Source organism: Polyodon spathula, chromosome 9 (assembly GCF_017654505.1).
Source record: "Polyodon spathula isolate WHYD16114869_AA chromosome 9, ASM1765450v1, whole genome shotgun sequence".
NCBI classification, from domain to species: Eukaryota; Metazoa; Chordata; class Actinopteri; order Acipenseriformes; family Polyodontidae; genus Polyodon; species Polyodon spathula.
Window position 1 is genome coordinate 34,405,983 of NC_054542.1, and position 121,896 is coordinate 34,527,878.

The window sequence follows — 121,896 nt, forward strand, 5'->3', positions numbered from 1 at the left end:
TGGCAGTCAGGACAAGCTGGGGTGCGGGTGTTGGCCCTCTTTTCGGCCACTGCAGCCGGGAGGTTCTTCCCCGTGCTTCCCTCAGCAGCCTATGCAAGGGCTGCTGAGGACCGCCAGCATCTAGTCCTGGTCCTTCTGGTGCAGGGAGAGGCAGCTCCTGCTCCTCTCCCCCTGATGGAGGTGGAGGCAGAGGAAGCTCCAGCTCCTCTCCTCGTGATGGTGGGGGAAGTGATACCAGCAGGCATTCACCCTCTGCTGGTGGGGGAAGTGATACCAGCAGGCATTCACCCTCTGCTGGTGGGGGAAGTGATACCAGCAGGCATTCACCCTCTGCTGGTGGACAGGGACCCAGCAGGCATTCACCCTCTGCTGGTGGACAGGGACCCAGCAGGCATTCACCCTCTGCTGGTGGGGGAAGTGATACCAGCAGGCATTCACCCTCTGCTGGTGGGGGAAGTGATACCAGCAGGCATTCACCCTCTGCTGGTGGACAGGGACCCAGCAGGCATTCACCCTCTGCTGGTGGACAGGGACCCAGCAGGCATTCACCCTCTGCTGGTGGCGGAGGCAGAGGCAGCTCCTGCTGCTCTGCCCCTGCCGGTGGAGGTGGCGGAGGCAGAGGCAGCTCCTGCTGCTCTCCCCCTGCCGGTGGAGGTGGCGGAGGCAGAGGCAGCTCCTGCTGCTCTCCCCCTGCCGGTGGAGGTGGCGGAGGCAGAGGCAGCTCCTGCTGCTCTCCCCCTGCCGGTGGAGGTGGCGGAGGCAGAGGCAGCTCCTGCTGCTCTCCCCCTGCCGGTGGAGGTGGCGGAGGCAGAGGCAGCTCCTGCTGCTCTGCGCCTGCCGGTGGAGGTGGCGGAGGCAGAGGCAGCTCCTGCTGCTCTGCGCCTGCCGGTGGAGGTAGGAGCGGCGTGTAGTCTCCTGGTGGTGGAGGTGGGAGCGGTGTGTAGTCTCCCCTTGTTACAGGGGACTGGTGCGGCTCTCCCTCACTTGCAGGGGACTGGTGCGGCTCTTCCTCCCTTGCAGGAGACTGGTGCGGCTGTGGAGACAGCGGTGGGACCTCTGCCTTCCTCTTCCCCTTTCCCCTTCTCTGCCACCTCCTCACCTTCCCCTCCTGCGGCAGTTCCTCCTCTCCCTCCTGGTAGGGGCAGCGGACCACCGGGTGCCCAAACTCCCCACAGGCAAGGCACCAGCCCTGGTCCTCCAGACCACCGAGGAACTCCTCCAGGTCCTGGCAGCCATCTCTCCAGTCCCAGCCTTCCATGTTTTTTTTTTTTTTTTTTTTTGTTGTTGCTGTGGTTTTTTTTTTTTTTTTTTTTGACAAAACACCTCTCCTGGTCTGACGCTTGGAGGCGCTGTTATCCCACGCAGGACACCACGTGTCACAGAGACGGCCGAAGTGGGCGGCGTCAGAACCAGGAAAGGTAATGCAATACACAGAACACAGGACGGATGAATGAAATGAAATGATGATGGCGCTTGCTTGCGCCGGTTTATTGCAAAATAAAAGGGTTGAACAAACAAACAGAAAAAGGACACGGCACTGGTAGCCAAAATAAAACAGACAAACAAAAACGGACTAATACTTAACAAAAACGGTGAGCAGCTAGACACACTAACAAACAAGGTGAGTTTTAAATAAACAAGTATCGTGCTGGTCCCACCAGCACGTAATAGCAATTGAAATATCTAACTCTTTATCCTCCTCTCTCTCCCGTTCCCTACTCACCGAACACTCAACCGCCAGTATGTGACAACGTGCATCTATATATACTATTGTGCTGGGATTCAATTACCAATTAATTATTCACTTGAATCCCAGCACGTGAATTAATAAAGTGCAATTCCCCGTGCTCACATATTACTACATTTTACTTGCACGTGAAGTGCTGTGCAATCCTCGTGCCTAAATACACATATACATTTTTAAACACTCGTGTTACACAGACCCGTTTATATCCCGTGTACCAATGTCTATACACCAACATTTAAACACACCACACGCAACACATAACAGATAATATACACAGGGGCGGGCACTTTGTTACAGCTTATCATCTTTAATTAATAAGTTTAGCATTTTAATTATGCATCTTGACTTAACACCTTTACAAAAAATAGACCTCAGCCTATTTCCTCAGAAACCCACTTTTAGCGAGCGACATTGCAAGACTAAACCACACCGTGATCTTTTGACTGATAAAAACACAGTATCTAGATGGCCAGTACAGGGTATAACTTCATTTTTCAGAGAAAATGGTTAGTCAGAAAAAGTCCCCAGCTCTTGCCTAGTTTATAAAAATTCAAAGTGTTCCTGCTTTACCAAAAAGGTGTTAAAAGAAAAGACAGCTATAGTTCAGCTTTATTTAGGGAAACTGGTGCTAGTGAACACAAAGCATAGCTTTATTTTTTTATAGTAGAAAATGCAGTATGCAACTATATGAGAGAAACAATTTAGCAGCAAGCAAGCAAGCTCTTCTCTTCAGGTTAAGAGGGACTCTATCTTTTCTGTTCTCCTCTTCTCCCTCAAACAGTAAAGCTGGTCCAGGGTACCCATTATCTTGCATCACAGGTACGGTGATCTCTCTCTGGTTGGCACCTAGTACTGTATGTACACCTAATATGGCATGCACTGCAGCTCCCTCAGTAAACACCCTACACTGCAGGCATACCATGCTTCCCATTGTTCCCCAGTCTACTGGCTCTTTTTATTTCCTTTCCATTGAAATTAAACACGGGCTCTCCTGAACTAACCTCAGTATAAACACAACATCTTCCAGGGGAGCAAACTGTCTTTTGAAATGGGCCCTGTCTTTGCTGGCACTTGTCACAACTACAATCTGGGTGTCTCAGATACGCTCGTTTCTTCCTGGAATTTATTACTCTCAAACCAAATATTGTGGAATCCCCTGCAGGACAGTTATGGAAAGTCTCCTACTTGTCCATCTCAGTCTGCTCACATTAATACACTAATCTGGTCACACCATGGGCCATTTTAATGTCTCTAACATAATGTGGACTTGCCTCCATATCTGTCACTTTCCACACCTTTGTGCTGCATTAACAGTCAGTGGGTATTTTACAACAACAGATTAGACAAGGAGTCTGAACTGAACACCAGTATTTATTTTATATACTCCCCACACCTTGCCAGGCTCAATGGTTTTGATCAACTTCGTGACAGATTGCTCTTTAAAATCCTCAGAATATTTTTAGAGGAGACGATTATCTATTCAGGGATACCAGAATATTTAGTGAAAAATGGGCAATAAAAATGGCACCCCTAGTCTTGCTGTGTGTGTGTGTGTGTGTGTGTTTGTATACAATTGTCATCAAAAGTTTACATATTTTATAGCAAAAGTTTTGCTTTTGTGGATGTAGAAAAAAATTACAAGAAATAGATGTCTACAATTATTTATTTCAGCAATTTCTTTTGCAAAACTCCACAAATGCTAATTCAAAAGTATTCATACCCTTTGATGCTATGATAGTATTGTATACAAGATGCTAGAAATTTCAATATGATAATTCAGAACTTAATTCTTGAAAAGTCTAGAAAATTCTGGATTGTAGAATAACATTCTTAGAGAGTATAACAGGGTTAGGCATAGGATGATTGCTGTCATTACCAATAAGTCAATATGGGAAAAAGAGCTATCTGAAGAAAATGATTTATTGTCATAATGCTGGAAAAGGATACAAGAATATTTCCAAACATTTGAGTATCCCAATTTCAACTATTATTTCTATTATCAAACAGTGTCATGGTACTGTCACAACAAAGAAAGAATGTTCTTTCACCAAGAACAAGTAGAAGTATTGTGAGGAAGGTTAATAACAATCAGAGATAGACTGCCAAATATATTTAAAGTGAACTGGCTACAAGTGGAACTGGGGTTTCCATTTCAACCATAGGTAGAGTATTGCATGGTGAAGATCAGAGGCTGAGGAAAACATCACAAGGACAATCGCTTAAAGTTTGCAAAACGGCACTTGAATGATGGATACGAGTTCTAGTCAAAGGTTTTGTGGAGTGATGAAACAAAAATTGAGCTATTTAGTCAGTCTGATAGTTGTTACGTTTGGAGAAAGTCTGGTGAGGCGTACGAAGAAAAGAACACCATACCTACTGTCGAGCATTGTGGTGGTAATATCCTTCTATGGGGCTGTTTTTCCTCTAATGGCACAGGAAAAACGTGGTAAAATGGATTCCATAGCATTCCAAAAGATATTGGCCATCTGAAACCCTCCGCTACAAAAGTTGGTATAAAGTGCAACCGGACGTTCCAACACAACGATCCAAACCACACATCAAAATCTGTACTTCAGGAGGCTGTGTGGTCCAGAGGTTAAAGAAAAGCTTGTAACCAGGAGGTCCCCAGTTCAACTCCCAGCTCAGCCACTGACTCACTGCATGACCCTGAGCAAGTCACTTAACCTCGTGCTGTCTTTCAGGTGAGATGTTGTTGTAAGTGACTCTGCACCTGATACATAGTTCAAACACCCTAGTCTTGTATCATGTAAAGCGCTTTGTGATGGTAGTCCACTATGAAAGGCACCATAGGAAAAAAAAAATTCTACTTCAGAACAGTTAAAGAAGAAGAAAATCAAGATTGTGAAATGGTCCAGATCTAAATTCAATTGAGAATCTTTGAAGAAGGCTGTGCACAAGAGAAGTCTTGGAATTTGAATGAATTGGTACAATTTAGTGTTGAAAAATTGTCAAAAATCACTAAATAATCATGCCAAAAGCTCATTGACAAATGTCCTAATCATTTAAAAGAGGTTATTATTGCTAAAGGTGCCTCAACTAGATATTAATGTAATTTTCATTGTCAGGGTAAGGATACTTTTTAATTAGCATTTTTCTGAGTTTTGCAAAAATAGTGTTTAAATAAATAATTGTTGACATCTATTTCTTGAAACTTTTTTTCCTCATCCGCAAAAGATCTGACTACAACCGTGTGCCTATATCTTCCTATATCACTATATATATATATATTATATATATATATATATATTATATATATTATATATACACACGTGTCCTCTCTCTCTCTCTCTCTCTCTCTCTCTCTCTCTCTCTATATATACGTGTGTGCCAGAGTATGTTCTGTACTGTAATTATTAAATTTGAACTTTGAGATCTTAAAACCTACCAATATAATGGCATAAATCGGATTTACTGCATAGCCACAAAATGTTGTTGTTAAAAAAATAAAAAAATAAAAATATTTTGCTCCACAATCTAGTCTTCCGGTTATGCGTACCACATCGTAAGCGCTGATTGGTTGAGAATTAACCGCGGCGGATGGAGGACATTGCAAGCTGATCTGCACTGTATTCTACTCATTTTTATGCTCTTTAATAAGATAATAATCATAGCAATAATAAAATACAAATCAGTGTTTTATGATACGTCATTTGATACGTGGATTAAGTAATCTGGGATCGTCGGGGAAGACGTGTAAGGGAAGGTAAACTTGCATTTTTTTAGTGCATCAGATTATTGTTTTATTTAATATGCTTATGACTGTTTGTCATATTTGTATATTCGGAGAATCTAATTGCATTTGCATAACATCGAGATATGTAATATGTAGTCGTCTATAATGAGAACAAACGGGATCATCTGGATGGTTACCGTATCTAAAACTCTTAGTTCTGAGCCGATATAGTGCTGTTCCGATATGTCTGGCCACTTAATCACCGCAGAAAAATACACTGTTATCAGGCATTATTTCTTCTTACACTGTTCGAGATCTTTTGGTTAAGGTTAGGCTGCCAGAATCCGCTAGCCTGCGTGACTGACAGATCACCTCTGCCTCCTTTGCTGTGTGTCGCTTGTGTCTCTTTGTTTCACAAGAGGCAGCGAGCGCCGTTTCAGAACCGTGTTAGCAGTCTGTCTGTGAAGAAAATAAAGAAATTACTGTTGTTCAGGGAGATGTAGCGTGCAAGTTTAAATAACGACGGACACTCGTGCCCATAGCTTTTTTTTACATTGAAAGAGAACCAAGCGTCTCACTTGTGAAACTAAAAAGCTGTGTACAATTTCACACTCGAGCAAGCCCACGTGTTTTAGATTGTTTTAGGATTTCCCTGTACGGTTTTAATTTGGCTCTACTCAAACTCTGGATTTCTGATTGGGTTATTTTCAGCACGTTTTAGTGTAGTTTCAGAGAAACCGTGAAACCATGAAACCATTACACATGACAGTAACATCCTGCCAAAATACCACAGTGCACATAAGTACAAACAACTAGTAATAGAGTTAAGGTAGGGGTGATCCTGAGTACTCGGATACTAAACTCTGAATCTAAATGCATTGATTATTCGGTAGCACTGGCTGCAGCATTGAACCCACAAAACTGTTCACTGACTGAGGTACTGGAAAGGTGGCATGCTTGAGTACTTGGAAATTGTTTTATTATAAATTAACACCCCCATTAAGTAAATCATAGATCAATGTTTATTATTTATTATTATTATTATTATTATTATTATTATTATTATTATTATTATTATGAGTCCTCAAAAGGACTTTGAAACTATTTTAGGTAGTGACTTCATGATTGCAGGGTTGCAGTATATACAATACAGTACATAAATTCATTGTTAATGAGTTGTTGACCTAACATGGCTGCCATATTGACTTTTTCATGTCTTCTGTATAGAGGCAGTATATGTTCAGTTATTGTCCTAAAGTTTGGTACTCACCCTTGTTCACATTGTACCTGTCTGGGCTTTGGTATGGGAGATAGTTCTGAACAATAATGTCTCAGTTCAATCTCAGTGAACACATACCTGTCAGCATTGAGTTTTTAAAGTAAGAGAGTTTTTGTTATCTAAAATCTTAGTGGCCTGAATTGAAGTGAATACTTCCATCAGGCAAAGGCATACAACTATTTCACTTTATTACTTAGTAGCATGATAGACTGTGATACGGTGTGCCTTCCAATTGCTTTAAAAAGGAAACGTATCAAACAGGAAAACAACCATGACGTGCGTCACAATCAGATTATCTCCTGGCCCCTGTGGCTCTTACTGTACTGTATTTATGGTGGCTGATTTGGCAGCAGTCATTACTTTGTGAACAGCTCCACTGTAGTTAATTTTGCACGACAGCAAAGCATACTGTCGGTGTTGTTACTTTCATCACATAGCAAATCTAAAGATTGAGTTTGGTAATTCACAATGACCTCGTCGAAGGACGAGCTGTGGCACCTACTTTATACAGTGCACACATGTGGCAAATCAGTATTACCACTGTTAGTAACATTTAATTGTCAACTAAAATCAGCACTCACACATTCGACCCTGTAAGATTTTGACTTCAGTGATGGTTAAACGTGTTTGACGCATATCTGATTATTTCATTTGGGCCTGTTCCAACCCTTGTGTCTTTTTTGTGTTCCCTGAAAAACTGACTATCAAAATTTTTTCAGAAATGGACATTTGCATAAATTAAGGTTTGCTGACCTAAAGGGTTTGAACAGTAGAGTTTTGAGCAAAGTGCGGGAGAAAACCTATCCCGGGAGGAGTGTCCAAAAACCCCCAAGAAAATAAGAGTTGGCAGGTGTGTGAAGGCTGCATTCATTTACAACTACAGCCTGTTAGAATGAACGGTCTTGTAAAATGTCATTCTTTTCTGAGTATTCACATGTATTGTTTGCTTTGCAGATAACTAAACAATATTTCAACTCAAACATATGTAGGGATAGGATTAAACCCTCCACATAAACCTAACCTGGTCTTTTCTATGGTAAAGCTCAGAGAAAAATGTAATTTGTAAAAGCTAAGTGTGATCGACAGTAATCGACAGCTGATGAAGTATAATTTGAACAGGCACTTTTCCTGATGAGAAAAAAAAGATGTATGTAAGTGACACACAGTGACATTCGGTGGGACTCAGCAGGGTCCAAAACAAGAACTGAATAAGCCTCAAGGTCATTGTTCAGTAGGTGCTTTTATTTTTAACCTAAACTGAACATTATGTTATAGTCTGACAAAATTATTTTATCATGGGCTGAAGCTGTAAAGTTCAAGGAGCAGACTCCTGCTGGTGAAAATAGCGGCAGTCTAGACATAGGTACAGATCAAACTGAGGTCCTGATTAACCGAACTATAAGGAACATGGGCTATATTAGTGAATAATGTAGTCATTCTGTTTGTTTGTTTTTATTAATACTTTCTTTGTTTCCTCCCCCCCGCCCCCCCCTACAGGTAAATTCATCTTTTTCCATGGAGCTGTAACATTTGACTGTGTGGTCTTTATAGAGTACATAAAATAAAATGGAAGCTAACAAGCACATTCTTAATATAACTGGGCATTTACAGTGTGCCTATTGTAGTTACCAATGTATTAGCAATGAAAACTTTCAAATCCATACCGGTACCTGTCATCCGGAACACTGTGAAGAAATTGATATAGGCATGCTGGGTAAGGTTGTAATTTATCAGAGAAGTGCCAAACTGTTTCACTGCCAGGTGTGCTTTTTCACTGGCAAGACCTACACCAGTGTGTATGATCATGTGATCACCAGCCACTCCCTCTCAGGGAATCCGAACACTCTGCTCTCAAAAACTAAGCTCAACGAAAATGAGGAGTCGAAGGTACCGCTTAGTGGCATCCAGGAAGGATTTGTTAAAGAAGAGAAGGACAAGCCAGAAACGAGGGAAGACGTGGCTGAAAACTCCAGTGAGAAAGTGAGCCATGTAGACCTGGATAGCCTATACACAACTCCCGCCAAGTTCACACCACTTAATAGCATAAAGAGTGATGATCAGGAATCGGGTGACAACGATTCCAACAGTCCTGATGCACCTAAAGAGGAGAAATCTGCTAAAAGAAAAGGGCTCTGCGGGGGTTCTGAAGATCAGCCTGTGGACTTTGAAGACTGTGACAACCGTGGTTATTCTCCGAATGGCAGTTCATCCAGCTCCAATAAACACCTCGACCAAGAGGGATCAAAGGGTGCTGCGCAGGATGAGGAAGCTGTGTTTCTTTCAAAGTATGTAAAACGCAAAGTAGGAAGGTACTACTGCAAAATCTGCAACTGGCGAGGAAAAATGAAAGGCTTTGTTCTGTATCATGTGAGCCGGAAACATGATATTCCCAAACCCTACGCCTGCAAAGAATGTGACAAGTCCTTTTTTCTGGAGAGCCTTCTTAATAATCACGTACATCTTCACCACAAACAGGGGTTGTACAAATGCTCGTACTGTCCTTTCGAATCAAACTTTCTTCGAGGCATTAGGAAGCATTTAAAACACTGCAGCTCCCAGCATGGGGAGAGTGCTGACAATGAACTCTGGGACAGTGATGAGCAAATGGATGATAAGGATGAAGTCAGTTAGGTTACCACGGTTACCTCCAGAGGGTTTCCTGTTGTCTCTGTTTTGATTACTGAGCCACAGGTCCGGTGCTTGTTTGTGTTTTTGCCTGTGTTGTGTTGTGTTGTGTTCACAGGTAAAACATCTCAAACTTATCAAGACTTCGGTATATACAACTCAACAAAGTGTTTCATAGTCCTGTCACAACAACTCCCAACAGTACACAGCTTTTGCCAAAAGCCTCAAAATTTACAAACATGAAACCGGCAACAGTACCAGGCTATTGAATACACCACAAGTGGGACTTTTTTTGTAAGATGTAGGCTATCTGGTGAATACATTGTGTTAGTAATGGTTAGGATGTTTTCTGATATTAATTTGTCTTTGTCCAATGTATGTGTGACATAGAGAGATACTACACCAGTATGCCTCACTCCCCTTATGTATTTATTTTTGTTAACTTTTTAATCAGTTTAATATCGTCTCTTCTCTTTTGGTTATTATGTGTTTTGTAATTTATGAACATTTTAATCCAAATAACCATTTACCATGTGATGCCATGAGTTTGTTTTTTTAGAATCCAGTGTTCCGCAAGTGGGACTCACCGCATGAATGAACAGGAGAATGCAAAAAAAAAAAAAAAAAAAAAAATTAAATTGTTACTAAAAATTCACTGTTTACACAATGTTTTTTTTTTCACATTTAAATTCACGTTTCGCACTGCCTGTGTTCAATAAAAGTCATATCTGGATAATAGTGATGCATGACATAATGAATTGATTATTTGGATTGCGCTCCACTGAAATTAGGTGCTGACAATCAGGTGAGGGTCATTGTTGATTAAAATGGAACATGTGAAGAAACAGCTGCTTAGATTTTTGATGACTGCTGCTTTTCTTAGACACTGGAGAACAGCAATTGTCACTCTAGCAGCTGTCCAACCCCAATGACCCTCACCTGTGGAGAGTTTGTCAGAATAACAGAATAATTGGTTTATACAGTTCTACTGGGCAATGCCCTTATTCCACAGTTGGTGCTATGATTTTGATTGTATTATACTATAATGAATTTTATAACACAGCTTGGAAAAATAACCATCTCTGATTGGTTAAACAGCATCACATGACTGTGTGTGTGTGTGTGTGTATATATATATATATATATATATATATATATATATATATATATATAGCGTATACATAGCATATACCATGGCTTGCATACTAATGAGCCGCTTCACACTAAATAAATCACTACGCACCACTGCATTCTAAATTCCATGACACACTGTCATTTTATTTGTCATTAGTTACAAAACCACTGCCAATAAAGAGTGGCATTTCACTTATTTCCTATAATAATAAATAAATTAGTAAATAAAATAAGTGCATCAGCAAGAACAGACACAACAGTTGATGAGGAACAGCTAAATGAAATAGAAGAAAACAAAGATTGAAAAAAATAAATAAAAACTACAGTATGGGCTGGTTAATGTACTTAAAGAAAAAAGAGACTATATTACACTGCGGATATGTACACAATTAAAGTTTCTGGTTTTGTCTTAATTTACATGTGTTTTAATTGTTTATTCCCACAAATGACAGGTAGTGTTATAAGCGGTATAAACCACTTCGGGCTGTGCGGTTCCGATGATACAGACACTTATCATCATTCCAGGCGTGGTTTATATCATGGGAATTGCACGGCCCATTGTGGTTTATACCTTACATATATACAGTCAATTCTTGTTAATACAAATTTCAAGGGACCAGCAAAAAAATGTGTATCAGTACAGTCAGACTGAAATTTTCAATTACAGACAATGAAAAGTAATCTAAATGTAAAAGTACTGTGCATTTTATTAAATACAGTTGTAAGTGAAGTTTTAAAAAGTGTACATTGCAAATGAACTGCACTTAAAACCTGCATGTCCCATTCTCATCACAGGCGTTTTTTAAACCACTAAAGCAAGGTGTGACTTGCATCCACAGTTTTTTGTTCATAGGCCTGTATTATTGTAGCCCATGTTCACGGGAATGTTGAAATCTACAGCAACATCTTTCTTTTTCTTGGACGGTGGTGTATAATCCATCACTTTTAACACCACCACTTTTGTGCACGTTTTTGCGTTGCTTCATGGAAATGGTGTGTGAGCACAATGGTAACTCGAAATGCATCATAGGATCTGTAGCCCGCAAACCGCACTAAAATACAGTAGAGGCGCTAATCTCATTGCAAGTTAATACATTTTCCAATATCCTTTGCCCTTAGCTATTCGAACAAGGGCTGTGTGGTCCAGCGTTTAAAGAAACAGGCTTGTAACCAAGAGATCCTTGGTTCAAATACTGGCTCACTCGCTGTGTGACCCTGAGCAAGTCACTTAACCTCCTTGTGCTCCGTCTTTCAGGTGAGATGTAAGTGACTGCAGCTGATGCATAGTTCACACACCCCAGTTTCTGTAAGTTGCCTTGGACAAAGGCATTATTGCTAAATAAACAAATAATAATACAATAGTCATCATTAATTTTATTCAAATGTATTCTTACCTTGGGAGGTTCAAAATAATTCCCACTAACAGAAAATGAGTGTGAAGTGAATTAGTATTATAATAAGTCATTTACAATAAGTGACTGCAAAATTTGTCCGGGAACATGTAGAAAATGTGTAGTATCATGAAAGTCTAATCCCAGTTCCTTTTAACAATATTTGCCTGTATATTCGAAGTCAGTATCTTTCAAGTTTCACCTTCATCACATACTCCATTCCCAGACCTTTACAGCTAATTTGTAACATGCAGATATCTGAATATCATTCTAACAAATGTGTTATTTCAATCCAGACGAATTACATCTGTAATGATCTTTTCATTTTCCTTTGGTTCTGAACCTCTCCCATTCAGACCTTGCTTGTATACCTTGACTTAAAAAGGCTTCTTCAAACTTTCATCCCTCTATCATATTAGAAGTTCATTGAATTATGTGTTTAATAAGCATGTAAAACATATCACAGAACCCATATCACAGAGCTTTATTTAACGGTGGATTAATAAAGTGTCATATTTATGAAACAGATCAAAACAGTCTTTTTGGGGGGGAGCTTGAGAACCTGTAGTCCGTAAACAGGCACTACATCCAAGCTGGCTATTATTGTGAGTCTACCTCAAGCACAAACTAAATGTTTCATTGCAGTGCCATTAAACATTGTTCACAAATTCATCGATGACAGATGTAACTGCAGTCCAGGTCATTTTTTGTGTTACAGGGCATACTTAAAATACACATTGCAATACTTAATTGGCCAAGTAAGAAACCATAATGATGATAATGCCCTGATGATGTGCCACAGGCCCTTATAACATTCCCATCGAAGAGAGGAAGTATGATACACTATGCTGTATATAATGGTAAATCTGAACAGTGGGATGTAAAGAATAGTACTTTGGGCAGCAGGCTGTCTTGAGCAAAAATATGTAAATGTTAAGATATGGTTTTATTCATTCCAGTAGGTGTCACTGTTTTCAACTACAGTGGGACATGTTTTTCTTAATTATAGTTGTAATTTTCTGTAATTAAAGTTTACCTGTAATTACGTACTGGCTTGCCAGTATATTAGTATTCCTTTTTCTGTACCATCACCCCAAGGTTTTGTAGATTGCAATTACAGTTCAAAACTGTTCTGTTTTTCTAAAAATGTAGAAATTAATTGCAGTATACTGCTTATCAGTCCTATGTTGTTGTTTATTTTAACAGTACCAGACAAGGAGCTATTTCCCAAGCAGGACCTAAGAGTTAAAACAAACTGGCAAGTAAATTACACTTCAATTACACTTCAGTACCTGTTCCAGTGTTGTACAAAACAGTGTTCTAATGCCTTGGATACAATAAAGAAATATAAGCTTTAATCATGAGAAACTTTTTTCAACAATCATACTGTTATAACAAACACTTTTTTATTTTTTTTAATTATTTTAGCAGCTGGAATATTTCTTATTATACAAATGGTAGGTATTTTGACTTCCGCAGTTCAGATATTAATACTGCTGTAGTATTTTGAAGCCTGTGCAAGTAAAAGTTACACAGAAACTAAGATGACATGCGAGCTCTGATTGTAAGGAGAGTTCTTCCTGGAACAAGCGGGCAGATCACATCTAAAACGAAGTCAGCATGTGCGTTCTTAGAAACCAAGAAGAGTGTGGCTTTCCAGTTTATGTATTCTTTTAAATAGTATCAAATCAAACCATCCCTGAAATGTAGGATGACATCAAATGGAAGGGCAGGTGTAACGGAAGTATGTTTTACTTTTTGAGACGGAACTGAAGTTTTTAATGATTTTCACGGATCACACCCCATTTTTTCCCCAGTTCAAAAAGCATTACAAGAAAAGTAAATGCCTTCATTAGTACTGCAAATAACATGGATACAGAATCCACACACGCAGGGCCCTTTTGCAGTAGATGCAATACTTAAAAACAATTGCATTGAATATAAGTCTAAAAAGTTATAAAAAGCAAATGTTTAAAACAAATGTCAATTTCTCTTTATTTAATGCTGCTTAGAAGATTTAATGAAAACCACAATAAAATAAACTTTATCGAACATTTGTGTATTGTTATGAACCCAGGCTGTGCTAAATGCACACACAATGTGAAATGTTACCGAGGCAAGGCAAGGTACATATAATGGCACGGTGGGTTTTTTGTTTTTTTATTTTACAGAAAATACACGATGCATATTCAAAACAAAAGGAGGAGGTCATCATCTGGAAATCTTAGTTTTCTGTCACTTTGGGGTATTTAATAAAAAAATAGAATCAATCGTATACAAAACAAGAAAAGGAAAATAGCTAGTAGGGTACTTGAAAATACGATCAAATTATTTTTAGAAATAAAAATGATAGTTTTATTCCCTTTGTTGTATGTGACCCTTTGAAGCAACATTACTCTCATTTCAATGAGCCGAGGATGTATTTCCTACATTTGTGAAAATGCTTTAGACAGAAATAAAGCAGGATTACAAAAAAAAAAAAACATATGAGAAAGATAATGCATTGTAAAACTTCAGAATGTTTGAAAGAGGTATATTTCAATACAGGAGAAAAACTTTCCATTTGCAGTACATTGTCTTTATAATGATTATTATTATCATTTTATATGTTTGAATTGACAGCCAATCGCATTTATAGTCATTTTAGATACCAGCAGTTTCCTTATTAATGCTGCAGTGTGAGTTCTCGATAGCAGATATTAGATGTTTCATAGAACTGAAGTGAGTATTTCTTTGGTTTCAAAACTTTAAAAAATGTTTTAAAAAATCCGGTCATGGTGTTATTTTTTGTACTGAGATTTAGTTTTAATTTTTTTTTTTTTTTTTACAGATTGAACCTGTGAAAAGTAGCCTGTGCTATATTATACTTGAATACTGCAGATACTTTACTGAACACTGTGTGAACTGTGCAGTCTTTGTTCTGTGGAAGCTGGGCTGAAACATTTGAAAAGGGCTGTATCAGGATTGCAGACATTTTAAATAAGAAACAAGGGTTCTGTCAAAACCCCAACAAAAAAACCACCCCATCCTAAAAAGCAAAACAAAATGCAGAGAACCATGTGAAATGGGGGTAATGGTAAAGCACAGATACTGCAAGTCTGAGAAATCATGCTAAACACATATTGGGCTACATTCATTAAACATTTACAACTGTGAAGTTTGAACCCTTTTTTTTGTAAAAGGAACACACGGCTAATAACATAAAACTAGTAAGAGACAACTTAGCTGCAATCAGGGGCTCTTAATACCCAGTTATTTACTTGAAGAGTTTTAACATTAGTCTTTTGTTGGAGTTAGCTTAGCATGATGAGAAATGGTTTGTGAATGCCCAGTCCTGAAGCAGTAAAACTAGTACATTACTGTACTGCTAAACTTACAGGCAGGGCACATTTTTTAATCAGTTGTTTAGACAAATCAGTGCATGAATAACTATTTACTACAATGTGAATGGGATGTGTTGCTATATTCTTTTTTGTATATAGTCTACAGTGTGGTGCTCAGTATCACAAAACGAAAAAGCATTTACAACAAAAGAAAACAGCAGAAATGCCAAACTCGAAAGAAAAAGTGTATTAGTTTATACTAATGTATTTGATACACTTTCTACCAGATGTTTTGAATACATTTAACTCAACCCACTTTTAACGTGTATTCGATTCCAATATCTGATCACAGTTACAGTAAAACAAAAGCTGCTTAAACAAAAAATCACCAGAGAAGGGTGTTAGAAACAGGAAATCGCTGTTCTTGCAGAATTTTATATTAGCTTTGAACAAGTGTACTTACGCTTTAATTGTGGGTAAGCAGTAAACCAGCTCAAATGTGAAAAACATCCCTTGAAGCATTTATAGAAAGCAATGGGTTCATCCCGCTTCTTTAACTTGGCACATTTTACACAATCTATTAAGCATCTTTAGAGGGATAATAGAGTTGTGGAGTTGTGGGACATATTGTGTGTGTGTGTGTCTCTCTCTCTCTCTCTCTCTCTCTCTCTCTCTCTCTCTCTCTCTCTCTCTCTCTCTCTCTATATATATATATATATATATATATATATGTATGTGTATGTGTATATATGTATGTGTATATATATATATATATATATATATATATATATATATATATATATATATATATATATATATATATATTATATAGAAATAACTTTTTTTTTTTTTTAAATGTACACAAAAGTTTTAAAAGATAGAAAATATATATATATAATCTGATAACATAAAAAGCTACTTAAACATACTTTCTGATGCTGGTCTAGAGACAAGGGAAATCATGTCTGTGACAGGACACCGTAAGGAAGGCTCAATTCGCAGCTACTGGACATCAAATCAACAGGCAAGACATGATTGGGCCACAATTATGTCATCAGCTGGATCCAAACAACACCCTCCCTCAAAATCAGCCAGTCAAACTGCCAACCTTGTTTCAGTTCTTTCTGCACTAGCCAACCCACTGCTTGCCAGGGTGAGGTACGTGGCCGACTGCGGTGCCATCGTTTTGAATGGACTTTGCAGTTGAATGGAATTCCGAGAGGTGCCTCAGGTATGATTTTTTAAAGCAGGTGACGTCAGCTGTGCTGATATGGCGAACACAGCACAGTAAAAACTGAAAGTGGCACGGTTGATGTCATAGGATTTCTCTGTGATGTGTCCTGGAAAATGTGAAGAAAAACGTGCGCTCTGATTGGCTGAAAGGTCCTGCGGAGTCTCTTATACCAATTAAAACTACACAGCCCTGGAAATTGACAACGAACATTACAAAATAAACTAAAAAAGCTCTCCTTCCTGCTGAGTTTTAAATAGTGTGTGGGTGTTTTTTTTTATTTTTTATTTTGCTATAAATGGCCCAGATCAGTTTACCATACAATGGTAGCTTTTTCTACTGAATCAGTTCTCGGCTTTTTAATCATCAACATATGTAAGTAAGAGATCACCAGTCCTCTGAATGTCTGTAAATTCACTTCCTTATATTGTTAAAGTTTATTACAATTTATGGTACCAAAAATATAACACAATGTGATGAAATATTTTGTATGGTGAAGCAAAAAGAAGAATATGAAAAAATGATGGTGAAGTATTGCAATGTATTTTTTTTTACCGTAAGAGAATACAGTGGGCTCTTCAAAATATTAATTTATTCTCTAAATATTTATCTTTGTATCCAGGGGATTTAAAATGGGAATACAAGCCTGCACTGGACATAAGAACATAAGAACATAAGAACAATAGAAAGTTTACAAACGAGAGGAGGCCATTCGGCCCATCTTGCTAGTTTGGTTGTTAGTAGCTTATTGATCCCAAAATCTCATCAAGCAGCTTCTTGAAGGATCCCAGGGTGTCAGCTTCAACAACATTACTGGGGAGTTGATTCCAGACCCTCACAATTCTCTGTGTAACAAAGTGCCTCCTATTTTCTGTTCTGAATGCCCCTTTGTCTAATCTCCATTTGTCCTTGTTTCTTTTTTCAGGTCGAAAAAGTTCCTTGGGTCGACATTGTCAATACCTTTTAGAATTTTGAATGCTTGAATTAGGTCGCCGCGTAGTCTTCTTTGTTCAAGACTGAACAGATTCAGTTCTTTTAGCCTGTCTGCATATGACATGCCTTTTAAGCCTGGAATAATTCTGGTCGCTCTTCTTTGCACTCTTTCTAGAGCAGCAATATCTTTTTTATAGCGAGGTGACCAGGACTGAACACAATATTCAAGATGAGGTCTTACTAGTGCATTATACTGTTTTAACATTACTTCCCTTGATTTAAATTCAACACTTTTCACAATGTATCTGAGCATCTTGTTAACCTTTTTTATAACTTGTCTATAAAACATTGTCTAGATGAAGACATTTCTGAGTCAACAAAAACTCAGAGGTCTTTTTCATAGATTCCTTCTCCAATTTCAGTATCTCCCATATGATATTTATAATGTACATTTTTATTTCCTGCGTGCAGTACCTTACACTTTTCTCTATTAAATGTCATTTGCCATGTGTCTGCCCAGTTCTGAATCTTGTCTAGATCATTTTGAATGACTTTTGCTGCTGCAACGGTGTTTGCCACTCCTCCTATTTTTGTGTCGTCTGCAAATTTAACAAGTTTGCTTACTATACCAGAATCTAAATCATTAATGTAGATTAGGAATAGCAGAGGACCTAATGCTGATCCCTGTGGTACACCACTGGTTACCACACTCCATTCTGAGGTTTTTCCTCTAATCAGTACTTTCTGTTTTCTACATGTTAACCACTCCCTAATCCATGTACATGTGTTTCCTTGAATCCCAGCTGCGTTCAGTTTGAGAATTAATCTTTTGTGCGAGACTTTGTCAAAAGCTTTCTGGAAATCTAAATAAACCATGTCATATGCTTTACAATTATCCATTATCGATGTTGCATCCTCAAAAAAATCAAGCAAGTTAGTTAGACACGATCTCCCTTTCCTAAAACCATGTTGACTGTCTCCCAGGACCCTGTTACCATACAGGTAATTTTCCATTTTGGATCTTATTATAGTTTCCATAAGTTTGCATATAATAGAAGTCAGGCTTACTGGTCTGTAGTTACCTGGTTCAGTTTTGTTTCCCTTTTTGTGGATCGGTATTACGTTTGCAATTTTCCAGTCTGTCGGTACCACCCCTGTGTCAAGAGACTGCTGCATGATCTTGGTTAGCGGTTTGTAAGTTACTTCTTTCATTTCTTTGAGTACTACTGGGAGGATCTCATCCGGCCCAGGGGATTTGTTTATTTTAAGAGCTCCTAGTCCCTTTAACACTTCTGCCTCAGTTATGCTAAAGTTATTTAAAACTGGATAGGAACTGAATGACATGTGGGGCATGTTGTCCGTATCTTCCTTTGTAAAAACTTGTGAAAAGTAATCATTTAATATATTTGCTATTTTTTTTTTCTTCATCTACGATTTTGCCATTTGTATCTCTTAAACATTTAACCTTCTCTTTGATTGTTCTCTTGCTGTTGTAATATTGGAAAAACATTTTGGAATTGGTTTTAGCCCCCTTAGCAATGTTCATTTCTATTTCTCTCTTGGCCTTTCTAACTTCCTTTTTGACTTGCGTTCGCAGTTCCTTGTACTCTTTCTGTGGACTTTCTTTTTGGTCCTTTTTTAATGCTCTGTAAAGTGTCTTTTTTCGCTGAATATTTTTTTTAATTGATCTGTTAAACCATTTTGGCAATTTAGTTTTACATTTAGATTTGTCTACTTTAGGGATGTAATTGTTTTGCGCCTCTAGTACTACATTTTTGAAGAACAACCATCCTTCTTCTGTGGGTGTTTTCTCTATTTTACTCCAATCTACTTCTGTTAGTCTCTGTTTCATACCTTCATAGTTTGCTTTTCTAAAATTGTAAACCTTAGCTTTAGTCTTTACTTTTGGGGTTTTAAAAAACACACCACAAATGAGACCATGTTGTGGTCTGAGTTTGCCAGTGGTTCTCTGACTTCGTTATTTAAAAAGACTAAATCAAGGCATGCCTCCCCTCTAGTCAGTGCCTTGACAAATTGTGTTAGGAAGCAGTCATTTGTCATTTCCATCATTTCAATTTCATCCTTTGTGCTACCCATCGGGTTTTCCCATTTTATATGGGGGAAATTGAAATCCCCCATTAGTATGGCTTCTCCTTTGCTACACACATTTCTAATGTCACTGTATAACAGATTATTTTGCTCACCGTCTGAATCTGGCGGTCTATAGCATGCTCCTATTATTATGCCCTTTGAATTTTTGTCCGTTATTCTGACCCATATTGATTCGGCTTTATTTTCTTTGTTCAGGTTTAACCCCTGGGCTTCAAGACTGTTTCTTATGTATAGCGCTACCCCCCCTCCTCTTCTGTCCTGCCTGTCTTTCCTATACAGTGTATACCCACAAATATTATATTCGTCCCCATCACTCTCAGACAACCAAGTTTCAGTAACACCTATCACATCATAGTTACCTGTTAGTGCAGTAGCTTCAAGTTCTAGAATTTTGTTTCTGATACTTCTAGCATTTAGATAAATACATTTAATGGTTGTCTTACCTGAGTTGCTGTCCTTGTTTTGAGCCTCCTGTTGTATGAAAACACACACACTCACACACGCACACGCACACACACACACACTTATTTTCCATACAACACTTGTGGCAATATGTTTTATGTGTTAAATGCATCACATGCTGAGGTGACAGCAAAACTTATAATGTGATATTAGAGCACAACTGATCATTTTTTTTTAAAAAGTGTAAATAATATTAAATAGTTCAAAGTGAAAAAAGAAAACGAGTGATCTTGTTACACCTTCAAGAGCAGAAAGAGACAAGGTCAATCTATCTGTGATAACTACAGCTGCTCAGCTTGATTGACGGGATTGACTCAGCCCATCCATTTCTAATAAATATTAAAGCATTGATGCCTATTCGACTATGTCTGCCTACCCATACCCACTGTATGAATCAGTGGAATTCGCCCATTCACTGCTGAGATTGCATCCTCTTTAACGGTTAAAGGATGAGTAAGTGTCTCACTGTGGGGATTTTTGTATTTATAAGCTGCTCTTTTGGGCAGAAAGAAATGTGTATTTTCGTACCACTGTGTCTAGCACTGAATCATTGTGTGAACAAGAAATGTGTGAACAAAAGCAAAGATTTCCGAAGTTCAAAGTCTAAAGGAAATGTCATGTAAGATTGAATGGTATATCAGGCTTGAGACTATCATGGTAGGGTGCCAAACCTGGCCACGTGAATTACGGAACACAGCTATGCACTAAGTATGAAGCCAGTAACTTGAAGTGCTGGGTTCAGCATCAGAAACCAAATAGTTGCCTGGTAGTGGTATTGTCAGTTGCGGGGGAAAGGGTTAATTATTTAATATTTCATCCCTGAACAGTCTGAGTAACTGCAGTTAGGTTACATGTGGTAAATGTGCATCCTCTGTATTGAACAATGTTGTGCAATGCTTTATGGTTCAAACTGGGAAGTTTAGTTTCATTTCCTTTTTATGAGGGTTGGGTACATTTTTTGTAAGTCTGAAATAAAAATAAAATTCATACCATAAATGTTAGCTTGCATAAGTTCAGGAGGCGTGTAGAGAGGGGGTTTCCAATTTCCTGTCAATTAGTTCCTATTTACTATTTAAGCCCTGATCACTTGCACCTTTGCTGTCTAGCGTTTCGTTTTTGTAGCACACGCTCAGACGCCGTCTTTTCGTGTTTCTCCGCTAATCTACACTTTGTTGCCTTTCACTGGAGGTCAATTCTCTGTGCAGCACTCCCAAGATATTATCAAATATTTTCCTACCTGCTCCGGTGCTGTTTATCATCATTCAGCTTCTCCGTTCGGCTGCAGGAGCTCCAGCGTTAGTCTTTCCTGCTCTTTCCAGACCAGCAACAGCACCGTTCAAACCGCAGCTCCATTTCTCATCTCGTCTGCGTCTTCATTAGACAAACTGGCCCTCCACTAAAATCTCTAAAGCTCCTTCAACAAGACATCGACATTCCCGTCGTCAACGTTTGCCTTGCCATCGCTCCTCTATTTAATCCACCATAAAGATCTGTCAGCTGAACATTCCTTCACTCTTCGCTTGCAATCAAGCACCCTTCCTCCACTCCCAGAGCCAGCAAAATTACTGTTCCTTCACGGGATCCTGCCCTGAACTTCTATTGGCTACGTTCAATGTTTTAGGGACCTGTTCATTCAGTTTCGTGCTCCGTTTCGCCATGTGGTCGGCTTGTGCTTTCGACTCGTCACAACAAGATTCAACAACACTGCTGTTTTGCAACTTTTCCACCAGTGCTTCTCAGTTCGTAGCTAGCATGGCAACGCCCTCATTACGTGACTGCGGGGAGTGGTAAAGTAACCATGGTGACCAGGCAGCTTAATCTGCACTGCGAGCTCCCTACTTCAGTACTGCAATTTTATGGCTTGCTTGCTTGCTGCTGGGCTTTTACAACCTGCGAGGGCTCATTCAACTTTTCGAATTGTGACATCTAAATACTGCATTAACGTATTTATATACATGACTGACTGTCCTAAAACATGTAACGAAGATATTAAAATCTAAAAGAGTACGCAATTGTTGTCTACACCGACAAGGATTTTAATCACAATAACCAAGTATTCTACCCGGCTTCACTCAAACCAATGGTTAATTCTAATACATAACCGCTAGATGGCAGTGTAACATGACAAATTTTATACAGTCTCTAAGCTGATTTGCTATCACTGTGAAGCTCACACACTCCAGCTTTTCTACACATCCCCGCAGTTTATTGTCATTCTGAGGGATTTACAGGAGACTCCCTCCTCCTCACCCTTTTGTAGCAACTGACATTCTCCAATTTCAACAGTTCCCCTCTTCAAGGGCCTGGTCATGAAGCAACCTTACTCAGCTGTTTGAGATGCTCAGTATCTACCATCATAGTAACGTCCTGTTTTCCTGCATCACACATCCATTCCTGTGACTTATTCCTGTTCCCAGATTAGTGTTTTCTCATCTGGCGCTGCTCCTCCAGTCCAACCAGCTTCATCAAAAGTCATCATTTCATCAACACGAGCCGCTAGTCAGTCATGGAACCATGTCCTACGACTTATCAATGTTTCAGTCAATGTCTTCCTACCCCCAATAGACAATAAACTGCTTCCGACCAATCAATAGGTTTTGCAGACAACTCGGAGCAACATATTCTTCATCCTCTCTGGTTCTGCAGCTGTCTCAGATCTCTGCAATCTTCATCTCTGCCCAAAAGCAGCCCCATCTCTGGCTCCATCTAAATCGGCCTTAACTCCGAAAGACCAATATCTACTGCATTCAGCAGATCCCTACTCTCTGCAGCAGACCACCGCACTCTACCGATGGTAGTCCTCCGTCTCTGTTCCAGATCTCTGCTTCAGCAAATCTCTGTTCTCACAGCTGGGCCTCTGCACACTACTGACAGCACTCCATTGTTTTCTTTCTCAGACCTCTGCTCTGTTCAGCAGATCCCGCCCTCTACTGTTAATTGCTCCTCACTACAGCAGATCTCCACTCCCTCTTCAGATCTGTTCACTACCGCAGCTGCAAAGTCGCTCTAGTTTACTGTTGAAGTCTGCAGCTGCACTTCTTCAGAGCCAATAATGCTCCAGCCTTCCTCCAATACGTAGATCTTGGCAGTATTCCCACAATCAAGGCTAACGCTAATCTCCATCTAATCAAAATACGGGGCACTTCTTCAGCAATCCTATTCCTCCCAAATGTTACAGCATTAATACTTGGTTTAAGATGTGGTACGAGACTGGAAATCTGTCTTGATTATGAGTTAAGGATTTCCACTATTAGGAGAATGACTGGAGTTGTGAAACCCAAATCTCTGAATGTGAGTTTACCTTTTCCATTTCAAGCAGACATGATAGCAGCAAACCGCTGATCGATCCTGTATTAACTAACACATAGAAAGGCGGTATCTCATCTTTGCCCTCATTTCTAGAACATGGGGCGCAAAGGAGCCGTGCTTCCCCAGTAGCCGATTCATGTTCGTTCAGTCCAGCTGCCACCTCAGCCCTCAGTTCCAGCTCTCCTTCTGCCTCTACTTTCAGTATCCAAGTTCAGTCAGTTGGTCCTATTTTCCACAACCCCCATCCAGAATCCTCAACTTATCCAGATGCTATTTAACTGAAACCTACTCTCCGTAACCCCCTTCAATCTGCTCAGCATTACATGTCTGCAGCCCTCCACCTTGTTCAAGAGCTCCTATTCTACAGCCTGCTCAGTGTCTTCAATCCTCTGCGCCCAGATTCAAATAATCATAGCCCTTCAATCAAAACCTGGCTCTCATGGTCCGTGCTAGGGATTCTCTCCAACTCCCTCCAGTCTCTCCATATTCAACATTCTGTCTGACCCTCTGTGGGATTCTTAAGAGCTTTCCCCCTGCTTCACCTTCCCGTCTGTCTATATCAAAATATATTCTCCATTTGCTAATTTCCACTCTTCTGAAAAGCCACTTCTCCCCCTACAATAATTTACCCATGGAGATCAGCTGCCTCTCGGCCACCTTCCATGCTTACTCCATCACTTGGCTGCATACCTCAGGACGGATCAATTCAGCGCGGTCGGTCCACTCACACGTCAAGTATCAAGTTCCCTATCTCCCTTTTCAAGGTATCTCCACAGCAGGAACCCCCCCCCCCACTCCCCTCCTCAGACCATCTGTTCATTGATTCCTCTCACCCCTATCATCACTCGTCTCGTCTCGAGCAGACCTCCCTCCATTCCTCCGCCCCTCCCCCCAAGCAGGCCTCCCTCCTCAACTCCACCCTCTCCTCCAGAGCAGGCCTCCCTCCTCACCTCCTTGCATGGCTCCCTCCTCTCCACCCTCTCCTCCAAGCAGACCTCCCTCCTCTCCACCCTCGCCTCCTCACAGGCCTCCCTCCTCTCCACCCTCTCCTCCAGAGCAGGCCCCCCCCCCCCCTCGACTCTCCCCTTCCCCCCCAGCCTGATCATGAATGTGGGGGAACTGTTCCTCCTCTGCAGTGGATTTCTACATTCATTCATCCTTCCCTGATATAGTTGCTGCTCCTTCTAAAAATGCTAGAATCATCTCTACTCTTCGGAAAGGCTGCTTCTCTCCCTATGAGGATCTACTCATGGAGACAATCTGCCTCACAGCCTTCTTGGCTTTCTCAGAAGCTCCGAATTCACAGTTCCCTCAGCTTCTTGCTTCCCCTCGGTGGATATTCGTTTATGTGACCTCTCTTCTATTTCCAACTCCTATTTTCTTATTTCGGCTGCGCACTTCAAAGACAGACCAACTCCGGTGCGGTCAATTCATTCAGCTTTCAAGGACCAAGTCTGCTCTCTGCCCTTTCAGCAACGTCAAGGACAGGCCACCCTCGTCAACTATTTACCCCATTCCTTCCGTATCGGTGCAGCCACCTCCACTGCAAGGGCCAGCATCAATCAGAACCTGATCAAGACCATATGGCACGGTCCTCTTCTGCAGTGGATTCTTATGTTCATTCATCTCCCTCTGACATAGTTGCAGCCCATTCCAAAATTGCTAGTATGCCTGAAGTGGGGGCTACCTGTCTGCCGGAGCCACTAGAGGTTTTCCCTTAATTAGCTTCAAGGGGTTTTTTCCTCTCCACTGAGCAGCAGGTATACACATAGTCATATCCTACTAATTTACTAACCATTCTCCTGTTTGTCCTTCTAGTCTTTTGTTTATGTTATGCTCTGGCATGTGCTCTTTTGTTTGTCTCACGGTGTGGGTGATTTGGTGGAGTGCCAGGGATCCATCCTTTGGGGGACAAGTGATCTCACTTCCCTGACCTCAGGGCATGGCTTCAGCTAACCTTTGACCTTCAGAGGGGTTCTCACTCACAGTGTGAGTCAGAGCGGACCCCCAGCTACACTCTGTTCTTTCGCAGCTCCTGCGCTTATCTTGCCTCACTCAAGGCGGTTCTATACTCTGTCTCAGTTCGGGACGTGGCTACTCATGCTCGAGTCCCATACTAACCTCTATGCTTTTTTCTTATCTCAGGTCCCAGGCAGTGTGAAGTCTTGGCCAATTGAGGGTTTAACGAGCGCCCCTTTACAGAAGTCTTAGATGCTGGGTACCTCTCCCTCTCTATTTCCTTTCGTGTCCCAGTCTTCCGGGACCATCTTCCTCTGAGGGGCGGCTCCACGAGTCATAACCCTCATATGTGTTTTCGGTTGCTAGGTCCGTCGGCCCTGAGCATGTCGGCATCGCCGCCCTCAGTCAGTGACCACTTTTGTATCCCGTTTCCAGTTGCTAGGCCTTCGTCCCTGAGCTCGTGTCGGCATCGCCGCCCTCAGTCAGTGACCACTTTCTGTATCCTGTCTTCGGTTGTTGGGTCCTTCGCCCCTGGGCTCGTGTCGGCATCGCCGCCCTCAGTCAGTGACCACTTTCTGTCCTAGCTTCCATGTCCAGCTTCGCTGGTCTGCTACTAGAGTGGGCCTCGCCTGCTCTTCTATCCTACGTCCGGTCCTTTCTAGCCGTCACTCTGTCCTACTAACCGTTCCCTTCTGCTTCTTCTGCCCTATCTCTACCCCTATCTCTACCACCAGCTCACGCCTCGTGAAAGTTGTTTTTTTATTGTTTAAATGTCTCAAAATGTGTTTTATGAAAAAATATAAATGTCTCTCATTTAAAGATATTTTGCATAAAGGCAAGGGTGTGATGTGTGATCCTGTGGCATGATTTCTGGCCAAATGATATTTTGTTTACAAACCCTTATCATTTTCCAAAGCCAGATGCATGTATATGATGTTCTATCCAGCATTTGAGTTGCCACTCCTCTGAACTGGTAGGATTTGAAATTCTGCCTGCAGGGATCACAACTGGAGTTTGTACCAGGGTGCAGGCTCTGTTTGGGATCCAAACTGATGGCATTTCTAATCTCACTGGATTGGCATCTCTACCTAGAGAAGATAAAATGTCCACTCCTGACATCGATTGGGATTATAAATCAAACTAATAGGACCCTTCTGCAGACAAACTAAATATAGGCAACTAGATAAATAACATATGTATGTATATTAAATGCATACTTGCAATATGTGTAGAGATATTGGTATTACATAAAAGGTTGTGTTGTTTAACTATATATTGTGTGTTTAATAAAGAAAGTTAAAAAAAACCTGTCCTTTTCAGGGTATTTATGAGCAAGATTGCAGATACCAAGTAAGGGCGTTGCTAGGACTTGTGCTCTGTAAATAATTGTTTCATCATCAGACATACACACACACAGGAAATCGGACAGAACTTCACTTCTGCTACAAAGAGAGGGAAATGCAAGGGACCTGCAATAGAACTTTGTTTGACAATGCACATTCAGCAACAATAGCAACAAACAGGGGTTTGCCCCCACAATAACTATAGTTCTATCGATGAAAATTATAGCCAATTAAATAAGATGCAAAGAATTGATTCCAAATGTAAATCCCTCCCTTTCTAAAGGAAACACTTTTATAAGGCCCATAAATCTGGAAAAGTGTTTAATTCAAGAAAGAGGGTTAACAACGTAACATTAATAATAATAATAATAATAATAATAATAATAATAATAATAAACTTTATTTTGTATAGCGCCTTTAAAAGCAGTCATCTCAGAGCGCTTCACAATTAATAGTACTACAATAAATAAACAGATTATGCATTAAAAAACACCAGGAAATAAAGCAATCATAAAAACGCCTTTCTAAAAAAGTAAGACTTTAAATTAACTTTAAAAACACTCAAAGAAGTCGAGTTCCTGATCTCTAGTGGAATAGAGTTTCATAATTTGGGGGCATAGCAACAGAAGGCCCTGTCGCCCATAGAGCGCAGGTGAGCAGGCGGGACACACAGCAGTCTGAGATGTAAAAAGATAGAAGATCTGATAGATAAGGCTCTTCATGGGCAAGCTCCGACTTACGTCAGCAATAAAATTTTAAAATCAATTCTAAACCTGATAGGCAGCCAGCGCAGGGCCTCCAAGGCAGTAGTAATGTCATCTCTTAAGCAGGACATAGACAAAATTCTGGCTGCAGAATTTTGAACAAATTTAATTTTAGTGAGGATGCCATTAGACACCCCAGCCAGCAGGCATTACAGTACTCAATCCTGGAGAAAACAAAAGCATGAACCAATTTTTCAGCTGCAGGTAGAGAAAGCATGGGACGTAGTCTGGCAATATAGATTGTTAGTAATGAGATGCCAGTTTAGTTGCCTAGTGACAGCTCGTTCTAGAAGCTTAGCTAGAAAGGGCAAATTTGAAATGTGGTGAAAATTATTAAGATTATCCAAGGCCATATGAGGCTTTTTAGGCACAGGCGTTACTGCAGCAGTTTTAAATGCAACCGGAACCACACCAGAACTCAGGGACTCATTTATAATAATTAATACCAAGGGGCAGAGCAGCTCAAAACAGGACTGAAAAAGAACAGAGGGGATAGAATCCAACAGGTGGCTTTCATACGAAGGGCCAGGTCTGTAAGAGAATTAAGATTGAGAGGTATAAAACAGGATAGAGGAGCACACAAAGCCAGACAGACCGCGAGACTGTGCAACTGGAGTCTGAGAAGTAGTAATAATGTTTAGACTTATATTGTCACTCTTAGACTTCTGCCCATTTTTACAGCAACCACATTGATTTTGTTTGTTTTTAATGATGATGTTCAGGCTTTTAAAGAAACAGTCCCTCTTTGTCACAAATGACAGTACATATCATATTCAAAAGTATTTATAGAAGGGAAATTGTCATAAGTATTTTTAAGTGTAGGCTTATGGAATGGGCAGTGTTGTGTGATAAAAGCTCTATAACCAAGAATGCAGACATGCCCGGCTCTTTTGCATAGTGACTAAGATGCTTCTTTGCGGTGTAAGCTGGAAATATATTTTACAAATTGGCTCATCAAACACCTCTCAGCTGGAACAAATCCTGGACATGCATTGTTTATGGAAAATGTTAATTTTGTGGCAAGCCAAAACATGGGGTTTCTGGTGTGTTATCTATATAATAAAGATGACTTGAAACAGAATTCATTCTTTTGGGTTCTTCATTCATTCATTCATTTTGAAAACGTCCCTGCAACGTCCCTCCATATTTCAAAATATCACTATTTCCAATGGGAAAACGGGCAAACGTGTGTCTTTTCGTTCACATAAAGTCAGAAAAAAACAACATATGAATCCAAATTAACATGTATTTATACTAAAGTAATACAAAAATGACTACAAGAGATTTAGAAGTGAGTAGTTTTTCGAGATTTCCGATTATACTGTATTTACTTCAGTATAAATACATGTTAATTTGGATGCATATGTTGTTTTTTTTTCTGACTTTATGTGAACGAAAAGACACACATTTGCCCGTTTTCCCATTGGAAATAGTGATATTTTGAAATATCACTGTCCTGGTCACAAAAGCAAAGTTTGTGGGGAATAATAGCCATTTTCTATACTTTTGAGGCATAAGCAATTAGGAAATAACACTTACTACCCAGGAAAGAAAATTGTGTTACATAGTGTTATTATTATTATTATTATTATTATTATTATTATTATTATTATTATTATTAGTACTAGTAGTAGTATTAATTAAATAATTTGGAGTTTTCTAACTTTGTGTCTATGTACCTAACATTTTAAATATAATATAGCATTTCTACAATTCTGTTTCTAAAAATTCAAGGCAGATGTTTGTTAATGTGGTACTGGTGGATAGTGAGTTTCACACACAATGCTCTTTCTTCCTAAAACCAACCGTTACAACAGTTATTCATAGAATCTGTTGACTGTCAAGACGCTGGGTGGGTGTACTGTAAGTAATACATTTGAATGGCTAACTTTGGCTATTTCTTTCATTGTTTGTACACTTTTATGTTGATTTTGAAGTAAATATATGATTAGTAAAATATTATATTTACTCCTTGTGGTTCACATATGTTCAGACAACGATAAAAGTTCCTGAAAACAGCTTTTTCAAAATGAGGAATCAAGAGGCAGCTATAAAGCGACTATTTTCTTTAGGAAAGTCATTGCCTATCTAACAAAGATATAATTTATAATGGACTATTACATGTAAGTGATGATATTGTATCTGTTGTTATACTGTCTGTGAATTGTTTTGTAAGTTATTGAAATGTAACTGGATATTGTGGCAGCTGTTCTCCAGGACTCCCTTGTAAATGAGATGATGCATGTCAGGGGTTATGAATATTCCATTTTGACCACAGTTAAGTGGAGATTTTCTTTCAAGATGTTTGTCAGTGTTTTCTTATTATGTCAATATTAAAACATACAATACAGTATATACTACAAGAACCTGGGGAAATAAGTAACTAGTATGATAAAGAGTGAAGCTGTTCAGTTTTTTGTTGGATTTAGACAATATGTGTTTCATGTAAAACTTACGGAAAACCCCACCACTGTACTGCCATGTAGGTTTCATTTCAGCCCACATGTTTCATAATCACTTTCCATTTACCAAGGTCGATTTCAGGCCCACGAGTAACATCTGCTCAATTAAAATGTACTGTTTGCTGGCATACTTAACATGTTGGTTTATGAATCAATTCGAGGAAATATACTAATTAGGGCAAGTGGCTTTATCGCCACACTGGCTTTGTCGTGACACTGAAACTACAGTGACTACAACCACACTCTGTGAATCAGACTGTATCAGAAGTCTGATTTGGGTTCTCTTTTTCTATATTACTTACTTGTTGGTAGAAATTTTTGTCTCATCTCTAAAAGTGAGACACGGTCCTGTTTCATTTTTTTAAAACAGTAATTTAATTGTTGAATGTGGCACATGGTACAGCATTTGAACTCGCTTTGTTTGGCTTTGTTTAGGATTGTGATTGACCTTACCTTCTGTAATCCCGTTGCAAATCTCATGTTAATGGAACAACATCAAAACAAAAAGCTCAAAGCTCACCAGTGAAATTTGGTATCAAAAAATATATAAATAAATAAAAATACAATTAAAAATGGCAACCAGGGAAAGGGCACAGATCTATCAGAGCTTTCCCATGGTTATGAAAAGTAAATAATCTCAGAATAGACTGATCTGTTTATAGTGCACAATTTTATAAATTGCAAACTCAATATATTATCATGATATACCTCCAGACTGTCACTGATAGATTTCCAACAGCAAACGAAACCCTCGGTGAGGTTCAATCATGACAATGACCACAAAATTCATTTTTTTCAAATGTTTTCTTCACATACACCTTGCTTTTGTAGCAAAATGACTTGGTGGCATGAACATGGAAAAGGCTGTTGCTGTTCTGGACTGGTGAGAGTGTAACTGTATCTACATTAAAAATGTACACCTGACTCGCCATTATCACCATTATTTAAGCAAAAACAGAAACAAACAGAAAAACTTTAAATGTTTTTTTTTTTGTTTGTTTTTTATCGTATCCATTTTCTAATAGCAATAGGGGCTTTATCATCTGGTAAGCCCCTTCTCGGTAAAGCAAATTTAACAACATGACGCAGGATTTACCAAAACGTGAAACCCTCTTCTTTGGATTCTATGACTTAATTAACAACAGACGATAGATTCAGTAGTTAACTTCCAACAATCTCCACATTATATTTAGTCATTTTGACTAAGTGAGTGTTTTTATTTATTTACTCATCTGTTTTTACTCTGACATTAAACAAGAAACAAGTTGTGTGACAGCATACAACCCAACATTGGAAACTACAACCTCAGCACTGTAGCTAGGACAGGAGCACAAGGTAAAAGGCAACATCTTTTGTGACACTTATGGTTGTGGTTTATGTGATAGTCACGCTATTGTTTTTTTCTTCTTCTACATAAGCGACAGGCATCAACTCTCAGCAATCTATATTTATATTTAGAGGTCAGCACATTTGCCTGAATATCCGCGTACCGTCAAGTTATAATATCTGGTTTTCAATCATTATGTGGAGCTGCTGTTCAGTTATTGTAAGTAACTTTTATTTATTTATTTATCAGAAACAAAGGACTGGGCAATACAACTTATTTGTAAAACATTAATATTTGTGATTAATTTAACAAGGTTTTATTATATTTATTTTTTAATTTGCCCGAACTAGTAACCAGGTACCGGTTAATTTTCACAAAGCAGCTGCATGATAACTACACTATAATGGAAGGTTTTGTGTTTTAACATTGCATTACTATGGAGCTAATATTGAAAGAGTGTATTTAAAATTGCTTATCTCAATTCCTGGTCTCCTGTGCCACCGGTAGTAACAAGTCCTAATGCAAAATGTTGCACATAGTTTATTTTATAATAGTGTTTTGGTTGGTTGCATGTTTTGTTTTTGTTTGTTTGTTTTTTTTTTTTGGGGGGGGGGGGAATATAATATTATATATATATATATATATATATATATATATATATATATATATATATATATATATATATATATATATATACTGTATTCTATAGGAGAGATTAAAAGGTTGCATTGGAACACGTCTTTCAACAGATATGATAAACTGACCTGAAAATACAGAAATAAAGGAAAAAGAAAAGTAGGTTATTAGCAACCCAAGCATGTCGTTAAAATGTCTTGGGGTTGACTGGTGTGGTTTTCACAGACAACGGAATGCATAGCATGTTCTCCTTTATGCAACGCTGCTGTAGTTACTAAATCATTTTTTTGCAACCATTAATGCAATGAATTACACTCTGTTGCTTTATATATTAAACACAGATATCCTGGAAACATATGTATGGCGTTGTTTTTAAAAAGCATCCCTCTCAATTCATGGGAATCTGCAATCGTGTTTAAATCATGGTGATTTTGTAAGTCCTGTCCGCAGGAATCTCACTAGTACAGGACAGTAAAAGAATTTGCATTCTCATGCTACCAGACTGAATCATGTACTATATGGGAAATGATAGAAATGTGATCGTCCTGTCCACAACAGACTCATTAGTGTGTTTTCACCCTGTATTTAAAATATGCGTGCACTGTAAAGCTCATACTTTTTTTTTTAAATGTATGACCTTTCCACGCCAAATAGAAAACTACATATATTTACAGTCGAGTGCTATATGTTACTGTTTATTTAAAAGTACATTGGTTGTGTTGTCTGTCCTGTATTTTGGGGTGATTCTGGATTGGGAAAGTCATAGCAACGATTCTATAAACAAATAGATTTTACTAACGCAGTGCCAGCTAGATTGATTCGTACATACGTGATACGTGCATCTCTTTCTGAAATCTAACTTATCGTTTTCTATAGGTTTTGATGCAAAAAATGTTTTACCTTAAAAATAAAGTCCATGTTTCAGTTATTTTTTTTCAGTTACTGTTAATATTTGTTTTTCTGGTTTGAAGAGAGCACAGCCTAGTTGTGCATAAAGGTAGAAACCAGACAAGAGGACCATATGTTAAATAGCCTTAACATTTGCATGCACTTTTATTTAATTTATTGTACAAAAGTGTATATTTTACATTATATTAGTACAGTTATCCAAACATACAAGTGTAAACAATGTCTCCATAATCAGTTGGTAATATCACTAGTACCAGTATTAGCACACAACAGTACTGCACAATTTCAAATAAGTGGCTGGGGATTGTCGCCCTCTGGCGCTAGCGGTTCATATTAGTCAATTCTTGAATGTATTGTATAGCCGCTGTTTCAAACTAATTCTCCACCAGTGTGCCAAACTGAATTCAGGCACAAAATATGAACTGTGTCCCTATTAAGTACATGAGTGGAGTGCCGTCTGAAATAATTAAGTATGCCTTGACGCTCTTTCGACGCTAGAGCGCCCTCCTCCCCCGCTCTGAGCGTCTCTGGTGCACCTTGGTTTCATAATGCACGCCACCAGTGAACTGCACTTAATTGTGCTTAATGCTAATGTCTGCAAATGATATGCTAAAGAGTACTGTGTGTCCCACAATGCTACACTGATCACCTGCTACCACCAGAACCATTCATGGCAGACCAGTTCTGAGTCTCACACTTGTAGTTAAGCATTTCATGAAGAAATTTCTTGTCGCCACTATCATGCTGAGAATAGCCATCATTTTCTATTTTTTTCTCTCGAAGAATCTTTCAAATAACCATTTGGCGTCTGGTATCACTTGAATTCATATCTAACTAGCTAGCTAGAACATAAGAACATAAGAACATAAGAAAGTTTACAAACGAGAGGAGGCCATTCGGCCCATCTTGCTCGTTTGGTTGTTAGTAGCTTATTGATCCCAAAATCTCATCAAGCAGCTTCTTGAAGGATCCCAGGGTGTCAGCTTCAACAAACATCGAATGCTATGTGATAGAGTGGGTCAAATTCTTCTTTGTTATAATTATACAATATCGATAACAAAAAACGTAAACAAACATAGACCTTCACACTCGCTCACTTCCTGGTTTTGTCATTACTCACTACAATGCATTGTGGGAGATTGCTTTGTAATAAGTGTGGTGCGCTTCAGTTCTCCAGTATGAAATCAGTTGGTTCATTGAATATAATGAACATAAGAACATAAGAAAGTTTACAAACGAGAGGAGGCCATTCGGCCCATCTTGCTCGTTTGGTTGTTAGTAGCTTATTGATCCCAAAATCTCATCAAGCAGCTTCTTGAAGGATCCCAGGGTGTCAGCTTCAACAACATTACTGGGGAGTTGATTCCAGACCCTCACAATTCTCTGTGTAAAAAAGTGTCTCCTGTTTTCTGTTCTGAATGCCCCTTTTTCTAAACTCCATTTGTGACCCCTGGTCCTTGTTTCTTTTTTCAGGCTGAAAAAGTCCCTTGCGTCGACACTGTCAATACCTTTTAGAATTTTGAATGCTTGAATTAGGTCGCCACGTAGTCTTCTTTGTTCAAGACATGCCTTTTAAGCCCGGAAGGGCGGCTCTAACACATACTTCATTTCAATTCAGTTCGGCACGCCGCTGGAGCATCACTTTGAAACGGGGGTAACTGAGCTGAGGCATTGTTGTCTAGTCTTAGGGTCTCCAGTGTGAACTTAATACATAAAACATATGTATGAAATATATCCTACAATGGACCAATAATGATAAAAATGGAGTGAGCAAGACTACATCAGCATAATGTGTAGCACTGGAGAGTCTAGCGAAAGATACTTTTTCATGTCCTTATATTTGTTAAAATGTCCTGCTGATTCTGATTATTTTTTTTTTTCTCTTCCAGCAGCTTTACTCCCAACAGACATTCTTGTGTGAACTTCCACAATGACTTCGTTTCTATCCACAATGACCCCCAGAGGGTATGTGCACCCTAACTACACCACTGTCAATACGACGTCTACATTATCACCTAACATACTGGAGATGATAACAAGCAAGACTCTCACAGTTGCCCTTCCTATTATATATATTGTAGTCTTCATCATCAGCATACCCTTGAACACCATTTCCCTTTGGCTGTTTTGCTGCCACACGAAATGCAACAATCCAACAATAATATATGCAATTAACCTATCTCTGACCGACCTCCTGTACAGCGCATTTCTTCCCTTTCAAATTATCTACCACTTGAACGGCAATAACTGGCCCTTTGGAGACATTGTGTGCAGGATATCCATAGTCGCGTTCTATGGAAACATGTACTGTTCAGTTTTGACCACATGCGCTATCAGTTTGGAGCGCTACTGGGGGATTGTACGACCGCTGCAAACGAAGCACTGGAGAACTTCGAAAGTTGCTGTTATTACCTGCATTTCCATTTGGCTGGTCGTGCTCATCGCCCATGTGCTAGTGTTGTACAAAGATTTCACATTTAACATCAAAGTTCTTAACATCACCACATGCTTTGACATCTTTCCTAAAAATCTATTCCAGCCAAAAGTAACAGGATATCTGTATTTTGCTGTACCGCTTATTTTCTTCTTAATTATTCCCCTAATTGTCATTACTGTCTGTTACACTTCCATCATTAAAACTCTGAAAGATTCCCCAAGCACAGAAACACAAGACAGCAAGAAACAAACAATATACCTGATACTGGTTGTGGTGCTTTGTTTCATTGTCTGTTACCTACCCAACATCTTGCTTCAAACTCTTCACATGATTTATCAGTCCAGAGGCAAAAGTTTGTATGTTTATTACAAGTTATGCCTGGGCATCAACAGCCTGCTCTGCTGCTTTGATCCGTTTGTGTATTACTTTGCTTCCAAGGATTTTAGACGCAAACTTCAGAAAAAACTGCACTGCTGCATGCCTGAAGCTCATGATGAACCAACTACTTCCAATCGGTCAGAACTAGCCAGGATACCCATAACAGGTCCTGAACTTTTCAGAAGTGATACTTGTTAGCAGATTATTTGTAACAGATGCCAGGCAATAATACAATATATGAACAAACTAATTACCCTACAATGGCAATGGACATACAAGGATGGTATCAATTATGAACTGTATCAAGAACACAATAACTATACTAATGAGTCAGTTTATGAATGGAATGCATAAGGTTCCCTGAAAAAAAAGTGTTGGACCACTTCTACTGGTTTTGCTTGGTGGGACTGTTGTTGCTCAGTATTCCCCACTCAGAACACCTGCTTACTAAATATATTGGTATCATTCAAAAGATAATTGTCCACTCATCAAATATTTGCAAATGTTTGAAATTAGCACTGTATAAAATAAATATTGTTTCCCCAGTCCTGAGAAAGCTTAACAATTCTTTAAAGTTAACTGTTCCTATGCTAGATGCTACCCATTTCCTGTCTAACTTGATCATTTTCTCATTATCTGGGGAACCATTACCTATGGGGAAGAAGGGTTTCAATTTACAGCTGTAATACTCCCAGTGATTGTAATATGAAATAAACTAGGAAACATATGTTATATAAGAATAGAAATTCACTGTATATATTAACATGTATGCCTGTTGTGTCCATTATCATTGCAGAAACCATTTCTCAGGCAAAATACAGAACAAATATCCCAACCAGTCATTCTGCATTGGTAGGAAATGGATAACATATGGAGGCCTCAGCTTCTGTTGGATGCTTTGTTTATTAAAGTCTTTTGTCTATTTTTGAAGAGGGGAAGATTATATATTCAGAGATACCAAGGTATTTAGCAAACAAGTGGCCTGAGTGGTAAAGCAGGAACAAGCACCATAAACAACCAGGGGGGTGCCCAACACTTTTTTTTTCAGAACAATTAATGTCACATTTCAAACCAGTCTGAATGTAACCTGGAGATTTGAGGCCCCAAAGAAAATGCAAGCTTCTTATTGTTCCATGAAGCATCTCACGCCTCAGCCTGGCCCCGTTGGGGTTCTTGTGCATCTCACGCCTCAGCCTGGCCCCGTTGGGGTTCTTGTGCATCTCACGCCTCAGCCTGACCCCGTTGGGGTTCTTGTGCTGTTGTAACTGTTTTTTTTTTTTTATCTTATATTTATTGCTGGTATTAAGAGTGTAATTTGTATGTCAACTGCAGCACTAAAATCAACGCAATATGTGTCAATGCTATTTTCCATTGTCTGTTTTTTCCTATACAGAATGAGAACTGTTACTGTAGAACCCTAATGTTCATTATACATGTCCTACTAAGAACCTTATATTTTGTCTTTTTGGTTTGAATAAATCTGCTTTTAATCACACATTTGCTGTACATAATCACTATTTCTTACAGATCTACGAATAACTTACTCATTGTATTTATCTGTATCATTCACATTTTAACTATTTCAACTTTATTTTATTTTAGAATTTGCACACATTAGAGAAATAATATTCCACATAAATATACGTTTTCAGCAGCAATATGGTTCATATTAAGATGCATTAACTATTATTTCATAAAAAATTCTGATCAATTGAGATGTTTATCCTCTTTGTAACAAAATCAATTTTTCAGGTAAAGGAGGCTGTATTTAAGTTTTCAAGCTAAACAATATAATTTGCATCCATACAGTGAATTTAAAAAACAAAACACTAGCACTAAGTACTTCAATCTAAGTTTTACTTTTCAGTAGCAGAACTGAATGTGACCTGAGGTTTAGACTTTTCAAATTATATATATATATATATATATATATATATATATATATATATATATATATATATATATATATATATATATATATATATATAAAAAAAATAAATAATACATACTTGTTAATTACAACAGGCAAAAGATCAGCTGTCAAACTGAATATTAAAAACTGAATAATAGTACTTATTAAGAAATTCACCCCAATAAATTGACACACATTTCACCATTATAGTGCATCTTCAGATCTTTTAAAATTGCTGGTAATTAATTTGCAAATGAATGAGGTTTAAATCCAGGTACATACACTGAGCAGTGCAGGCAATGTCCTCCTGAGAGAAACAACTCACTCATGTTAAAAAAAATACCTGCAAAACGAAAAAAAAAAAACAAAAGGAAGTGAGTTCAAACACAGTGCAAACAGAGCACATGCTGATAGCATCAGACACAACGACTCTGTTACACTCGTCACTTTTAAGCCAGCTTTGACGCCACTTAGGTTGTTGTTGTGTGCACTACCTTCAGTTCAAAAAGCATGTTCATTTTAAACAAAGGCCTGCATTGGCTACAAGGAAATCTTTTAATTTATAAGAGGCTGTATGTTTTTTTTTAATTGTATCATCCATAGTACCATGATGCGTTGTTAGTATATGGTGTATAAACTTGGGTTCTGGGGGTGGGGGGGTTCTTTTTAACTGTTAAATGAATGAATGAGTGAGTCTCATTTTGTTGAATAGCAAAAATAATAAATCTTAATTAGCATGGAACGCCTTTGAAGTAGAAACGCACACGTGACACAAATGACAGGCTTGTGTTGATTTAAACACTTTGATATCTGTGGTTTGGGGAAGGGAACTGTCTTTCCCCAAGGGATAGTTAATATGACGTCATCGGGCACACACTACAGTCCAGGGGCTATACGTGCACATACCTAACCCAATTCAGATCAGTGCTCAAGTCTAAACGGGTGGCTCAACTGATAAGAATCTTTTAATCTGATTGACCCTAAACCAGCTCAGGTTTGTTGTATGAAAGCTGCGTATCTGACTTTAATCTGGAGGAGAAACCAAGTATTTTCTGTTTATCAAGTTGAAGTTAAAATGACTGACTGAGCATGTGTCAGTCTTACAAAGGAAATCCTAAAAGAGTGGGCAGCTATATAACTGTTTTATATACACAAAAAATTATGTTTCCACACCTTGTAAACCACAAGCCACAGTTATTTTTCTTAATTGTAATTTAAACCTACAAAGTATGAGAGTTGTTTGCTTGTAGCTTTCTCACGCTCTATTTAAAACCCCAATAATCAATGTATTGCCAGCTAACCTTTCTACACAGTAACAGAATTGATGGTGTATCCTCTAGTGTACTTTTAATAAGCACCCAGAGTACTGTCTGAAAGTGGTCTTTAACCCCGGTAACCTAATACTTGTAACATAATGGATCATCTATAGCAAGTGGTCACTGCACACTGGTAGTCCTTTTATACAGATATGCATTTTGCAACAAACAGACCTAGGCAATCAATGCAACAGGAAAACCCTGCAAATCCAAATGGAATATCAGTATAACATTTTGTATCTTCAACATTCTATCTGATTTTCCAGACAAAACTAGTTATAGTTTAAAACCTACTGGCAGTGGTGTAGTGGTAAATAAAAAAGTGGGTAAACACCCCTGTTTGGTGCTCCAATTAAGTTGGCCATTGTTTCCCGTTTTTTTAATTGGATTTGGAGGACATCAGGGGCAAAAATGAAAGCCATTAAAATGCATTTCTGGCACTCAGTTCCACAGGGACAGTGACAACACTGTTTGAAGAATGATTTTAGTTTGTAAATAGCACAATCTAAAGAAGAGTCTCCAAGGCAAACAAAATGCATACATTATAAATGTCAGAACCCTGGAAAACCTTGTTTAAAAAAAGTTGTTGAAGCCCTCTCCCAAAAAAAGAAATACACCAATGCCCCCCCCCCCCCCCCCATCCAAATACAGTAATCCATCTCAAATCCACCTGTCACATATCTGCCCTCACCGTTTATCTGCCATGATCAATCTCTTCAGCAGTGTTAATTTATTATTGAGAAGATTAGTTCAGAGATTGTAGATCCTACCAAAGTTTTCATACACTGTGTTGTATGTGATCCGTGCGCTGCCATTTCTGGAAGTGTCATGTGAGCTGTTCAGTGTTTTATTATTTAAATAAATCATGTTCACCTGAGGGACATATCAACTTCAACCTCCATCTCGATCTCCTGCCTGTCACCCAGCAGTGAATTCACGCACCCACATGGCAGGCACAAGCATTAGTATCTTTCTAAACAAGGGATTTAGGGGAGCTCCCTAATAAAAGCGGAATCTGTGTATCAGCTGTGTATAATGGTATTTAAAACAGGATTCATTTATCTGCCTTTTTACATATTCACCCTCATTCCTACCGCAGTCGGATAATATGCATACAGGAGCTGTGCACCGACAGTGCGTGCAGCTCACTGACCCTCTAGGGAGAGACAGGTCCCATCCCTTGTGTATTTATGGGTCCCATCCCTTGTGTATTTTCGACGTGGATGAGGTTAAATTCCCCATTCCTATAAAATGTGGCTGGAGCCTTAATTAGCCATTAAACAATGACCTTATTAAGGCTCCAGCCACATTCCCACAGGGTTTATAGGGATGGGGAATTTAACCCCATCCATGCCACAGAAAATAAAAGGACCCACTCCGGGCTCATTAAGAGAAGAGAGAGTCGAGGAGTAGAGAACGGGAGCGAGGAGTAGAGAACAGGAGCGAGGAAGGAAATGCTACTAGTAGAAAGGAAACAAATGCTATATGTTCTGATGCAGAACCAGCAAGATACGTGTTTTTCTAGTGGAATTATTATTTGTCTGTTTTATTTGATCAATGTGCCTTTTTGTTTTGTAAAAGTGCTTTTGTTTTGTTTAAACTTTTCATTTATTAAATAGCTGTGCAAGCAGTGTTTTTCATACCCCAGTACTGCCTCTTGTATCTGTATCTTCCAGGTCTGTGACATCATCCACCAGCCAGCTTGCCACAACAATATATTGCTCAAATTAAAAGTGGGTAACGCTGTTTACTTGTGTATACCCTTGACTACACCACTGCCTGTTGGTATTAGTGGCTACAAATGATTTATGAATATAGAACTATCAGTTGATTCTTTTTAAATAATGTTTGTATTTTGTTTATTTATTTATTAGCAGTCACCCTTATACACAGTGACTTACAACTGTTACAAAATACCACAGTGAAAAGTATCACAATACAAATTATCAGATTATAAAATATCACATTACAGAATATCATATTACAGATAAGAGCAGTTATAAAGTACAATAAGATCAAATTCAAATAAGAGCAAAATAAATAATTCAGTAAATAATTACATTTAAGAGCGTGTTCGACTAAAGACAGTTATAACTTATAGTACTTATAACTTATAGTAAGATATTTGCTTGTATGAGTAAAGTCCAGGAAGAGAATGTAGTAAGTATGATAAATGGATGAGAATGATTTCAATTAAGAGCAATTACAAAAAACGTCAGTATGGTTACCTATAAGAGTAAAATCAAATACAAGATACAGGATGTAGTTCTATTTAAGAGCAGTAGTAGAATACGGCAAGGTATGGAACAGTTCAGTGGAAATACAAGCTGATGCAAGTGCTGGTACAATTGGGTGCCATATAGTGCCAGTATAGTGGAGAGTTGTGAGGTTTACAGATGCTGTCTGAACAGATGTGTCTTGAGGAGGCGCTGGAAGGTGGCCAGGGATTCAATAGTCCTGATATCCATGGGTAGGTCATTCCACCACTGAGGGGCAAGGGAGGAGAAGGAGCGGGCTCTGGAAGTGGGGAGCGAAGGCCCAAAATATGGATTTGAAGCTTGAATAACTCCACAAGTGCCTAGGAACACTAATAATTGATATTAAGTTCAATGCGTTGAGAGCCCAGTAGGTGGAGTTCTCACACAGCCACCTATTTTGATGTTTATACTTGCCAACAATTTAGGGACGCGTGTGTCTTGTTTTTGCTCTATCGACCACAATGAATTATTAACAAGTACAGTACAGTCAAGGGGCAATGATTTCCAAAGGACCTTGCCTCCTCTTGATGTTAGACACCTTCTAGGAACTATCAAAATTCAGCATTCACTAATCTCAAGATGTGAGTCGGAGCAAAAGATACCAACAGTTCCTGCAAATATACCCTAACCCTAAGGCCAAAATGGAGGACCTTATAAGTAGTAAGCAGAATTTTTAAATCAATCCTAAATTGAACAGGAAGCCAGTGCAGTGATTTCAGAAGTGTAGTGATATGTTGTGAATGACATGTGCGGTCAGCACTCCAGAAGCAGCATTTTGACCCACTACTACTACAACTATTACTACTACAGCTACTAATAATAATAATAATAATAATAATAATAATAATAATAATAATAATAATAATAAATATTACATTGACCAGAAATATAATGAGCTGTTTTTTCAAGCACAGTCATTAGAAGGACTTTATTCAAGTTTTACACAAGTACTTTATTATAAATAAATAAACATACAATGAAATGTTATTACAACAATGGTTAAAAAAAAAAAACATCAGGTACAATCCTCCCCCTTTATCACAGATTTGGGGTTCAGCCTTAAAAATTCAAGTGCTGGTGGGATGGGCAAATGGGAGTCATAACTATAGTGCATTCTTCTGCTGTAAAAACTCACTGAACTGTTTTCATTTAATAACTGCAACATGTGTGATTAAAGACTTGAAGCACCCAAATCATTATGTCTAGTAATGAGAAAGCAGCTCCTAAACACTGTGAAACAGAGCTCTATTTTCTAATGAGAATGCATGTATACGTGTTATGCAGCAATTCTTTTTGGTCTTTGTTAATCAAGTCAAACTATATTTTCTCTAATTATTCTGCAGTTTCTTTATAAACATAATCTGCTTGCCATTCTTGATAGTGAAAGGCACAGAGTGGGATCTCACAATTAAGAAGTATATAAGTATGTCTACAGCAGGTATGTGGTAGCTTCTTTAAAGTGGAAAGGTTTAGAAATCAGCACAAAGTTGTGTCATCACCAGTAACCTTATTTACGATGACATTCATTGTGTCAATAGTAAAAAGAAACAAAACATCCCACTTCTAATAACAAGCTTGTGTGCCAGATTTTCTAAACATCAATATTGACCACGTTGATGTTTTTCTGTGGACACTGATGTTGTTTTCTGTGGCGCACCACACACCAAGTGATCCCATTGAATGTCCCCAGTTTTACACCAGCGTCTTCTCCTTTTGTACTGCAAGTGAAAAGGGCTGTCAGATATGAGTGGAAGATGAAATGTAGGCGTTTTTATTTCATTGAGTAGAAGCATGAAGGCTTTGGAACACATCTTGATAATGCCGACCTGATTGCTTCACATAGCATAACCATTAACAGACCACAGAAATGCCAGCAACACAACACAAATATTACATACAGGTCTGGAAGCACACTAGTGCTGTTTCAATGTTAGGGGAATGTATTGCCGGTGTGTATTTGTTTGACTTTTCAAAATTGTACAATTTAAAATTGTATACAGTGCATGTGTGGTTCTACAAATGAATTATTCGACCAATGGCTACCCATGAGCTACATTAGTACAGTCATCCTACCTTGATTCCCATGGGCTGTTTTTACTCCCAGTAGTTAGAACAAGGCATGCTTTCTAAGCGTTTGCAGAGTTGTGTTGGAAATGCACCTTCATTCAAGTGAATTATCCCAATTTAGGGGACATAAAACAATATAAAAACAAATGTCAAAAGGAAATAAGAATCATGTTTAGCAGGTGCAGATAGCGTGGTTAAAGAATACATTAAAAAATGTTTATTTTCTCAATTAAAAAATATGAAGAGTTTAATTAAAGAACTGAATAAATCTTTGTAGATTTGCTGCAAGATATGTTAAGAAGCTGGCATGATATATTTCTAGATAGTGATAAAAGACTTTAAAAAATGCATGTTGCTTTTAAACACCATGCTAATTATTTTCATACTGTCAAACCCTTTAAATATAACGTCAACAAACAAAAAACTATGACAATAAGCAGAGCAGACTTCATCAGGAGTTCACCAATAACCTGGAAAAATAAGTATTCGACCACAGAAGATGTGTATGTACAGTATTGTGACATATTGTAATAATGAAAACATAAGACACCTCTATGCATTTCCCTTGGCAGTGTTCTGTGAACTATATCTCAATACTGTTCAGCAACTTACTTATAAACAATCTAATCGTATACTTCCGTTCCTCAGCTTGATATTAAGAGGATTGGAAATCAGTTGTATAAATAAAGAAAGTGAAATTATCAGGCGCTTGTCCCTATTGACTCCAATTATATTCTTGCTAAGACATTTCAAAGTGGTGGTAATAAGTGCAGGATGCCATTACCAAGAGTGACATTAAACTGATTTGTCTGTATATAATATTGTAGATGTTTTTATTTTTGTATGTGGATATACAGTACTGTGTGTTTGTTGGTTTTGTGTTTTTTAAGTAGTATTGTCATGGGGGGGTTACATTATATTCCTCCCAGGACATTGTGGTGAATTGTCTAATGGCAGTCAAGAAACTTGTGTTGCCTCAGAATTCAGGAAGTTTATTTAGATGTCTTTCACACACGACGGGTTGCAAGCTTCACTGTTGCCCTTTAAATTCTAAAAAAAAGCATCTGAAAACAATGTGATCTTTTACATGGGTTAGGATAAGCTGTGTAAATGCACGAACTAGAGAAATGCAAGAGGAAGTAGCAAAGAGTTTGCTTTAAAAACAAATATTTACAAGGCAATGGATTGTTTCAATTTTGATTGAATATTGCACAATGTACAGAAAACTGCACAATGCGGTATACTGTATATTAAAATGTTCATAGCCACATAAAAAAACTGAAAGCCATTAGTTGATAAAAGTCTGCCAGGCAGTTTAATATTTTGTGGATATGAACATTTTCATACGATCTATTTCAGCATATTGTGGAATTTACACTCATAGTGCTGATAAGTCTTTGTGTTTCACGTGTGCAGCTTGGATTTATTTCTTGTTTTTTAAACACTAGAAACCAATTTTGCCACACATATCATATTGAAATGAGAAGAAAACAAGATTCAGAGAAATGAAAGTGAAAGTGACATCGATGAGCAGTACATTTTCCCACAGAATATGCAGAGATTTAGAACATATTTACCTGTAGTATATTACCTATACTCACTTATCATTATTGCTGTTTAATATTTCATTATCAGCTACAGTTGCAGATACATGTAACCATGGTGATGTTCAGGAGGCAAGAACAAGTGCTCTTCCACCTTCCAATAAGCAACTCTTCTCCCCCTTCACCTCCTCTGCAACTGCATCTCCCTCTGGGGGTCAGATGAATAATGCCACCCTGCAGTGGATGCTCGGCAGATCAGGACCTTATATCTTTGATGGCAGCTCTCAGCTAGACAGAGGGGGACACCCGGCCAAATCCATACAAATCACCGAAGTGCAAAACCACTCGAGCACAATGGTGTCTGACTTTTTGCAAACATTGCTCCTGTCCAGTGAAATACAAGTTTTAAACGTGTACTACTCAAACCAGAGGCTGTGCAACACTGTGAAGGGACCCACCTATCCGGTGGGGGTGAAGGGAGGGGATTCAAATGCTGCATGGGAAATCACTGACTTAAAGGATCACCAAGTACTGCCAAAAGAGCGAGAGCAGACTGAAACAAGGAGCAAAACAAATGATTGCAACAATAACAGATTAAATACACAAATAAACTGGTTTAGTAAGGAACATAACAACCATAAGAGGAGGAGAGGTGGGCTCCACATACAGTGGTAGTATTGGTAGAATAAAGGGGTATAGCAGGAAGAGAGGGATTAAAATATGAATTGTTTTATGCATGCTTAATACCCATTGGAACAGAAAATAAAATTGTTGTCTATATAATACTGTATTATATTCGGCAGAATACTTGGAGCACTGACTCAGTGCTTTATTGTTCTCTGGAGCGCTCTGTTGTTGATGGTTGCTGAAGCACTTTGAATAAACTTCAATTTGACTCATCGCTGGTGACTGGTCTTTGATTTTATGGAGTGACCCTACAACTGCGAAACTCAAAGACATGAAAAAAAAATTTAAATGCTTTTGGAAGTACAAGCTGGGTAAGCAACAGAGAAAAAAATATCTGTAGTTACACCACTCAATTATATTTATTATAAATGAATGAATTACAATCTACAACTCCAGAAGCACCAATTAAATGGTCATCGGTGTGCACTGATCAGCTGGGAATGACCAGAGTCACCGATCACTCCATCTCCACAGAGAATGAAGTTCCTGTCTGGGGTCAATCATATCGAACCTCTCCATTGAAAATGGCTTTAGTCAAGGAACGCGTCCAAGACATGCTTTTGGATGGAGTTATAGAACCATCAAACTCCCCATGGTCCACACAAGTGGTGCTCACAGAGAAGAAAAATGGTGGTTACCTATTCTGTGTGGACTACTGGAAGCTGAATGCTAAGACCATCTTTGACGCATACCCCATGCCTCTCATTCATGACATCCTGGAGTCCCTGAATGGTGCTGCAGTGTTCAGTTCCCTAGATCTACGGTCGGGTTACTGGCAAGTGAGAAGACGGAATTTACCACACCCTTTGGTTTTTATCAGTTTAATGTAATGCCACTTGGGTTAAATGCTCTTTTCAATGGCTGATGGAGAGAGTGTTAGGAGACCTTCGAGGGAAGATCTGTTTCATCTACATAGACAACATCATTGTCTATTCACCAAACTCAGCACAGCATTTTCAAGACCTCGACGTTGTCTTCCACAAGCTTCATCTGGCCAGTATGACTCTCAATGTCAAAAAATGTCACAACTTTAAACACACTCTCCATTTTCTCAGTCATGTGGTTTCAGGTGAGGGTGTAGTGGCTGATCCCCACAAACCAACCAGGAATATCCCATATCTACCAACTTGAAGGAGGTTCAACGGTTCCTAGGTTTGGCAGGGTGGTACCACAAGTACATCCCAAGGTTTGTGGATACTGGTGCACCACTTAACAACTTCAAAAAGAAGGATGTCTCCTGGAAATGGACTGGAGAGTGCCTGAACAGTTTAAAACTCCTACAAGAAGCTTTGATCAGGTCCGCAATCCTGGCTCATCCGAACATCAACAAGACATTCCAAGTCTTTAATGATGTCAGCGATGTTGTTGTTCTGACCCTTTTAATTAGGGTCAGTAGCCTGGCCAGGTTCAAACTTCATTTCCCACAGTTCCTTGCAAACATCCTCTGTTCATCCTCTCTCCCCAATTAGCTCATTCAAACATCCACTCCTCCAATCTCAGAGCTTTTTAGAAGCCAGCACCTGTACTAAAGTTGGCTGATTAGGATTGGAGGGCAACTCCCTTTCTCTGAGGAATCCATCATAACCTACAGCAGCACAAACTTAAATCTCAATGAATCTTTTAGCGTCATTAGATAATTCCAGTGCAGTCATTCTTTTTTTTTTCTATTGTATCCTGTGCTTTGTCTAAACTCTTCTTTTTGTTTCATTGTTACTTGTTTAAGTATAGCTTTTTTTCAAGGTCTGTTTAGTGTTTATTGTTTTGTGTGTTCTTTTTTTTCGTGTTTTTTCCTGATCCTCCTGATTTTTTCCAAAAATCAACATTCAGCTCAGCACTACTGGACAGACTCATCATTTTCAAGGTGCTCATTTTTTTTCAAGTTTTTACAATCACCATCATTACTGGACTCTGCTGGTGAGATCATTCCTTTTCTGTTTGGATTTTTTCTCCTTTAATTTTCTACTTTGTTTCCTGTATTTTTTTTTTTTGGTTTTGTTACTTTCTTTGGTTTTCAATGACATTGCTCTGCTGGACTTGTTAGACTTATCTTTCATACACCATCCATTGCCATCCAGATTATTATTATTATTGTTGTTACCATCTTTGTCTGTCTGTCTGTAAATTGATTTTGTGTTTGTGTGTTTTGGGGGGGACGGACACACACTACACCTTTTGTGTTACTTTTTGGCCTTCTGTTTTCCATTTACTGTACCAGCTCTTACCTGTTACCTGCAATTATTAATTATTAAGAGGAGATTAAATGTTTAAGAGATACAAATGGCAAAATCATAGAGGAAGAAAAAAAAATAGCAAATATGTTAAATGATTACTTTTCACAAGTTTTTACAAAGGAAGATACTGACAACATGCCCCACATGTCATCCAGTTCCTATCCAGTTTTAAATAACTTTAGCATAACTGAGGCAGAAGTGTTAAAGGGACTAGGAGCTCTTAAAATAAACAAATCCCCTGGGCCGGATGAGATCCTCCCAGTAGTACTCAAAGAAATGAAAGAAGTAATTTACAAACCGCTAACCAAGATCATGCAGCAGTCTCTTGACACTGGGGTGGTACCGACAGACTGGAAAATTGCAAACGTAATACCGATCCACAAAAAGGGAAACAAAACTGAACCAGGTAACTACAGACCAGTAAGCCTGACTTCTATTATATGCAAACTTATGGAAACTATAATAAGATCCAAAATGGAAAATTACCTATATGGTAACAGGGTACTGGGAGACAGTCAACATGGTTTTAGGAAAGGGAGATCGTGCCTAACTAACTTGCTTGATTTTTTTGAGGATGCAACATCGATAATGGATAATTGCAAAGCATATGACATGGTTTATTTAGATTTCCAGAAAGCTTTTGACAAAGTCCCGCACAAAAGATTAATTCTCAAACTGAACGCAGTTGGGATTCAAGGAAACACATGTACATGGATTAGGGAGTGGTTAACATGTAGAAAACAGAAAGTACTGATTAGAGGAAAAACCTCAGAATGGAGTGTGGTAACCAGCGGTGTACCACAGGGATCAGTATTAGGTCCTCTGCTATTCCTAATCTACATTAATGATTTAGATTCTGGTATAGTAAGCAAACTTGTTAAATTTGCAGATGACACAAAAGTAGGAGGAGTGGCAAACACTGTTGCAGCAGCAAAGGTCATTCAAAATGATCTAGACAAGATTCAGAACTGGGCAGACACATGGCAAATGACATTTAATAGAGAAAAGTGTAAGGTACTGCACGCAGGAAATAAAAATGTACATTATAAATATCATATGGGAGATATTGAAATTGGAGAAGGAATCTATGAAAAAGACCTAGGAGTTTTTGTTGACTCAGAAATGTCTTCATCTAGGCAATGTGGGGAAGCTATAAAAAAGGCTAACAAGATACTCGGATACATTGTGAAAAGTGTTGAATTTAAATCAAGGGAAGTAATGTTAAAACTGTACAATGCACTTGTAAGACCTCATCTTGAATATTGTGTGCAGTTCTGGTCACCTCGCTATAAAAAAGATATTGCTGCTCTAGAAAGAGTGCAAAGAAGAGCGACCAGAATTATTCCGGGCTTAAAAGGCATGTCATATGCAGACAGGCTAAAAGAATTGAATCTGTTCAGTCTTGAACAAAGAAGACTACGTGGCGACCTAATTCAAGCATTCAAAATTCTAAAAGGTATTGACAGTGTCGACGCAAGGGACTTTTTCAGCCTGAAAAAAGAAACAAGGACCAGGGGTCACAAATGGAGTTTAGAAAAAGGGGCATTCAGAACAGAAAATAGGAGACACTTTTTTACACAGAGAATTGTGAGGGTCTGGAATCAACTCCCCAGTAATGTTGTTGAAGCTGACACCCTGGGATCCTTCAAGAAGCTGCTTGATGAGATTTTGGGATCAATAAGCTACTAACAACCAAACGAGCAAGATGGGCCGAATGGCCTCCTCTCGTTTGTAAACTTTCTTATGTTCTTATGTTCTTATGTTCTTATGATAGCTTCAATAGACAGACTACCCTCTTCAAAATGAGGTAGTCAATGAGCGGCTCATCCAGTTAAAGCACTGCCGCTGGGAGCGCAGGGTGAGTCACACAGCTTGGACGGCGCCAGCTTGCAACCGGGCTGTCCAAATTGGGGGAATAAATGCAAATAATTATTGATCATTCGATTAAAAAAAAAAATAATAATAATCAGGTAATACATTTTTAAAAGCAAGGTGCCACCTTATAGTGCAGTGGCACCAGGAATATTATCCATTCACTACACAGAATGTATTTCATAGCAGTTCTGGGAAGCACTGTACTTGAGGACTGGCCTTCTTATTATCATCTACAATTATCTACAGCATTCAGTGATACCAATGTGTTTGTAGTAGTAAGTAAGGGGTCTAAGTGGGGTACTGACTTGAATGCTATATATATATATATATATATATATATTATATATATATATATATATATATATATATATATATAGTGATGGATTGCCATCCAATCACATGTTTTCCTTTTTCAAATAAACGCTTTAAAACATAGGATGCCAAGAAACGCCATAGTATGTGTTTATTGTTTACAATATTAAAAAAGAAAAATAAACAAAACAAAAACTAACCAGTTCTCAGGCCCTAACTAGACAAACGTTTCCCTAACTAATAACAAGGCAGGCTAAGCCTGTTACCTTGTCACCAAAACCAATTCACAATCCAAATACCTTTCCAATAGTTCCTTGCCCCATTTTCACAATACTCACAATAACCAGCTTACTCTCAAACTCTCCCAACCAAACTCCTACCATCACCCACACACAACACACACACTCTTTTAAACTTAACTAATTAATCCACTAATTAGTCTATTGACTAAACCTGGAGTTGGTCCTGACTCCAGTAATCACTACTGGGTCCCAATGCCCCCCCATGTATGGTCTCTGCACAATAAGAACTATATTTTAAACCTGACTTAATTATTTTTAATCTCCTTTATTTAACAAACCATTATCAATTAATAGTGTATTAATTAAACCATCTTTAGTTTTGATCCCAAACACTTTATATTCATTACTTTGTTTACTAACCAGTTTGTTTACATTGTCTTTTAACCAACCAATCCCTTACACTATATATATATATATATATATATATATATATATATATATATATATATATATATATATATATATATATATTATACGTATATGCGCCATGCACAAAAATAGTTAACTGAAAAATCAAAAACAGCTCTGTCATTTCCTGAACTGTACATGGGAAAACTAGTGTGAAAACACAACAGACTGTTTGTCACTCTGGATAAAGCACTGGGTAACAGGTAAGCTTTGTCTTTTATTGTATCCAACTATGATTGGTTTGAAGAGCTGTGTGTGTTTGCTAAGACTTGATTTTTTTTTAGCACCCATTCAGGTGTCCAGTATTCTGGATGCATGTCAGTATTAATGCTGAACTATTAAAACGATATAAAACAACAGTCTTTTAAAGACAGAAATCGGAGGCACTCAGCTTTAATTTTTTTTGGTTGTTGTTTATTTATTTAGTGCTGCTACAATAAAACATACTGTAATATATATTTTTAGTTTGGTGATTACACGCCACATGTCTGTGTGTGGGTGCTCCTGCACAATGAAAGAGTAAGGTTGTTTTTTCTACAGATATAAATATATATATTTCAAGAGTGAGATTGTTTTTCTGTACCTTTATTTTGTCACTATTAAAATGGTTGTGAGTGACACAGAAAGAATAATGTGAGCAATTAATGTGCTTGAATTTAAGATAACTGAATCAGCTATTTTTTATTAAGAGACCACATTCATGCTAATATGGTCAACCAAGGTCAACAGAGAAGAGCAACACTCTTTGCTGTATGGCAAAGGCAGTGTTAAATGTACTTTCTTCATAAAGTGAAGCAAGCAAGTTTGCAACTGTGCCAGGAATATTTCAGTTGACCGTAAATCCTGTTAGAAATGTGTGTGCTAGGCAGTGGGTTTCCTGTTTATGATTTCACAAGAAAAGCCCCTTAAGTGGGTTTTAAAACACTCAATATTGTCTGCAATGTGTTGAGAGAACTGTGCTTGGTCTTCAGTGAAAACAATGGGACTTAAGGTTGTACACCACAGCAATAAAGGGAGACTGTAACACATTTCAACAAGAGGCTATTTCATTTAGAAATTCACTCAGCTTGATGATCCTGGTTACAGACCATATTATTATTATTATTATTATTATTATTATTATTATTATTATTATTATTATTATTATAATTAATTAATTAATTTATTATTTATTTATTTATTTATTTATTAGCAGATGCATCTAAACCTTAGATTTCCAGAAAGAAAACAAATACACTCTGAAACTTTTTTTGGTCACAAGAGGTTCTTATTCTTGTAATGAAGACATAAGTCGATCGTCTCATCTATAAAAACAGAGCCAAATAAATGTTTACATTTTCTGGTTGACTGGACTCACTGTTGTATGTTGAACAAGCACTTATTTTGATAGTCTCAAGCCCACTGTAGCAATGCTGAGCGTGCCTGTAGGCAACCGCAACAGAAGTATTAAAGATTTTTATCACAACACTCTGGTATCCTGTGATTCTGTGGCACGTCCAGATGTCTGAGAAAGTGATGAACTGGCATTGTTAAGGGTAGAAGAAGACATTTCCCTTGAGAACACAAGACTGCTTCACAGCATAATTAGTAGCACTCCTATTCTCACAGTAGCTTATTGTATATTATATTATAATATTATATTATATTATATTATATTATTTTATATTATATTATACTAGACCTTACTTAAACAGCATGTGTCTGCTCTGATATAAATTCAAATGATAGCAAATCATCAGCATACTGTAGCAATTGGTAAATATAGAGCAAAATGAGAGCACCTGACAATATGAGAGAGGGATTAAAGTAGACATAGACTACATTTGTTTGCTTGTGCCTTTGGCTTGCTTGGGTTTGCTGGTGACAGTTTTTTTAGATCTAGGTTCATAGGTATTGAAATAGCCAGTCAACCTGACATCAGCACTGACAAATCAAATTACCCTGATAGGCCAGTCATCCTCATATAAAAGCTTACCACTGTAGTTTTGCATGGTATTTTTGCAGTTTTACTTTTCCCATAGCAATACTGTGCATTTACCATAGTTTACATTGGTTTGCCATATTTATTAATATACTTTACCATACTTCACTATGGTATGTCTAGAATATACAATGCCCTAGTTAGACCCCACGTAGAATACTGTGTGCAGTTTTGGTCACCTTACTACAAAAAAAGACATCGATTGCATTCGAGAAGGTACCGAGAAGGGCAACCAGGCTGATCCCAGGACTTAATGACATGATCTATGAGGACAGGTTAAAATAATTCAATATTTTCAGCCTAGAAAATAGAAGGGACACAGGGGACCTGATTGAAGTCTTTAAAATCCTAAATGGTATAGATAAACCCAAGACACTACAGATTTAGCACAGACAGAAGAACAAAAGGGCATAGATGGAGGCTGAGTAAAAGTATGTTTAGAACAAAAGGGAAGGAAGCGGGTTATAAATGCACGGAATATGTAACTTGATTGTTAAATACATAAAGGTTAGCCAAAAAACAAAGTTGTTTTTTTTTCTTCATGAGAGCAGATTAAATATATATATAAACACACTAGCTTTCAAAACCACAAAAGTTGGAAATTGAATCTAACTTTTTTTCTGCTCATTTCAAGTGATCCGATTTAAAAGGAATCAACAGCAAGAACCTGCTTATTCCTGAACCAAGGTAAAGGAGTTTACCGTTTACTGAGAAACTATCGTTTCCTGTTAAACACAGTAATAACTAGAAACAGAATCTGTAGGTAAAATCTTCTGTTATTGGGTGCAGATAAAAAGATAAGAGGAAACAGACTTAATCAGTTTAGAAAAGCTTTGTCTCTAGATGGTTTCACACAGACTACCAGTGCGCAAGCATTCAGCAGTACTGACTGTGGGGAAATCTGCAGCTACTCCAGTACCAGCATTGACTAATGCAACTCTAATACATACAGGTAAACTCAGAAGAATATCAATAGGGTTTCAACATATAACAAAGCTACTCTTCATATGCTGTGCATTGTGAAAGGAATGGTAGATATCACTAAGCACTAATAGTGTAGGCCTGATGCTGTGCTTGCAATATACAATTTTTATTAACTGGTATTCATTGTCTTTTATGATGTAGCAATAATAGGGAGCAAGCACTAATGCTGTAGTTTCTGATTTATATATACAATTATAATTTTTTATGAGTAAAAATAAATATTTTTCTATTTGAAAATAAATTCATCTTGAGATTATTTTCAAAAGTTTCCATTGAGAAATATTTGATTTTGTAATTTGATCAAGAGGGTTATGAATTTTAGTTAAAAGGCTTCTACAGGAAGTAAAATGTCTCTTAATCAATATTTATCTAAATATATTCCATTAAATATATATTATATTTATATATTTGATATAGTATATATATATATCTATATATTATAAATATATCTATATTAATATATATATATATATATATATATATATATATATATATATATATATATATATATATATTATATATATATATATATATATATATATATATATATATATATATATATATATATATATATATATATATATATAATATATATATATATATATATATACACACAGCTCTGGGAAAAATTAAGAGACCACTGCAAAATTATCAGTTTCTCTGGTTTTACTATTTATATGTGTTTGGGTAAAATGAACATTTTTGTTTTATTCTATAAACTACTGACAACATTTCTCCCAAATTCCAAATAAAAATATTGTCATTTAGAGCATTTATTTGCAGAAAATGACAACTGGTCAAAATAACAAAAAAGATGCAGTGTTGTCAGATCTCAAATAATGCTAAGAAAATAAGTTCATATTCATTTTTAAACAAAACAATACTAATGTTTTAACTTAGGAAGAGTTCAGAAATCAATATTTGGTGGAATAACCCTGATTTTCAAGCACAGCTTTCATGCTTCTTGGCATGCTCTCCACTAGTCTTTCACATTGATGTTGGGTGACTTTATGCCACTCCTGGCGCAAAAATTCTAGCAGCTCGGCTTTGTTTGATGGCTAGTGACCATCCATCTTCCTCTTGATCACATTCCAGAGGTTTTCAATGGGGTTCAGGTCTGAAGATTGGGCTGGCCATGACAGGGTCTTGATCTGGTGGTCCTCCATCCACACCTTGCTTGACCTGGCTGTGTGGCATGAAGCATTGTTCTGCTGGAAAAACCAATCCTCAGAGTTGGGGAACATTGTCAGAGCAGAAGGAAGCAAGTTTTCTTCCAGGACAACCTCGTCTTTGAAAATATCAGCTCTGCAGCCATAACAGCCAGTTTGTCAAAATGATATACTTCTAAAAAACCATAAGGAATTATACTAGATTGTGTTAAATATAAAGTATGTTTCTGTGTAGAAATTAACACTAGTGAAAAACAGCAGGCATTTCTTTAAGATGCATTTTAGTGTTAATCAGTTACAATTTAAACATAAGATGTCTGGTAGTTGTCAAAACAAAACAAAACATAAATAATAGTACTGTATATATATATATATATATATATATATATATATATATATATATATATATATATATATATATATATATATAATAATAAATCTTGATTTCTGAAAAAAATAATTTTTTACACCAATTTCTGGAGCATGTTACTGCTACTCACTTTATACATAGTAAAAAAGCAACACAAGACAAGATACAGTTCATACCCCAAGATATAGTTCATAAGGACTATGAGATTGTTACAAAGTGTTTGTTCGAAATATTAAACTAGAATTGCTTATGTTTCAAAACTATTAATAAACCACATCACTGCCAATGTATTATAACTAGCTTGTTTTTCTTTTTTAAAAAACATAAACAATAGCATTGTACTGAACCAAAGCTTTGTATATAATTAAATCAAGTTTGTAGTTTGTGAACATGTTGTTTAGTTGTTTTAATTTTTCAAAAGCATTATTTAGACATTTATTAACAGTTAACTATATCTCGAACACCTTTTCTTGGTGGTTTCTCTCCTGGACGGAGGAATATTGTCTTTTGTGTGTGATGCTTTGATGGAACTGTTGGCAACTTATTGGTCAGGTTACGCTTGTCTTCCAATGCTAAGGCCAAACATCGCAACACCTGGTCATGGCGCCAAGTAAACCGTCCTTGGCTAAGACCCACCTTATATCCTGTCAAAATGTGCTTTAATGTTGCATGTGATGAACACAAAGGAAATGAGGGATCCTCATCCACCCAGAGGTTTAGGTTCTGTGGTGATGGGAGAACATCATATGTTGATCTGATGAGGAAACTGATCCTGCTCTGTTCCATTGTCTATAGGTCTTGCCAGCCGATCTTGCGTTGTTCCACACTCTCCCATCTCATCCATTCTCCCTGCTTGGCCTGGGAAATGGCCTTTACACACCTGATCCTCTCCTCCTGCTTTTGCACCTCTTTGACTACCAGCTTCCTCCATTGAGCTGGGGTTGCTTTGTGCCATGTAGGAGGAGCTGAACTGAGACCAAAACCTCCTTTTCCATGCTGAACTTGCCCCATAATATTTGATTCGAAGGGCAGCCTTAGCATCTTCCACAGCTTTCTTTGCTGCACATTTTCTTTCAGTTTTCAACACAGATGCTGCCTCCCTTACACATCTGTCGCGTGAATCTAAACATGTTGTCTTTATTTTTCTTTATATATGGGTGGCAGCGGGCACAGTGTCAATTAAACTAATAAGATTGGATTTGGATCCAGGCCGTGTTTCATAAGCCATTAAATGCACCTACCCAAACAAAACAAACGAAAGCTGTGATAAAGATCATTGATCTTTTTTAATGGTTTAATCTAAATGATTTTTAAAAAGTGTCAGTCTGAACTTTGCGCTCATATGCATTTTCTGGGTTTTTTTTTTTTTTTACGTAGATACAATTGTGACATTCAAAATTACTCAGCCCATTTTACCACGCTCAGCTCCATTCATCTATGATTCTTAACCATTCAAATCAGTAATGAAACTACATTGATTTATTATAGATAACTGAAAGGAGCGTTTTTCACACTTCAGCAATGGAATGTCAGAAATAACTAACCTTCGACACCAGAACACGTATGTTGCTATGACTGAATCAGTTACTGTTGTGTGAGTTTGCAACCCCAAAATTATTCTGAATGTAATTCTAATCTTCATGTCATCCGACAATGAGATTACATGGGGCACCAGTGCAGTCATCTTCAATTCTTTCTCCAGGGTCACAGAACCTTCCTGAAAGCGGTTACAGTAGACCCAGGGTCATCCTCTAAATGTAATGACCGCCTTTACAATACTTTGAATTTCAGCAAATAAAGAACTGAAAATACAGTTATTAATTTCAAGAAGTTGTTTAAGTCACAAAAATAAAAAGCATTGCTAGTGTCTTATGTTAAAAAGCATACGATCGTTTAAAGTGTGGAACAACGTCTAATAGATCATTTATATAGCGTGAAACAGGCATGGCTTGTAACATAAATTTGGCACTGGCAGATAATTTCTCAAAAGACAGCATACACAAATATTTTATAACATATTTTCCTCCGATAATTTAATTATAGCAAATAAAAATAAGACGTGTGTTAGGATGGCGCAGTGATAGACAATAGGAATAAAAAGGGTGTTAACTTTTTTTCACATCTAACTCTACACTCTGTTTGAGTAGCCTAGCCATCACACCAAATAACCTCATTTGCTCTTTTGCCGATAAACGTAAGTAAATAAATAGCATCAATAGTGTTATGCTACCTGTAGGTTTTATAGCTTCAAATTGCTGGTAGACTTTTTCTTGTCAAAAACGGGTTATATTGAAAATGGGTGATACAGTCTCCCACTGGTCCTTTGATTCTATAGAGATGGATCTTCAAGAGCAGCGGTCTTGAGTAGCCTACTGGGTCATTCCTATCTGATTTATTATTATTTCAAATAAATAAATAATAAGTGTTAGTTAATTCATTTAATAACAGTAATATTTAGATGACACTCATTGTTATAAACCGGTATGGTTTAAAGGTAGTGTTATAGGAGATAATATATGAAACTAAAATACAGTAGGCCTAAGGAGCACAAATTCTGCCCATTCAGCTTTTAAAGGGCTCAGTTTTAAGATGTATATAGAGGGCAGCTGCATGTATGATCCTTTCTTGTTTTTAGATGTGAAAGCTGCTCTGCTGTCTTCAGATTTGCTAGTTGTGGCTGTGGTTTTTTGCTCTGCTTTTCAGGTCATTTAATACAGCATTTTTAGTTCGCTTCACATGAAAATGCAATTAGTTGATCAATAATTGAATGTAATATTACCTGCTTCACATAAGCTATGCAATAGTTTCTTAGAGTTTTTTAAGTCTAAGATTGACAATATCAATCTACACATTAGTACCTCTTCTCAGACTCCTCTTGTACAGTCTCTTGGTCTGTCTGGCTTTGTGGGCTCCTCTATCCTGTTTTATACCTCTCACTCTTAATTCTCTTACAGACCTGGCCTTTCGTATGAAAGCCACCTGTTGTCTGTTGGATCCTATCCCCTCTGTTCTTTTTCAGTCCTGTTTTGAGCTGCTCTGCCCCTTGGTATTAATTATTATAAATGAGTCTCTGAGTTCTGGTGTGGTTCCGGTTGCATTTAAAACTGCTGCAGTAATGCCTGTGCCTAAAAAAACACATATGGCCTTGGATAATCTTAATAATTTTTGCACCATTTCAAATTTGCCCTTTCTAGCTAAGCTTCTAGGACAAGCTGTCACTAGGCAATTAAACCGGCATCTCACCGCTAACAATCTTTTTGAACCTTTTCAATCTGGCTTCCAACATCTTCATAGCACTGAGACTGACCTGGTCAAAGTCACTAATGATCTGTTAATGGCTGCTGACTCAGGTGCTTTATCAATTTTAATCCTCTTGGATTTGACACTGTAAATCACGAGATCCTGCTTGATAGATTAGAGAGTTTATTTGGTCTCTCTGGCACTGCCCTTAACTGGTTTAGATCATATCTAACAGGACGTCAACAATTTATCTCCCTGGGTGGGTTTAGTTCTGACGTCCCGCACGGCTCTATTGTCCGCCCCCTCTTATTTGGTATTTATACGTTTCCTCTTGGCCACATCTTAAGGTTTCATGGCATACACTATCATTTTTACGCAGACGCTACTCAAATCTATATTAACTCTAAACCTAATATCAATGTTGCTGTTTCTGCCTTAACTGCCTGTACCTTTGTGTAGCAGGGCGGTAGGAAAGCCCTGCTTAAATATATTTTGTTTGTTTATTTTTAGAACGGGGTCTCCCCCTAGTCCCTGTGTTATTTATGTATTATGATTTATTTATTGTATTTGTTTACTGTGTTTGGTCTGTGTATTTATAGTTGACGGCGAACCGTGTATTTTGTTTATTTTGTGTGTGTGTATATATATATATATATATATGACGGCGCAGCCGTGCATTTTTGTCTAGTTATTGTTTTAAAAATGTATTTATTATAAATGACGACGGGGCTGTATTTTGTTTGTGCAGCCTGGATGGGAAGCCCATCCACATTAATAATTAAAACCTGTGCAGAAGGTGGCCATCTCCCGAATTAATTAAGTTATTAGTTTATTGCTAATCGGGAGATGGTCACCTGTATAAAAGCCTGCAGCTCTCCATCTTCAAGGTGTTGGGGGTGTTCCAGGAGAGAGGAGAGAGGAGAGAGGAGAGAGAGAAGAAAAAAAAAAAAAAAAAAAATAAAAGTAAAGATCAGTGAAGGCTATTGCACAGCTGGATCGTATTTTGTGTTCGTGACTTATTTTGTTTATTATTTTATTTTTGTGCTCTGTGAACAAGAGTTTATTTTTTCTTTAAATAAAACGGCGCACGCCGAGTCTTTGGTAAACTGCACCTACCTGACCTGTGTGCTTTCTTCTGGTCTGAGTCACCCCATCGCCATTTCCTGCCACACTGATATAAAAAGTTGGATGTCTCAATTTTTTTACACCTTAACTGTCACAAGACTGTAGTAATGCTGTTAGGTTCTCACAACCAGCTAAGTAAAACCAGTACTTTAAATCTGTCTGATGAAACCATGCTTGAGTTCAGATCTAAGATTAATAATTTGGGTCACTTTCAATCCTGGGTTAACTTTTGAATCGTATGTGCTGAATACCGTCAAGGTTTCTTTTTTTTTGACCTTAGAAATATTGCCTAGACTTTGTGCTTTCTCTAACTGCAGCTGAAAAACTGGTTCATACTTTTGTTTTCTCCAGGATCGATTACTGTAATACCCTGCTTGCTGGGATGTCTAATGACATCCTCACTAAAATTCAATTTGTTCAAAATTCTGCAGCGAGAATTTTGTCTATGTCCTGCTTATGAGATGACATCACTACTGCCTTGGAGGCCCTGCACTGGCTGCCTATCAGGTTTAGAATTGATTTTAAAATTTTATTGCTGACGTAAGTCGGAGCTTGCCCATGAAGAGCCTTATCTATCAGATCTTCTATCTTTTTACATCTCAGACTGCTGTGTGTCCCGCCTGCTCACCTGCGCTCTATGGGCGACAGGGCCTTCTGTTGCTATGCCCCCAAATTATGGAACTCTATTCCACTAGAGATCAGGAACTCGGCTTCTTCGAGTGTTTTTAAAGTTAATTTAAAGTCTTACTTTTTTAGAAAGGCGTTTTTATGATTTGTATGCTTGTTTTATCTTCTTGTGTTTCTTTTATGCATAATCTGTTTATTTATTGTAGTACTATTAATTGTGAAGCTCTCTGAGATGATTGCTTTTAAGGGCGCTATACAAAATCAAGTTTTTAATTATTATTATTATTAGTAAAATATTTAAATACTGAAATTAAACTGTTATATTAAGACAGATGTAACAGTAACATTATGCAGCGGTAAATTAAATGTTAAGCAACAGTTCCACATGAAATAAAGTTTGTAACTGGTGGCTTAATCGATTGATTTAGAAATGTGAATACACTTAATCTGGCTGAGAGACTGAAACACACAGCAGATTCATACAAGAACGTTCTTTCCCAGAACCACCCAAAACACCCACCCACTGACTAGAGCCTAATCATTTTTGCATTTTTGGTGTGATTTTATGCAAACACTCTTCTGCAGTGGCTGCTGTTGAAACCATTTCTTATTTTGTTTCTTCACCAAGGCAGAACTATTTGAGGGCTTTATTTCTAGTTTCAACAGTTTTTTTTTTTTTTTTGGTCCTTCTCTGTGTGTACTGGCACCTGACCTGGTTGTTAGAATTGCATTGAATGTGACAAAGGAATATCAATTTTTTAAAAGACTAATTACAACCTTATACGTGTGCCCTTTTTATTGATAAGCACCCTACAGAGTGGAGAAATCAGAAAGCAAAAGAAATGGGTGGAATGAGTGCAGCTTTTAAGTTTTCTTTCCTGTTACTAAATAGTATGAAGTTTTGATAATTACCTATTGCACTTGATAATAGAAGATTTTCTGCTGGTCCTTGATAATATCCCATTGAATGAGTTGATACAATGGGATAATAACTGCAAATCTAATTGTGATAAAACTACCGCAACTTATTAAGAGTATCGGAATCTGGGGATATATACAGTGCCTATAGAAAGTCTAAGTTTCATGCATTTAAAATGAGGATTTTTTTCCCCCCCACTTATCTACACACCATACTCCACACTATTAAGGGGAAAAAAAAGTTTTTATTGAGAAATTAGATATTAAAAATACAAAACTGAAAGATCGTAATTGGATAAGAGTTAATACATGGTGGAAGCAAGATAGGTCTCTACCAACTTTGCACACTTATATTTGACAATATTTGACCATTCTTCTTTACAAAACTGTTCAAGCTCTGTCAAGTTCCTTGGGGAGCGTTGATGGACAGTAATCTTCAGGTCATGCCACAATTTTTCAATTGGATTTAGGTTGGGCCCCTGACTGGGCAACTTAAGGACATCTACCTTTATGTTCCTTAGCAACTCCAGTTTAGCTTTGGCTGTGTACTCTGGGTCATTGTCATGGTGAAAGGTGAACTTCTGTCCTAGTTTCAGCTTTCTTGCAGAGGGCAGCAGGTTTTCCTCAAGGACTTCTCTATACTTTGCTCCATTCATTTTCCCTTCTATCCTGACAAGTGCCCAGTCCCTGCCAATGAGAAACATCCCCATAACATGATGCTGTCACCACCATGCTTCACAGTAGGGATGGTGTTCTTTGGGTGATGTGCTTTGTTGGGTTTGCGTCAAACATATCCCTTTGCATTTAAGCCAAAAAGTTCCATTTTAGTTTTGTCAGACCACAAACTTTTTGCCACATGGCTACAGAATCTCCTGAGTGTTTTTTGCATACTTCAAATGGGATTCAAGGTGGGCTTTCTTGATTAATGGCTTCCTTCTTGCCACCCTACCATACAGACCAGATTTGTGGAGTGCTTGGGATATTGTTGTCACATGCACACTTTGACCAGTCTTGGCCACAAAAGCCTGTAGCTCTTGTAAAGTTGCCATTGGCCACTTGGTAGCCTTTCTGATCAGTCTCCTTCTTGCTCGGTCATCCAGTTTGGAGAGATGGCCTAATCTAGGCAGGGTCTTGGTGATGCCATACATCTTCCACTTCTTAACAATCGTCTTAACCGTCCTCTAAGGGATATTCAAGACCTCTGATATTTTTTTATACCCATCCCCTGATCTGTGCCTTTGTCCCGGAGTTCTTTTGAAAATGCCTTGGTGCTCATAGTTGAGTCTTTGCTTTGAAATTCACTACCCAGCAGAGGAAACCTACAGAAACTGTTGAATTTTTCCAGAAATCATGTGAATCATTACAATTTAACACAGGTGGATGCCATTTATCTTGGTGTGTGATTTTGAAGGCAATTGGTTACACCTGAGCTAATTTAGGATTGGTATTACAAGGGGGGTGGACACTTATCCAACCAAGCTATTTCAGTTTTTATTTTTAATTCATTTTCTACAAATTTATAGAATTTTTTTTTTCACTTCGAAGTTGTGGGGTAGGATGTGTAGATAAATAAAAAAACAAACTATTTTAATGCATTTTAATTCCAGGCTATAAGGCCCCAAAAAAAGAAAAATTTGAAAGGATGTGTAGACTTTCTATAGGCACTGTATGAAGGAGCCTGTCAGTTCCTGTGTCTGTCACATTTTTACATGCAGTTACAATGCTCTAGGTTGTCATGAATTTACAGCTATAGTAGATGGCCTGTGTTGCCCACATTCTTCTTTCTTACTAGTTGATGTAAGATTAATTTTAAAAAGCAACTACATTAGAACTGTATTTCCAAATACATTTGAGAGAAGGAAACACCCATTAAATTAAACTAAGATTAAAATAACAAAAACGTTTTTTGCAGCCATTGTAAATAGTATGCTATGGGCCAGCAAAATTATACAGTTGGAATGTGTAATCGGAAGAAGTGAAAGCTCTTGTTTGTTGACTTCTTGAAACAGGTCTGGGTTAAAGACGGTTTTCCCCTGGAGCTTTGATTGGTGCAGAGATATCAGTTTAAGGCATAAAGGTGTCACAGGAAATGTCTTAATCTACAATCTTGAAATTCTGATTCTTGTTTTTCTGTTTTAGATTGTCGTTGGCTTGCATAAGTGAAGAAACGACTGCACCATGGCTCTGAATGCAACTCGGCTGGATAATGTAACCCTGGGGATGTTCACTAACAATACAGTGAGCTACACCCTTTCTGCTGTCTACATTATTGTGTTCTGCATCAACTTTCCAGGCAATGGGTTCTCCCTCTGGCTGCTATTGTTCCGTACTAAACCCAAGACGCCTTCCATTATTTTTATGATAAACCTCACCATCACTGACCTGGCACTCTGCATGTTCTTACCTTTCCAGATTGCATATCATATCAATGGCTATGACTGGATCTTTGGGGAGACGCTCTGCAGTTTGGTGACTGTCATGTTCTATTCCAACATGTACTGCTCCATCTTGACCATGACTGCCATCAGTGTGGAGCGCTACTTTGGAGTGGTGCACCCAATGCGTTTTGATTGCAAGAGAATTCGATATGCACTAGCGGCCTGCTTGGGAATGTGGGGCATTGTTTTGCTTGTATTGTACCCATTGGTGAGCACGGACTTGACATATCGGGTTAAGGAGCTCAACATTACAACCTGTTTTGATATCCTCAAAAAAGACATGCTCCCATCGATGGGGGCATGGGCAGCTTTTCTGTTTACGCTGTTTGGCATCCTGTTCCTGATTCCGTTCTTTTTAACAGTATTCTGCTACACTGGGATCATTCTGAAGCTAGTCAAAACCAGCAAGTATGGCAGTGCACAGAAGAAAAGAGCCGTCTATTTGGCTGCCATGGTGCTTTTTGTATTTATTTCCTGCTTTGCACCAAATAATCTCATTCTTTTTGCTCATATCATTGGCAAGCTTTTTTACAAGAAGTCTTACTACCCAGCTTATAAACTGACTCTCTCCCTTAGCTGCTTGAACAGTTGCCTGGATCCCTTCATTTACTATTTTGCTTCCAAAGAATTTCGGAGAAAGTTTCGGCATTTATTGAATATTCAAACAAACAGTGATACCAACACGGTGGACTTCAGAAAAGAGAGCTTTTTTTCAGCTAGATCGCTGTCACAAGGGCAGGCAGAGGATGAAGTGGATCTGAGGTCATCAATTTATAAGAGGAAAGAAAGTTTTCTTTAGAAGGTTATGAGTTACATCCTTTTACCTTGAACTTCCAAACGGCCCAACACCAGAATGTCGAGGAAGAAAAAACAGTGTGCACAAGAAGCTAAATGAAATCCTGGGCTAGGCCATAACAAAACCCTTTGAGGCCCACACAAACAATGTAATAGCAGTGACCTGAGAGAGTCCACTGAGCAACCGTCGTGCTTTCAGTGTTCAGCTGTTTTCAGATGTTTTTATTGCGTCAAGACCATTTGGTTTATCTGCTGAATTAAAGAACAAAGCATTACGAAAGTATGTCTAGTTATATAATTGAATGTTTAAACATGTGTTTATTAAAACTGCACCTCCATTATGCTAAAAATCTTTTGCGATGGAACATGAAAACTTTTAAACATTATTGTACTTTGAAGGAGTTTTAAGAAATGATGCATTACCTCTAATACATTACTGCATCTGTTTCCTTTTTCAGAAAAGTAACGAAATGTGGCAAAAAGTTAAATTTTATGTAAAAACAAGAATGTAGTTACTTTTAATTCCTTATGCATAATATGTAAAATATTGTCAGAGCGATCTCAATTATATTTTTTATGTGCTTGTGTCAGGGCAGAAGCCCTGTCGCTGTAAATAGTGTGTGTGGGAATGTAAGGTTGGCAGGGATGGGATTAAATCTGTCCCTGCCAAAATCACAGGTGTGGACACTCCCCAGTTAGGTAATTGATGCTAATTGGGGAGTGGCCACATGTATAAAGGAAGCAAAATCCTTTGTTTGGGGTGAGAGGTTATGATTTTTGTAGTGTGTGGTAGTGAGGACTAATGCCTAGCCTACACAATTATTCTTTTGTTTAAACATTTTATTTTGGCCCTTGTGTCATGTTTATTTCATTCCTGTGTTTTGCATTGTTTTGTTAATAAATGTGTGCACCAGCACTTAAACTGCAGCTTTGGTCTTTCCTGCCAGCAGCCGGCCTGGGTCGTGCCAGTACCCTGTCACAATGCTTGATCCGCTGTATTTAGCTTTCCGCTTTAAACAATAAACTATAATCTTATCTGTTTATTTCATTACATACATTTCAAATAAAATCATACTTGCTTAATTTTCTTTCTGTTTGATTTTGGCCAGGTTGAAAATATTAAGAGAACTGAGTTCAAATATTGATCAAGTTATTTAGAAGCATTCAATGGGGTTGCTATTTTATGATAATATCAATTTTAAAAACAGGAAGTGTGTGGTGTTTTTTTAAATGTTTTAGCAAGATGCTGTTCCTGTTGGCAATGCTCCACTGACTGTCTTTTCTTTAAGACCGCAGATGCTTAAAGTGCTGCATAAAAATGTAATTGGATGTTGTTCAGAATCAGTAAAAAAAAAAAAAAAACTGTCAAGAAATGGTTAATTTTTCTTGCGCATGCCAATACTTAAATCATAAACATAGTTTTGGCGTATACCATGCTGTTAATGTCTGTGTTATTCTGAGGACATATTTCTCAACTCCAACCCTAACTCTGCCTTGCCAAGCTTACCACAGAGTTATGCCTTGGTGGCATGTCTGGTAACATTTCTGGTGTGTACGTATATACATTTTGGTCCATTAACACATGCAGCAAGAAATGGCAATGACTATTTTCATATATTGGGGGATTTCAATTCATGACTTATTTTACACAGACGGGATGACATCTGAAGCAACCATTTAAAGATGTATATTCAACCATGGTGGAGCACTTCCATTATGTAATACCTGTTAACACAGTGTCTATGAGTAACAGAATATTAGCTGGCTTGATTATATACTCTATATGTGGGTCAACTGTGATGTTATTTAAATGGCACTGCATCAACACCCAGGTAATAGGATCAGATTTGGCAACTGAAGTAAATACAAAACAACATTGCACAACACAGACCATTCAAATATAGAAATGTCTCTAGCTGACCAGGGGACAACTCTACATTGAAGAGGTGCCATTTCTTTATGAGGTTATTCAGCACATTCAGACACCACAGGGTATTATTTTAAAAGTGTTTCCTGTAGTTTTTAATTAAGCCTTTATTTAAAAAAAAAAAAGAGAAATAGCTTCAGATGGCTTGGTTTTAGTTTTTGTAAAAATTACAGTTTTTTTTTGTTTTGTTTTGTTTTTTAATCTTTTTAAAACTTAATAAATTATAATGAATAAGTTACTGTTGAATGAAATAAATGTGATATTGTGCCCCTAGGTGTTGCAACATTAACAAGCAGGAAGGATATAGATGATAAATATCTCACTCAATGTCTCAAACTCTCAAGAAAAATCAGAAAAACTCAATCTATGTACAAATAGAGCATTATATTTACAATCATACTTGCTCACAACCTGAACTCACTTTGTGTTTTTTTGGCCGATTGGTTGTTGTCTTCAGATGCCTTCAAACACAGAGGTCTGCAGTCACTGTCTTTCTGCACCATGACATACACTGTCAGGATGCTTTATTAGGAACTGGTTGGATTTTCAACTCTAATGTGGGGCTTGTTCTCCTGCTATACCCGGGTTCCTTGATTACACTGGAAGGATGAAGGATGAGGTGTAGTTCATTAAGCATCACTGTGGATTCATTTCACCACACAATGATGCACTTGTACTGGGATCGCGATGGCTATTTTCAAGACAGTAATGCACCCGTCTATAACCACGCATGATAGAGACTTCAGGTCACATATCAAGCATGATTGTGATGAACAGCACATTCATCATCAAGATCTTCTGCTTACTGCTCTGCATCTCACAGATCCTTGTGTTGTAGTCTTTGTCACCTCATTTCAAGGCTGTGATCAGGGCAAATGGTAATGCATTCCAATGTTATATACATCACCTAATTAAGTGGCCAGGCCACTGCCCCTTTCAAACTCAGAAAAATCGATGCTTCGAAATGTGTGGGCCAGCTAACTCAATTTGTGTCTTTGCTCTCATTAAATCAGCACTCTCTGCCCCTTGGAAAATGAAAATAAAATTTTCAGTAGCATGGTCTTTGTACAGAGCTGCCTGCAGTTTTTTTTTTTTGTAAGAGTAAGTACAAAGTATAGTTTTCTTCATATTTAGTAACATTTCAGTGAATTTTAATTATCTGCTGTACACTGAGGGAGAACATTACTTTTTTATACCAATATACCCAGGATACCAAAACTAGAAATCTCACTTCAAATGAAAATAGAAGAATCAAAACTACCGTACCAGTACAGCCAAACAACATTCAACATGTTTTCTTCTTTTCATTAGAACAAAGTAAGATTACAAGAAAGGTTAAAGGGATTTCTTTCTCTGAGATTTAACACCTTCTAAAGGTGTATCTACTTATTGTGGTTTTATGTTTTTAAAGAGACGTATCTGTTTTCATTGCACATACTTTATAGGTGTTATTTCCATTTTCTTGAGAAATTAAACCAAAAAAAAATGTATAATGGCACCTGCTACTGGAACACAACACCAGTAGTTTACAACAAACTAAATCCTCACTCCCTAAAATATAATCTAAATAAATTGACTGCAACTGCCCATTTCCAAACATCTAAGATTTTTCACACCAATGGTCTTGCAGCAAACAACGTTATACTAAAGCATACAGACATCCTGTGTTTTTTTTTAAGGTTAAATTCAAAATAATCTCAGCCCACAAAATGAGGGGACCAGTAATATTAATAAAATAAATATATATTTTAAAGTATCAAATAGCCCTGCTTTAAGTACTCTCTCACATGGACACATAATCATTAATAAATGAACAATTCAAACGTAACTGATAACTATTATTATCTTCTCTTAAATTACATTGATGTAACGGTTTGTTTTAATCATAAATTAAAATATATTAGGCCACATGGAATTAGAAATCTTATTAGAATCTTGTAAATTTTAATAGAAAAATTTAGATGGACGGTGCCAGGTAATATACATGGTGACACACACACACACCTATGTGTATATATATATATATATATATATATATATATATATATATATATATATATATATATATATATATATATACACACACAATGGACTGTATGGTCCGGTTGGAGAAGTAATCTATCACAATGAATGTTATATGTTCTAGTTTTTAAACATTCTATTACAATCAAAGTTTTCTGTCAAGTGAATCAGTGCAAATAAATCAGTACAATTGGTGCAACTAAGCAATGTACAAACTGGAGCATCTTGTCTTGTGGTTGTTCTGACATTTCAAAATGTAAAGTGGTTAAACCAATGTATAGTTTCATTCCAAAAAACATGATCCCACGGATACAAGTACTTACTGTGTACGCCACCAACTCACATTGTTACACACACACACACACACACACACACACACACACACACACACACACACACACACACACACACACACACACACTGACACACACACACACACACACACACACACACACACACACACACACACACCACACACACACACACACACACACACACACACACCACACACACACACACACACACACACACACACACACACACACACACACACACACACACACACACACACACACACACACACACACACACACACACACACACACACACACACACACACACACACACACACACACACACACATGACACACACACACACACACACACACACACACACACACACACTGACACACACACACACACACACACACACACACACACACACTGACACACACACACACACACACACACACACACACACACACACACACTTCAAGTAAGACACGCATTTCAGAAGTGCACTGTCAACATTCTCAGTTTTATCAATCATTTATATTCTGTAAAATCTGACTGACATCATAGATAGTTAGGGGCATTTCAGGTTTATGTTTGGGTAGTAAGATTAAAATGTGTTTATCTATTTACAGTGGAACAAAACCACAAGGTCTCCATTAACTGTGCTGTGACCCTAAAATAAAGTTTATTTCCATGCTACAGGACACCAGCCTTTTTTTTTTTTTTTTTACAGGCTAAAGATTCTAAGTTTAACCTTAAAAAATTATATAAGGGAGCATAGAATATCAATCCCAGGATCTTCTGCAGATCCATTCTGTCCATGCATTACAACATCTGCATAACAGTCTGTCAGTTTGGGAGTTTTGGTCTGGTTACATGGTCTCCATATTTTGGGGCCATACTCCTTCCGGTAGAAACAGAATCTTACCGTTGACCTTTGTTGTGAATTGCTTATGTAACTGCAACAGTATTACAGTACTCTTTTTTTATAGGTCTGTGACATTTGATTACCATAAATTCACAGGGCGTGAGCTGGGGGATGTAAATTGTGCAGAAGAAGCAATTAGTAGGACAGGGTGCCAGCTAGAAAGGACTGGACTTAGGATAGAGGAGCAGGCGAGGCCCTGACTCTAGTAGCAGACCAGCGGAGACGGACATGGAAACAGGACAGAAAGTGGTCGCTGACTGAGGGATACGATGCCGACACAATCCAAGGGCAGAGGACCCAGCAACCGAGGACAGGATAAAAAAGTAGTCGCTGACTGAAGGCGACGATGCTGACATCCCAGGGGCGAACGACCCAGCAACAGAAAGCACATACAAGGGTTATGAGTCAGGGAACCGCCCCTCGAGAGGAAGTCAGTCCCGGTAGACCAGTACATGAAAAGAGAGAGAGAGAGTACCCAGCATCTGAGACTTCTGTAAAGAGGTGCTCGTTAACAACTGATTGGTCCAGACCACTGCCTGTGACCTGGAAGCATGGAGGTTAGTATGGGACATGAGCACTGAGAGCGGACACGTCCCAAAAGCAAGGCAGGATAAAGAACAGATCCTTGAGGTGAGGCGAGATAAGCACAGGAGCTGTGAAAGGACAGAGTGTAGTCCAGGGGAACCCCCCTGAAGGTAAGGCAAGCAGATGCTTCGCTCTGAGGTTGGGGAAGCGAGATTTACTTGCCCCCCAAAGGACAGACCCCTGGTTCCTCGCGAAATCACCCACACCATGAGACAAATAAAGACAGCACATGCTGACTCATGAGACACAAAATCAGAAAGACAAACAAAGGGATGGCTAGTAATTTAGTAATATGTGACTGTGTATACCTGGAGAGGAAAAATCCCCTTGAGGCTTATTCGGGGGAAAACCTATGGAGACGCCAGCAGACAGGAAACCCCCAACTCCGGGAATACTAGCAATTTTAAAATGAGCAGCAACTACATCAGAGGAGGATAAATTAATGTAAGAATCCACCACAGAAGAAAACCAGCTGCCCACATTCTTGATTAGGCTATGATTGATGTTGGTGGTGGTGGCTGCATCTATACGGAATGATGGGGGGGGGGGGGGGGGGGGTGGAGTCGAGGAGGGAGGCCTGCTGTGGAGGAGAGGGTGGAGGGGTGGGTTGAGAACTAGTGACGAGTGAAGATAGGAGCAAGAGGAATCAATGATACCTTGAAGTTGAAAAGAAAGGGCAGATAGGGGACTTGATACTTGACAGCTGAATGACTGAATGGACTGATCATGATGAAATTGATAAAGTAAGCATCTGAACAGAAGGAAGATCACAGAAATGAATACCTGCCACGGGGAAACTAGAAGCAGAATAAATTGTGAATTATGAGCTTCTGAGGAGGCTGAAGAAGGCTGAGAGGCAGATGATCTCCATGGGTAGATCCTTGTAGGGGAAGAAGCGGCCTTTCTGAAGAGTAGAAATGAGCAATGGAGAACGTCTGTTGATATAGACAGGCATGAGGCAGGGTGAAAGCTCTTAAGAATCCCACGGAAGGTCAGGCAAACTGTTGGTATTGACAGAATGGAGGGAGATGGAGAGAATCCCTAATGTGGACAATGAAAGCCAGGATCCAGTTTTGATTGAAGGAATATGATTATCCGATTCTGGGCACAGAAGGTTAAAAACAATGACCAAGCTGTAGAATAGGAACAAGAAGAAGGGGCAAATGCTACAGACATGTAATGCTGAGCAGATTGAAGGAAGTTACTGAGGAGTAAGGTTCAGTTGAATAGCAGCTGGAGAAGCTGAGGAGTCTGGATGGGGGTTGGGGAAGCAGATGGAACCAACTGACGGAACTTGGATACTGAAAGTACAGGCAGAAAGAGAGCTAGAACTGAGGGCTGAGGTGGCAGCTGGAGGCTGAACGAACATATGAATCGGCTGCTGGGGAAGCTTGGTGCCTTTGCAGCCCATATTCTGGAAACGAGGCAGAGAGATGAGATGCCAACCATACTATGTGTTATTTAATATGGGATCTATCCGTGGTTTGCTACTATCATGTCTGCTTGAAATGGAAAGGTGAGCTCACATTCGGAGATTTGGGTTTAACAAGTCCAGTCATTCTCCTAATAGCGGAACTCCTTAACTCCTTAACTTAAATCAAGACAGATTTCCAGTCTTGTACCACGTCTCTCATCGTGTATTAATGTTGTAACATTTGAGAGGATGTGCAAATATATGACTAGATTGCTGAGGAAGTCAAGTGCCCCGTAATTTGATTAGATGGGGATTAGTGTTAGCCTTGATTGCAGAAATGCTGCCACGATCTGCATATTGGAGGAAGGCTGGAGCATTTGGAGCTCTGGAAAAGTGCAGTTGCAGATTTAAACAGTAATCTAAAAGAAGATTTTGCATGCTGCAGTAGTGAGCAGATCTAAAGAGCGAGCAAAGATCTGCTGTAGTGAGTCACGATTAACAACAGAGGGCAGGGATCTGCTGAACAGTGCAAAGGTCTGAGGAAGTAAGTGATGGAGTTTTGTCAGTAGTGTGCAGAGGCCTGCTGTAGGGAGCAGAGATCTGCTGAAGCAGTGATCTGTAATAGTGAACGAAGGACTGCCATCAGTAGAGTGCGGTGGTCTGCTGCAGAGAGTAGGGATCTGCTGAATGCAGTGGATATTTTGGTCTTTGAGTGTTAAGACAGTTTTAGTCAGAGCCGGAGATGGGGCTGCCTTTGGGCAGAGATGAAGAATGCAGAGATCTGAGGCTGCTGCAGAACCTGAGAGGATGAAGAATGCTTTGCTTTGTGGCTTCTGTAAAACCTGCTGATTTGGTCGGGAGGAGTCCAGTGTATTGTCTATTGGGCGCTAGTAGGACACTGACTGAAACGTTGATAATCATAGGGCATGGTTCTGTGTCTGACTGGCAGCTCACGTTGACAAAATTATGACTTTGAAAGTTGTATAAAGTGCCTTGATGAAGTTGGTCGGTTTGGAGGACCTTGATGCAGGGAAGCTGGAAGTTAATGTGACGGTAGATTCTGAGCACCTCAAAAAGCTGATAAGCGCGTTGCTTCATGACCAGGTCCTCGAAGGGGGGCAGAGTTGAAATTTAATAATGTCAGTTGACATAGGTAGGGAAAAGGTTGAGGCAGGAGGGGAACTTCTGAGAATCCCTCAGAATCATGAATGGATAGAAAAGTTGGAGTGTGCAAGCTTCGCAACGATAGTAAACCGGCTTAAAAGACTGTATATAGAACTTGCGGTTTTAAACTGCCACCTAGTGGTTACGATTGGAATTAAACCACTGGCTTGGGTGAATCAGGGTAGAATATATTTGCTTATTGTGATTAAAATCCTTGTCTGTGTAGAACAACATTTGCGTATTCTTTAGATTTTAATAAATATATTTGATACGTGATTTAGGACAGTTAGTCATGTATATGAATAAGTTAAGGCAGAATTTAGATGTCACAATTCGGAGAGTTTAACTCACCCTCACAGGTTGTGAAGCTTAGCAACAGGAAGCCGGAAGATACTTAGGAACAGGGCTTGCAGTGCTTGATGAAGCTGCTTGGTCACCATGGCAACTTCCCACTTCCCACAGTCACTCAATGAGGGTGTTGTCATGGTAACTATGGTCTGTGAGGCGCCGGTGGAAAAGCTGTATTTGGAGTATGTTGTGACCAGTCAAAATCACAAGCCGCCACAGGCTGAAATGGAGCTTGTAATGGACTTGATAGGTCTTTTAATTCATTGAACATAGCTGATAGAAATCCGGGGCAGGATCTTTTCATGGAACAATAAATTGTGCTGGCTCTGTGGGAGCGGGGAAGGGGCGCTTATTGCAAAAGAGGAGTAAAGAAAGATTCAGCTGACAGAGTTTTGTGGTGGATTTAAATAGCGTAAGGCAAGGCAATCACTGACAAGGGGAATGTCAATGTCTTGTCGAAGGAGCTTTGAAAGTTTAGGCCAGTCTTTCTGAAGCTGCAGTTTGGGCAGCGCTGTTGCTGGGCTGGAGGCTGGATGTAGCAGGAAAGACTCAAGTTGGAGCTCCTGCAGCTCAATAGAGATGCTGAATGATGAGAAAAATCACCGAAGCAGGTAGGACAATCTTGGCAGCGCTGCGCAGAGAAGTGACCTGCAGTAAAAGGAAACAAAATTTAGATTAGCAGTGAAGCACAAAATGACGGCATCTAAGTGTTTGCCACAAAACGAAACACTAGACAGCAGGTGCAGGTGATCAGGGCTGAAATAGAAAATAGGTACAAATTAACAGGAAATTGGAAGCCCCTGAACTACGCAAGCTAACATAAGTAGTATATTGCAACAATTTTGATACAAGTCTAAATTCATAGGCTGACTTTCACAATTATCTTAATATATGACTTTAAATCTGATCAACATTTAAGTACTCCACTGCATATTGTAACGCTTAGGTTTTACATTCCATTGAACTGCATGGAACCGGCAGGACCAGCACGCGAACCTGCGATCACGCTTTCACGTCTGCTGCATTTTGCAGATTTTCACGTACTCTTTTTATTCGGTCTTATTTATTTTCTGTTTACTCTGCACACACTCTTAACTCAAGGGAGACGTTAGGAGGACAGAGATGTTATAAACTCCTAGTGGTTTATGTTCAAGCACTGGACGAGCTGTAAATATGTCCATATAACCTTTATTTAATCAGAAAGAAAGACACTCAAGACTCATTCATTTTAATTTTTACGAATCAGAGCAATGCTCTTTCGCTTTATTAAAATGCTTTTAATATTGGAAAGGTAGGTTGATCAGACCACCAAATTCCAATACAAGTGGTCTACAAGCACCCACTTCTATATTTCAGTTTCATTCAATATAACACTCTCTTAAAACCAAAACATAGTTTCAAAACCTTATAGCAATACAACCAATACATGTGAGATATTACAATGTTAGTAATATGCTTACCTCCTATTATAAGGAAAAGTAGCGTGAACAAAGGAATCAGTCTGGTCTTGTGGAGACCTACAAGTGATGGACCACTTCACCCTGTCAAGCAAAGGTCTTGAATGTGGTACCCCTTTGCGAAAAGTGTGAGTTTTTATAGGATTCGTCTCCATAGGAATACATGGAGAAACTTTATCAAGTCCAATTCTTATCTTTTTGGCACACAACAGCCTAAAAATTTAGAGCCTTGTGTCAGCAATTTATTAAAATATAACACCTGGTCCACACATCCGATCATGATCCCACCAGCTCATCTCTTGACCCCTCCTCTATCTAAAAAGTTAGGTGAAACAAAGTTCACTGGACTCTTATTGTCCCCACAGGACCCTTGCTGTTCCTTTATTTTATATGTGCAGACAAAGAGAATAATATTGTCTTGAATATATGAGTGTTGTTTGAAATATATACAACACTATTAGTTATGATTATATTGATTATATGTATTAATGTCTGAGTATATATTCCCTCATGCCATTCTATTCTTCAAATTAGTTTTCCTTCTCTCTTTACAGGCGTGTGCTTAACAGATATTATAGGGAACTTCCATCTTATGTTTTTCCAATGTAGCGTTTCTTCTTCATGGATAATAATTTGTTTTTTATTTAAGTGTAAGACTATAATGTCTCCGTCCTATGAGTTTCCTAACAGCATGAACTCAGCTGAACTGCGGACGACCTCCTATTTTTTTCAGCGGCACACAAACCAGCTAAAACAGGTTCGCTAGCTGTGCACTTAGCTTTCCAATTTCCAGCGATAATCAAGGTTTTTTCCAATTTTTCTATGGTGAGGAGGCACTCTAACCTTGATGCTGTTAGATAAGAGAACTCCGCTCTTCATGCCAACTATCCCTCCACTTTCTGGCACAACTTTAAGACAGGCTCACAGCAAGTTATAAAGTTTTTACTTTCTTAAAACCCATCTTCTATTCTTTTAAAATTACTTTTTATTATTTGTTTAAGTTCTTATTTTATATTTCAAACAGCATCTCTTTCTGCTGCATCATCTTTTAACTCAGAGTCAAACTAGACAGTTTACTCCCTATAGAACATGATTATTAACTATTTTAAATGCGAACCTATCTTGACGAGAAACAATTTCATGTATATTATTATAACAGGCAGTGTTAAGCATATGGTCTTACATGCACAAATAGTTTATAGTCAAAAGCAAGCATATTAAACCTTATTTCAACATTTAACAACATTTTCTTAGGCTAAAAAGGGTGCTGCAGAAACTTAGCATTCAATTCTGGGAATCAAGCCCATCTTGATAAGAAACCGCCTAAAAACTGGCCACTGCCCAAAAGGTGGCTATGTATCAAATTATACCAGTTTCTTACTGCATTATTTTATACCAGTTTCTTATGGCATCATTTTACACCCAAAGAACGCACGATTTTCACAATTATTGATTAGAGCAGCATTAAACATTGCATTTGATTACACATTTACATAATTTTCCAAACTAAAGATTATACAAACACTGTAATTCGGATCACGCTGTAATTCGGTTGCTGGTCTTTTATGAATGCTGATTTGTCCCTTCAGAGAATTCGTACGAATTTGTTGACACTGATGTGTATATCATCTACACGGCTTGTAGTTTTTTTTTTTTTTTTTTAATCCAGTTTATCCTAGGTATCTTTTACGAAACCTTTCGATTGTTTTTTTATGCACAGGCCTGTGTGTTAATATTAAGATTTACTGCAGTTAAAAGAAATCATTGGGTTATTCTTAAGTGACTTTGGGCTAAAAACTCTGCAGAAATCTGGCAACCCAATATACCAATATGATACATACTCCAGTCAGGGAGGGCGTTTCATTCTTACGGGGAACTTACCACATGCTATCATCACTATTAATGCAACTTAAAAAAAAAAAAAAAAAAATTATGTATTTATTTGGCTCAGTTTGTAGTTCACTGAAAAAGTTAGCCTTTGCAGTGCTGAGTTCAAACGTGACTGAACCGCTTCATTAGTAAGCAATCGTTTTGTTAACCAGGAAATCCTTTTCCGTTACTGAATAACAGAGCACTGACTTCAATAGAAAACAAAACTCCAGCGGTGTGCGTCTGGTTGTTGTACAATACCAGCTATAAGTGTGGTTATTTAAAATACAATAAATTAGACTTTGCGCATAATGCCTAGTAATAACACAGCATTACAAATTCATTATCAGCCAGCACTGTGTCCGTTGTGTCTTAATTCGGTTGGTTTTAACAATATTGTGTCTTGTACGGAATTTAATCACCAACTGCACTATGCCAAAACGTTTCAGAGAATGGACCCTGCCCAGGAAAATTTCGGAATTGACCTTTGATATGTACAATTCTGCGAAACCCACGCAAGTGTGTATTCAACATTGTCGTTAACTTAGGCAGTAAGCCTAGTTTTAACACAGCAGCCTTTTCATTACGTACATTTCAGAAATACTCAATAAACATACAGCACTGTCATTTTGTAGTAAAAACAATAAAAATAAAAACAGTAATCATAAAATAATGCTACTTTAAAAAGGCAGCATACGCGGTGCTTTCACCACACATAACCACATGCAGCAGAATTTGGTGCAACTGAAAGCATGCGCAAATAGACTCCTCCTTGTACTCCTGCAAACTAAACTGGGGTTCTTGTTTGTTGGAAGGTAATTGCGTGGCTGGAGACCGATCAGGTATCGTTTCAAGAATTCATTCAACAATCAGAAATAAAAGTACGTCAGTTTTGATTTTTTTTTTATGGTGTTACTACGTTTTGTTTTTTTTATCCGGATTTCCATGTGCAGAATTATTTGTTTGTGTGTTGAATGAACTGCTGTGTCAGGTTACTACTGTTGCTCCCAAACTAATTGTAGTTTTACAATGTATGTCGATTTTTTGTGGTTGTTCGGAATGTGCTCTGCTGATAATTCCAGCTGCTGCCACTGAGCTCGTACCTGGTGACGAGTACTGGGAAGTGGAACACAACTTTACTTTAGTTGTTATTATCCTTCAGTCTACAGCTACAGCTATAGCTGTAACGTTGCAATAGGCCAGACACAAAATGAAACACAGCATTTACAAGCAACATGAGAGGTGCAAGTGCACAGTGAATGCAATTATAACCGGAGAGACGGTTTGTGTGAATAATAATAATAATACTTATAATAATAATAGTAATAATGATGATTAACTATACTATAATCATAAATCTCGAAAAACTACTCACTTCTAAATCTTTTGTAGTCATTTTTGTATTACTTTAGTATAAATACATGTTCATTTGGATTCATATGTTGTTTTTTTTTCTGACTTTATGTGAACGAAAAAACTCAAAAGCTCCCGTTTTCTCATTGGAAATAGCGATATTTCAAAATATCACTGTCCTGGTCACAAAAGCAAAGTTTGTGGGGAATAATAGCCATTTTGTATACTTTTGAGGCATAAGCAATTAGGAAATAACATTTACTACCCAGGAACAAAAATTGTGTTACATAGTGTAATCCTCCGTTAGAACAGCATTGCCAATGAGCTTCTCTCAAAATGAGTGTACAAAATACTATTTTTAAAACACGTTTGCCATTATGTTACATTATAGACAGTATTGTATACTGTTTGGTCAAATTGTATTTGTATGCCTCCCTTGAGGAGACCCTTATAGCAATACAGAAGGGCCTTTTTAGGTCGGTTTGAATCAGCGATTTTATTATAATAAAATAGTAATGTGAACCATCAGGGTCCCGCTATGTCTGCCCTTAACTGATCAGACATGTTATAGGGTTTCATACCAGAAGTCAGTCTCACCAGAGTGTAATTGTTTTAATTGATTTTCCTGTCGAAGGAGATCCAGGCAACTATAAGGGAAAACAGGTGACCATAACCACTTCATAGAATATTTAGCTTACATTACTGGCACATGTTGGTTTTATTAAAATATATTAAAAAAAATAAACTAAAATGGCTGACTCAAATTGCCCTAAAAAGGGATCGGGCAATTGCCATAGGGATCAGTTTCTTCCAGATGAATATAAATACAATGTTGCCAAACCCTATGCAATACTGTAGATACAGCAAATAGATTAGCTGCAAATAATTTACATAGAAACCTCAGTTTGCTGTTTCATCAATCTTTTGCTGTCTAGATGCATGTAAACCTTGTTAAATTTATGAATTCTACAAAACGCAATTAGTAAGTGTGTTAAAACTGCCATTTTTAAGGACAAAGATCATTTACAGAAAGTAGAAAGTACATTTTACTGTTGTGTGTTTGTTTTTTTAAGATTTCCTGTGGCAAATCTCAACACACTGTGTCTTGGGATAATAAACCTATAACATGATGCCAGTTCAGAAGATATAAAGCATTCCCTTAAATGTCTCCAATTACAGAGCTATCAAGATGGTGCTGAACCCGGTGATAACCAAACTAGCTGGAAGACTGGTAGTCCTGGCAAGTGCTTCTCCAAGGAGACGGGAGGTTCTTACCAATGTGGTGAGTGAACATTGTAAAAGACAGTTTAGAGCTTGTAGTGGGGTTCCCTTAACTCTCTCTCTTTGCTGTGAATTCCTGCAGTAAGCCTCAATGCTATAGTTGTTAATTGATAGTGCTCTTATTCTGTGGTGTGTGCACTAAACCTCCAGGGCTGTTACATGTCTGATGATCATCTCTCTTCATGTCCCAGGGACTACGCTTTGAAGTGGTTCCTTCCTGGTTCAAGGAGACCCTGGACAAGTCCTCTTTTGCAGCTCCGCATTTATATGCCGTAGAGACTGCGAAGCAGAAGGCTGTGGAGGTGGCAAGAAGAATGCAGTTCGTAAGTTGCAATGGATTTGTGTTTGAATTGTTAATCAGTGAGTGGTAAAAGGCCTGGTCTTAGTAATGCTTTAACCATGTGCTGACACCTGTTTAACTTCATTTACCCCGGTCTTGATTAATCAGTTTGACGCAACCATTATTACGATAACTTCAAAATAGTTGAATGGATTTCTGTGAAATTTTAGTGAGTAATTTACACTCGTAAATCATTCCTGTTACATCAGTTGCTTATCTTCTTGAATATGAAATATATAAAGCTGTTTAGAGTGCACATTATAATACAGTTAATAACACAATGCATTGTGTTATGATATTCAAGACTTTATGCCAAACTTAAACTAGCAAATGCTGTTCAATTCAAGGCTCCCTAATTGTAGTAAACCAAAAAAAAGTTCTTACCTTCTGTTACACACTGAAAACAACCTGCTGTGCACAGTGCATAGTTATTGACACTTTTTTGTTAATCTCTGTCTTTTCAGAAACACCTCAAAACACCAGACATTGTGATAGGAGCAGATACTATAGTGGTAAGGTATTTCAACATTCAGTTGTCACACATTCTGGAGTAAACACTTCTACCAAAGCAAATTGTGGTACATCAGTTTTGAGGTTTGAACGTCTTAAGTGTCCAAATGTGCCTCTGGTTGAAATAATGAACTGGTCTGTGAAATGTGCCTTAATGTAAAAGTATAGCTTCTAATTCTCATTTCTCTTTTTGATATTTGAGACTATAGAAGGAGAAATTCTTGAAAAACCAGCTGACAAACAAGACGCTTACAAGATGCTCTCCAGGTCCGTTTCCTATGTGCTAAAAAATATAGATGGATTGCATTGTAAAATTAATTCTTGTGTGAGATCTCTGGTAAAGAACTATGTTTAGCTAAGCCTAGTTTGTGTAACACCAATACTGTTTACACAGTAGATAGTGTAAAAGATACTGCTCTGTGGTACATTAATATATATTGCATTATCTTGTTCTAGGCTGAGTGGTAAAGAGCACAGTGTGTTTACAGGGGTTGCAATAGTTTACTGTAACAGCAAGACTGGTAAGTGCAGCTATTTTACATTTAATACAGGATGTTACAGTTTATCTAATATAATCTAGAGTGATGCGCTAAAAATATGTGGTTCAATGTATTCTAAAATCTACTTTCACATGTTTTCACTAAGATATCAAACCTATGTATCTTGCTAACATTTCTGGTAAATTTCCATAGAGATAGCACATAGAATGTGGTTAGAGATGTGAAATGATGACAAACCCAGAACGTGTAGTAACGGTCCATGGGTATCGCAGTCTATTCAAACCGTCATGGCAACATGGGTGAACCAGAGGGGCACAATCCACAGAAAGTATTCACTCGAGCATCATTCCTGTAGGACTGGCAGGCACACCCTTCTGCACAAGTCTGCCCCAGAGGTCTAGCAAAGTATCTGGAGAGTGACTGACCTGCCCATTCGCATGCGGCTGCCATGCTGCTGTGCAGAGGTGAAAGGGCCATAGGAAACACCTTAACTGATCGTTTGACTTGTTGCTTAACATCCTCTGCCAAACATTTCGCATACAGTCAGTTTAGTTATTTACAAGTTATGGATTTGTAGATCTAACCATGCAGATGTTTAATTATTTAATAATTTCATTTTTTCAGGCTTCTAAACATGCAACTGACACAACAGTGCTTCCTGTCTTGGACTGCTATAACTGTACATTACACAGAATAGAGAATGTGCTCACATTTGCATGGTGTGTTCTTGCAACTTGAACAGATGCACAGTGATTGTGAAAGTATTGTTTGTAAATTACATATTCTCGAGATTACAATTTAGAAGTCGACCTTGTTCAAACAAACTTGATTTCAGATTCAGTGCTCAATGCAAACTACAGAATACATTTTATAGCTGTTTTGTATCCTTTTTTATATTTTGGATTGTGTGTTTTATTTTTTCACAGACAGTCAAATGGAGTATGACGTTTTTGATTTTTTTGAAGAAACAAAAGTAAAGTTTGCAGATCTATCAGAGGAGCTCCTGTGGGAATATATTCACAGCGGTGAACCAATGTAAGTGCCCCAAAGAAAGAAAGAAATAAAGAAAACCTGTGTACATCACATACAATTTGAAACAATGTCTTGCTGGGTTTAACATATTTGTAGAGAATTGATTGGTTAGGGCATTCTTTTGTCCTTGCTTTCTTTAACACACTTTATTGGGTGTATCTGAATCAATGGCTATATAGAGAAATGTGTCTGTGTTGGTCAAATGTACATTTTTACATGTGCAGTCTATTGTAGCATCTATTGTATATACTGCATAACATAATTCAACATGTGAAGTATACTACTGTTATCTAGTGTTTCCGCAAAGCTTTTAAAATGTAGTGAATAGTTTGGGTTGGTTGTTAAAGTGCTTACCGCTAGAGTACTGCACTTCCATAAATATACAGTGTGTAATATGATTGTAGAACAGTAGGTGGCAGCAAAGTACAGAGATGAAGCTTAGGGAAGTTTTTGAATACAATCGACCCAGAGAGCAACTGGTTATTTCAGAAGCTAGCCCAAGGCAATCTTATATTGATAGTGGCAATGCTGACCTCCAGATACAGGCAATGCCGTAACTAGCTATGAGGACACCGAGGTCATGTCCTCGGTTGTTTTTTTTTTGCCATCACCACTGCTGATGTTCATGTAAAAATTCTGGAAAAGTACAAAAGACTTTATTTTCTCTGATGATTTGCCATGTAACGTAGATTTGGAGGTTGAATAGTAAACACCAAGCAGTCATATAAATACTGCCAGCTATAGCTTGAAACCTAAGTTTGACCTTGGTAGAGTGTCCGCTCTAGTTACGACACTGGATAGAGGCTAAACTGTACAGGGATGCAGAACCCCAGACAGTCTTACAGTGGTCCAGTATGTAAACCTGTGCTTAAGTGTGTGACATACTTTAGAGACAAATATCGACGCTGTCACACTTACATTTGTACATGTGAATGAAGGTCATGATGATCTGTTTTTATTATACTAATAGCTCAAACTTTATATGTATAGCATAGTGGGGGGGACATGTTACCATAAGTCTGGTTTAATTAGGAAAATATAAACAAAATAAAGGAAAATAAAATTATAGACTTCATAGAAATAGCATTATAATGTCATGGAATTAGCCTTTTATAGTTCTTTGTAGCGTGCATGAAACATGTCTGCCAATGAATTGTAATTGTGATGACATATGGTAAATAAAACTAATCTTGAAATGTTTATTTTGATGTCCTGCCGAATTTGTAGATTATTTATTATTATTATTTTTTTGTAATAATCTGTTGCCGTCTTCTCTTGTTTATTTTAAAGGGATAAAGCTGGTGGGTATGGTATTCAGGCTTTAGGAGGAATGCTGGTTGAATACGTTCACGGAGACTTTCTTAATGTTGTGGGATTCCCCCTGAATCATTTCTGCAAGAAACTGGCAGAGATCTACCATCCCCCACCCAAAAGTGACATTCGGCACACAAGGTATGAGTCTATACCAAATGTGGAAACGTTCGATAACCCTGATGACCTGGAGAGTGGACTGGAGAGGCACACAGAGTACAGAAAGGCAATCTGGATAGGCAACCAACTGGGTGACCAAGACAACAGGAGTATTTCACACCACTGTGCTGCAGTGTCAGTGGAGGCTTCGGGTTCAACGGCTAAAGGGCTTATGGGATTTCCTCCCAATATTGCAGCTCTTTTGGATGGCTTTAAAGCTTCAAAGGTATTTACTGCTGGTAGTTTAGGTAACTCTGAGTTTACTTTTCTTGTGAAGGGAAAAGGAGGTTGGTTAACGGTCTTAGACTGTGAGATACTTTCCAAGTACAATCCTGACACCAGGTAGTAAAGTATACATTGCACCCCTTAAAGAAACGCTGAACTGGGATTTTACCCAGTTGTTATAGCATTGTAATCGTAAAGTCAAAAAACTGCTTTTGGTAGGACTTACAGTTTTTTGTATTTTTTTTTTAATTTTGCAAAACTAAAACCAAACAACCAAGTTATCTATTTCAAGTTCCCTTAAGGACTCTCAAGGTGTTTTTTTGGTGTCTCATTTTGTAACATTGACATGATTTTTTATTTCTTCTCCTTTTAATAGGAGTTAATTAAAGAACAGAGGAAACACTTTGGAAATGTGGCCCGAGTCAAGTTCAAGGGACCAGGGTTGCAAACAAACACACACATGTATACACAGCACACACATGTATACACAGCATTTTAATTTATTTTTGTATTAAATATGTGAATCTTGTGTTTGTGTTGCAGACTTTATTTGTGGCATCCAAACTGAAGGTATTTGACCTGTTAAACTGTCATGGTAGCTTGAAAGTTGGAGAAGTTGCTGACAAACTACAGACTTCTGTTGTGGGAACAGAGCGACTCCTTGATGGCTGTGTGGCACTTTGTTTGTTGGAGAAAACCTATCAATTAGACTCCCTGGGTACGTCCCTCATTGTACAATGCAGTATATTGTATTTATACAACAAGCATGTGTGTCTCTAACGTGGGACGCAGTTTTGTTATTCCACTTAAGTTTAATAACATAAGTGGGATAGCATGCTTACCGGGACTAGTTTCGAATGTCTCTTTGCTTAGATTCCAATCCAGTGGCACACTGCTGAAATTCAGGATGGAACTGCGTGTCGGCAGTTGTTTTAAAATATCTGAAATAATTTCAGATTTCTATTGTTGTTGATTTGGACCCCGATTTTCTTTGAGAACGAGTTTAGTGAAGAAATAGTGTCACTGGTTTGCCTGTCTCGCTTCCCCAAACAGCCTGCAGGCCCTTCATTAACACTGGTAAGAGTAGAAAACCACAGAGAGGTTGCAAGGGTCTATCTAAAAAGACGGTTGTGAAGAGGCCATAAGCAGGGTTCGAAATGAATCCACGTCAAAGCATAGTGTGTTGAAAATTAAAGAGTAAAATAATCCCAAAATTGATTTAATATCAAATGTTATTGTTATTTATTTTATAAAATATAAAGACTATTGAATGATTGTTCATGGTATCTGTTTTTTATTCCCCTGTGGCGAATAAAAACCATACTGCGAATGATCATTCACTATTCTGTATTTATAGCATGTGATGCTTATATATATAAGAATACACTAGTGTACTACTTGGTTTGTTGTCATATTAAGAAGTGAACTCCATGAACTCAATAGTGTAATTGTAAGTGGTTGAATTAAAGATATATAATTACATGTTGGTGCATATATGGCATATCATGTTTTGTTTTCAAAATCAGTTGAACGTTATTTCTTGGGGCTTTAGTAGTAATGTCGTTGTCCTTTGGAGACCCGGAGTGCCTATAAAATGTATTTGTTTTTTTCTGATATACTTTCCACGTAATACTTTTGAGATTATGAGTGATGAGGATTTAGATGTAGACATGTACAGCACATTAGTCCCTTTTTTTTTTACAGTGTATAAAAATACAGAGCAAGCAAACATGTATCTGGTGTCATCCAGTGAATATTCCCTCCACGGATATATTATTTACTGTAATGATCACATCTGGCCACTGTTCACAAACCTGGAGCATGCTCTTCAAGAAAGAACTAACCAGAACGAGAGAGCCATGGGGAGCAAAACAGAGGATCTCTTTCAGGTGACCACGTGCCTTTGTTTATTTTATTTTTTTTAATAGGCAAATTGCTCAACAAATTGTTTTAAAACATCTTCTGTATGTGGTTTTACAGTTTTGCACATAGAGAATCTGACCAGGTTAGATTGAACCTGCTAAGAACGTTCTTTAGTGTGTTGTAATTGGTGGAGAATGTCTGTTGCATTTATCTAGAGAGCCACTTATCCAATTTTGATGAAAGGATTTTCTTAGCACAAATTATTAGTAGGAACATAATCTGGGAGTATCATATATATATATATATATATATATATATATATATATATATATATATACACACACACACACACACACACACACACACACACACACACACATATTAGAGCTGTCTTGAAAAAAGTTATTTTTCTTTCTAGGGAACAGCATTGATTTCCCTCTTGTACTTCTTCCTCCTATCTGAGTTTATATGTGAAATCTTTGCTTTTTGTTTAAGGATGCCTACTGCAACAATAAAGATGTGAGACTGCGCTTTATGAACGCCATGCACAGCATTGCCCGAGCGACGGGAAGAGATGTTGCAGCAGTCTTTGACCTCTCTCGGTTTAAAACCGCATGTGATGTGGGAGGTATTCGCACACTTCTTAACGTTCAGTTCAGATTTGGCATTTCTTTCTTTCTGCCTCTTGAGACTGAAGAGCCTCAATCAGAACCCCAATGGACTCCCTAGCTGTCATACAGGACGTAACTGATATGTTTTGTCACCAGGATGCACAGGAGCAATGGCGTATGAGCTTGTGAAAATGTACCCAGATTTAACTATCGCAGTCTATGATCTGCCAGCTGTTATAGAAATGAGCAGCCATTTTCGACCTCACAAACAAGATACCCATCGAGTGACGTTCACAGCAGGTAAGCTGACTTCTCACCACAAAATAAAAAATGAAATCATTTGTTTTTTAGCGTTTTGATGGTGGTGTCAAGAACTGCATTTTTTCAATTAGTCTTTAAGGATTTAGGCTATGAGCAGTATGCACCCTTTCACCAACAAAAGGTTGTTGTTTTTTTTTTGTTTGTTTTGTTTTTTGGTTTATTTATTTATTTATTTATTTATTTTAAACAGGTGACTTTTTCAAAGATGATCTTCCTAAAGCAGACCTGTATATCCTTTCCAGAATTCTTCATGACTGGTCTGAAGACAAGATCGATGTTTTGTTAAGCAAAATCTCTCAGATCTGTACACCAGGTAAGAACATTTTATCAATTGTAGCATTTAAACAGTGTTAGGTCACTACGAGACACCAGGATCCAGGGATAAAAACCTGGCGCTTGAAAAGAGCACTTTTCCTCTGTGAAAACTGGGAATAGCAAGGAATATTATATTTAGATGGCCAGAAGTCTTTTTTTTTTTTTTTTTTGGTTTTTAATTTAAAGGTGTTATCCAATCTGAAGGTCAGCAATTGATATTCAATTAAACAGTTACATCCAGAGTTATTTAATTTTGCTTCATTTGCAGTTTTGAAGCATAAAGCATGGAGTGACCTTTGTCACACACCGGTTGCTAGGGACACTACAGCACTACGTAGCAACAAGAGTAAGGCCCCCAGTACAATATGCAGGATTACATTAAGAACGTCAGGTTACGGAAAAATTGTAGAGCTGTTGATGTTTCCCGACTACAAAGCTAAAATGAAAGTGCTTTGTTTGAATAAATGTATTGGACATAATTGATCATACAAGACAAGCAGCAATGAGTTTCAACAAACTTCTCACACAGAAGCGTAGACAAGGAACTTGGCTGTGGACTTTCTCCTGCCTGTCATGAACATAACAATTATCTGCATTTCGAAACGGTGAATAAGAACAGTACAAGAAGGAGAAAACACACTTGGCTACTGCATGTGTAACAGTGTTGTGTGATTCGCTGCTGTTCTGGATTGTCCTGTCGGTAAGCTGAGATGAGGTTAAAAGCTCTAAAAACCACTGTGGTTCAGACGCTTGCGATGTGTGGGGTCGCCGGTTCACGTCTAGCCATCGCCCTGTTACACATACAGCAGCCAGTTTTTGGGCAGTGAAGCATATAGGCCATAGAGTGATACAGCATTGGAAAGTGTTTAGAAGCCCACGTTTACAACACTGCTCTGTCATCAACTTGTTGTGGCAGGCTTGATGCATGCTTGCAGGACGTTTGACACATGAATCATTTTCTATCCATTTCTGTGTTTCACATGTGTAGGCTGTGGGCTGCTGGTGGCTGAGATTGTTCTGGATGAGCAGCAAAGGAACACCGCAAGAGCTCTGCTGCAGGCCCTCAGCATGACTGAAGGGAAGCAGAGGAGTGGGCCAGAGTACAACCAGCTCCTGCAGAAATACGCTTTCACTGAAATACAACCGAAGCACACAGGAAACTTTCTGGACGCTATCCTGTTCGTTAAACAGTAATGTGACATGATTCCAACCCAGAAGATTGCACCATTGTAGTGTCTGGGTTCCGTGCACTTTAATAATGGAAGGTGCGATTGCCAATATTAGTGTGTGGTCTTTATTTCATTCAAACCTCTACAAAGATAGTTTTAACTTCCATTGTAGCAGAAAGTTGTATGAACACCACAGAATTGTATTGCAAATTGAAATACAGATTGAGATACAGACATTTTAATTTCAAATATTTAAGTCTGTTACAGAATTAACATTACATATGCCAGGACTGTAGTGAATTGTTCTGAATCCAGTCAAGTGTTTCTTTACCAAACCACAATGTAATATAATATGGACACTCTGAATAACCACATACAATAATGAACACTAGTTTTATCTTTCAGCATAATAAAATGTTTTAATTTAATGTATGTGGACTCTCTTTATTACCCTCTGAGAATTTGGCATTTGTCACAAGAATTAAGCACAAACCAGTATAATGCAACATTAGTTTTATTGAATAAGAATGGCTGCTTAGTTCTATTCTACATTCTCAAAGTACCTTCATGCAACACAAAGGTTAATAAAATGCAGATTGTGTGTTATATGCCGATTTGATATTGTTAATACTATTTACTATTTAAGCTACAGAATCAACATCATTTGCTTGATAACTGAATACCCTCAATGATTTTAACATTATACTTTCAAAACATCCATTTGATTATTCCTACCTTCTTGCACATTCATTGTTTTACTGAGGAAATGATCTGCATGTTGCCGCATGTTGTTGCATTTCTGAATATATTTGTGTCAAATGTCTTCCGGACTTTTGCTAGTCTCATACTTGCTACCTCCTGTAGATATTAGCAGCTAAATTAACAGTTAGCAGCTAAGCTAAGTTTGACAGCCTAGCTACTCTGCTCAGATAAGAAATGTCAATTCTGACACAGTCCAGGCCTGGTACGCACTTCCCCATTAACACTGCTCCTAGGAGAAGGGAACGTTACCAGCACAAGTGGTCACATCAGTTTACTATCCTTTTAACTATTTTCCTTTCACATCTCTTTTTGTGTTCTACAATGTACATTCCAATGCACACAATGTATGATCTATACTACCACATGTAACTCTTGACAGTTACAGAGTAATAGGAAGGTTTATAAAATATCTTTTATGGCCTTGTACCATCACTTGCTATTAGAAAACGAATAATGCTTGGCTGTGCAGTATAGCAAAACGGTGCTATCCATCTGTCCTACACACTTGCAACCTTGCAAACTAAACTGGTCCACACGGCTTCATTAGGTCACAAATCAGGATATAGGAAAACCTTTGAGGAACTTCTTTTTGGAACTTTCATTGGAGGTAACAGCACTTTCTTATTTGGGAACATCTATTCAGAGGACTCGATAAACTGGAAACATGCCAGAAACCAGCGGCAGGGACTGAAGAGAGCCATGCAGAATCTAAGTGTTGAGGAGATAAACAAAAAAAAAAAATCTACACAAAATGTGAGAACTGTCGATTAACAAATATGGTTTCTAATGTTTTGAAGCTGCTAGTTTTAATAAATACCTCCTTTTTCCTTTTAGGATGTGGCCTGCTGCTTGCTGAAACAGGATAATAAAAAGCTACATTCCAGCCCTGCTTTCTTCCACTCCTTGAACATGCTTGTTCAGACAGAGGGAAGGGAAAGAAGCGCCTCGCAATACAGCCGGCAACTAGAAAATCACAGATTCACAGACATGCACATTCATAAAAATTGAAACTTTTTGGATGCTGTTTTTTGTGTCAAAAAATAGTTTGGATACGACAGCTATGGCTAAAAGTTTAACTTGTGTTGCTTCATGAAACTGAATAAATAATGTTACAGTAACATATTGAATTACATCCCGCTTTGTCATTTTCAATATACTTAATGAAAAACTGATCAATTGAAATCTAACATGAAATACCGTACTACTATTATGACTTCCGGTAGACTTTTGCAATATCATTTTGTAGTTTATTTGATTACATGATGTTAAATAAAATATTATCAGCCGCCTATAGAAGTAAGACGACCACATTACAGCAAAGGAATCAAATTAAGTGATCTATAATAGCATGGCCTGCTTTACCTATCGCTTTTGACTAGGAAGATAAATGTTAAAACCTACAGTATTGATGTCTGAAAAGCTACAATCTATTTAAAATACCCTTACAGCTTCCAGGTTTATAAAATAAAAAAACAGGGAAATAGCGCCCCCCGTTGAGCTGCAGAAAGAAAAGCTTACAGCACCTGGTATTCCCAGGCGGTCTCCCATCCAAGTACTAACCAGGCCCGACCTTGCTTAGCTTCCGAGATCAGACGAGATCGGGCGTTCTCAAGGTGGTATGGCCGTAAGCGAAAATGAATGCTGGGCTCGGCTCTTTCATAGTGCACTAATATGTTAATATAATTTACGCAATAGGTGCTATTTGGTGGGGGGGGGGAGTGTTGGGTGGAGAGAAAAAGAGGAGGTTGATACAAATATCAGGGATCCGGTCAGTGAGTGCTACGTTTTTAATAAAAATGATTATTAAAAACATAAAATCATTAAAATGGTCAGACTTACTTTCTGTCAAAAACGCATTTGATTACTATAACTGAGTTATACACGCACTTACTAGACTATATATTTGCGTTTTATTCTTATTCTGGACTACTAGTTTGAGTTATGTTTTGCTCTGTGGTTGCTGTGGTCTTTGCAATGCTGTTCACGCTGACGTAGAACTGCAGCATTACTTACCGTGATTCACCTCTGCGTCAACCACTTTTTAAATAAAGTTATTCTAAATTGCAAAAGGGAAGTTCAGCTAATCTCTCGCGATACGTTTGCCGCAGATTTAGTCCAAGCGCGAATGAGAAATCGTCCATTTTGTCAGGATTTCGGCACTGAGAGGCACGGTTGATCGACTCTTATTCCAACGAAGCCGACACACATCCTTACAGCGGCAATGTCAGAACAAGCCATCTCCTTCGCTAAAGACTTTCTGGCTGGTGGAGTTGCTGCTGCCATATCAAAGACAGCAGTGGCCCCCATAGAGAGAGTCAAACTGCTACTGCAGGTAAGATAGGATTATTAATAAGCTAAGCTGCGAGTGGGGGGAGGGGAGGATTTTTCTAACATTGTGCATTGTTGTAAATGAAATACACATTAAATTCTGTGATTTTGAACGCTGACATCAGTTAATTTTGCGGTAATTTAAAGCGGTACATAAATAAATAAAGATCTTATTTGCTCACAACCTTCAACATTCTCCTTGAGCAGCCATATTGAACTTGAAATCGCGGAAAGGATTGCTCGGTGTGATTTACTTTTACACATCTTGAATGAATTTTATTATTTCTTTTTTGTAAATCCCGGTCTGATTTCCCTTTAGATTCTGTTAGAATGATTTATACCACGAGTATTGAATACAGGTTCCGGTTGGCGTGAATTGCTGGTATTAATATTCTCTCATACCGGTCTTTCAATGGCGCATGCACACTGCGGCACCTGATTTTAATTGAGACAACTCTTTAATTAAAATGTGTTTTTATTCAATGTCTTATACATTTCTTGCACAGTAGGTGGCCTTAAACGAACAGTCTAATTTACTGGAGTTGCGGTATGAAACAGCAATATAAGCCACTTAGCCATTGAAAGCCAACCTGCTGCTCATGTGAGCCTTAATTCTATCAGTTTAAGCACCTTTGCTAATATCAATGAGAACAGTGGGCAAAACCGTATTCAACTGTCTTTTATTCTACTATAACACTTCAGCGTTGAAATACATTGTTTTTGCGGTCCCAAGAAGCTGTAGGAGGAGGTGATGCGTTTCTTTTAAGTCGGCCACAACATTTGCACAAATGTTTGTAGAAATTTAAACTGTGGACAGTGTTCTGATACAGTAAAAGTCAATCAGATTATACAAAAGTCGGTGTTTTGTTCTGCCCCTCTTTCAAATGTGAGCATGTTCCCGTGAAGTGCAAAGGTTGAAGTAAATCAGTGCTGCAGCTTTGAGTCGCCTTAAAATCGCAACACATCTTCCTCAAGGTCACATGCTGCTTCCTTCAAAGTTTGTAGCTGTAGTTTGTAATTTACCATATACAGATGTATGAGCAGCTTAATCAATTAAAGGTAGTTTAATATCAGTTCAATCACTGTTATGGAGCCATGTCTTTCGCTGTTGACTTTCACACCTTTTTGTACTGACAAGGTGTTTTATATGGACTATCCAAGTAATATAAAAAATAGTTAATTGAAAGCCTAATTTAGTTATTTGGAGAATATTGTAACATTTTTCACCTTCCGCTTTCAGGTACAACATGCAAGCAAACAGATTGCGGTAGACCAGCAGTACAAAGGCATTGTCGACTGTATTGTGCGCATTCCCAAGGAGCAGGGTTTTCTGTCGTTTTGGCGTGGCAATTTGGCCAATGTCATCCGATACTTCCCCACTCAGGCCCTCAACTTCGCCTTTAAGGACAAGTATAAGCAGATTTTCCTGGGTGGTGTAGATAAGAACCAGTTCTGGCGCTACTTTGCTGGTAACCTTGCTTCTGGAGGTGCTGCTGGAGCCACATCCCTTTGTTTTGTGTACCCTCTGGATTTCGCCCGAACACGCCTGGCTGCTGATGTGGGCAAAGCTGGTGCCAGCAGAGAATTCAAAGGCCTGGCCGACTGCCTGGTGAAGATTTCCAAATCTGATGGTATTAAAGGCTTGTACCAAGGGTTCAACGTATCTGTGCAGGGAATCATCATCTACAGGGCTGCCTACTTTGGTGTCTATGATACAGCCAAGGGTATGTACACTGACAAACCACCAGATATATTTCTTTCTAGTGTAGTTATTTAGTAAATGGACAATTAAAAGCTGTTGATTCCCCAGAATCCCTCCCACCCCCCCTTTTGTCAGGAAATTGTTTGGGCTTTTTGCCTGTAATTGAGTGACCCATTCTGTTTTCTGTCTGCTAATACAGTATATGCAGTGATGTTTATTCAAGTCAACATCTTGTTATGAAAACTTAGAATAAAACCAAGATCTTGTCTAGAATATCAAATCGCCCTCCGTAGACCAATTATATTTATTTATTCTTTCCCCCAGGTATGCTCCCAGATCCAAAGAACACCCACATTGTGATCAGCTGGATGATTGCACAGACTGTGACTGCAGTGGCTGGTGTAATGTCTTACCCATTCGATACTGTGCGTCGTCGTATGATGATGCAGTCTGGCCGTAAAGGAGGTAAATAAACTTGGGTCTTAACTGCTTTCACAGACCCCTATTTAACACTCATTATGGATTGTCTTACCCGTTCTAGAAGTAGTGCTAACAGAGCTGTATGTAATTTGATTTGCATACAGGTTAGTTCATGGAAAGGGCTTACTATTGATGGCTAGTAAACTTGTGTAACAATTGAAAAACAAAACACAAGAAGACTGCAGTTCTAATTGCAAATCAGTAAGGGATATCCCCATATATATATATATATATATATATATATATATATATATATATATATATATATATATATATATATATATATATATATATATATATAATATATATATAAAAAAATAACGTGAAGGAAACTGGCTTCAAGAATCGCGGGAAGCTCATAACCATAACAGATGGCCTCCACTATCGTTATGGTTATCACCTTGTTAATTGAGGTATGGTTTAAGGCTGTAGAAATAAAACCAGTTACATAATCAGTTCTCCAGTATTTATTAAAATAGTCCTCCAAGGAGGTTTTATTGTTGGGTACACTATGTAGATATTGAAGGCTATGTGTCAAATATGCTGGTGTTACACCTTAGGCTAGGATTGGTGTCTGAGTTACATTACCGCCCTCGTATGGTGGAATCCATATAGCGGTGTGATAATCTTTACCGTAGGTTAAGAAAACCCATTTTTAAAAATGTATTTGGCTGAATGTATAATGCTTTCATACATTTTGTGATTGAGGTCATTGTTGTGATGCTTCAAGTGGGGGGGGGGGGGGGGGGGGGGGGGGGGGGGGGGGGGGATCCTTCATTCTTAGCTAATTTGCAATGCAGATACAATCTTTAGTAGTTTGTAGTGAGATACATGAAAATTTAAAATGTTTTCACTATTCACAGCCGACATCATGTACAGTGGAACAATTGACTGCTGGAAGAAGATTGCAAAGGATGAAGGTGGAAAGGCTTTCTTTAAAGGTGCATTGTCCAATGTTCTCAGAGGCATGGGTGGTGCCTTTGTGCTGGTCCTGTATGACGAATTCAAGAAATTTGTCTAAACTGATTCCATAATTCTTCCATACACTGGGAAACATTGAAGATGACCATGTAGAACAGCTGAACCATAAAGGACCATTAAGCTTATTCAGAATATTCCCTGTCAAGTATTTTTATAGGGCCCAGATAATGTCTAATACTTGAAACTTAGTGACCAAGAAGTCTCCTTAACACAGTACATAATGTATTTTCCACTTTAAGCACCATGTACTTTTTTGTTTGTTTTATTTTTTGCACAGCTCTGTCTAGCAGTTGTGTTTTAAATTGGGGCATTCTTCTCCAGGACAATAAATACAAAAATGTAAAAAAAGTTTTATTTCTTACTTGACTTCCCAGTAAACACACACTTAAGTTTACTTTACGAATATAAAGTGTTTGAACTTCACTATCAGCCACTACTGGAAATTAATTCTGCAAGGTAATTTGCTTTAACAGCTTGTCGGTCTAGTCTACTTTGCTAACTAAGTGATTTAAAGGACTTAATTTGTATTTGTGATGGTTTGTATTTAAAGCTATGGAGGCAGTACCATACCAATGGCAAGACATATAGAGGTAGGTGTAAGTATAGGTGCAGTGCGAATAATTGCAAATAGAAAATTAAAATTGTATTGTGGCCAGGCCATTATTTTGCACTGCACCCTATGTAAGCTTAAGAGCATTGCAAATTACTCAACACGCACAAATAATGATCTGCAAAATTATGATAATGAGGGTCTCAATGATCGCATCTGTATTTAGCGGGCGCACTTGCTGAGTTAGTAGTACAAAGAGCAGTAATCGCTGTGTGACATTTGTGAAGCACAAACATACAAACCCAAAAACAGTAGTTTGGAAAAGCCTCAGCCAACATCAATTGTCCTAGTATCCTTAGAAAATTATGTGTTGGCCTGCCCTTTTCAGCATGATACTCAGAAATTTGCCTTGCACTGGAAAAGGTGGAGTGGGCTATCCCTCCAGACATTTCTCAACAATGGTCTGAAAGGAATCAGAGGCTAAGTAGTGCAGAGAACACAGCACTTTGACATGTGCAGGGATAGCAGTCCCTAGATTGATATGAGGGTCTAGCTCATCCCTCAATTCAACTATGAGGTCAAGGACTGCCTGCAGAGTGAGACGATAACGCTTTAGCACTGCATCTTCCGGCATCACAATGTGACGCTGGGATTGAATATTCGGGATCTTCGTCTTGGTCTTCTCCAAACATGTTCCAGCTTCTCAACAAGAGCCGCATCAGGAAGTACCACAGCAGCCATCCTGAAGCCATTGACAGGTCTCTGAAGGTGTGTGATTTTATACAGCTCTTAATTACTCTTGTACAGTGGTTTGCACCTTGTAAGAAGAGGTAAAGTTTTTGGAGGGTCAGCAATTTCCTAAGTGCAAGGCAAAATCCTTACATCCTATAATGTTTGCGCTTGGTTGATATCTAGATCCCAGCCAATTCCATGCTCTTCATTTGAATGCATTTCAATATGGCAGTGCAAATTTGATAGGTGCAGAACGACAGGTAAACACCATTCTTTACATAAGCCACATTTTTAGTGGCCGGTAAAATCTGACTTTATGGCGGCTGAACAAGATTTACGGCAGCATTATGTGTGTTTTGCACACGCAAATCACTGCGCGTATCCTTACATCTACCCAAATGGCTCATATTAAGTTGTAACATGTTGATCACTGGTTATAGATTTATATTCAGTGTTGCAGTGTGATAATTTTTCCTCAAGATGGCACTAACGCATTGTAGCTTGGGGGGAAAAAAAGTAAATCTGTAAAGTCTCATCAATTTACAGCTGTGGTACACTGCAGGGCCAGTCTAGCCCCAGACATTTGTTACAACTGTAGGTCATATTGCCTTTAACAATAGATAAGTAATCTATTCACAGACATTCTGACTAGTCTTCCAACCAAAATGTTCCTTAATCAAGGTAATTTATTTAGGAACTGTACTAAACAAAAACACCAGTGTAGCTATAATTGTTAACACCTTTTGTTTAAAGGAAGACCTCTTGGCAAACTGGATAACACTCCAGACTCCCTGGCCCCTCAAACCTGATAACCCTCCAGACTCCCTGGCCCCTCAAATCTGATAACATTTCAGACTCCCTGGCCCCTCAAACCTGATAACCCTCCAGACTCCCTGGCCCCTCAAATCTGATAACATTTCAGACTCCCTGGCCCCTCAAATCTGAGAACCCTCCAGACTCCCTGGCCCCTCTCAAATCTGATAACCCTCCAGACTCCCTGGCCCCTCAAATCTGATAACCCTCCAGACTCTTTGGCCTCTCAAATCTGATAACGTTCCACATTCCCTGTCCCCTCAAATCTGATAACCATCCAGACTCCCTGGCCCCTCAAATCTGATAACATTTCAGACTCCCTGGCCCCTCAAATCTGATAACGCTCCAGACCGCCATGCCAAAGCTGCCCGATTCCAGCCTTGCTGAAACACCCCCAGTTCATCACTGATCCTCCACCACATTTCACAGTGGGTGCGAGACACTGTGGCTTGTAGTCCTCTCCAGGTCTCCGTCTAACCTTTAGACGACCAGGTGTTGGGCAAAGTTGAAAATTGGACTAAACTTGGGGTGCTTCAGCAAGGCTGGAATTGGGCAGATTTGTCTTTGTGAAGGGCGCATGAATCAAGCCAAGTACAAGGTTATCCTGGAAGAAAACTTGTTTCCTTCTGCTCTGGCAATGTTCCCCAACTCTGAGGATTGGTTTTTCCAGCAAGGCAATGCGCCATGCCACACAGCCAGGTCAATCAAGGTGTGGATGGAGGACCACCAGATCAAGACCCTGTCATGGCCAGCCCAATCTCCAGACCTGAACCCCATTGAAAACCTCTGGAATGTGATCAAGAGGAAGATGGATGGTCACAAGCAAACAAACAAAGCCGAGCTGCTTCAATTTTTGCGCCAGGAGTGACATAAAGTCACCCAACATCAATGTGAAAGACTGGTGGAGAGCATGCCAAGATGCATGAAAGCTGTACTTGAAAATCAGGGTTATTCCACCAAATATTGATTTCTGAACTCTTCCTAAGTTAAAACTTTAGTATTGTGTTGTTTAAAAATGAATATGAACTTATTTTCTTTGCATTATTCAAGGTCTGACAACACTGCATCTTTTTTGTTATTTTGACCAGTTGTCATTTTCTGCAAATAAATGCTCTAAATGACAATATTTTTATTTGGAATTTGGGAGAAATGTTGTCAGTAGTTTATAGAATAAAACAAAAATGTTCATTTTACCCAAACACATACCTATAAATAGTAAAACCAGAGGAACTGATAATTTTGCAGTGGTCTCTTAATTTTTTCCAGAGCTATATATATATATATATATATATATATATATATATATATATATATATACACACACACTCTTACACACCTGGGTTTTATTTGTTGGAAATGTTAGCTAAATGTTGAGTTGACAAGTGTAAAAAAAAAAAAATTATAGACTCATGTTAAATGTTCAATTTGTGATATGTTTATGTATTTAGCTAGATCTGGACTTTTGGGGGTTAAATCTAAGGAAAAAAATGCAATTTACATGAAATCGGGGGAAAAAAATCCACCTGTTTTATGTTTTAATTTGTGTGCTAAAAGAGGGCAGAAGCATATAAGAAGTTTGCACACCACTGATTTAATGTAATACCAAATTTCAGGAAAATAAACATGGAAGTGAAGCAACAAAGGAATTATTTAATAGCGTGGCTGAAAATAATTTTATAGGGAAACAAGATCTCTGCATCATACAGTGCTATTTAAACAAATAACAAAAGACCATTGCCCAACTGCCACTGTACCAGTACAGGTTATAACATTAATATCAGAAACTTATATAACTGCATTATATGGGAACACAAATAAGAAGCATAGGCAGTCACACTGGCAGGTTCAGGGTATCTTTTAGGGAACGAAATCCTCTCAGTAACAATTGGGATTACTTGTGTGTCCTTGAGCTTCGATCCATATCTGATAAAAAAATAAAAAATAAATAAATAAATAGATATATATTTTTTATTGAGAGTATCACAGTTTCTGTTTAGCTAAATGTGTGTTAATTATATCGGACAGCATAGAAATAGACAGTTTTAAGAAAGTGTCTTGTGGGTCAAAGCATGTTACTGGCTGACAGCAAGTCAGACCTCAGGGGAAGCATCTGATTGGTTATTGACACGAAAGAAGCCGGTGAAGTGGTAGGTAGAATTTAATGGAGGGCGGAATTACCCTTGAAGTTCAAGACAGTGTAAAAGCATGGCTTGCAAACAGAGAGTTGTTTAACCTAGAGCAGTGTTACTGTATTCATAAACGCCCCTGTTATTACAAATAAAATACTGGTAATTATAGAAGCAAAACACTCTAGCATGAGCTCTTACCACACTGGCTTCATCAATTTTGATTTTGGGATGTGGAATTGGTGGAAACAGTCTATACAGTAGTTTATACCTAAAACGAGAAATATTATTTTTATAGTAAGAAAATGGGCTATAGCCAGTCTTTCAAAATTGGTTTTCCTATGCACTTACTTTATGAGTTGCTTTACAAATACGTGACAAGAATTGAAAAAAGTATGTTTCAAGGGATTTCTTGCACACATTCCTCCCCAGTTTTATAAAACCATTGACATTTCAGTGCTGAATTTGTATTGTTTTCTATTATTTAGCTATAATTTTCATTGATTTAGTTCACTTCAATTTTGGGTAATTCAATATTCAAGAATGCATGGCGTTATATAACGTATAGCAGATATTCTTCAGTTTTTTTTTTGTTTTTTTTTTTACCTATTTCAATTAATTCATTTCTCTTCAAATAAACATGGTATAAATATCTCATACATTCATAGTTTTCAACAAAACCAAAGCAGAAATTAAATGACAAACTGTACCTCCTCCTACAGTATCAATGCGCTTGATCTATTTTGATCCTTACCAAGGTTCCATTTCATATGATTTGCTTCTCAAGTGGTTTACCATTAAAAATAAAACATAAATTATTTCAAAAGGTCGATTGTATTAAATATAAATAAAAAGCGACAATAACTTACCGTCTGCAAATACACACCAAGAAAATGATCATTATTAAAATTACTGTTACCAAAGCCAATGTCAAGTTAATGGAAAAGTCTTTTTCAGAGTCTGTGGAATAAATATAGAATAATAACACATTTTTGTTACCCAATATTGTAAGTAATGCCAATGTTCCCCCATCTAGCAATGCCCCTTCCTCTCAATAGACTTCATCAACCAGCAACATTCTCATTGATTTCAAACACATAATTGGCCATTTATGGACATCTGAAAGACAACATGTATAACTGATGAATTAGTCCTGACCCTTCCTTCTTTAACTCTGTTGGGATCTAGTTTGAATGGTGTGGTCCTGGTCAGGGATTACCTCATATTACAGAGAGAAGTTTCTCTTTGGGGCTCCATTAATGTTGTTAAAGGTTATTAAGGAAGCAGGATGCACTGTATTGTTTCCTTAACATTGTTTTACCTTACTGGTAACGTACCAACATATATAGCTTTAGTCCAGTCACTCCATAGCGATTCATTTAACCCACAGCTACCATCTCCTTTCACTCTCAGTTGCAATTCGTATCTTCTTGACAAGTCGAGACTTGAAAGTGAATATGGTGAGTTTATGTTTTCTATTTGATTCTGAAGAAAATAAATACACATGTACAATAGTATCATAGCAAGTTCTAATAAGGCATGTGAATTAAATAAAAAAATTGAAAAGATGGCAGCAATGGTGTGCTTATATGAGCGCCTTATAAATAAACATTCAAACATTATTACAATTACAAGTTTTTTTTTTCACATGGTATTCAACAGGATCTTAATGGTAGATGAGGTAATATGTTTACTACCTTAATCTTCAGATGTAAATCATCAATACAAAGCTCATATATAAAGCAACTTTGTGCAATTTTAAAACTGAAAGGCGGCTGTTCCCATTTCAGTCTAAGATCATCTGTAATACTGACATGTAACGGTGGATTTAATTTTTCTGAAAAATGAAAAATGGCAAAAATACAATATTAAGACTAACTCCTTTAAACAACACCACCTTGATTACAACAAGAAATCATGAATAATCAGAGAACTAAGTCCAGCTCCTATTAAAGACATTGAAGACAGTGAAAAAGACTGCTGTGTTAGGGGTTCCTACATATATGGTCAGCAAACATTAATACAAATACAAAATGATCATTCAGTTCATCTGACTAAAGTTATGAAGTAACTGGATATTTCACACTTAAATGCATTTTAAGATAACATATCAATATATGATCTTTAATGGACAAAAGTTTATATAAAGTTAAAATAAAAATACATCCAAAATTCTTGAGAAATACACACATACTTTACAAATTAACATGTTTTGCAGAGATGCTTTCAACTTAAGAATATAGAACAAATAAACAAGCTATCTACACATAATATTCCTTACCAATTTCAAATCTGTAAAATTCCTTTGATAGTGGTTGAATCGTTGTTTTGTTGCTTGTTCCATTAACATATATGGTAAACTCTGGAAAGTTTTTATAGTCTGGAAAGTTGAGGTTTGGAAAATGGCAGACCGTTTTGCTTTTCTGCTTATCCTGTGTGTAGTTTGGACATTCTTCTGTGTGGTCTTTCCGGCTGGAAAATAACGTAGACATAGCTCTTCTGTTATTTGTGAACATTGTCTACAATGCTCTGAAAATTATGAAAGACAGTTTATACTTACCTGAAAAACAAGAAGTACTGTGTTTCTTCAAGCAGTTCCATGTGAAAACTGCAGTTTAAATATGTAACATTGTAAAATAGGCACTGTAAATCCTTAGCTGATGTTTTGGAATGGTCTGCAAGGAAGCAACATATATTGGCTCCATTGCAGTATAAGGTTGGCAATATATATATATATACACACACACACACACACAAGTTAGCAGTAACACCTGGATAGCGTAAATGTGAATTCCAATCTATGTGAAGCTCTATACAATTTCTATACAATCTGTGTGAATACCCAAGTTATATCATAGGATATACCATAGAAATAACAGCTATTTAATTTATAAGGATGATGATTATAATACCCGACAATCCTGTACTTTTATTTTTGTGAGGAAGTGACTGCTGTACGTACAGTTTTTTTTTTTTATTAATCAATTTCTTGTATGGATGTTTTTTGTCTGTTTATGGCTAGGAAATCTTGTAAATCATGTGTAAATACCTTCATAACGATGGGGGATCAAAGCACACACAATTACAGTTAGGTTTCGAAAGTGTTCCTACAAAACACTGAAAACTATTAATAAATATATGAGCATAATCATGGTTTGCTGTGTTGGACAAGCACCCTCCTAGTTTATCTTTCAAACACAGTACAAATGAACAGTCTAAATATTGTTCAGTTTCTACATCGGTTGCAGGTAATAAGATAACAACTACTCGCTTCTCTTATTTCAATATATTAAAAATAAAATATGAAAATAAATATTTTTTTTAAAAATACATGAATGTGTAAATATTAAAAAATGAAAAGTAAATCTGCATTACTCACTCTTCTGATATGACAGGCTTGCCAGACTCGTGAAACCTACAAACAGCAGAAGGTGGATCATTATTGATTTGCTTTAGTCTTAATTTATAACACAGTTACAACAGTCATGCAAAACTGTTGCTGTAATGGAGGATAAGCAAACCAGCACACGTTGATAATCTCCGAAGTAAGATTCATAATATGCCAATCACAAAATTTCAGGAAGTATTCTTACTTCCTTAAACACACGCACAATAAATAAAATAGCGTTTAGCCCCCACATGTCTCATAAATATTTTGTAATTGTGATGATATATTACAGTTACTCAGTCTTCGTCATATTTTCATGACCTGCTCCCTCTGTAAAACAAATCTAGTTCCAATATCAAACTGGGGCTGCTGTGAGTCCATCTGCACTCTTATCCAATCTGCAAGTGGACATTTGACAGCAGTCCCAAATCACCTGCATTTATAACATTTTTGTTTTATTGTTATTTATAAATTCATTCACCAACCTCCAATATTTCCCTTACATTATAATTTATCCACAACCCTCATGATCTGCCTATATATATTTTTTTTTTCTGCAGTCCAAGATCTAAACCCTGCTTCTCTCCAGTTTTGCATTAGATAGTCATAAACTTCCACCATCAGTGCAAAGAGTTGGAGTCCCAATTAAAATGCATGCGATTGCTGCTAATAGAAATTAACAAATTTGACATCAAATCGTTTTCAAGCCCAGAGGCAAATGGAAAGATGACATTATCCTTGCTGTTCATGAGATGCAGACTCAAGCAGTAATAACTGCCCCAGAATTTTTAAATCCTGTTTTTGTATCTATTGGATTGTTGTGAGATTTGTGCAGTGGTGGCTCATAAGAGGAGGCCTACATGGAAATTTTGAAATAAATAAGCTTATTTATTTATTTATTCATACATAATATGTAATATACCGTACTTATAAATTCATAGCTTTAACGTGGAGGCAGCCGTATTTTAAAATTATAATAAAGAGTACTGTTTCTGTTTGTTTCTTCAAATTGTAATGTACCTTGCTTCAAAATTAAAGTTTGGCTGAATTGCTTCCTTTTTTATTTAATAGATAAGTTTCATATTTATAGAAGAGTATATCATTATTTTGTTGGTCATTTATTTAAGTTTAGAAAATTAAATTGATAGGATGTGCTTGATTTTTGTTTGATTTTATCCTGCCCTAACAATTCGGTTTAGAATATATTTATGCAAAGTATTTTAGTGACGTAGCCTTGAAACCTAAATGCTGTATCCTTTTTGTATGCAATGCATTTTAAACATACTTTAGTAGTGTGCAACAGTTAGGTTTATTAGAATAAACTATTTGTAAGACCTCAACTAGAATATTGTGTTCAGTTCTGGTCACCTCGCTACAAAAAGCATATTTCTGCTCTAGAAAGAGTGCAAAGAACAGCGTCCAGAATTATTCCTGGTTTAAAAGGCATGTCATATGCAGACAGGCTAAAAGAATTGAATCTATTCAGTCTTTAACTAAGACTATGCAGCGATCTGATTCAAGCATTCAAAATTCTAAAAGGTACTGACAATGTTGACCCTAGGGACATTTTTTGGCCTGAGGACAGGGGTCACAAATGGAGATTAGATAAAGAGGCATTCAGAACAGAAAATAGGAAGCACTTTTTTTACACAGAGAATTGTGGGAGTCTGGAATCAACTCTCTTGCAATGTTGTTGAAGCTGACACCCTGGGATCCTGATGAGATTCTGTGCAAGATGGGCCGAATGGCTTCATCTCATTTATTATCTTTCTTATGTTCTTATGATTGGCTACTGTTTTCTTTTCTTTACTGGTTAGTGAAGGAAATGTGTTTAACAGCCCAATTAGGGTAAAACTTTAAGATTATATGAGAAGTGTTGTAAGTCAGAATACAATAATAAGATCCTATTGCTGCTGGTGGGCTTAAGGGGCCTTTTTCAGCCTCCCCATTTTGTTGGGCCACTAGACACCATCGGATTTTTAAGATGTTATTCACTTTTCAGGTTTTCAATACATAATTTACATATAACCTTCTGAAAAACTGTTCAAACAGAACAAGTTCCTTAAAAAAAGCATTTAACATTTAAGTTAATCATTGTGATTGAAACATTTCTATCACTGGTATCAATCAATGCATATTCATATCCTGTTGATCAATTGCTTAAGATAGCCTCTTATCATTACTTGCAGATGATTGTTATTGGTGTGTTAACCCACATTATCTTCTTTTCCATTTGTATTTGCTAACAGGAAACTACTATGCTATTTCACAAGAAAAGGATAACAAGCAATATATCTGCAACATCAATTTTATCAAAATGAAATTGCTCTTAAGACCAGTTTGTTCAATTGTTTGTTGAAGGAAAATAAAAATGTTAAACAATGAGTAACAAACAACTTCTGAACATGATTTTCACTGATTTCCTGATTGCTAGGGATCATGGGAGAGACTTAATCCTGTGACAAATGGGAAACAGAAACTGAAAGGAAGTTGTAAGGGATGCTGAGAAGTTTGTATTTATTTCGGTCAGCATCATAAGTTAACCTTTATCCTTTTGGGAATTATTAACAATTTAAAGTTTCTGTGCTGGGTCTGGACGCTTGATTGTTTTCCCATAACAGAGACTCGCCTCCTGCACTGTGACCTGAGAAATTCATACATGTAAAAAATGGAACTAAAATACCTACTGAAAAATAAAGTAGCTACAAGAGTGGCCTGCACCTGCAGACTAAAGACTGCAAGAATCAAAATATATCTGCTCACCTCAATAGAAGTAAACTGTCATTCAACTGTTGCCACCTAGTTAGTGGAGGAGAACAACATTGCATTCAGGCATATAAAGCAATACTACAGCTGGATCGAATACCAAGCTATAAAAATCTGCAAACAAGCTGATACAAATCTTACATTTCACAACAATAAAAATCTCTTGTATTATTTTAAAGTGTTTGTAAATATGTTTTCTATTACTACTGTAGTATTACCATAGACAAATGAATGGATGAATGATTGAATGAATCAATCAATCAATCAATAGATAAATAAATAGCCTATATGAAAACTACATCCAAGCAGGCTTTGTATTTAACCTTTTAAACTCGAGCCCAGTTTTGCCTATTTATATGTTATCCCATGTAACTCCTGTTCCGTAAGGATTACAAGCATTAAATGAAAGGCCACAAAATTCTCTTTCTTCACTGACAAACACACAGTTATATATATATATATATATAAAATAAAAACTACCCCACAAACAAAAAATTCTCATTTATTATGTTGCTCACTGAGAACAAAAGAGCTCAAGGACCAAATTACAGAGCAAAATGAAACTTTTATTGCTTCTGAGCATAAGTGCCAAATTTGGTATGAAACAGACAAACAATAACAAAGTTATGGCATTGGGAACTTTGACACATATGTTGTTGTTGTTTTTTCATTGTTTACAAACAAAAACAACAATTTATCAGAAAAAAAAGAACTATTCTGTGTTTTTAAGCTAATCATTGGTACAATCAAAATATTTACTTAAATAACAATAAAAAAAACAAACAACAAAAAGACAGTGTGTAAAGTGGGTTTGAAACTAAACCAATGAACTAAGTGGTTTATAATAAAATAACTGGGAAAAACACAATCCAGGATAGCTTTTGTATAAAATTATTTTTGATAGCATTTTTTTTCAATAATTCTCACCGATATACTAAAATATTACACTTTTGTTTCTTTGATGTCCATCGCAGTCTGCACCTGTTTAACAAAAAAGTTATTGTCAAAAGTTTACAAAGCCCAACTTATGGATATTTGGGGTATGTACACTTTTGATGACAACTTAATAAAACGTAGCTATCTTCAAATACTCCAATATAAACAGTTAATAAATTCAAACAGTCAGGGCGCTTGTGTCTCAAGTCTTTCTTCTTATTGTAATGTAACAGCGGCATTGCAGCTTCTTCCTGTTTAGATTCTGTGGGGCTGAAGCAGAGCGGCCCTCACGTCATGCGCGAGCCATCCTAAAGTCGGGAGAGTTTACATGGCCTTTCAAATGGACCTATGCTGGTGCTGAGGCACGTCTGTACTTGACCGTTTATAGGACAGCTGAGACTAGGCCTTGTGCGTTTACACTGCAGAAGAAAAAGACCTGAGATGGCCCAAAGCCATCCTAAAAACGGCCAGTGTAAACGCAACATAAGTTTGTTGTTACTGACCACCAATGACAGGTGGAAAAACAGGGCACCCGTGTGTCATTGACTTACATGTCTTGAGCATGGCCGTAACTAGCTATGAGGTCACCGAGGTAGGTATTTTTTTCTATTTTTTTTTTTAGCTTTATCAATGCTGATGCTAATCTAAATTCTGTAAAGTACAAAAGACTCTATCTAACATAGATTTGGAGATTGAATTGTAAATACCAAGCATATACATACTGCCAGCTACAGCTTGAAACCTAAGATTGACCTTGGTAGAAAGTCAGCTATGGTTAGATGCTGGTTTTGTGTAACTATCTATGTTAGACTTAATAGAATTGCTGAGCAAAATTGTAGTACAGGGAACAGCTTTTATGTTCCTGTTTAAGTGAAGAGCTAAGATAAGCTTGCCAAACTGTGTTACTTAATAATAGATCATATCTTGTTTACAGTGATGTGGTATACATAGAGAACACTTCATGCACTTTTCATGTATTGCACTGTAGTTATTCAACCAATGAGGAAGGCTCACAACTGGTTTCAGGGCAATATGTTTGTAAGATTGTGCATTAATATATGCTATTATTATTATCATTATCAATAGTTACCTATAAAGTATAATCAAGACTCAAATGACTTATGATTAAAACTGCAACAGAATTTAACATTTATTGATTCCAAGTTACACAGTTTACCTGTATGAAGAACCCATTAACATTAGGCATGTAATGGAGCTAGTAGCACAACAGTAATTAGAATAACTTGCCTTGTTACCACTGGTCTGCTGGGAGTTCATGTGACCACTAGGAGAGTATCTGAGGAGCATGTCTCACTCAGTAGTTCACACACACCCCAGACAGGTTTTTCATCTTAAATTATCACAAGGTTGAGCTTGCATTCTTAAGCCATCATGAGGTCATCTATGCACTTTCCACCTGCACCCCATGGGGTTTTAGTTGCTTCAGGCTAATTCTTACCATGCTTTGGCCACACCTAAGTGTCTTGAGTCATCGGTTCTCTACTGTTTTTACAGCATTTGCCCTTTGTGTCACCCGTGACATTATAGCCTGCAGCTCTCACAACCTTCTTCAAACCAGAGTTCCTTGTTATTAGCAGCTCGGTAGGACAAAAGCAAATAATTTACATACCAACTCTTGAAATTAACTGTCACAATATTTCTCTACAGTTTGAAACAGTGCGATTTTCCTGTCATTCTGACATTGTATTTGAATAAACAGATAGATTCCAAAATGACATCCAGTAAAAAATTTTTTTAAAAAATGTGAAAAAATAAATAAATAATAACTGTAGAGTTAATGATTTTAAGAAATTGAGGAATGAACATACATGCGGTTCTGTTCTTTTAGAGTGCCATGTGGTTTTGGTTTTGTATATATGAATATATAGGAACTGCAGATGAACAGAAAAGAGGAGACCATTGACCCTTTGTGCACAGCCTTTGCAGTGCCACTGAAGATCGAATGATAATGGTACGTACATTTACCACAACTCACGATGCTTGAAACCTAATTCAGTTAGCTGCTAAAGTATTTAGATACTGAAATTTGAAAGCATTTTGGTTTCATATTTTTGCAGATTGCTGTGTAACCTTCTTATAACCATAGTGTATTTATTGCTGTTTAGTGGTACTAATTCCTTATGTTAATGTGGACATATAAATGTATATGTATATAAATGTATATATCAGTCTTTAATCTTCAGGCTGAATCTTCATATAAGTTAAAATGAAATGTAATTGTTACATTTATTATTTATTATTTTTGTTTTTCTGAAACCATTATGAAGAATACCTAGTTAGAAACACTGATTCTAAAACATAGAGAAGAGAGATAGGGTGTGGCGGAGTACTTCTCGCCCCTGTGCGTATTTCATGTTTTGTGTTATTTTGTATTTGTATTGTTTATTATTATTATTATTATTATTATTATTATTATTATTATTATTATTATTATTATTATTATTATTATTATTATTATATTATTTAAATATACTGTTTTGTATGTAAAAAGACTTATTTTATTGTTAATCGTTTTACAGCATGGATGCAGTTAAACTTCCCCATCCATGCTAAGCTCATGCAGAATGTGAGTGTCTCCAGATTGATTAATTTATTACTAGTTTGGAGAGGGTCACATGTATAGAAACATACAGTTTTGGTTGAACGAGGTTGGTTGTTCAGAGTCTGAATGTGAGTACAGAGAAACTAAAAAAATAATAACAATTGCTATTTGTGCTGGCGATACTTGTTGTCTTTAGTGTTTGTTCAGTGTGTGTTTTGGCCAGCGTGCCATTTGTTTTTGTAAAGTGTTTTGTTTTATTTAAACTTTGTATTCATTATTAAAACACGCAGGCAGTGCTTTCATGCCCTGTAGTACTGACTGTGTCCATCTTCTTCCAGGTATGATGTCATCACCAGCCAACCTCTTCACACATGGTAAATAGACATGGAATAAAAACATGAAGGGCATAGAAACGCAATTTTAAAATGTTTATTAATACTGAAAAAACAGTGCATTAAAAACAAAAGCAATGCTGTTGCTTTGCTAAAACTACATCACAAATGATTACATAAAATTATGTACTCCTGGGGCTTCAACTAAAACCTATTTTTTCTTAGACTTTTCCTTCTCAATAAAACATACCATTCACTAACTATTAATTCCCATGTAAATAATTATATACTGTATTACCATGCAAAACAATATCGATTCCTACTGTAGTGCAGGGTACTGCAGTATATTATAGACCTATTGGCACTATACTTTTTTCATATGGGTTATCACTCTATAAAACTCTTCATAACTGTGTACCACTTTCTAAAATACACATAATAAACAGATACTTTGCTCTTTGGGTTTTTAAAATGTTGAGATTTACAGTACACTTACAAAAAGAAAGTAGCTTATTCTTTGTATCAATATTGTGTTATATTGCATATCTAACACTTGCACATGCTAACACATAAAATACCTTCAGAGGAAATCTCATTTTAGAGCATGCATCAGCTCTGCACAAAGCTTCTACCATATTACCTGAACTTCAGAGATTAGTTACGAATTTGCTATATTCACTCGAATAGTTTGTTAGTAGATGTACAGTAGGTTTTATTATTACTTAGGACATTCATTAAAATGATATAATAATATATATATATATATATATATATATATATATATATATATATATATATATATATATATATTTATATATATTTAACAGTGGTTATGTTTTTTAGTGGTTTTAGATATCCTTGCCACATTCAGGGCAAAGGACGTCATCTCTCTCTGTAAGGAAGCCTCGCCCCACCAAGGAGACGGAACATTTCTTGCAGTTGAAGCAGTCATTGTGCCACTGACGCTCTTCAAAGGAGATGTACTTGCTTCCTCCAATTCCTGTGAATGTAGTGATATACAGTTACAATTAACGCCACACATATTCTGCTGCATAACGCTGTCTCTGGTAACTCACGCTATTTTTTCATCTCGTATCTCATAGCAGGTCTATATCTTCAGCCTACACTCCTTGCATTTGTACACAATAATCCACATATATTGGGGTGTGTGTGTGTATATATATATATATATATATATATATATATATATATATATATATATACTATACATACATACACACACACACACACACACCAATCTCCTATTTTCCTGTAAAGTATAATTCATTGAAAGCCTTACATTCTGCCTATATTTTTTAGCTGCTCTGTTTTTTTTTTTTTTAAATGTACGATTTTAAAATGAATGCCTTCAATGTGTATTTAATAATTTGACGTTTCGAAATTATTAATTATTAATGTATCCACTTATGTAATACTGAATACTGTTAACCCAGAAATGCTAGCAGTGCGTTTCGTTTAGATCATTATCAATAACTAAAACAGAAAAAAAGACTAGCAATATCCACTCAGGGATACTACTGGTACTACAGTACTGCTTTTGTTTTGTATTAGTAAATTCATACTTGTAGACAGGATGTATCAATCCCCAAAAATGTACTGCACAACTCTAGTAAAGCGATGTAAGAATTTCAAATACACATTACAACCACTCATTTCAACACCCTGCCAAAGTAAAGCACTGATTTCATTACTGTTTTTTTTTTTTTTTACAATGCCGATGGGAGAATGGATAAAAACAGGACATACCACTGATTGGATTAGTGCATCCTGCACATTTCTTGGCATAGAGGTTGCAGAAGCAGTTGAGGCAATAAGGGAACTCGTCTCGAGAAGTGAAGCGCTGTCCAGACAACTGATTCTTGCATCCTGTGCACAGAAAGCAATCCTTGTGCCAGGGCTGATCACGGTAAGTCACTCCTCCTGTGGTAATGGGCTGCCAGAAAGGACAGCAGTTAGACTTTGACATCAAGAGCAACATCAAGGAAGAAGGACAAGGCTACCATTACTATGCTCTGAATAGATCATTTTAAAAAAAAGGTTTTATTGTTCAGCTCTAAATGTTACAATGGTACAAGGGTAGAATGGCTACTGATTTGACAGAGTCAAATAGTTTAGGTAAAAAAATAATCGAACAGGCCGACTGGACACATATTAAATGTCTGGTGTTCTGTTTGTGAACGTACTGTTTAGAATCACTTTTCTGTTTGTGCACTACATTTTAAAACGGGTAGATTTTTTTTCAACTATTAATGTTCTAAAATTACATTTATATGTTAATAAAATGCAGCCACAACTGCACTTCAGTTCATCTGAAACCACATGACATGACAGTCACATGACAGTCAACTGCCACTTTTCACTCCTGCTTCTCTTAACAAACTTCTCATTGGGTTAGGCACCTGCTCATCTGAATGACATCACAGATAGTCCATTTGCCACTTGAATTGGTCTTGAATGTATTTGTATATCAACAGAGTAACACTAAGAACATAGAGAGTCAATTTGGGTTACGTAAAACCCAGCCCACAATATTTTGAGGTACCTACCTTCTTGCACTGCACACATTGCATGGCAAACTGCTTCTCATAGCATGGCACACAGTAGTTCTGATTGTCCTTGGGAATAAAGCTTTTGGTTCCAATGGGCTGCTGGCAGCGCTGGCAGATGAAACAGGTCTCATGCCAGCTATTGCCTTTGTGCTCCATCTTACGAGTGCCTGTTCAGAAAGACAGATAAAAGAATGTTCTTTGTTTTGCATGATCTATTCAACATGTAAATAATGGCAGTAAGCAAGTATTAATGTTATTGTTCTATCAGAGATGTCACACACTTCGTTTCAGCTCTTGTGCCTGGGGAAGTTTCCAGGCTCAAAAAGAGTGAACTAATTGATCAAGTTTGGAAAAAAATCACCGTCCTGTTTAGGAAGCCAAGCAAAGCACAAACAAAATGTAAAAAATACATAACAATACAACAGCATAACCCTGGGCGCCTATAACTATAAGACAAATTTAAAAGCAAAGTCATAAAACAGTAACAGTATTACACTATATGTGGCTCAATTTAATTCAATTCAATTTAGTTTCTTAGTCCTTTATGTAAAACATAAAAAAGTATGTCAAGTAGACCAACATTTCAGCCAGTGCCTTCATCATTACACTGATAAAGGTTATAGCAGCCACAATGGTAGTGTACTTGAGTTTCCTTCGAGTCAATGAGTGTTTTTGAAGTTATGAATGATCCTCAAGCTCTCAACCCTCTGTGCCACCAATTGATATAAAGACTGACCTGGCATAACAGTCTTCTTGCACTCATGGCATTTGGAGGAGTACTCATTGGAATAGCACTCAGTGCAGAGCAGCTGCTCCTCCTTGGCAGAGAAGGGCTTGTCTACCAGTGAGCGCTTACACTGGAAACAATGGAAGCAGTCTTCATGCCAGTGGCGGTCTTTGTAGGACAGGTCCTGGAACAGGACAGCAGTTCCTTAGTGAATACTCTTTTAACAAAAACATACTGCAGTTAAATACTAGTGGCTTTAAACTGTCTTGCAGGAACAGATATCATTACTGTATCTCCAGGCTGATACATTTTCCTTGACCTGCAAAGAGTCAGTTGCCTCTATACATCTATAGAAAACATTCCACTAATAAGTGATTGACAATGGTTAGAATCAATAAAACATTTTTTTTAAAGATTATAACTACATATTTTGTGTATGTTTAAAGAGTGCAGTCTTTTGCGTTCTTTGTAAGGTTCGAAACATCTAAGACGGGCGCAGACTCTTAGAATGATAAGGCAGCCCTGTGACGCATGCTGTATAAAGATAATGTAACTCATGTTGCAACAAAATAAGAAGAAGAATAAAGATAAACACATTTACTCTTAGCTATCTGTTTATAATTTCTCATTGGCAATTTACCATTATAGTCAGGAATTGTTTGTGTAGCATCTTCTTTATGCAGTCAGGAGCAAGTGGGGATATGACTTAATTGTTCTTCTGCTGTATTTATTCATAAGTGGTCACACTGAATCAGACATTTTTTGGGGTAACATAGATTGTACTACAATACATTAAATACAAGACTTGGGACCATGGGCATCTTGGCAGGTGGTCTAATAAAGAATAAAAGAAAGGATGGGCACAGAGTTTATTGTCCCAGCCCAGCTGCAGTAAAATTATTTTGATCTTCAGTGGTAGATTTGGAATGAGTTCTGGGCATAATAAATATTAAAGTATTAGTAACAGAAAGCTGATGACACACAAAAGGTTTGAATAATGCATATATAGTATTCTGTTCTAAAATGAATGCCCCACAGGAGATGTGAAATGTCAGTGCAGCACCATTTGGTTTTTATAAACAGAGCTTTCACTAAAGTGGTTTGTGAATGCCAACAGCACGATTAACAACATGTGTTGCAATTGAATTTTCAACATCCAAACAGAGTAGGAGCTGGAGCAGCAGAATAGAAATAGTTTTCATAAACTCCATCATGATGAATCAGCTACCCAGCAGGAAGGTTATTTTACAATATGGAAAATTTCCTAGATCTGTTAATATGACCCATGTAAGTGACTTCTGTTTCTACTTTATACACCCAACCCCTGCTAGTTCTTACTCAAGCCTGTACTTTTTGTTGTGCCTGAAACATTCTCCCAGTGATTTGGTAAATTTCACTGTCACATTAGGGCTGTTTTTTATCATTTCTATTTGATGTTTGTAAATTAAAATCTAAAGACTAGAGACTAACAGCACTGCTTACAAGCAGGCATATTACAATCACAGTTCTGAATTATTAACTTGTAAGTTCCCAGCCAGCACACAAATATAGGGTTTTTATTGGAAAGTTACGTAGTAGTAGCACCCCATGACGAGAAAACAATGGATTTCTTTTCTTTTTTTTTTTTTTTTTTTTTAATTTAGTAGTCGGCAATTGTTTTTTATCTCAAATTAGAATAGCCAATTATTTTTAAGCTCAGCTCACCGTTATCACCCCCGCGCTGACTCAGGAGCGGCAAAGATGAACACACGCTGTCCTCCAAAGTGTGTGCTTCGTTTCACACTGCAGTCTCACCATGCAGCCACCTACGGGCAAGTCCGCAGACGCCCGCCCACACTACAGCGGTCGCTGGTTTGCGGTCGAGAACACCCTGGCCGACCTAAGCCTTCACCCCCCCCTCGGTCGGCCAATTGCGCGCCACCCCCTGGTAGTTCCCGTCCATGGTCGGCAGTGGAATAGCCTGGACTCAAACCGGCGACGTCCAGGCTGTAGGGTGCATCCTGCACTCCATACGGGAGCCCTGGATGTAGTTTTAGTTATGAGTATGTTTGAATAGGTATTTATAAGAACATAAGAAAAGTTTTAGAATGAGAAAAGGCCATTTGGCCTATCAAGGCTTGTCCCTTGTTAGCACGCCATTCTCCCCTATGGGGACATCTAATTTAAAAGCACAATATCTATTTATTTATATTTAATGTTCCCAGTGCTTTAGATCCTACTACGTCACCTGGTTGGCTATTCCATGCATTTCTAAATCTTTGTAACAAAGTTCTTCCTACCGGTTCTAAATTGACTTTTACTCAGCTTCCATGTATGTCCTCTTGTTCTTCTCTCTGTGCTAAATCTGAAGTAGTGCTTGGGTTAACTATCTATTCCATTTATCATTGTATAGACTTCAAACAAGTCCCCTCTTTTCCTTCTTTTTTTAATAATTATTGTAACCTTTTCTCGTACTGTAGCTCATGTCATTAAGTCCTGGGATCCTTCTCTATATCTTCTCCAGTGCAAAGATGTATTTTTTGTAGTGAAGTGACCAAAACTGTACACAGTATTCTAGGTGGGTTCTAACTAGGCAACATAGCCTAACATTTTATTTGCCTTTTTATTTGTTTCACCATATTGGCGAGATGCTTTTAATGATGACATCACTATAACCCTGAGATTCTTTTCAAAATCCTTGTTCCCTATTTCCATCCTGTTCATTTCTAACCTGGATTATTACACCCAATATATAATACTTTACATTTCTTAACATTAAAATGAATTTGCTGCATGTTTGCCAAGTTACAGAGAAGGTACAAATCACTTTGAATTAGCTGCGGATTCAGAGTCCACTACTGCCCCAAGTTACAGAGAAGGTACAAATCACTTTGAATTAGCTGCGGATTCAGAGTCCACTACTGCCCCAAGTTACAGGGAAGGTACAAATCACTTTGAATTAGCTGCGGATTCAGAGTCCACTACTGCCCCAAGTTACAGGGAAGGTACAAATCACTTTGAATTAGCTGCGGATTCAGAGTCCACTACTGCCCCAAGTTACAGGGAAGGTACAAATCACTTTGAATTAGCTGCGGATTCAGAGTCCACTACTGCCCCAAGTTACAGGGAAGGTACAAATCACTTTGAATTAGCTGCAGATTCAGAGTCCACTACTGCCCCAAGTTACAGGGAAGGTACAAATCACTTTGAATTAGCTGCGGATTCAGAGTCCACTACTGCCCCAAGTTACAGGGAAGGTACAAATCACTTTGAATTAGCTGCGGATTCAGAGTCCACTACTGCCCCAAGTTTGGTATCATCTGCAAATGTAACAATCTTACATTGTGTCTCTTGATCCAAGTCATTTATATAAAGGAGGAACAGTAAGGGTCCAAGTACAGTTCTAATTGCTTTGTATAATAATTTGCTTTCATATATTCTGACCTGGGGGTCTGTAACACACCCCAATAGAAAACACACTTTACCTACCAGCTCTATCTAAATTGACTCGCTTTGGTTAATCGCCTGAGATAAATCAATGTTTTTTACCTCTAACATATAGCGCTACACCCCATCCTCTCCATAGTTTATACCCCTGAATATGGAATTTTAGAATAGTTTATACCCCTGTATGTGGAATTGTTGGAAATTGAGGCCAAGACATTACAACAAATGTCTTTCTATCCTCTGATGAGCTAGGTCCTGATGATGGAGAGAGGAAACCCCTTACTTATCTATCAAACTGTATTCAATGTCTCTTTGGTTGTTTGGCTGTGTGGCGGCTCTGGAGAAAGGTTCGTCTTTCACAGCTATTGGGATGTGCCTTGCATGACTGCTCACCAATAAGATCTGACAAACCCGTGTCACCGACAGGGCAGGTCCAGCAGTGCTCATTTACACACCAGCTGATTCAAGGAGAGTTCATACATTACGCATACCAATGACTTGGGTTATGTATCATTCCCCACTTTAAATAACACAAGCCTTAACTCATGAGAAGCCTTCGGTTTCTGTGGGGTAATTGCAAATGGAATCTTTCCAATTTCCAAATCAAGATAAACTGGATTATGATGTATAACTTTTACTTGTAGAATATTATTAGGTGGCTTTGTGAACGTCACGGCAGAGGAGAAAGTGGGGCATAACAGAACATTAATGATAAAACAGACTATACTAAATAACTAAAAGTAATAAATGGTTACAGCAGACTGGCTAAGTTATAGATTTTGTAATGTCCCACCAGTGCATTCTACCAATAGCACACGTGGTTGACTGCTAGAGGGCGGGAGCAGTGTGACATACTTTGCTGTTGCAGCCAATGGGTTTCTTGCATTCCTCACAGGCATTGGAGTACAGGCTCTCATAGCACTTGACACAGTACGGATTATCCTCCCGAAGGACATACTTCTTCCCAAACAGGGACTCCTTGCAGTAGTGGCAGTCATACCTCTCAGTCATCCTGACACCTGGGAAGCTTCTCTCACCTGAGCAACAAAAAGGGAATGGTTACTTTACAGATAAATATTAAATTGCATCATTACGTAGTTACAATCCTATCAAGGAAGTGCATCATTTTTTACCTGTCATTTTTGTACACACATTTTTCAGAGAACAAGGCTGTGCAGATAGTCGTTGTGGCAGAGCAAAGCTCTGCCCTTTTTAAATTGGCAGGGATGGGGTTAATTTCCCCTACCTGCCTGGGTTTATTATGTTCAGGTGGCTGGGGTTGATTAGGTTAATTAACGATCAATCAGCGCCCAGCCACCTGACATAAAAGGAGGCCTCTGCTTCTCATTTGTGAGGAGGGAGCTGAGGAAGCAGGTGTTTGTTTGTTTGTTTGTTTGTTTGTTTGTTTGTTTGTTTGTTTGTTTGTTTGTTTGTTTGTTTGTTTGTTTGTTTGTTTGTTTGTTTGTTTGTTTGTTTGTTTGTTTGTTTGTTTGTTTGTTTGTTTGTTTGTTTGTTTGTTTGTCCGTCCAGTGAAGGCATTGCCCAGCCTGGAAACCTTGTTTTTGTAAGTTTGTTTTTGTATTGGGTTTTTTTTTGTGTTTAAATCCCTTTATTTTGCCATTGTGCACTTCTGTTTTGTGTTATTTATAATAAAATTAGTTTTTTTTTTTTTAACTGCAGACTGTCTCTGGGCCTCTATTCACTCGCCAGCCTGCCACAGTCGTTATAAATCATTTCTATGAAATCAACCACTAGGTAATGGACCTGTCATGATTCCAACACATCTCATCCTGTGCGCAGATGCTTCCCGTACATAGAACCCTACAGCACAGCTTGAAAGTAAAAAAAACAAAAAAAAACAAATAAACAAACAGAACTGTATTTTTTTATCTGATTTAATTCATTCTCAATTAAGATCTTCAATGCAATGACTAATATAAAAGTAGATCTTTAAAACATGGTAAGTGTTTATTTTTGTATTTTCTGTTTGGTTTATCTCAAGTAATGTTCTTTTAAGTGCATATGCGCAAAATGTAAGGTAACCCCATCCCCCCCCCCCCCCCCCCCCCCCCCCACACACACACACACACACACACACACACATTAGCTTTTACCCTGAAAGTTTGGATGCACATGACATCATTCTTGATTTGGCAGTGTTCAGTATTCCTGCTGAATAATGTTATGTTAACATATTGAATTACATACCACTTTGTACTTAACAAAAAATACTGTACTGGTACTACTGTTATAGCTTCTGGTATTTTCTTTGATTATATGATGTTAAATTAAATTGTGTTAATTATGTTTCAGTCCTAAAATTGTAGGTGATGCAACACTTTTGGCTTTAGCAGTACTATGGACACTAGCTGGGTAGCACTGTATCATGTTGTTTTAGTAGCTGATCTTGTCTTTACACATCTCAGTGCTTTACATTCCTTCCTTACTACAGTGTGTACAAACATCAACCGCAACATAATATCACTACTCACAGAAACAAAGATACAAATATAGACAGGCATTTACAATGTGTTTGTCTCCAAATCCAAATAAATAAACAACAATGATGTTAAAGGCGATTTAACATTATTTCAACAGGTATAAAGAACTGTTACTTTGAAACAAGAGAGACTTGAGTGCCTTATTACTGTCCACTCACAAATCAGCAGCAGTCTGTGTAACGTGTTCTCAAAGGTTGTCACATGCCTGAACCAGTCTGGTTGAGCGTACAGTTGAAGATGCAGAACATATGTATTATTCAATGGCTGCTCCCTGGAATTCTAGCGTCTGCACAAGCCAGCACCTCTAGTATCTTTATCAGAAGCAGTGAGTGTTCTTCTGCTCTTGAAACCCTCTCTCTCTTTACCATATATGGAAGCAAAAGCTGGGAAGCCTCACTCTTTTAAGGATGACTGGAGGTGGCAGCAGGCAGCAATCATTCCAGAGGTTTATTATTATTATTATTTTTTTTTTTTTTCTTTTCAAAATACTTAATTTGCGTTGCCAAGGTCTGTCTGTGGCCAACTTCTCCGATATGTTGTTTTTCAAAATTTCACTAGATTCATTCTTTTATACCAACAAGACTTTATTTTAAGCCAGGATAACCTCATTTCTGTTCCACTGCAGTAAGCTGCTTTTATAATAATGTGGTGTCTATATACTGGATTTCTACTGTAGCAAAAGAAGATTTATGCATTAGACAGCTGACAATATCTTAGTCTATGGCCTGTGTTTCTCACTGTAAATACAACCAATATCAATCAAACCCTTTGTGTGGGATAATGGGGCACAGGTAGACTGCAAGTTTGAAATTTCTAGGAGCCCCACTGCCTGAAATGCACAGGGGACACCAAATAATACAGCTATAGAATAAGATATTGTCAGCTGTCTAATTTGGTATCCCCTGTGTTTCTCACTGTCAATACCAATCGTGTGTGTGTACTGTATATAAAATAAATATATATATAAACAATAATATTATATGTAATACATTATGCATTTTTTATATAATTTACGTGCCTCGTGTTTATTCCAGACATAACAGCACAAACCACAGAGCAACAACATTCGTGAAAACTTTTGTGATTATTTACTTTCAACTTTCAAGTTTTGAAATCCAATATATATATATATATATATATATATATATATATATATATATATATATATATATATATATATATATATATATATATATATATACTTTTTGAAATTGGCACAATCGTTTATAATCAGATAGGTCGCATAGTAATACGTTAAGCATTAATTATTTAAAGATTGTTAAATAAAAAAACGTTTTTAATGAAAACAAACTATAACTGATTATGCTCATCATACTGATCACAAAGAAACCATGCCATCCTGTCGAAAAAGTGTGCAAATGATTGCAAAATTCACCTGACAACTGCTGCGCGTGCACATCATTCGTACTTTACCTAAGACACGAGCAAAAAAAAAAAAAAATAGACGTGCCTGTGGGACGACCTAATTTTACGCATGCGCAATGGGCCAGGGAATATGGATTTCTGAGGGGCTACTGAATTAGTTACAACAATGGTATTTAACGAGGCAGGGAGAACATCTAATTGTAGCAGTAGGCCAGTTTACATGATGCCAGTGGAGCAGAAACGATCATCACAGATGGAAGACGAGCGCCCTTACCACCCCACACCACCTCCACCTTCACATGAAAAGCTAGCTCCGCCCCTGTGTGCGCTCATATTATCTGTTTGTAGAAGGTTGCTAAGTCAGTACTGTATCTGGTTTATTTTGTGATGAGGACCAGTCTCCCACTGAGAGGGTTAAATCACTTTCATAAATAGAAAGTTTTTACGCATATGTTTGGCAGCATCATTATCTGATGTATCCAGTGCATGTGAATATGTGCTTCAAAGGCATATTTGCTAATGAAATCTCCAATTCTATAAAGATTTTAAAAATATAAATAAATAAGGATCATAGAACATTTTTTACAGTATTTATTCACTAACATTCCTTTGCAGAACAACATGCATTCCGTATAATGTGAAATAAACTGGCTTCAAAGAAGCACATACGTATGTATTTATTCAAAGAACACATACCAGTAGGTCTTATTTTGAAGCATGTGAAAAGGCAAAAAAACACTCAACAAAAATTAAAACGCTCCAATCTGAACGTAAAATGTCTCTAGGTAGTTTTATATCGTCAACTTATTTCTCTCTTTTCACTTGCTTCAAAATAGGGCCCCAGCATTGAACCCGGTCCACAGTCCAATTGGAAACTCCCTATGGAAACTCTCAGGCTTGTTTCTGCATTGCGAGATCAAAAGAACAAATAATAGCGGTCTCTCGGCCGCAATTGCGAGAGGTTATCAAGCTGTCATTCGTTCCCATATTCCCGTGGAACAGTAATTAGCAGGCTAGCAAATGTTACCCCCATTCTAAATGCCTCCTGTGTCTGAAAATACACTAACCACGCAACACAAGCGTACATATTTAGAATGGTCTTGGAAACCTCAGTTTAACCAGTGGTTCTAAACTAAAGATCAGTTGGCAATAGCCATACAGGTGACAAAGACTAACTCCGAGATAAACTAAACTATTTTTTGGTTTGTGTTATTACTACACAGACATATTTGTAATGTTTAAAGTAAAATGGTAAGTTTGTTTATATTGTTGATTGATGGCACTTACGAGCGAGCTTGTAACGAACGCCCTTAGAATTTAAAAGTGTACCATACATACTTCATATGTTAACGATTATTCAATAATACTTTTTATGTGTCTTATAAAAAAAAAAAAACACCTGGCACGGTCGACAAAAATTAAACTCCATCGCTGTTGACTGGTTCGTCCCATTAAACCAAAGTTAAAAAAGCGAAACTACCGTTGTTTACATGCATGGACTGCGGGAGGTTTCCTTGGCATGTCTGCTGATTGGAAACACCGTTCAGCGCGTACCAGATGCACTGCTATTCCTAGAAGACACGGCGCACACGTATGGACAAATTTTCTCCAGTGGAGGCCAACTCGTTGAGACTCCTTTTGCCTGTATGGTCAGTATATAATAATTTTGTTCGTCAGTTATTTAAGTTTAGCAAATGCGCTTGATTTTTTTTTGTGTCTGCCTGTGTCCTGCCTTAACAACTTTGTTTAGAAAGTATTGTAAGCAAAGTATGTTAGTGACTTGGTCTTGAAATCTAAATGCTGTATTCATGTTGTATACAGTGCATTTTTAAACATACACTGGCAGTGTGTAACAGTTAAGTTTATTAGAATAAACTATGATGGGCTACTGTTTTCTTTTCTCTGTTGGCTAGTGGAGAAAATGCATTTAACAGCCGAATTGGGGTAAAACCTGTTTAGACAGCACTTGTAGATCTTTTGATCTACCCAATGCACTAGATGCTTTTTATATGTGGCCTGTAACATAACAGTCAGTTTTCTGATGCGAATTAAATTTTGTATTGTTTTCTAATAAACAATGAGAAGTAAACTAGAACACAAATCCCAATAAATGTCATTGAAAACGTTTTTTGTCATGCCACTCCATACATCTGCTTTGTTATAACTAACCCTTTTACTATATAATCCATAACGTGGATCAAATCCAGCAGCACTTTTATACTACCAGCATTTGTAACAAAAGCAACTTCCTATATTCTTACCCTGGTCTCAGGTTAGGACTGTTGTCTGAACTTCAGGCTGATTTAATACTGAATGATTCTGAACTAACCCTGTGTAGTTCCTACACTCAATGATAACATCACTCTCAGGCATGGTGTGATGCAAACTTTTGCCAATATTAAGCTACACATAAGACAGATAACCTCAAGTACACAATGGTTGGGAAATAAGTGAAAATGACATTCATGTAAAAATACATCATTGCAAGACTCTTCATATAACATCAAAAGCATTACCTGGCTGCAGTGTGTTACACATTATCATTGTATTTTTGAAGCAATTCTATATGACCCTTGCCTTCTCTTAAATATATATGAATAAAAATGTTCTGTAAACTAACCGTCAACTTTGGTATGACACATATATTTTAACTTGAAGGATTATAGATTCATTATTCTATAGACCCTTCTCACACAAGAATTCTAATAATTAAATTGGTTACTATTTCCATGTATCAAATAGTTAAATAAAAATGCAAATGTGGTATCATCAATGATGACCCTAAATAGCATACAGCAACACAATTTCACTAATCTACTTTAATAATCTATATATATATATATATATATATATATTATATATATATATATATATTATATATATATATAGATTAGTTAATATTTTAGATTAGAGTATTTTAAAGCAAAAGAAAGTATGTTTGGGCTTACGCTTACTTCTCAAATTGATCCACCAACCTTGATTTATAGATTGAAGTCCAAAAGAAATTGGGTGCATACTCAAAATTTACTATAGTCTTCACTCAATTTACTATAGTCTTTTAAAAAAGAGTGTCTTCATTTTATTAGTTAAAACATATTTTTTACCAAACTGAGCAAACAAACAAAAAGGTAATAGAACTTCGTGTTCGACAGGGTTCAATATATATGTCCCAAGTATATATATATATTATATATATATATATATATCTATATATATATATTAATATATATTATATAAATATTATATAAAGTAAATTTACATGTCTTAAAAAATCCTCAGATAAAAAAAAAAATATGTTAATAATAATATTCCCCACACTTAGCAAAATGATTGATTACTGATGCTATTACTACCCAGATCTGGACAAAAGCCCTGAATAGTAAAGAACAGAGAGCAAGCCCTTACCTTCTTTTGCTGTCTCTCTGACTCTCAGCCAGAGAATAAGAGGACTGAGCGAATGCCTGCAAACTTATTGCTTTATTGGATTAGTGGACCCTATGGATCTGGTAATTGGACAGGCAGGCATTCTTTATCCACATGAGCTATAAATACAAAATCTCTAAAGCTCAAGCCATCCACTGGAGATAAAACCTCTTTCGCAGTGCACAACTGGCCTTGTAAGGCTTCATATTGTAGTCCGAGCAGCCCCCGAATGGAAAGTCAACCTGATCCTAGAAACTTTATCCTCTTGTTCTGTTACTTCAAGGACACCATTCTAACAGTATACAAATGAGAGCCGTGCAGCTCTGAGCGTTTGCATTCTAACAGTATAAAATGAGATCCGTGCAGCTCTGAGCGTTTCATGGTGCGTCCCT

At 37.6% G+C, this 121,896-nt stretch overlaps 7 protein-coding genes and 1 non-coding gene across 15 annotated transcripts; 5 read left to right on the forward strand and 3 right to left on the reverse strand.

The window, feature by feature from the left end:
- The first annotated feature begins 5,303 nt into the window (after positions 1-5,303).
- On the forward strand, positions 5,304-10,349 carry LOC121320700 (chromosome alignment-maintaining phosphoprotein 1-like). Its single transcript, XM_041259273.1, has 2 exons — positions 5,304-5,471; positions 8,218-10,349. The coding sequence occupies exon 2, from the start codon at positions 8,287-8,289 to the stop codon at positions 9,349-9,351; it is 1,065 nt and encodes a 354-aa protein (XP_041115207.1). The 5' UTR covers positions 5,304-5,471; positions 8,218-8,286; the 3' UTR covers positions 9,352-10,349.
- Positions 10,350-29,122: 18,773 nt separating this feature from the next.
- Positions 29,123-36,930, forward strand: LOC121321147 (P2Y purinoceptor 8-like). 3 transcript variants are annotated; one of them, XM_041260046.1, is made up of 2 exons: positions 29,123-29,169; positions 34,533-36,930. In XM_041260046.1, the coding sequence occupies exon 2, from the start codon at positions 34,571-34,573 to the stop codon at positions 35,651-35,653; it is 1,083 nt and encodes a 360-aa protein (XP_041115980.1). In that variant the 5' UTR covers positions 29,123-29,169; positions 34,533-34,570; the 3' UTR covers positions 35,654-36,930. The 3 variants fall into 3 exon arrangements, with proteins under 3 accessions (XP_041115980.1, XP_041115979.1, XP_041115981.1); XM_041260045.1 differs by lacking the exon at positions 29,123-29,169 and adding an exon at positions 31,228-31,314 and having other exon boundaries at positions 34,530-36,930; XM_041260047.1 differs by lacking the exon at positions 29,123-29,169 and adding an exon at positions 31,228-31,314.
- A 13,611-nt stretch (positions 36,931-50,541) lies between these two features.
- Positions 50,542-64,623, forward strand: LOC121321146 (P2Y purinoceptor 8-like). Of its 3 annotated transcripts, XM_041260044.1 has the most exons (3): positions 53,213-53,300; positions 62,921-63,019; positions 63,194-64,623. In XM_041260044.1, the coding sequence occupies exons 2-3, from the start codon at positions 62,960-62,962 to the stop codon at positions 64,016-64,018; spliced, it is 885 nt and encodes a 294-aa protein (XP_041115978.1). In that variant the 5' UTR covers positions 53,213-53,300; positions 62,921-62,959; the 3' UTR covers positions 64,019-64,623. The 3 variants fall into 3 exon arrangements, with proteins under 3 accessions (XP_041115977.1, XP_041115978.1, XP_041115976.1); XM_041260043.1 differs by lacking the exon at positions 53,213-53,300 and adding an exon at positions 50,542-50,570 and having other exon boundaries at positions 62,921-64,623; XM_041260042.1 differs by having other exon boundaries at positions 62,921-64,623.
- An 11,980-nt stretch (positions 64,624-76,603) lies between these two features.
- On the forward strand, positions 76,604-87,440 carry LOC121320701 (probable bifunctional dTTP/UTP pyrophosphatase/methyltransferase protein). Its single transcript, XM_041259274.1, has 14 exons — positions 76,604-76,903; positions 78,555-78,657; positions 78,848-78,979; positions 79,461-79,508; positions 79,709-79,773; positions 79,963-80,027; positions 80,933-81,041; positions 82,329-82,734; positions 83,277-83,451; positions 84,438-84,622; positions 85,092-85,224; positions 85,364-85,507; positions 85,719-85,841; positions 86,832-87,440. The coding sequence occupies exons 2-14, from the start codon at positions 78,565-78,567 to the stop codon at positions 87,035-87,037; spliced, it is 1,884 nt and encodes a 627-aa protein (XP_041115208.1). The 5' UTR covers positions 76,604-76,903; positions 78,555-78,564; the 3' UTR covers positions 87,038-87,440.
- Positions 87,441-89,285: 1,845 nt separating this feature from the next.
- Positions 89,286-89,404, reverse strand: LOC121321376. Its single transcript, XR_005950930.1, has one exon. It is a non-coding gene; the product is annotated as a 5S ribosomal RNA (ribosomal RNA).
- A 502-nt stretch (positions 89,405-89,906) lies between these two features.
- LOC121320702 (ADP/ATP translocase 3) lies at positions 89,907-93,613 on the forward strand. Its single transcript, XM_041259275.1, has 4 exons — positions 89,907-90,106; positions 91,343-91,826; positions 92,129-92,269; positions 93,148-93,613. The coding sequence occupies exons 1-4, from the start codon at positions 89,996-89,998 to the stop codon at positions 93,303-93,305; spliced, it is 894 nt and encodes a 297-aa protein (XP_041115209.1). The 5' UTR covers positions 89,907-89,995; the 3' UTR covers positions 93,306-93,613.
- A 3,265-nt stretch (positions 93,614-96,878) lies between these two features.
- On the reverse strand, positions 96,879-101,018 carry LOC121321151 (interleukin-5 receptor subunit alpha-like). Of its 2 annotated transcripts, XM_041260049.1 has the most exons (8): positions 100,866-101,018; positions 100,047-100,161; positions 99,768-99,958; positions 99,184-99,323; positions 98,824-98,971; positions 98,356-98,446; positions 97,688-97,757; positions 96,879-97,283 (listed from the first exon to the last, which is right to left on the reverse strand). In XM_041260049.1, the coding sequence occupies exons 1-8, from the start codon at positions 100,924-100,926 to the stop codon at positions 97,236-97,238; spliced, it is 864 nt and encodes a 287-aa protein (XP_041115983.1). In that variant the 5' UTR covers positions 100,927-101,018; the 3' UTR covers positions 96,879-97,235. The 2 variants fall into 2 exon arrangements, with proteins under 2 accessions (XP_041115983.1, XP_041115984.1); XM_041260050.1 differs by lacking the exon at positions 98,356-98,446.
- A 7,280-nt stretch (positions 101,019-108,298) lies between these two features.
- LOC121320703 (four and a half LIM domains protein 2-like) lies at positions 108,299-121,571 on the reverse strand. 3 transcript variants are annotated; one of them, XM_041259277.1, is made up of 6 exons: positions 121,487-121,571; positions 115,050-115,231; positions 110,778-110,952; positions 110,039-110,208; positions 109,239-109,425; positions 108,299-108,471 (listed from the first exon to the last, which is right to left on the reverse strand). In XM_041259277.1, the coding sequence occupies exons 2-6, from the start codon at positions 115,203-115,205 to the stop codon at positions 108,320-108,322; spliced, it is 840 nt and encodes a 279-aa protein (XP_041115211.1). In that variant the 5' UTR covers positions 115,206-115,231; positions 121,487-121,571; the 3' UTR covers positions 108,299-108,319. The 3 variants fall into 3 exon arrangements, with proteins under 3 accessions (XP_041115211.1, XP_041115210.1, XP_041115212.1); XM_041259276.1 differs by lacking the exon at positions 121,487-121,571 and adding an exon at positions 121,036-121,111; XM_041259278.1 differs by lacking the exon at positions 121,487-121,571 and adding an exon at positions 116,854-117,011.
- Between the last annotated feature and the right edge of the window lie 325 nt (positions 121,572-121,896).

What these genes read in the sequence shown, in the direction of transcription:
- LOC121321147 (XM_041260046.1), top strand. Translation starts at nt 34,571, where the DNA reads ATGACTTCGTTTCTATCCACAATGACCCCCAGAGGGTATGTGCACCCT.
- LOC121321151 (XM_041260049.1), bottom strand. Translation starts at nt 100,926, where the DNA reads ATGATCCACCTTCTGCTGTTTGTAGGTTTCACGAGTCTGGCAAGCCTG. An exon ending in GACTAAAGCTATATATGTTG is followed by an intron (nt 98,447 to 98,823) that starts GTACGTTACCAG and finishes TTTATTCCACAG; the next exon opens with ACTCTGAAAAAGACTTTTCC. An exon ending in TTGGTGTGTATTTGCAGACG is followed by an intron (nt 97,758 to 98,355) that starts GTAAGTTATTGT and finishes TTCTCGTTTTAG; the next exon opens with GTATAAACTACTGTATAGAC.
- LOC121321146 (XM_041260043.1), top strand. Translation starts at nt 62,960, where the DNA reads ATGGCTCTGAATGCAACTCGGCTGGATAATGTAACCCTGGGGATGTTC.
- LOC121320700 (XM_041259273.1), top strand. Translation starts at nt 8,287, where the DNA reads ATGGAAGCTAACAAGCACATTCTTAATATAACTGGGCATTTACAGTGT.
- LOC121320703 (XM_041259276.1), bottom strand. Translation starts at nt 121,096, where the DNA reads ATGCACCCAATTTCTTTTGGACTTCAATCTATAAATCAAGGTTGGTGG. An exon ending in CAAGAAGACTGTTATGCCAG is followed by an intron (nt 110,209 to 110,777) that starts GTCAGTCTTTAT and finishes CTTTCTGAACAG; the next exon opens with GCACTCGTAAGATGGAGCAC. An exon ending in ATGCACTAATCCAATCAGTG is followed by an intron (nt 108,472 to 109,238) that starts GTATGTCCTGTT and finishes CTACATTCACAG; the next exon opens with GAATTGGAGGAAGCAAGTAC.
- LOC121320702 (XM_041259275.1), top strand. Translation starts at nt 89,996, where the DNA reads ATGTCAGAACAAGCCATCTCCTTCGCTAAAGACTTTCTGGCTGGTGGA. An exon ending in GAGTCAAACTGCTACTGCAG is followed by an intron (nt 90,107 to 91,342) that starts GTAAGATAGGAT and finishes TTCCGCTTTCAG; the next exon opens with GTACAACATGCAAGCAAACA. An exon ending in TGTCTATGATACAGCCAAGG is followed by an intron (nt 91,827 to 92,128) that starts GTATGTACACTG and finishes TCTTTCCCCCAG; the next exon opens with GTATGCTCCCAGATCCAAAG.
- LOC121320701 (XM_041259274.1), top strand. Translation starts at nt 78,565, where the DNA reads ATGGTGCTGAACCCGGTGATAACCAAACTAGCTGGAAGACTGGTAGTC. An exon ending in TAGGAGCAGATACTATAGTG is followed by an intron (nt 79,509 to 79,708) that starts GTAAGGTATTTC and finishes TTGATATTTGAG; the next exon opens with ACTATAGAAGGAGAAATTCT. An exon ending in GCTTACAAGATGCTCTCCAG is followed by an intron (nt 79,774 to 79,962) that starts GTCCGTTTCCTA and finishes ATCTTGTTCTAG; the next exon opens with GCTGAGTGGTAAAGAGCACA.